Genomic DNA, 127,977 nt, shown 5'->3' on the forward strand with positions numbered 1-127,977 from the left:
CGTGTCACTGTCACTGGACTAGCTACGCCAAGAGTACCCGTCTCCGCGGCCTGCCTCAGTGTTGGTTTGCTCATTCACCATCCATGGCATAAAAAGGAAGAGTCGATCTCAATTAGCTGCTTTTCATCATCTAGCAACGTTTCCATATGTTTTAGCTTTTTCTATTGCTACGATTTAAAGTCTCAAGAACTCAAAACCTAGTCTCATCTTGGGCTGTTTGTACATATTCACATAGTTTGATCAATCAATTATACATTCAAATAAAATATATATGTATATATATATATATAATATGGAAAAATAGTAATTTTACTCATCTAATCTTCAAAGTATACTTACAGACTAAATATTTCCTTTATAATATCTTAAAAAATAATAACATAGACGTAACTGAACATACACAAACACTTAAGTACTACCTCATTATGTCTGCCTCTACAATTTTTTGTATGTTTGTTGAAAGAATTAATCGTCAATCAAATTCTCTTTATAATTTTTTGATGTTCAAGAATACTATACTGTATATGTAAAGCATCTTTGTCTTTAGCATTTTAACCCTTTAACAGAAAAAGAAAAAAAAAAATAAGAAGACAAACTTTCCTAATAAATAGCGTTGGAAAGAGAGATAAGAGATGCACATCTAAGATGAAAGGGAGAATGAAGCATGAGGAGGAGGAGCCACTCAGCCCGATGGCGCGAGTATTCCAGTCGCCAGGCATAGACTTATGTGTCATCATAAATATTGGTTTCAAAACCAAAATTAATCTTGATGCTTTTCTTGATGCTTTGAGGCATAATGTCTACAAGCATTCTCGTTTCTCCAGCAAACTGGTGCCCACTTATACACATATGCCATACTTTCTTATACATTATAGTTATTTTCGATTATTTGTAAGTGATGTGTATTCAAACATCACCTGAATAAGAATTTGGTCTCCATGTGTTTTATCTTAATAGTCTGACAATGGTGCAAAATGGATAGAGACCAAAGTCAATGTAGAAGATCATGTAATCGTACCATACATAGATCCAGAAGAGATATGTGAAGGTGGACAAAGCTTCGTCGATGATTATATCTCACGTCTCACAATGATTCCTCTTGATAAATCAAGACCCTTGTGGGACATTCACATCCTTAACGTCAAAACCTCTGATGCTGAGGCAGTGGGTGTAATAAGATTTAACCATGCGTTGGGAGATGGAATGTCCTTCATTTCCCTCCTTCTCGCATGTACCCATAAAACATCAAATCCAGACATGTCTTCTACTGCTATTCCTTCCGTGAAACGGCGAAGCACGGTGCCGCATAGCCTTGAAAAAACCGGCTGGTTCTTAAGGGCAATATTCACCATTGGTTCTACAATGATATTGATTTGGAATACACTTGTAGATATGTTGTTACTTTTTGCCACTCTGTTGTTTTTGAAGGATACCAAAACGCCACTGAAAGGTGGTGCGAATGTCAGGAGCAATCCAAAGAGATTTTATCACCGAAATATATCTCTAGATGACATTAAACTTATCAAGAACGCTATGAACATGGTACGTTCTGATTTATGTTCATAACGCACTTGAGGATTTCTCTTACCTTTTTTAATGGATCTATGCTTTCTATTAATCTTATATGTGGTATATATACATTTGCTGTTATTAGACTATCAACGATGTTCTACTCGGAATTACACAAACCGCTCTTTCTAGCTATATGAAACGACAATATGGTAAACATTAAATTCAATATATATGATATGATGTATATTATTAAGAGTTGATCTAATAATTAACTTATACAATACTAGAAGTCATCCCGTGCTACGCACGGATTTAGCTTACATTGTTTTTGAATTTTAGTAATTTGGATATTATAGTTCTTTTATTTGTTTACTCAGCAATTATTATTTTAATGATTTTTAAAATATACTGATCATTTCAATTTTTTTTGGTTCTTTTATTTTACTTGCTTTCCTTTTTTTTTTTTTTTGAACAACCTATAAAGTTAATTTATTATAAAGTTATAAAAAATTACTCTATGTTATGGTTGACTATAAAATGCAATAGTTTTGTTCCATCGCTGAAATGAATTTTTAGATATGTCTATTTAGCTTTATCATAAATGCAATTCGATAAAAAAAATATTTATTTTGTCGTAGCTACTTAGAAGAAAAACCGCAGAATATTATAATATCAAATGCCATAATAAAAAAGTTTCTTAGGAAGTAAAATATTATATGTAAAAGTGGAAAATGTTATGAGAATTTTTGTTGATATTTTATTTTTAAGATGGTTAACTCTAAAGCTATTTGATACTAAGATTCCTAAAAATATATGATACCAATATACAATTAGCATATAACTCAAAACTATAGAAGTCAAATTAATTAGTATAGAAAAATGCAACTCATATCATGGTATGATATAAAAAGACATCACAATCTTAACAACATGATTTTTTAAGCATATGATAGTAACATCACAAACTAAATTTACAATGGAGAGACTCATATGCATTGTCTAATAAGAAGAAATTTTAGTCTACTTTACACACTGTTAATTATAATATAGCAAATTTGAAATGCTACTAATAATCTTAATATAGCGATAATAATGCACTATTATAGAGAGACAAATAATAGCAAAGAAAAAAAACGCTATTATATGTGCCCCCTCTAAGATAGCACCGGCAAAGACAGCGTTTACAAAATCACTATCGAAACGAAATGATAGCGTTTTTCGTGTGCTAAAAATACGCATATTTCTTGTAGTGATGTTGAACATATTAAATCATGATAGTTCATTTTTTCATGATGTAGTAGTATTAACATAACCAACAAACACGATAACCCTAGAGTAAATATAAAATATGGTTCAAGGCCCAGCCGAGGCCCAACCCATAGGGTAAGCAATTGAAGCCAAGTATTAGGGCATCAAACTTTTTGGAGCATACTTTAGACCAAAAGTTTTTTTTTGTCTTTTATGTAGGGAAAAACAAAATTATAAGTTCAGTTATTTTTAGATTTTTTTATATAAGTTCAAGTTTTATATAAAAAACATATACTTTTCATGTAGATATATCCAATTTACGGATGAAGTTTTGTTAGGTTTATGTCAAAAACTATTTCGTCTTTTGAATTGTTGGTGAATGAGCATTAGATTAATGCTAATTAAACTTGTTGTTGATGAAACTTTAAAGTAAAATTTAATTTAGAAAAACTAATTTGAAACTCTAATAAAAAAAGTTTCTATATTCGAAGAGGTTGAAAACAATAATGAGTTATTAGGCAATATAATTTTTATTTTTGTATAAATATTTAAATGAATATGAAAACATTGAAAAGACAAAAAATGTGAGCAAGCAAAACGAACATATATCGGTTTATGGACTTAGAAACTACCTTATGAAAATATTTTTTTATATTACTATTCTTATAATTTTATTTACGATAATGAAAATGGTTTTTTAAAAATAAATTAGCATAGGTCATCCAAAATTGCCGGACCGGTCCATGGAGATTAGGAAATACATACATAAACACTCTAATGAATAAGTAAATTTGTCAAACATTCTCACATTATATATTCTGATGTAGTTTTAATGCAAACAACAAACATGATAACCTGCAAAAAAATATTTAAAATTATTCAAGAATACCTATTGAAATGTAGAAAGAAATATAAGAATAATATAATTCTTCATTCGAACCTAATGACTGAAATTAAATAATCATGACAGAAAAAATTCTCTTAAAATGAGAGTAATTAGGGACTGAAATTTAATTTTATGAAAAACGGATTGAATTCTAATATTATGGAAAACGAATTGGTAATATCTAATGAGAATAAATGAGTAAGCAATTATCAAATTACTTACATAAAACATCCCACCATTAGATTATATAAGATTAAAGGCTAGAAACTAAACCCAATAATGGAAACTCATAAATTAAAATTTGAGTCAAAAATTTATTAATTTATAAGAGAATTTTGAGAACACGTAAACATCTACAATCTAACATAATTTAGATTCCTTTTTTGCTTATGAATCATTTATAAGATTGAAACCCATAAATAATTTTTTACATAATTTAGAAACCGTTTTTGCCCGGGAATCTTACATAAGATTGAAACATATTTTTATAATTTCAAAATAATCTATAATCAGATTGTTTCTAGGATGAAACCACAAACTGATAAATGGTGGATTTAGATTGGAAGGGGTCTAATTGAAGAAGGGAAAAAGGAAATGTTAAGAGTTTTTTTTTTATGGGCTTTTAGTGAATTAGGTCCAAAGTATAAATGAATTTAGTTAATTAGGTCCAAACAACAAAAATGTACAAATTGATTCTAATTAATAGGTCAAGGATACAAAATGTACAAGTGTTATATAGATAATAGGTCAAGTGTCATCTTTTTAGCAAAAGTTGAGAAAAATTTTCTCATATTATATAAGATATAGTTAATACCCTAACCAGAAGTTGATTCTAATTCAATAAAAAAAATATGCGTATATGATTTATATATCTAATTAATGTTTCACACGCATATCTTGTTCTTGAAAAACAAGACAAGAATAATGAAGAGGAAGGAACATATCCAAGCAATCTTCCGGATGGAATACGATTTCGTGCAGGTTGTGCAGTAAATTTAAGGTCAGACATCGGGTTCAAGGTTAGAAACATACTCCTCAAATATAAATCTAAGCTATTTAATTCTCAACAAACAGTAATTATGCATATTAATATTTCTTCTGCATAAAGCCTTTGGCAGAAATGATGGTCAAGGATACAAAATGCAGATGGGAAACTACGTCAGCTCAATAATTTTACCGTTATCGATTGGTTTAGAGACCGATCCATTGGTTTATCTAAAAAAATCCAAAGCTATGATGGCTCGAAAGAAGCACTCTTATCACGCAGCTCTAACGTATTTGTTTACAAAAATCATCCTAAAAGTTTTAGGAGCTAAGGTAAAATAAACTGAGATTCGTTTGCATTTTTATGGACAGTACATGCATATAACTCGCTCTTGTCATTATAGGCAGCAGCGTCAGTATACAATCAAAACTTGAAGAACATAACGACATTTGTTTCAAACATTATGGGCCCTATAGAAGAAATCAGTTTCCAAGGCCATCCTATCGCTTAGATCTCTGTAAGCTGTTATGGAAACTCACATGTACGCCTTTCTGTTCTCTTGCATAATTTAGTTTAACGGTAAGCTTTTCTGTTTAATTAATTGTACTTCCGTTTTCTTTTTTTCTTTTTTTTGGTGTGTAGGCATTGTTGATACATTACACAAGTTATGCGGCGGAAATGACAATCACGATAGCGGTTGATCCTACTATAATACCGGATGCTCACAGGATTTGTGATGATATGGAAGAATCACTGAAAACAATGAAAGCTGTTCTCTTGGAAAGAGGGTTACTCTAACTAAGGCGCATGAGGCCTCAACTCACTCAAACCTTGTGTGTCCTCCTCGTTTAAGTCCTGCATCGATCATTCCTTTGCTTCATCTTCACAGTTATCGCATCTCTTTCTCATGCTCTTTCTTCGCTCTGTTTTGCATTCTCAAATATGGTATAGTTGAGAGGTTTTATGGTTGAAGAAAGCTCAAAGCTAAACTCAAAGGTCGTGTCTTAAGAAGTTAAAACCTCACAAGTTTATTGGAAATAATAATGCTATTTTACAAATAGTTAAAATACAGTTTCCACAAGATACAAAGCAAAATCACTCTCTCCATACTCTTTAACAATTAGTCGTATCAATTTATCAAACATACATAAATGCAAACAACAAAGTGCTAACTAGAGAGACACTTGTTTTGTATGCCTTGCTTAGCACCTACAAAAGCAACGAGATCTTCCACAGAAACCTTACAAGCATCTTTTCTAACACCAATGTCGTAAAACAGACGGCCAAAACAGTAGTGACCATATTCCGCCAAAGCCATACCACCAACACCAGGAACTACATATTTAACCGTCGAAGAAATGACCTTGTTAACAACAGAAACCATAGAATCATCTTCATGACCAGCACTAATCTTCTTTTTCACCCCTAAAACCTTAAGCGTCAAAGAAACAACACCACCAGCTGCAGACACAGAGTTGGCCTGACCACTACTTCCAAACTTTGTGGCCATGGATAAAACAAACAAACCAGTTTTGCAATAGATAGCAAAATCTTCACAGTTGTTGTCTAAAAGATCGTACTCACCAAACCCATTTTTTAAAAGGAGAAACTCCGCACGTGAAATGACTTCATCACAAGGATCCGAAGATGCTATCGTGCAAGTACCACCTCGTTTGGCTAGAAAGACAGACGGAGATGCACTGTATTCGAAGAGATGGAGATTACCTCCGGCGAGAAAACAATCAAGACAAGAAGAGATCACACCACCGAGATCCGATTGGTCTCCACAATCAAGAAGACACTTGTTGTCTTTTCTTCTTCTTCCATGATTCTGTATCGAAATATCGATGAACTTGTCCAAAACTGTTCCGGTTCCGATTTCAAGACCACCTCCACGAGTGAAATGGATGACTTTACCATCGCCTATATAGATTCCTGCAAACAGAGTAAATCCAATTTTTGTGATATTCGATTAAAAAAACACCAGAAAAATAAATAAGATCAAAAGGTTTTGAGAAAGAGATGGAACCGAACCGTGATGAGAGTAGATGTAAGCGTTACGCCAAGAATAGATGTGATCTCCTGGTTTCAGATCATCTCTGGAGATCATGTGAGAGAAAAATCCCATCTTCTATAATACTGTTCTTCTTTAGCGAGAGACAAAGAGAAGAAGAAGAAGAAGAAGATCCGATCGATCTTTGCTTAATGAGTTGGGTTTCCTTTCTTCTTCAATATTATATGAAATTTTCTCCGACTTAACCAGATTTTGTTTTTAAAGGATAACCTTCAAACAAAGGAAGAGGCAAAGCAGTCATCAAAATTTAATTACAGAACAGCAATAATATATGAGAGAAATAAATGACACGCAACTTTTGAAACATGTGTCTAAACCGAGTTTTAGCGTTATGTTACACGGTGTTAACGCGGTAGACTTATATTAGTAATTACTAATCTCTCTTTAATTAATCTGATAATCTTTTTAAGTTCAGTTTTCTTTGTTGGTTAGACAATCGCATACTTAAGTAAGACAAACAAAACCGTGCAAATAAAATGGGAAAACTTATAAAAGAGGTAGCAAGTTCCTTTGTCGGCAGATATCGTTTTCACGAAATTTGATGTTTACTAGGAATAACGTTGTACTTGTGTATCATATACTAATTTCATACTGTACATTTTACTTAAGATCTTTTTCGTTGACTAGGTTTAAAACCAAAAATAAAATAAAATATGAGCTTTAGGGATGAAGATGGTCTTTCAGATACTTTGCTCTTTTACAATCAACATGACAAACCATTATTTCTATCAAATCGCATATTCCAGTTACTATATTACATCCGACTTAACCTCGTCATACCCATATTCTTAGCAATCTCCCTAAGTACAAACTTCATAACTTTCCCAGTCGAAGTCTTGGGCAGCTCATCCCTAAACGACACAGTTTTAGGAACCATATACCTTGGCATCTTCTTCCTACAATACTCTATCAACTCCTCCTCCGTCGGTCTCCGACTCAACCCTTCTTTCAAACTCACAAACGCACACGGCGTCTCTCCCCAAAACTCATCAGGTCTCGCCACCACCGCCACTTCACTCACCGCCGGATTCGTATACAAAACCGCTTCCACCTCAACGCTACTCACATTCTCTCCTCCAGTTATAATTATATCTTTCGATCTATCTTTGATCTCCAGATAACCATCCGTGTGAATCACACCAACGTCTCCGGTGTAAAACCACCCGTTCTTTAAAGCCTTCTCTGTTCCGCTCGGATCTTTTAAGTAACCAAGCATGACCGAGCTTCCTTTCATCACTATTTCTCCGACGGTTTCGCCGTTTCTCTCAACGCCCCGACCCGATTCAGGATCCACCACGTCTATTTCAGTAAACCCAAGGGTTCTCACTCCTTGCCGTGCCTTCAACCTCGCCCGATCAGTCGCCGGTAACCGGTTCCACTGCGGCTTCCACGCGCAAGAGACGTTTAGTCCGGCGGTTTCCGTTAATCCGTAACCGTGACTGATCACGAAACCGATTGACTCTGCTCGGAGGAGAACAGCAGCTGGAGGAGGAGCACCGGCGGTTAAGATGTTGACGGGACGGTTCAACGGCTGAGATTCCTGAGTCGCAGACAACATGTTGAGCACCACCGGAGCTCCACACATGTGCGTGACGCCGTGATCACGAATCAAACGGTAAATTAACGGCGCGTCAAACTTTCGCAAACAGACGTTAGTTCCTCCGACGGCGGCGATCCCCCACGGATAGCTCCAGCCGTTAGCGTGAAACATCGGTAGAGTCCATAAGTAAACCGGATTTTTCGGTACGGTCCAATCGATTAGAGAGTCAACCGATATTACGAAGATTCCCCTGTGGCAGTGGACCACTCCTTTAGGTGCCGAAGTCGTACCAGAAGTGTAATTAAGCACAATCGGATCCCATTCGCTTTCAGGTCGGATCCATTTAAAATTCGGATCACCTCTCTGGATCAGATCATCGTAAGTGTAACTGAACTTGTTGCGATCGGCCGCGTCAGCACGACTTCCACCTTCCTCTTCCTTATCGGCGATGAAGACTAGGATCGGCGGATCAGTCGTCATCATCGCGACCGCCTCGACGGCGAGATCGCGAGAGAAGACGTCGACGAAGAGAAGCTTAGATCCAGAGTGGGTGAGAAGAACAGAGACGGTTCGTGCGTCGAGGCGTGTGTTGATGTTGTTGAGGATTGCGCCGGACATGGGAACAGCGAACTGGAGCTCGTACATCGCCGGAGTGTTGGGAGAAAGGACGGAGACGACGTCGGACCTTCCGATTCCGAGGGAAGACAGAGAGGACGCGACGCGGAGACAACGGAGGTTAGTTTCACGCCACGTGTAAACGGTGTTGCTACCGTAAACGATGGAGGTACAGTCACCGTAAACGGTGGCTGCTCTTTCTAAGAAACCAAGAGGAGTCAACGGCGGCGAGTTAGCGGCGCATGGCTTCATTTCCTCCATCTCTGGTGCTCTTCTTGAGAGAAACAGTTTTTCTTGTGTGTGTGTGTGTGTGCGCGCTAATAATGATATCTTGTTCTTATAAAATAAAATAGTAGAGTTTCGTGAGAATCTAGGAGACCTTGGTGATGGTGATGACTGATGACAATGGAGATAAGGTCAACAGATGTTCACCCAATGGGCATGTCATATGTCTCGATTCATTACCATATATAAAGATGTAAATACTTTGGTTTGATTGATTATTATTAAGCATTGGTTGTTGTAGCCTACAGTAATTGAATAATCTGGCCCATAGATAAGGGTTACATTTCTTTATATAAGGATAATAAACCGTAACCAATCTTATCGACGACTTTTTTTGTACGATCATATGGTGTAGACAAGATCACCATATGAATAGATATATTTCGTGACTAATCAAACAACAAGTTGTGGACGTGCCGGAGTGGTTATCCAAGGAAACTAAATTACTCATAATATATTAAATTGCTAGCAATATATTCTATCCAAGTATAACAATATATTAAATTATTCATAATATAATAATTTACTTTTTAAAAACTAAATTTACAAAATTATGTCTTATAATGATATTTAAGTCATGATGTAAAATATACATTGTTGAAATAACTTCACATATATAAACTAATACAACATATTAAAATTTTCTTTTAAAATATAAAATATATAAAATTTTGTATAAAATAAAAAAGGTGAATTAGCTGTATGACCAAAACAATAAAACTATAGAAGTATATAACATACTATTTGAAAAAATTAGGAAACTAAGATAGAGGGTAACTAAAATTACCATTTTAGGGTTGTGGTTGTCATAGGAATGGAAGGCTGGCTGGAGGTAGAGTGGCCGGAAAAGTACAGTGGTGGTGATTGGAGGTGGAGTGGTGGCCGGCGGTTAGTGGGAGGTCGGCCGGAGGTTGGCCGGAGGTCAGTCGAAGGTTCGCCGGAGGTCGGCCAGAGGTCAGTTCGCCAGAAGTCAGCCGGAGGTTCACCGGAGATTCGCCGGAAATAGGCCGGAGGTCGGCCGGAGGTTCGCCGGAGATTCGCCAGAGGTCGGCCGGAGATTCGCCGGAGATTCGCTGGAGGTAGACCGGAGGTGTGCCGGAGGTCGGAGGTGGCGGTGACCGGAGGTGGTGGCTGGAGGAAATCTAAACCCTAGATGTTACATTGGGAACCCTAGTAGAAATGGGAACCCTAGTGGAAATGGTGGCTAAGAGGTGGTCGTGATGGTGGTGGTAGGAGGTAAAGGTGGTGGCTGAAGGTGATGATAAAGGGATAGATAGGATTGGTGGTGGAAGAGTAAGATAGTATATATTGTAGTTTATATACACTATATCATAGTTATATGGTTAGAGTAGTTATGGATTTAATTTTAGTTTTTTTCTTAGTTAGTTTTGCCAATTTCCCAAATAAAAATTAACCAGTGTTATAGCATAAATTTTTATCTAAAATCATTAGCAATATAAAACTTACAAAATATATGTCTTTTTCAAGCCATCATATTTAGCATATGATTTTATTGCATAATGTTTTATCCAAATTTTTTTTAGAAAACAATCACATAAATTATATTTTATAAAAAATTACAATATAAATAAAATAAATTTCAACCCATGCTCTAGCACGGGAAGTAAGGATAATAAACCGTAACCAATCTTATCGACGACTTTTTTTTGTACGATCATATGGTGTAGACAAGATCACCATATGAATAGATATATTTCGTGACTAATCAAACAACAAGTTGTGGACGTGCCGGAGTGGTTATCGGGCATGACTAGAAATCATGTGGGCTTTGCCCGCGCAGGTTCGAATCCTGCCGTTCACGTTCTTTTTCTTTTTTTCGTTTTATCTTTATCATTGACACGTGTGGGCTCCCACTTCAAACCACGCTGGAAAGTACAAAGGATGATGATGATAGACGCGGGGGCCTTTTGAAAGAGACGCGCGCTGGTATTAGCACCTTTGGCTCGTGCCTTTTTGAAATAGAACTTTATTTATGAAGCATTTAACGGAAAAAATTATGATAACCCCACTACATGTGATGATTACTACCCTCATCTCTTTTTGCAGTATACAAATTCATTTTGATATGAAATCATATATGTAAACGATCTTGCGACCTGGTCTTTCGACCGTTGTTTTCTTATCGCCGTCTCTTGTCCGCCGTATCAACGCTGCCGTCCCACTTACTTGTGGGCTTAAGAACTCCTCTCTCAGATATAGCTTCTGTGCAGAGTTCTCACCGGAGATTTCGACATTTTCTGTCCGGATATTGTTAAAATTATCGATTGTGTGTCATCAATCGAATCGGTCGACTGTGGTTACTGCCTATGGGCTCGGATATGGATTTTTAACTGGAAAAATGTCTTCAGACGATGTCACTTGAGGAAGAAGAAGAGATTCCTCTGGTCATCTCTGACCATCCTAACTTCAGCTCCTCTGCTAGAAATTTGCGAAGTATTATAGGTCGGTTCTTGAATCCGGAGTTTCAAAAGATGTCTAAATGGATTCTAGATATGCCTAGGTTATGGCGTTCGTATGACAGAGTCAAAGGAGTGGCTCTGTCAAGGGATCGATTTCAATTCATTTTCAAGTATGAAGAAGACATGAATGAAGTTCTCAAGACAGGGGTTTGGACACAAGACGATTGGGGCGTGGTCATGGATAAATGGGTTGAAAATCCCCCCCCAGATTACTTGATGTTTCTTCCGGTATGGATTCGGCTGCGCAACATCCCGGTTAATCACTATACTAAGGATACAATTTCGAGTATTGCTATGTCTGTCGGTCGCATACTAGATTTTCCATTTGATGAGGAGGAAGCTCAAAGTAACGACTATGTACGGGTTCGGGTTCTCTTGGATGTATCGAGGAGGCTGAGAAATTCTAAAGAGCTTCAATTACCAAATGGGTCAGTAGTTTCAGTTGGAATTGATTATGAGCGTATCCGTAAAAGATGCTTTCAGTGTCAAAGAATGACTCATGATAAATCTCGATGCCCTTTCACTACTAAGAATCCTATAAATCCGATGGGTGAGAATACTTCTGTCTCTACTAATGATACAAGGCATGGAAAAAGCTTAGCCTCTGCGGATCAAGATATTAATACCTCTGCTGTTCAGACAACAAAGATCTTAGCTGATGCTATGAAAGAGCAAGTTTTTCTGCCAATGAAGGAGAATTCAGCGAATCTGGGTATGAAATCGGTTCCAGGTACTTCCCTCTTTGTTCCTTCTTCTGTTTTTAACTTTGGGAGTTTAGAGGCTAGCTGTTCAAAGGTCTTCCCTAAAGAGATTGTTTCCTGCAAAAGGCCTAGATCATGTTTAAAAAATCCTAAGGATAGAAAGGGTAAAAACTTAAAAACTATACCAGTTTCCTTAGAGCCTGTTTCGGAAGGCAATTCCTTGACATCAAATCAACTAAATGGCAAAGGAGTTTTTAAGTCTTCTACGGTAAACAAAGCTACGGTAGTTCCAAGTGAATTACCGTTGGATCAGTAAGGCGTCTTAAGTTGGAATTGTCAAGGACTGAGGAATCCTTGGACAATTCGGCACCTTAAGGAAATGAGAAAAGAACATTTCCCTGATATACTTTTCCTCATGGAGACGAAGAATATGGATGTTTTTGTGAAAAAGTGCAAGGATGGCTAGGGTATGATAATCTTAAAACTGTGGAGCATGTGGGATGCAGTGGTGGTCTAGCAATTTTCTGGAAAGAAACTTTAGCTGTTGATTTTCTTTTTGTGGATAAGAATCTTGTAGATATGAAAGTTTCTGCTGGTTCAAAGTCTTGGTTTGTTTCTTGTGTATATGGAAATCCAGTTCCTAAGCTTAGATCTTTAGTTTGGGATAAAATTACAAGCATTGGAGTACTAAGAACAGAAGCTTGGTGTATGGTTGGGGACTTCAATGCAATCTTATCTAATGAAGAAAAATTGGGAGGTCCAGTAAGAGAGCTTAGCTCCTTTCAAACCTTTAGCTCTCTCGTGAAGAATTGTGATATGTCAGAAATTGGGAGCTCAGGAAATGGTTTTACTTGGGGCGGAGTGAGGAGCAAACAGTGGATTCAATGTAAATTGGATAGAGGCTTTGGTAATCCTGCTTGGTTTTCTTTGTTCCCGAATGCTCATCAATGGTTTCTTGAGAAGCTTGGCTCTGATCACAAACCTGTCTTGATCAAATTCACTAGTGACAAAGAATTCTTTCGAGGAAAGTTTTGGTTTGATAAAAGATGGGCTGAAGACCCCTCTTTCTTGGAAGTAATTCAAAAAGCATGGAATGAAGATGTTTCTTTTGGTGTAACCACTCTACTGGCAAGGACTGAAAACTGTAGAAAAGCCATTAGTGTATGGAAGAAAAAGGTTTGGTCTAGCTCAGAGATTAGAATTAGAAAACTAAGAAAGGAATTGACTACTCAAGATGAATCGAGGAATCCTTGCTTCCAAAGGATTAATGCGATCAAGAGAGAACTAGCAATTGCCTTTAGGGAAGAAGAAATTTTTTGGAGACAGAGAAGCCAAGAGAAATGGCTTCTTGATGGAGATAGGAATACAAAGTTCTTTCAAGCCTCAGTAAAATCTGCTAGAGTGAAAAATTCTTTGCCATTTCTTGTTGATGAAAATGGGAAAGATCAATGTTCAGACAATGAGAAAGGAGAGGTTGCTATTAAATATTTCACGGATCTTTTTAAGTCCTCTCAACCAAATCGGGTCAAGGAATTACTAAGAAATTTTCAGCCTCGGGTCACAGCAAGTATGAATCAAGATATCTCTAAACAAATTTCAAACTCTGAGATTAGGCATGCTGCATTCTCCATTAAAAGTGAAAGTGCACCAGGTCCAGATGGTCTTACTGGGTTTTTATTCAAAAAGTATTGGTCTGTGATAGAAGATCAAGTTCTATCGGAGGTGCTCAAGTTTTTTGCTACTGGATGTATGCAGGAGGAATGGAATCATACACATTTGTGTTTAATTCCGAAAATCAAAGCTCCAAACAGAATGTCAGATCTTCGACCTATAAGTCTATGCTCTGTGATCTATAAGATAGTTTCAAAAATCTTGGTTAACAGATTGAAGTTGCACCTACCAGATATTATCTCCCCAACTCAAGCAGCCTTTGTTCCAGAGAGATTGATTTCTGGCAATATTCTGATCGCTCATGAAGTAGTTCATAGTCTTCATACTCATCCGGAGATTTCTCAATCTACTATGATGCTCAAAACTGATATGTCTAAAGCTTATGATAGATTGGAGTGGGATTTTCTGAAATATATGCTTCAAGCTCTAGGTTTTCAGGACCGGTGGATTTCTTGGGTAATGAGCTGTGTTATTTCGGTCAGTTACTCTGTGGTGATTAATGGGCAGGTTTTTGGATCTTTTAAACCAGAAAGAGGTATACGTCAAGGAGACCCTCTATCTCCCTTTCTCTTTGTGTTATGCACTGAAGCATTGATTCATCTTTTTAACCAAGTTGAATGCAAAGGTAAAATTACTGGTATACAATTTCATCATTCTGGTCCAACAATAAATCACTTATTATTTGCAGACGATAGTCTTTTTATCTGCAAAGCTAACAAAGATCAATGTGCTGAGATGATGAATTGTTTAGAGAATTATGAATCTTTATCTGGTCAAGTAATAAATAAACAGAAATCAGCCATCACTTTTGAAACTAAAACCGATCAAAACTTATGGGGTTGGATCAAGTGTAAGACAGGCATTGAATTGGAAGGAGGTACTGGAAAATACTTGGGTCTTCCAGACTGTTTAAGCGGATCAAAGCAACAGCTTTTAGGTTTTATAAAGGATAGGTTACAGTCCAAATTGACAGGATGGTATGCCAAAAACCTTTCGCAGGGAGGGAAAGAGATATTATTAAAGTCTGTTGCTATGGCCTTACCATTATATGCGATGTCGTGTTTTAAGCTTCCTAAAGGAACTATTCGAAAGCTGATCTCGGTGATGAAGGAGTATTGGTGGAATAATACTCAATATCAGAATAAGATCCATTGGTTAAGTTATGATAAGCTAACTCTTCCGAAGGCAATAGGAGGTTTTGGGTTTAAAGACTTGGAAATTTTCAACCAGGCTCTTCTGGCAAAACAAGCATGGAGACTTCTACATGATCAGGATTGTCTCTTTTCAAGATTTTTTAAAAGCCGGTATTTTGTTGACTCGTCTTACTTATCAGCTACGACGTGTAGACGCCCTTCTTACGCATGGAGAAGTTTGCAGTTTGGCAAAATTTTGCTTACCAAGGGACTAAAACGCATCATTGGAAATGGGAACAATACTCTTGTATGGATAGATAATTGGTTATATGAAGGTAGCCCAAGAAGACCTATGGGTAATCATTCCCTAATGAACATAAATCTCAAAGTGGCTGATCTTTTTAATCCGCTTACTGGTGTATGGGATGATACTTTATTAAGGTCCTTGTTTCACCATCCTGAAGTTAGCATCATCAAAGATATAAAGCCTCTGATTGGTTATCCTGATACATATTGTTGGGGGGAAACAAAAACTGGTGTCTACTCTGCTAAATCAGGTTATGAATTGATGTTTCGAAAGATGAAAAAAACCAGATTAGCAGAAGAGGAAGCCTATCCGTCGAGAAATCCAGTTTTTCAAGATTGTTGGAAGGTAAAAACGGTACCAAAAATACAGGTTTTTATGTGGAAAGCCCTCAAAGGTGCTCTAGCTGTCAGTGAAAGACTGAGATCAAGAGGAATCGGAGTTTTTGATGGCTGCTTGTTTTGTGATGAGGAATATGAATCCATAAATCACATTCTTTTCCTTTGTCCTTTTGCAAGACAGGGGCTTTAGCTAATATACCATCTCCCATGATGGGGTTTGGTGACTCAATTTTTCAAAATATGCATTATCTCTTCAGCTTGAAGAATTTTGTATCCCCTCCTAAAGAGTTTGAGTCAGCTTTTGCTTGGATCCTGTGGCATTTGTGGAAAAATAGGAATTCAATGCTCTTTAATGGATATCATTTGGCTCCTAATCTATTAGTTCACAAAGCTGGGGATGGTTTCAATGATTGGACTTTAGCTCAGGTGTTAAATTTGAATTCTAACAAGACTTCACCTGCCCAGAAAGCATCATGGCAACCGCCGTTTAGAAATGAAGTTAAATGCAACATAGGTTTCTCATGGTGTCGAAGATTAGCTCTTTCTGGTGCCTCTTGGGTTGTAAGAGACTTTTATGGGAATGTTCTATATCACAGCAGAAGATCTTTTGCTCAAGTCAGGTCTGTTTTTGAAGCTAAGATAAAAAGTTGGGAATGGGCAATGGAGAGTTTGAATAGTCTGCATTTTGATAATGTTACTTTTGCTGCAAATACTATGGATATCATCAAGGCACTGCACAGTCCTACTAAATGGCCAGCAATTGTAAGTCATATCTCTTCTCTCCTTCTCTTAGGCAGAGATCAACCTAATTGGTTCCTTCTCTTTGAACCTACAATTTGCAATTATGGAGCTTCTCTGATTGCAAACAGTGTGACTTTAGACATAAGGTTGAACTCTTATGTAGCAAGAGGTTATCCCCTGTGGTTAAAAGGTTTTTTTGAGCACGAAAAGAGGGTTATTTTGAACTCTCTCAATACTAGCCCTTCGTGGGTAGATTGATTTTTGATTTCTATTACCCAAGCCTTATATATATAATATATATATCCTACTTATATACATAAAAGGATAAGTATTATAATTTTTGGAAAAAAAGGCAAAAAGAAAAAAAAACAAAAAAAAAAAAAAAAAAAAACAAAAGGCAAAGATCTGGGTTCGTTTGTGGTGAGTATGCTATATGATCATCACCTTCCTTTGTCTACTTTGACCTTTTTGTCTACTTTGACCTTTTTGATTTCTTACATCTTGGGTAATCTCCCTTGTCTTCTGCCTTATATAAATTATATCCTTTCCCTTACCTTTACTCTAAATAAATATCGGCTATAGAAGATTTGTCTGTTTAAAAAAAACAAAAGACAGAGTAAGGTATGACCTTATGCGGTGATTATGCTTTGAGATCATTGCCTTCCTTGGGTTAATCCCCTGCTTCTATCCATCTTTGACTTCTTTGGTCCTTTATTTATATTCTCAGTAATTATCTCTCTTTCCTACTTCCTTATATATATTTCTATCTTTTCCTCCTTTTACCTCTGTAACTTTGCCTTCCTACTTTATACACTTTCATACTTCCAAAATGGCTGACGACTTATGGAATTAACTACAACACATGGTATTGGGTCGTGATGACCCTGAACTTTTCATTCCACATGAAGCATATGCTGGTGTTTTGGCCAGAAATAGACTAAGCTTGATTGGGAGGCCCCTTAATCCAAGAATTCAGATCCTGAGGGAGGTGATCCAGGATTTACCACATAGCTGGGGTTTATCCTCACGAGTGCATAACCGTATTCTAGATGACAGGTTTGTACAATTTCGCTTTCTTCTAGAAGCGGATTTGGTTTCAGTTCTAAGAAGACAACCTTGGTTGTACAATGATTGGTTTGTTGCACTACAAAGATGGGAAGACTTCCCAGGTGAGGAGTTTCTAACTTCTATAGACCTTTGGGTTCAAGTAAGAGGAATTCCTTTGCCATATGTCTCTGAAAGAACTGTCAGTTTCATTGCTAACACTCTTGGGTTAGTTGTTGATCTAGACTTCAATGAAGAAACTACAATTCAGATTGTCTATCTTCGAGTCAAAGTAAGAATTGGAATTACAGATAGACTTCGTTTCTTTCGAAGAGTTAGGTTCCAGTCTGGTGAAAGGGCTATGATTGGTTTTGAATATGAAAATCTCAAAAAATCTGCAGCAACTGTTGCCGCATCAATCATCATACCAGACACTGTCCTTATCTTGCTCCTCCAGTTATACCTGATAATGATTATGATGAGCTGGTGGTTCCTGTTTGGGAGGGAGGACCAAGATCTAACAACCTTAGTCTTGATGATGAAGTGGAACGTCGTTCTCAGAGCTCTGTTATCTCATCTTACACTCCTATATCCCAGCCGCCTAGACCTATTACTCCAGTGCTTAATGTTGAAGAATTTGCTGCAGCCAACCTCTTTCATACTTTTGTTCCTGCAAGTTCAGCTTTTAAGCAAGAGTCCACAGGATCCAATTCAGAAAAAGGCTCTCATACTAAGGCCAAGTATGAGATTGGAGAGTGCTTTAAAAGAAAGAAAGGCAAGACGATCAACATAGAACTTGATAGGAATACTCGCCAATGTAGAAAAGAAAGTGGAGTTAAGTTTTACCCGGTAACTCGAGACCCTCCATGAATTTCTACAAGAAAGTGAAACAGCTCAGAGATAGTTCTGGCTCTGTTCTCTAAGAGAGCTCTAATAGATGGATACGCTTCTTTTTGGTTTTAAATTAGAATAAAGGTCTACTTGTAGATCATGGTTTGGTTGCCTCTGGTTTACTTTTGGTTGTAGCTTATTGACATAAGAGAAAATCTTGAATGGGAGTCGGGGAAGATTCTCAGCTAACTACTTTTTTTGAAGATATCCTGCTACTAATTCAGAAGGATGAAGTGATGATGTGTAAGAACCTATCATAACTCAGGCAAATGTTAGAAGCTCTAAGATCAGCTGCAGTCTCAAGATTGGAAGTGTGGTCTTATTGTGAAAGTTATGAAGTCTGCTCGGCTCTTTACCATTTTACATCTGCTAGCTTTGGTAGTTGAATGTTTTGGTTCTCTAGTTGTAACTTAATGTGTGTTGCTTTACTTTTGTTTTAACTTAAACGTTTGTTGTACTGGTTCATGAAACTTAGCCTTTCTAAAATGGATTCTCCATTGATGGAAAACGCTGTAGTGATGTTTTGGTAATATATAAAAGAACTTTTTGAGGAAAAAAAAAAAACGATCTTGCATAGATTCATCATTCACTAATTAATCTGCACTCTGCATCTGCTCAACAACCAAAAATCCATCCTCCAATCATCTTCGAATCACCATAATATATATATATATTTTTAAATCCTTTCTTTTAGTAATGTAAAAAACCCACCCAATAAAAGAGTGTGTGATAATAAAACACAGCAGTGTGTCTCATGAAAAATCCACAAGCATATATGTATATATATGTCTTATAACCCCTAATCATCTGTAAGCAAAACCAAACGTTATCCATACCTCCTAAGTTTAGTCTATTGCAGTTATTGAAAAGCTTATAGTATAACACACCCAAAAAAAAAAAAAAACCTAGAAGCCAAACTTTTTACAAGTCACCACCAAGGGAATTAGCATTTTCCTTCTAAGCCTCGATCAAAAAAACCCTATGATGGTACTGTCCAACGATTTCTTCCTGGTCCAAAGATCGATTGGATATCTTCGGATCGCTTCTGCATTGTCGATTGAGTATCTTCAGTTTGCTTCTGCATTGCAAGAGTTAAAGGAAACAAAGTAAAGAACATAGATTTCAAAGCCTCAGCAACAAGAACCAAACATTCATATACAAAGATTCTTAGAACCAACAAGTCAAATTAAAGATTCAATCTTGCTATGGAATCTAAAACCCCTATTTTTACACTCTTTGTCACTTCATACAATTTGGGGGAAAAATCTAAAACCCTAGCTAATTCGACACTACGTAATTCCAATTCCAATACAAAAAGGAAATCACCAAGATCATTAAATTGCAACAACAAACGTACCTCGAAATCACGGGGACTAGAGGGATCAAGATCACGGTGTTTAGATTCCGCCGCAGCAGTACAATCTCGAGGAGACTCAAAGAGGGAAAGAGAAAGCTGCTTATCAGCAACACCAACATCGAAGTGAATCAACCCAGAGCTCTCCGGATCAACATGTATCCCCTTGACAGCAAACCAAAGGAAAAGCTCCTTCTGCTTCACACCAGATAGATTCCCGATCCGTCCATCGGAGAGTACGCCGGTGATGTTGTAGTCGAAGTGGAACTGGTTCTCGAATTTAGCAACGCAAGGAACAGGGAGAGCGACAGTGAAACTCCCCGTATTGACGTCGACCGAGAAATTAGTAACTCCCTTTGGAACTATACCGGCGGGGAGGTTGCTCTCCCGGAGGTAATCGTAGAAAGACGGATCCGGTAACGAGGAAATCTGAAGGAAGAGGATCGAAGCAAAGAGAGCGATGATGAGGAAGACGAGATCTCGACTTGTAGAACCCATTCGTGAGAGAGTTTTCGATTTCAATAAGGAAGAAGGAAGAAGAAAGAAAGAAACAGAGGCGGTTGAAGTTGCCTCTGTTAACAAAATATTCCGTTTCTTTCTTTAGATTATTTATTAGATTCTTCATTTATTACTTTATCATCAAGAAATATTAATAGGCCTTATTGGGTTTGGGCCTTTATTCAGCACACGTTGGGCTTAAATATTGAAATTGGAATAGAATAGAACAAGAGTTCGTGTATATTCTAAAACAGAGCTTGTGAAAAAAAAATTGTCTTGTCTTTTAACGAATAGAGAAACTAAAAAAAGTTCAAAAAGAAACTCAAATCTTTCCTCATGAAACTAATAAGAAACCTAACAAGACAACGCAACGCAGGGGGAAACATTTTTCGTAAAGGGAGTCTCAGCAAATTGTTATACCAAAAAGCACAGAGATTTGAATTTTAAGTAGAGCTTCTTCTTTTCTCCATTTCTCATGGTAGCCGATTCTACGGTTGAACCACAAACAGAGGCTGTCACATCGTCAACAAAAACATCGGATGTCAGTAGAGATATCTTTCTTAATTATATAGAGATGTAACCTTTCAATTGAAAGGACCAAAGTGTAAAATACTAGTTCTAGTAAAAACACACACAAAATGTAGGTGTTCAAATAGAGAAAGTGTTTCCCTTTAGTAAACTTACTGTGTCGAGGCTGACAGGCTTGCCGTCTTCTGCGACAATATCGACTACTGTTCCTGATTGGTCAGACTGAGGAGAACAAATTTACGTTTCAGAGTTGAATCAAAATAACTCCCAAGGTAAGAGCTAATACTTGGGATCATAATACACAAGCAATCATCCCAATATAATTGAGAAGCGAAGAACAGAGTTTGGTCATTGTAACTTAATGATATCTAGAGGGCAATCAAGTATTCAAGTATATATGAGCAAAAAAAGAGATCAAATATTGCTAAGCAGGATTGAAAAGAGAAACAACAGATTTATTCGCAGCATTTTCCGTAAATCTAAAGTTCAGATATAGTAGTCCATGTTAACATGATTTAGAAACTCACCTCTATTTCATTCATTAACTTCATGGCTTCAACAATGCATAGAACTTGCCCCTTCTGCACTTTATCTCCAACCTAAAAGCAGCAAGAAAAGTCATACGAATTCAGACAGTGAAAATGCAGCAGACATGAATGAACTTTTCTGTTGGATTGCAAATAAGGTATATAGCAAAGATCCTAACCTTAATAAAGGGTGGTTCACCAGGTCCAGGACTACGGTAGAATGTGCCTGCCATAGGGCTTTTAACAGTAGGAAGCAATGATTTGGCAGGAGTAGGTGGGGAAGGTGGAGGAAGGGATGCTTGTGTGGGAGGAGCTGGTGAAGAAGCAGCAGGTGCAGGGGGAGGAGCCATTGGTTGGGCATAAGATGGTTGATTTGGTTGCTGCATCATGACGTACTGTGGTGATTGGGGTTGAGGTAAAGCTTCCTTTTTCCGAATGATTAGTTCACAGTCGAGTTGTTTCAACTGCAACTCAACAATATCTCTCGAATCCACAAGCCTGCATGATGGAAAGTGAGTATTCTCAAGCATGTTTTTAAATGATTAAAAAGAGTAGTAGAACAGGGTAACAGTACTCACTTGACAAGAGTTGTTACTTGGGTAAGGAACTCAGAAATAGACTCCTCTGTAGCTAATTCAGGTGAAGAAGAAGAAGAAGACGAGTCCTGCAATGAGTTTTTCTCATTGGCTTCAGCTGAAGGCCCATCGATTTTTGCAGCATTTGTTGATGCACCAGTAGTAACCTTGTTAGATTGAGCTTTCACCACAGGGTAGCTACTGCGACTAGGCTGTAAATTCATATGCCAAATGTTAAAAGAAGAGTGCTAAATAGCAAAATCCCCAAATTAAGATTGTATTCATAATAAATCTGGAAATCGCATTTTATCATTGGTTCTATGAAACAGTGTTCTCTGAATTCAAATTGACCAAGAACGTATACAGAGAGAACCAAATCGGAGAATGCTGATAAAATCCATGGAAACTAACCCCCCCCCCCCCCCCCCCCCCCGCCCCAAAAAAAAAAAACAAACAAATTCAAATAGAAAATTATCTAAAATCAGGAAAATTAAAGACCACATTGCACGAGACCTTGTCTTAAATCATTGAGAAATTGGGGAAGGAATCGTGTACCTTGGAGAGGAAGCGAAGCTTAGGCTTAGCGGAGAGACGGAAAGAGACTCTGCGGGAGCGGGTTGATGAGAGAGGGAGATGATGCGACGATGATTGGGTGACTGAGTAGACGGAAGCAGCAGCCGGAGACGTAACTGAGAACGACGAAGACGCCATTCTTTCTTCTTCTTTAGTTCAGATCGGGTTTAGGTCTGTGTCTCGATGATACCAAAGAGTACAACAACAAACAACAGTTCAGTTCAGAAAGAGAGAGAGAGAAGATGTCTGATTCCGGACGCGTTTCTCTTATGATTATTATTAACTCGAAAATTCGCCACGTGTCATCCTCTGATCTGTAGCTCTCTGTATTTGGGCGATTACCCCCATCCTTGTGGACGGACTCTCTCATAAACCTTTGCTCGATTATATTTTTATTTTTATCTTTAGAATTTTTAATTATTTATTATTCAAAAAATACATTAATTAGTATCACATAAATTATGAAATTGAAAAATATTAGGCGAGAGAGAGGATTTGGTGAACTACTAAATGAAGTTATGACTTGAGGAGCAACAATGTAGTTGGAACACCCCATTGAAAACAAACCACCAAACATCATACATGTAAGACAAGTTTTTTTATCAACAAGAAACATAATTTTCAACAGTCGGTATCGGGCCCCCAAATTTAAAATCCATTTGTTAATGTCACAATTTTAAAGAATCGGTGACCTCTGAGCAACAAATAGCTAGCAGCCCAAAACATTTGGTTATGACGCATAACCACCACATTCAACCATCATTGCAGCAAATTTATACATACAACAGATAGTTAGATACATAGAAGCAAACCAATTACATAGAAGATGGATGATAATCCTAATACTTTACAGCATGAGTGATTGAGAGAGACTCAGCCTGACCTTGCTGCATCAATGGCTGCAAGCAAGTCTTCATATTTCGCCCCTGTCACTTCCTTTATTACTTTGTTGTCCTTCAAGATCTTAAAGGTCGGAACCACTCTAATTCCTAGCTCCTTTGCCAATGGCTGCAAAAAGCACGAGTTTTTTTTGCTCTCAATATTTTTGTGGTAAGAAACTAGTTAGCATAAGAACAAAGACACGTTAACCGCAAAACGAAGAACAAACCTTGTTGTCTTGGTTGCAGTCAAGCTTAAGAAACACCATATCCTGGTACTTCTCAGATAGCTCTTTGTATTTGGGAGCAATCACTTTGCAAGGACCACACCTGCAGAGAGCCCAATGAGTTTGAAAAACAGGAGAAACTTTGATTTCTCTCAACACACAAAACAAAATTCATCTCAACCATATCATGATGATGTAAACTGGAACAGCTTTTGGGCTTATCAATTCAATGTATTCTCTAGAAAGTGTTACTATGCATAAAATTCAAATCCTTTTGTATCTTACCATCCCCAACAAACAAAACATGAATTTAATGAATGTGCGCAGAGAAGAAGACTCACGATGAAAAGTTTATATGAGGAAGTATTCAACATTTCAGACTCCCAACTCAGTAAAACAACCTTAATAATCTAAGTATTCAACAATTCAAAGATTCAAATAAACCTTAATAATCAAGTCGTTCCAAACAAAGAAAAATTGCAATCAAGGTATACAAAATTCGCACAAACAAGAAGAAGTGATCGAAACGTTACCACTGAGTGTACATATCGAGAACAACGATCTTATCACCAGCGGCTTTAACAATTGGCCAGAACGTATCCTTATCAACCTCCGTAACCTGACCAACACTGACATTCACTGTTTCTAAGCTACACCTCGCCACATACGAACCGCACCTCTTCCCGGAATCTAAAACACCACCAGAACAGAACCCGATTCTCGTCGCGACGGCGCCAGAACTCAGGATCCGACAGTGCTGCTTCACGGGAACAAATCCGCCGCCGGTAGTTGAACTCGGAGAGCAACGAAAAGCCGTCGGAGATGGAGCGATTCGGAGAGATAGAGGCATTGTTGAAGAAGAAGAAGCTCGAGTCCAAAACACTAGTGTGATCTTTCAAAGGTGGTGGGGTGTGATCTGAGAATTTTTTTTCATTGGCAAAATTTAATTCGTTATCCGTGAAATATTGTGATTTTTCTTACTGTGAGGTCAATAATACCCTTAAATGGATAACGCAAGAAAGAAGACACTTGGAGGGCGTTTACGTATTTTCTGGCCGTGGTGTTCGATGAACGCGAGGTGCAGAATTATCGGACGAATTTATTATCACGTTGCTGGTTAAAATGACGATTATATCCTCATAGTGTAACGCCAAAGGTAACCGGTTGGGGAAAACCGGGTTTTCGGTTCATAATAAAACCGCCACCGGCAAATTTCAAATTCCATCTCTCGTCGTCGTCTTCGTAGATTCGCCGCTGGCTCAATGAAAACGGCAGCGATAATGTTCCTTCCCCGCGTGAAAATTACTCGCTTCCCTGCACTAGTAACGTATCGTCGTCTCTTCTCCGCCTCCTCCGGCGACTCTCTTCAGCAATACATCACTGAGAAACCACCGATCAAACCATGGCCGCAGAGGCTATTCCCAAAGCGATTAGTCTCAATGATCACTCAACAACAAAACATCGATCTCGCTCTCCAGATATTTCTCTACGCCGGTAAATCCCACCCCGGGTTTACTCATAATTACGATACTTACCACTCGATTCTCTTTAAACTATCCCGTGCTCGTGCTTTCGATCCAGTGAAGTCTCTCATGGCGGATCTTCGAAACTCTTACCCGCCGATCAGATGCGGCGAGAATCTATTCATCGACTTGCTTCGAAACTACGGTCTCGCAGGTCGGTACGAAGCTTCTGTGAGGATCTTTCTTCGAATCCCTGATTTTGGTGTTAAACGCTCCGTTAGATCGTTGAACACACTCTTAAACGTTTTGATACAGAATCAGAGATTTGATTTGGTTCATGCCATGTTTAAGAACAGTAAGGAGTCTTTTGGAATCACTCCCAACATCTTCACTTGTAATCTATTAGTGAAAGCTCTCTGCAAGAAAAATGATATAGAAAGTGCATATAAAGTGCTCGACGAAATTCCCGCGATGGGTTTGGTAGCAAATTTGGTGACTTACACTACGATTTTAGGTGGGTACGTTGCTAGAGGTGATATGGAAGCGGGTAAGAGGGTTTTGAGGGAGATGTTGGATCGTGGGTGGTATCCTGATGCGACTACTTACACTGTTCTCATGGATGGTTACTGTAAGCTAGGGAGATTCTCTGAGGCGGCTATGGTGATGGATGACATGGAAAAGAACGAGATTGAGCCGAATGAAGTGACGTATGGAGTTATGATCAGAGGTTTATGCAAGGAGAAGAAATCAGGGGAAGCACGTAACATGTTCGATGAAATGCTGGATAGAAGTTTCATGCCAGATTCTTCTCTTTGTTGTAAAGTTATTGACGCGTTGTGTGAAGATCACAAGGTAGATGAAGCTTGTGCTTTGTGGAGAAAAATGTTGAAGAACAATTGTATGCCTGATAATGCTCTTCTGAGCACTCTCATCCATTGGCTTTGTAAAGAAGGGAGAGTTTCAGAAGCAAGGAGATTGTTCGACGAGTTTGAGAAAGGCTCGATCCCTAGTCTCTTGACGTATAACACTTTAATTTCTGGTATGTGTGAGAAGGGCGAGTTGACAGAGGCGGGTCGATTATGGGACGATATGGTTGAGAGGAAATGCAAGCCGAATGCTTTCACATACAATGTTTTGATTGAAGGCTTGTCCAAGAATGGAAATGTTAAGGAAAGTGTTAGGGTGCTTGAAGAGATGCTGGAGAATGGTTGTTTTCCTAACAAAACAACGTTCTTGATATTGTTTGAAGGGTTGCAGGAGTTAGGGAAAGAAGAGGATGCGATTAAGATTGTCTCAATGGCTGTTATGAGTGGGAAAGTTGATAAAGAATCTTGGGAACTTTTTTTGAAGAAGTTTGCCAGTGAACTCGATAAAGGGGTTTTGGTTCTTAAAGAGTTGTTGCTTGAAATATCTGTCTCTTGAAGAACCAAGACTATGATCAATATTATATTACTTAGTGCTCAAAGGGCTATGCGGCTATCGACGTCTTGAAGGTAACTATTTTACTCTCGAATTTGGTTTTCTGGCTCGAGACATATAGATGCATCGTATTACATATATTAAGATACAAGAAAAGAATAGTATAAATAGGCTCTTGTGGTAGATAAAGGTATAAGGGACGAGAAGCTGCAGCAACCCGAGAGTCGAGGCCTTAAGACTCGGCATCCATGTTCTGATTCAAGTTAGCTGACTTTTGATGGGGGGGAAGATGGAGACTTGCAAAGAAGAAAAGATCTCCAAATTGATATTTTATTAAATGAATTTTGAGTGTTACGTAGATACTACTGCACTATGTAAGCTACTAACAAGTGGAAACTATGATTTCTGGTGAGGTGGATGTCGAAAGAGCGATTGATAGTGTAAGCTGAAGATAATATAAGACGAAACCTAAGTTGGATCATGGAAATAGCTCAAGTGATCAATGTATGATTGCTTACTGAAACTTGATTCTGTGTTTTGAGCCTTAATAAGATATGGTACTAAGTACTAACAATACATTGTATCTCTAACGGGGTGTACATAAGACAGATCCAAAAAGTGAGAGGAATGTTTTGGAAAATTAAAGAAACATATCAATGTTGTGTAGAGACAAGACAAGAGTCCATCGGTGGAGTGACACAGCTGAGACACTCCCCCGTAGTTCTTGATGGTGTTTGCCTTGGCGTCATAGCCACGTCGATGATAGCTTGCTTGACCACTTGGTCTGACCGAATATTTAGCATCTGCACTTTACTATTGTTTTTGTTTAGATGGGTTTGTCCGAGGTCGATCTTATGAATCTTGGCCTCGACGTTTTTCCATCTTTGAGACAGAAAATTAAACTATATCATCCATAAGTTTCCAAATAAGTCAAGATAAGATTGTTGGATCCGTGGAGTCAAGGTGGAAGCAATGGGGTTTAAAACGTGCAGTTTTGTAGAGAGAAAGACACGATCTGAAAAGATCGCTAGTGGTCCAGTAGATGAATCCATTGAACGTGAACTTGAGAAGAGAGTTGTAGAAGAGAGATAGGGACATAGTCTAGGGCATCTCCAATGGTCCTCTATTTCTATTTCTAAACTCTATTATAGAGTAATTTTTGCTCCAATGCATCTTTATTTTCTTCTATAACAGAGATTGCTATTTTTTTTCTATTTTGGGGCTGAGAGAATTATCTGGGGGATTTATGGAGAAAGCATAGGTCAGACATTTTATTTTTATCAGAAACTAAGAAATGTTTTTCTTATTTACAAAAATATCAAAATAAGTTTGGCTACCATAAATTGTTTACTGTTGAACCCCGCGGGGCCAGTGGTGGTTTGGCTTTGTTTTTTATGGATGACATTAAACTTTCTATTCTATTTGATAATAATCGTATTATTGATACACAAGCTTTCATTGGGCAACAAATGGTTTTTATGTCCTTCGTTTATGGAGATTCGGTTCCCCAAAATCGACAAAATGTGTGGGATAAATTAACGGATCTCGGCTCATTCCGCATCGATCCCTGGTTTATAATTGGAGACTTTAATAAATTAATAGGAAATCATGAGAAACAGGGTGGTGCTTTGCGACCTGTTTCGTCCTTTCAACCTTTTACTTCAATGCTTCGACATTGTGGGATGCTTGAATTTTCTTGTTATGGGGAACAATTATCCTGGAGAGGGAATCGTTGCAATAATCAGGTGGTTCGTTGCCGATTGGATCGTGCACTGGGTAACGAGGATTGGCACGCGTTCTTTCCAAATTCGAAAGTTGAATATTTGGAAATGATTGGATCCGATCATTGTCCAATTTTAGCTACCTGCCTGATGACGGTTCAACGTCGGCGGAGGCAATTCTGGTTTGATAAACGTTGGTTGGGGAAGGAGGGTTTAGTTGGTGCTGTAGAGTCAGGGTGGAATCGTACAAGGAACTTTCGGATTCCGGGTTTCGTGGATAAGATAAGGAATTGCAGGAATTCGATTTCCTGGTGGCGGAAAAATAATGTAAGTTCAGGACCATCGATCATTTCATCCTTGAAGGCGGCTCTACATGAGGCAAAGATGGATGATTCGATTTCTCAGGAGAAAATTCGAGGTATTGAGAGGAAATTGAAGGAGGCATATCGTGATGAGGAGATTTATTGGCAACAAAAGAGTATGAAGTTTTGGTTACGGGTGGGAGACAAAAATACTAGTTATTTTCAAGCATCTACCAAACAAAGGCGGGTGAGAAATAGGATTTTGGTTTATTTGATGTTGATAACGTTTGGAATGAATCTCCCTCAGGAATGGAGCACATTGCTACCAAATACTTTGAGGATCTTTTTAAGAAATCGGATGGCGGGGGTATTTCAGAGATGCTACAAGGTATCAATCCAATTATCACGGACAGTATGAACAGAGCTCTAGTTAGGGACATTACTGAAGCGGAAGTCCGAAAGGCTCTGTTTGCCATGCATCCGGAGAAGACCCCAGGCCCTGACGGGATGACGGCTTTGTTTTTTCAACGGTTCTGGTCCTCTTTAAAGGGGGATTTAGTGCATTTGATTAGAGAGTTTTTCCGAACTGGCAACTTTGATCCACTTCTAAATGAAACTAATATTTGTCTCATTCCAAAAGTTGATCGACCGCAGCGGATGGCGGAATTTAGGCCGATCAGCCTCTGTAACGTGAGTTACAAAATTATTTCTAAGGTTTTGTGCTTTCGGTTAAAGCGCTTTCTACCCATGTTGGTCTCAGAAACTCAATCGGCCTTTGTTTCTGGTCGTTTAATTACAGATAATATTCTTGTTGCCCAGGAGATGTTCCATGGCCTAAATACAAATTGTCGGTGCAATTCGGATTTCCTGGCATTTAAAACAGATATGAGTAAGGCCTATGATCGGGTCGAGTGGGATTTTTTGGAGGCGGTTCTGATTCGATTAGGCTTTGACAGCAAATGGATTTCGTGGATCATGTGGTGTGTATCCTCAGTGATGTATCAGGTTCTTCTAAATGGCCAGCCCCGGGGTTTTATTAGACCACAGAGGGGCTTACGTCAGGGGGATCCTCTCTCACCATATTTATTTATTCTTTGTACAGAGGTCTTGATAGCAAATATTAAAAAGGCTGAAAGGGAGAAAAATTAAGGGGGATCACCATTGCCCGGGATAGCCCTACTGTTTCGCATTTATTGTTCGCTGATGACAGCCTGTTCTTTTGTAAAGCAGATGCGTCTGAATGTAGGACGGTAATGGACATAATAGGTAATTATGGTAAAGCCTTAGGACAAGAGGTTAATTTGGAGAAATCCTCTATCATGTTTGGTAAGAAGGTCCCGGCTGATATACGCTCCCAGTTAAAATCAGTTATTGGCATATCTAGGGAGGGAGGTATGGGTTCTTAATTGGGTATTCCTGAAAACCTCTAAGGATCTAAAACTAAGGTTTTTAGTTATGTTAAGGATCGGTTGGATGATCGAGTTAATGGATGGTCTGCAAAGCTTTTATCGAAAGGTGGGAAGGAAATTATGATTAAATCGGTGGCTTTGGCACTTCCGACCCATGTTATGCCCTGTTATAAATTACCACAAGAAATGACGTCTAAACTAACGAGTGCTATTTCTACCTTCTGGTGGAAATCTAATGACAAGGCTCGAGGTATGCACTGGGTTGCTTGGGATAAATTATGCAAAGATAAATGTGAAGGGGGCCTAGGCTTTCGTGCTCTGGACCAATTCAATGATGCCATGTTGGCTAAACAGTTTTGGCGGTTAATTCATTACCCGACATCCTTAATGGCTCGGGTGATGAAAGGTCGATACTTCAGGAACAAACATCCTCTTATGGCAACAAAACCAAATAATCCTTCCTTTGGGTGGAGGAGTATTTTTTCAACCAAGGATCTGGTGCAACAAGGAGCGCGATGGACGGTAGGTTCCGGATGCTCTATTTCAGTTTGGCGTGATCCGTGGATACCGGATATTCGTCCAAGACCAGCGAATGGCCGGGGGAAGCTGTTGCTCCCAAGCCTGATGGTTAACCATTTAATTAATCCTCTTACGAAGGATTGGCATTTGCCTATCCTTGAGGAGTTCTTTGATCCGGAGGATATACCACTTATTCGGAGTATGGTGGTCAGTAAAACACATAAACCGGATCAATTGCTATGGCATTTTACTAAGTCAGGGAGGTATTTGGTAAAAACAGGTTATCAGCTAGCCCGGGAATTAATTGCAGAAGTGGAGTATGGGCCGACGTGTACGGCTTTGCGGGCTCAGGTGTGGAAACTAGATGTTCCCCCAAAGATACAACACTTCTTCTGGCAGATTGCCTCGGGTACTCTTCCTGTTGTGGAACGGCTTGCGTATCGAGGTGTACGTTGTGATGTTTTGTGCAAGCGGTGTGCTTCTGCGGTGGAGACTATAAATCACGCTCTCTTCGAGTGTCCCCGGTCGCGAAATATATGGGAGATGTCTCTAGTGTTGTTGGACCCGGGGGGTTTTCCATACGTTTCCATCTATGCGAATTTAGATTTTATTTTTTGGCGGGCTTCTTCCCAATCCGGGGTTTCTGATATAGCTTCTCGTCTCCCCTAGATTTTATGGGCACTTTAGAAAGATAGGAATAAAAAGGTTTTCCAGGGCATAGAAATGGAGCCAATTGATATTTTAAATCAAGCGGCAAATGATAAAGTTTTGTGGGAGGAGGTAAAATCTTACTCAGGGAGTTATCTGAATCCTCTGAATTCTCCACCTTCGCTGGAGGATAGGGGCTCCTTTCCCCGTTGTCAGGTTGATGGTTCATGGAAAGGTACTGACCCTTTTCAAGGACTGGGCTGGTGGTGTTGTAATGTTGAAGATTCGACGCTCCTCCTGGGAGCACGGAGTCATCGACGTGGCCCTACCCCTTTACACGCGGAATTACAAGCTTTAATTTGGGCTATGGAGTCCTTATTGGTGGCTGGAGTGGATTGTCAAGTTTTTGAGTCAGACTGTGCAGAACTAGTTACGATGGTGCAGACGCCCGACGATTGGCCGGCTTTTTCGAACTTGCTGGAGGAATTTACGCTGCTCCGGTCATCCTACCCTTCTTTCACCCTAACCAGGATTTCTCGTGATTCCAATGTCAGGGCAGATTGTTTTGCTCGGTTTTCAAGACCTTTAGTTTCTGAATCTACTTTTGTAAACTTTTTTCCTCCTATTTGGGCGACCAACCGTGGAGTTCTCTTTTAATTAATTTAATATTTGGTTGAACAAAAAAAATAGAAGTGAACTATTTTATTTGCAAAGTAGTCCTTTTAATCTTTAACTTCTTTTATTTATGACCAAAATAAATTAAAAAAGTATTTTTAAGAACTAATAATATAAATTTAAGTATAAATATTTATTCTAAAATATTGAGACTACGATTTGCAAAAGATAATTTCTATAAATAATAAAATTTATTTTTCATACATTCTATAATGCTCTTTAAAAATCTAGTATATTTTATAATTTTTGTCTGATGTGATGCTCTTTATAATAATAAATGCTTAATTTAAATAAAAATAATAATTTTATGAAAATGTTACAAAATTTAAAGTACAATAGATTAGTTTGCAATTTTTATAAATAAAAGGTGTTAACTGTAAAATAAAATAGTATCTATTTGGAATATTCTTTTTTAGAGGAAAAAATAGGGAAAACTATTGGAGCAAAACTCATCTCTATTATAGAGGAAAAAATAGGAAAAACTATTGGAGATGGTCTAAGCAACCTTCTCTTGACACATTTTAAAGATCTAATGCAAGATTTTGCTAAAATATGACTAGATATATCTACTTATGTTCCTGTATTCAAATTTAGATCCTTCCTTGTTTTTATCTTTTTTTTTCTCAAGGGATGTTCATTGCATTGAGTCATTAAAGATGTTGTAACTTCTACAAACTTTCAGTTTAATAAAATTCACTTATATATCCAAAAGAAAAAAAATCTTGACACTTTAACTCTGAATATTAAACACTATACCATATATCATAATTATGTATCTCTTAAGAAAGTATATAATCTGATTCACACAAAAATTCACCAAACTATTAAAAAGTTTAAGATTTTTTTTTGTTAATACCAATTTTAACTAGTTACCTTAAAAATATTATAATACCGAAAATATCTACCTTAAATTATATTTACAAATTTATGTATTTTCATGCGCATTATAAAATTACGTAAATTGCAAGAATCAATGATATTTTAATATGTAGTTATCGTGTTATTTAACGAAATCAAATCGTATTTTTCAAATTTAACGGTACAAAATTTAAATAACCGCGCGAAAAATTAACATAATGTATATATATAATAATAAAAATTGTTTGTGTTTTAGTCTTTTATTTTTTTATTTTTTTTTGTCAACAATTGTTTGTGTTAGTCTATTTATAGGTTTGTGACAATTACTAAGAAAAAAAAAAAAAAAAAACAGAAACAACATCCAATCCAATGACTACTTCACTATTTAGCTTCTCTTCATTTCATATCAGATCCCTCCTTCCTCTCTCTTCTCCTCCTTCCTCTTCCCGATTTGCCCCTCTTCGTATTTCTCCGATCCGATCTCCGGCGCGGAGGAGTCACCTTTCTTTCCGCGCTTTCTCAGCCGTCAAAATGACCGACACTAACGATGCCGGCATGGATGCTGTTCAGAGACGGCTCATGTTTGAGGACGAGTGAGAACAATTCAATTCCCGTTTCTTCGATTTTGTTTTTTGAATTGGGTTTGGTTTGCATTAAGGAAACCCAAAGTTTAGGTTTTTATTTATTAATCTTAGACGAAATCTTCAGCAATACGCAAAACCTGTCTAGAAATGAGACTTAAAACCCTGTAGTAAAAATGTAACACATGCAATGACTAGACTGTGGCTGCTTGATCATTTGTGTTGGTTTGTGCAGATGCATTCTCGTTGATGAAAACGATCGTGTGGTGGGTCATGACACTAAATATAACTGTAAGTGAATTTTTTGATTCCCTTTTTAATGATGGCTTGGAGAAAGATTGATGGCAACCTTAGGTGCTTTTTGGATTTGTTTCCTTGTTTTTATCATTGAAACACATTTGCATGTCACTGATTTGTCCTTGGAATGTGTCTTAGTAATCAGTTTCGATGACTTAGTTGGAATTTGCTTCTCTTAATCTGCAGGTCATCTAATGGAAAAGATTGAGGCTGAGAATTTGCTTCATAGAGCTTTCAGCGTGTTTTTATTCAACTCAAAGTATGAGTTGCTTCTCCAGGTACTTTCTTATGATCACCTTGATGTGTGAAGATGACTTCAAGCTTTATTTTAAACGGTTGGGTGGGTGGGTTTATGATTTGGTTGCTTCATTTAATGTGACATACTACTGAAATCTTCTTCTCTTATGGACAGCAACGGTCAAAAACAAAGGTTACTTTCCCACTTGTGTGGACAAACACTTGTTGCAGCCATCCTCTTTACCGTGTATCTGAGCTTATTGAAGAGAATGTGCTTGGTATTATTACTCGAATGAGATTTATGAAACATTGTGAAGCTTTCACTGTTGTACTATATATTGAGGCCTACTATTTGATCTTTCCTTCTCAGGTGTAAGAAATGCTGCACAGAGGAAGCTTCTGGATGAGCTCGGTATTGTAGCTGAAGATGTACCAGTCGATGAGTTCACTCCCTTGGGACGCATGCTTTACAAGGCACCTTCTGATGGCAAATGGGGCGAGCACGAACGTAAGTAACTCTTCCATGTGTGATCATCTCTCTTTTTAACTCCTTTGAATTCAGGACTTGAACTTTTTTGTGTTTTCTTGCAGTTGACTATCTACTTTTCATCGTGCGGGATGTGAAGCTTCAACCAAACCCAGATGAAGTGGCTGAGATCAAGTATGTGAGCAGGGAAGAGCTTAAGGAGCTAGTGAAGAAAGCAGATGCAGGTGATGAAGCTGTGAAACTGTCCCCATGGTTTAGATTGGTGGTGGACAATTTCTTGATGAAATGGTGGGATCATGTTGAGAAAGGAACTCTCATTGAAGCTGCAGACATGAAAACCATTCACAAGCTCTGAACTTTTTCATAAGTTTTGGATCTTCCCTACCTTCTCATAATAAAATTTTAGAGATGAGACTTTAATTAATTCCAAACAAAAACTGGCAACAAAATCTTTTCCTAGGATTTGCTTTTTTCATCCTCCTCTAATTCATCTATGGTATAGTAGTTATTATTTGAAGAGGGTATGAAGTTAAAATAAGATCAGAATTATTTAGTTACAATTTACAAAGAAAAGTAAAAAAAAAAAAGAACATAACACTCTGAAACAGAACACACAAACAAAAAGGTAAGAAGACAGAACAAAACAAAAGGTGGAGAAAGTAAAATTAAAGACCACAAGATTATTCTCAAGTAATCATCTCATATGATTCCTTTCTCTAATCTTCACCACTACCTTTGATCTGATTGATACCAAAACCTCTTCTTTTTATTTTTCCCAAAAGTTAAAACAATATTTTATTGTATTATGGAGAAACTTTGATCTCCATCTGAAATAGTAACACTGTGAAGAGTTCTTCTGCATCTGAAATTTGTCTGATCCAGGTAACAAAACTTAATCTGAGACTAATATTTTCAAAAGTTTTTATCTTTTCCCCTCTGGATTCATGAGATAGGTAAAAATAGATTAGGTGGTCATACTCAAGCTATCAAAACTTGTTCTGATTCATTATTTTCTCAGAGTACTTTTGATTGATTCACTCACAAGTCTCAAATTTTGATCATAGAAAACTTAGCTGAGAAAAAGAAGAGAGAAGATGGCGTTTGTGACCACTGCTGAAGTATGTGACGCGAATCAAGAGCTGATTCGGAGTGGTCAGCTCCGAGCTTTGCAACCCATTTTCCAGATTTATGGCCGTCGACAAATATTCTCAGGACCAGTTGTTACTGTCAAAGTATTTGAAGACAATGGCTTAATCCGTCAATTCCTCGAGGAGAAAGGTATTGGGACATTATATTCTGCAGTTCCAAAGTTCAAAACTTTCAATGGATATGAACTTTCACATGTTTTTATAGTTGTGTTAGTGCCTTGGTGGCTTAGTGTGTAATCTATCACTTTGCTAATTGATCATTTTTATGAAGAAACGGTATTAATTTGAGCGTTTAGAGCTGATCTTGAACACGCTGTGACTCCAAAGGTCATCTCTTTTACTTTCCACAATCTCATATGTAAGACTCTATACATGTTTGGATGTTGTTATTAGGAAACGGTAGAGTACTTGTGGTGGATGGTGGAGGTAGTCAACGATGTGCGATACTCGGAGGTAACCCCGTGGTTCAAGCTCAGAACAACGGATGGGCGGGAATCGTTGTGAACGGATGCATCAGAGATGTGGATGAGATCAACGGTTGTGATATCGGAGTGAGAGCTTTGGCTTCTCATCCGATAAAGGCGAGTAAGAAAGGACTTGGAGAACAAAGAGTTCCGGTTAATATTGCAGGGACTAGGATTTGTGATGGAGAATGGCTTTATGCAGATACTGATGGGATCCTTGTCTCCCAGATTGAGTTATCCGTTTAAAAAGGCTTTTGTCTATTATGTGATCACTGATCATCAGTTACAAAAGAAACCGAACTTGGTCTGTGTTCTTTTTTCTTTTTTCTTTTTTGTGTGTTCTTATTACTTGAGAGATGGTTTAAAAGTTTCATATTACGTTTGGAATCTATATATAGAGAAATAGTATAGTGTTTCTTTATCAATCAATAAAGCCAAGGAGAAGAAGAATATAATTAACAGTAACATGAACAAACAGAACCAGGGGCAGCGTCTATAGGTTGACAGCCACCACCTTTGTTAGCGGAACAACCATGAAGACACATCTTTTCGCATCTCCGATCATCTTCTTTTGTATCACAAGTTCCAAAATCTGCCTGATTTTTGCAACACCTGAATTTGCTGCGACGCATCACAGCGTTTATTGTTTCAGCACCTGCAAGTAAAACACACGCAATTAATCATCATCTATGCAATATTCTTTGTGATTGAAAATGTTTTGTTCCAAATATATTTACGAACCGGAAAGTAGAAGAAGAGACAGAGCTAGGATGGCAAAAATAACGATTTTTGAGTAGGCCATCTTTTTTTATCTTTTCAACTCTATAAGATTGTTTGCTTAGAAAAGTTGTAAATTGAAAATGTGATATATATAGAGACTCATATATATATACACAAAGTATTCATTCACTTATTCGCTAGAAAGGAAAGAGATATGTTAAATGATACTCCATTTGTCTCTGATATATTGATGTTTTAGGATTTATTTTTGTCCTTCAAAGATTGATTTTGTAGATTAAAAAACTAAAACAATTACACTACTTCATGCTTTTTGACACATGTTATTTATCTATTAGTTTCTGGTTTCTCTATTTACCAAAAAGTAACTGTAAATTAATTTACAAATAAAAATTAAACTTTTCTTAATATGTGTGATAATGTTGAAACATCAATTTCTCAGGGACAGGGGGAGTATATACACCATTTCCCTTTTTTTTATTTTACACATTTTAAGTAACATATCATTTTGGTGTCAAAATTGTGTTAAATGTTGAAGACATTTAAATGTATTAAATGATATGTTGTATTAAAGGTCTTCAACATTTAACACAATTTTGACACCAAAATGATATGTTACTCAAAATGTGTAAAAGAATTTAATTAAGTTTTATTACTTTGATATCTTATTTTCTTGTGGAAAGATATAAGGTAAATTTGCATTGATGGAAATGAGATTTGTTAGCAATTTTATAGAAGACAGAAAGAATCCACTTTTATGAATTCAACTAAATATTTTTTTGTCAATGAAATTTAGTTTTTCATATTATTCTTAAATGATTTTAGAGAAGTTTGACAAGATTTGTTGTTGAGATTCTCTGTAATATATATCTCTCAACCCCATTAAATCATTTAAAAAGATGTTATCAAATAACACCAAAATTTGAGAACGAAATTTAAGATTCATTATTGAATAACATAAAATTGTCATTTTTGGTATGAGTAGCTCGGAATTGAGCCAAGTGTTTTAACACATTCTAAGAACTCAAAAGCAACAAAGGATACTTGTACAAGTGGGTTATGCTCTGATCCGTTTTAGTACTATAGCTCAAATTGAGATTGACACAAACAAGTAATTCGGTAGACAGAGACACATGGTCTGGCTAGTATCAAGGCAGATAATACGCTCGCCGGAGCTGAGGAATTAGGACAGCTAAGATAAAAACAGAGTACTCAATGAAGGTGTTGCTTCATAGATACTCAATGAAGGTGTTGTTCCGCAAAATTAATGTATTCACAATTCTTTTTGGGTTCTTGTTATTACTATTGGACGTGTATTACATAGCAGAATTTGAAAACGAAGTATATCTTGTTAACTATATGTATAAGTTTTCTGTGTCGCCGCAAAACTTCTTCGAAGAGGCTGGTTTCTTCTTTCCCTCCGTCTTCTTTCCATTACTACTTGTTCTTCTTCTTCAACTACTTCGATCACTGAGGTTTCGCTCTCCTTTATGGTTCTTGAGATGGTTTTAAGTTATGATTGAAAAAGATGTTACGTTTGGAATCAAGTATTACATTATTTCCTTTGAAGATGGATACAAAATATATAGTTTTCCTTTGTCAATCAATAAAGCCAAGAAGAAGAAGAAGAATTAACAGTAACATGAACAAACAGGACCAAAGGCAGCAGAGATAGGTTGACAGGCACCACCTTTGTTCATGGAACAACCATCAAGACAAAACTTTTTGCATCTCTGATCATCTTCTTTTGTAACACAATTTCCAAATTCTGGCATATCCGTGCAACACTTTTTGAATAATTCGCTGCCAGGCAACACAGCATTTCTTGTTTCAGCACCTGCAAGTAACACACACACGTAATCATCATCTATTCAATTTCTTGTGAATGAAAATGTTTTGTTCCAAATGTTTACGAGTTAATAATACTAACCGGAAAGTAGAAGAGACAGAGCTAGGATGGCAAAAATAACGATTTTTGAGTAGGCCATCTTTTTTTTTTTAATCTTTTCAACTCTATAAGATTGATTGCTTAGAAAAGTTGTAGGTTGAAATGTGATATATATATATACACAAAAAGTATTCATTCACTTGTTCGCTAGAAAGGAAAGAGATCACAAAGGTCTTCAACATATAATACAAATTTTGACACCAGAAATGATATGTTACTCAAAAATGTGTAAAAGAATTTGAGTTTTATCACTGTGATATCTTATTTTCTTGTGGAAAGAAATAAGGTAAATTTGCATTGATGGAAATGAGATTCATTAGCAATTTTATAGAAGACAGAAAGAATCCAATCTAACAGATAAGTTTAGTTCTCTTAATTGAAAGTTAATTTCTTCTTTAACTTGGATGTATTAACTAAATATTTTGAGAATGAATTTTAGTTTTCATATTATTTTTAAACTATTTTAATGATTATTGGTGCAAGATTTAGCACCCAAGACATACCGACCTAAACCGAAGGTAAGCCGATTGATTCTGAAGAACAACTAAACTGAGAATCTCTCTTTTGGGCCAGCTGAACGTGTAAGCGGTGAGCTTGTAACCAAGCAATGTGCTTATAACCAAGCGATGTGCTTGTAGAGTGATCTCTGTAATGTTGCTAGATCTATGTTGATCTGAGTATATGATTCTTATCTTCTCTTTGTAAGTGTGAAATCAAAGCTAGAGATATCTCTAAACCTATCATTCAAGCTCATAGGGCCGGTGCAATAGGTTTTAGTGTCTAAAGCAAAAAAGAAAAAATTTGAACCTACAAAAAAAAATCCCAAAAATGATTTATGTATGAATCGAAATATAGACCACTAGGTGTACTTAACCAGGTTTGACCACTAGACCACTACACCACAGCACACTTTCAGAAAGTGATGCCCTTAACATTTATATATTTTTTTGATGCTTAAAGCACCAGCTTTATGAGCTTTAGCCATTGGCCCAGCAGTCAGAACAACGGATGGGCAGGAATCGTTGTGAACGGATGCATCAGAGACGTGGATGAGATCAACGGTTGTGATATAGAAGTGAGAGCTTTGGCTTCTCATCCGATAAAGGAGAATAAGAAAGGACTTGGAGAACAAAGAGTTCCAGTTAATATTGCAGGGACTCGGATTTGTGATGGAGAATGGCTTTATGCAGATACTGATGGGATCCTTGTCTCCCAGATTGAGTTATCCGTTTAAATACGCTTTTCCTATTATGTGATCACTGATCATCAGTTACAAAAGAAACCGAACTTGGTCTGTTTTCTTTTTTTTTTCTTTTGTGTTCTTATTACTTGAGAGATGGTTTAAAGTTATGATTGAAAAAGATATTACGTTTGGAATTACGTTATTATTTAGGTAAATAAATAAATATAGTTTTCCTTTATGACTTTATCAATCAATAAAGCCAAGGTGAAGAAGAATTAACAGTAACATGAACAAACAGAACCAGGGGCAGCAGAGATAGGTTGACAGCCACCACCTTTGTTAGTGGAACAACCATCAAGACACATCTGGGAGCATCTCTCATCATCTTCTCTTGTATCACAAGTTCCAAATTCTGGCTGATTTTTGCAACACATTTTGAATAAATTGCTGCCAGGCAACACAGCGTTTCTTGTTTCAGCACCTGCAAGTAAAACACACGTAATTAATCATCATCTATCGTGAATGAAAATGTTTTGTTCCAAATATTTACGAACCGGAAAGTAGAAGGGACAGAGCTAGGATGGCAAAAATAACGATTTTTGAGTAGGCCATCTTTTTTTATCTTTTCAACTCTGTATAAGATTGATTGCTTAGAAAAGTTGTAGGTTGAAAATGTGATATATATATGCACAAAGTATTCATTCACTTATTCGCTAGAAAGGAAAGAGATGTTAAATGATATATACACCATTTTTTTTTTTTTTTCTGGTAGTGTATATACATTTCCCTTTAAATTAATACAACATTTAAATGTATTAAATGATATGTTGTAGTATTAAAGATCTTCAGCATTTAACACAATCTTGACACCAAAACGATATGTTACTCAAAATGTGTAAAAGAATTTAATTAAGTTTTATTACTTTGATGTCTTATTTCCTTGTGGAAAGATACAAGGTAAATTTGCATGATGGAAATGAGATTCGTTAGCAACAATTTATAGAAGACAGAAAGAATCCACTTATATGAATTCAACTAAATATTTTTGTCAATGGAATTTAGTTTTTCATATTACTCTTAAATGATTTTAGAGAAGTTTGACAAGATTTATTGTTGAGATTCTTTGTAATATTAAATCATTTAAAAAGATGTCATCAAATAACACCAAAATTTGAGAACGAAATTTAAGATTCACGATTGAATAATATAATATTGTCATTTTTGGTATGAGTAGCTCGGAATTGAGCCAAGTGTTTTAACACATTCTAAGAACTCAAAAGTAACAAAGGATACTTGTACAAGTGGGTTTTGCTCTGATTCGTTTTAGTACTATAGCTCAAACTGAGATTGACACAAACAAGTAATTCGGTAGACAGAGACACATGGTCTGGTACTCTGGTTAGCAGTGCCTTGCCAAGGTCCGTAGAGGCCTAAGGCAAAATTTTAAAATGAATTTTCACATATTTTATTTTTAAAAGATTTTTTTTTTGGTTATAAAATGAGAGAAATATTATTAAAAAAAACTTTAAAGAGTAAGATAGGTTGCATGGAAACGGAAACGGATACGCGGAAGTTAAGATCCCGTTAATCCCAAGACAGATAATACCCTCGCCGGAGCTGAGGAATTAAGACAGCTAAGATAAAAACAGAGTACTCAGTGAAGGTGTTGCTTCATAGATACTCAATGAAGGTGTTGTTCCACAAAATTAATGTATTCACAATTATGTTTTGGTTCTTGTTATTACTATTGGACGTGTATTACATAGCAGAGTTTGTAAACGAAGTATATCTTGTTAACTATATGTATAAATTTTCTGTGTCGCAGCAAAACTTCTTCGACGAGGCCATTACAAGAAATATAGGTTTTGTTAGCTCTAAAAAAAATGCTATTATATGTCATTGATAGCGAATTATCAAACGCTATCTCTGCCCCAGGTATAATAGGGTCACATCCTACAATAGCATTTTTTGACATGCTATTATATGTCGTTCTTTTATAGCACTAATCAAATGCTTTAATATATTTTCTTATAGCTCATAATTTTTGATATATTACATTGTTTTGTAGCAATTTTTATGTGCTACACTATAAAATAATGAATTGCTATATATATAAATATATATATGTATTAGTAATTCAATTAATTATATGCTGCAAATCTATTTGTTAAAAGCATGTGTCCTTCTATAGATCATTAAAAGATACATAACTGTAATTTTACAAAGTAGTTCATCATTCAAAATCATATGTTTAAACATAGTCGCACAAAACATCATAAGTACTGCAATTGAGATGGACTAACGAAGGAGCTGCTGCATTGGTTTGCTCTTTCTCGCCCTCCAAGAACATAGGGTCTCATTCAAAGCAATTCCCACTGCCTTCTCCATATCCTCTGAGCTTTCCCCTATACGTTATTCAGTAGATAAGCATTGATGAATGTCAAGTTCTTGCTTGTGGTTTTAGTTACCCCTGCATGATCCAGTTCATCTCCTATTCATACATAATGAAAAAAGAAGAGGATGCTAAACTGATCCATGTATATAATATAACCAAAGAACAATGTCACAGAACATAGTAAAAGCTTAAAATCCCATCAATGAATCATGTGAAGTTAAGAGATAAACCAAACCTGTTTCTTGCTCAAATCCTATTGTTGTACACTAGCTGAAGGAGTAAACTTGAGCATTAGAAAACCATGTTTTGACAACTTGAAAGCTCCAAACTGTAAAAAAAAAAAAAAATCAACTGGAAAACTCAAACCAGATTACACATCTTTGGGATAGAGACGTAAAGACTTACATCTAAACATGTTAACTGCTTGTCTCAATGTCTCCTCCTGCATAAAGTAAGAAAATTCACATCTTGATGTTGGAACTAGTGATCCGCAAATTATAAATGTCAAAGCAGTGACTAGGTAATACTAAACTCTTCTGGATGTTAGGGGTGGATCTCACTCCCACAACAGGCCCGGCCCAGAAAAGGCCCAAAAGAATCAATAGGCCACAGAAGGTCATTTTGATCTTTTCGGAGGACGAACCGACACAGAAATCTATAAATAATGACTGTACGGCGTACGGGAAAAGGACGGAAAAAGAGAGAGAGAATTCGTACAAGAGAATAGAATCTCGAAGGATCGAATTAGCGAACTCGCAGCTCGTTATTTATCTTTCCTCTCGTCATTTTTATCTCGTAAAATACAAATTATAGCTCGACTTTTCATATAATAAAGAGAACTTCGACCCCATTAAACACCGAACTAAAACATCTTAATTGAACCCGATTTGGACATCAACACCGGAGTTCAGCCGCCTTTGGCTTGCTTTATACGGCCACTCGTCCCCGTTTCTTCAGCTCGAGCTGATCCATGATTTTTGAAAGTCAAGATGTGACCAGTTAGTGACTTAATGCAGCTTTGTTAATTATGTAGACAAACTACTGAAATTTATTAAATTTAGTAATACTAATATCAAATGAAATATATCTGACAGGGATCACTTCACAACGCCAAACAATGCTAAGAAACAAGCCAAGCCAATAATGAGGCAATTCGTTAAACACTTGGAGGGCATGAAAGCATCATCAGTTTACATAACATAAATCACTTCACAATTTTTAACCCTGGGAGAAAACAAAATATTTTGATGCAAGCTAAATGGCTAACATGATAATAGACATAAGTGGAGATTAAAAAAAAAAAAAAAAAAAAAAAGGCACCTGATTAATAATTATAGTCTCCATGAGACATACGAATAGAACAACACTTGCGTCTTTAGTTCTTTTCCAAGTCTCCAGTTTCTGAACAACACTTTGTGAACCCAACACGCTTCAGCCTCACAACCAAGAATAGCTTCATCGAATTGAAGAACCCAAATCCTTCATCCCAACCCTCTCAACTCGCATCTGTCTTCAAAATTAGCCCGACGAAATCCTAATTAGTAGTGATAATTAGGATTCAACCCTAATTTCATGAAGTAATAAAGATTCTCCAGATTACCTACTTTGTGACACATCATAGATCTAGCATTTTATCACCATAAGAGGGACTTTTAGACAACATGAGAATTGTCGAAGAAATCAGATCTTGAAGAAGAAGAAATCTGATTAATCAAGTGGCACATAATTAGAGAGTAAGAGTGAGGAAATGTTTGTTTCATGGGATGAAGAATCTGAAGAGGAAGAGAGAAAAGAAGAAAAAAAAAAGATATAAAAGGTTTTGCTTGGTGGTAAGTGATTTTTAAAAAAATTTCGGCAAGTGTTGAGCGGTAAATGAAAAATTTACTAAGTTTTCGCTGCCATAAGAGATTTTAGCTTTCCGTTCTGCTATTATACGACTTAGCGTTTCTAAAATGCTATAATACAGTTTCTACTATCAATGCCAACTTTTCTTGTAGTGGGGTGGTTTCTTCTTTCCCTCCGTCTTCTTTCCATTACTACTTGTTCTTCTTCTTTCAACTACTTCGATCACTGATGTTTCGCTCTCCTTTATGGTTCTTGAGATGGTTTTAAGTTATGATTGAAAAAGATGTTACGTTTGGAATCAAGTATTACATTATTTCCTTTGAAGATGGATACAAAATATATAGTTTTCCTTTGTCAATCAATAAAGCCAAGAAGAAGAAGAAGAATTAACAGTAACATGAACAAACAGGACCAAAGGCAGCAGAGATAGGTTGACAGGCACCACCTTTGTTCATGGAACAACCATCAAGACAAAACTTTTTGCATCTCTGATCATCTTCTTTTGTAACACAATTTCCAAATTCTGGCATATCCGTGCAACACTTTTTGAATAATTCGCTGCCAGGCAACACAGCATTTCTTGTTTCAGCACCTGCAAGTAACACACACACGTAATCATCATCTATTCAATTTCTTGTGAACGAATATGTTTTGTTCCAAATGTTTACGAGTTAATAATACTAACCGGAAAGTAGAAGAGACAGAGCTAGGATGGCAAAAATAACGATTTTTGAATATGCCATCTTTTTTTTTTTTTATCTTTTCAACTCTATAAGATTGATTGCTTAGAAAAGTTGTAAGTTGAAAATGTGATATATATATATATATATATACACAAAAGTATCCATTCACTTGTTCGCTAGAAAGGAAAGAGATTTAAAGGTATTCAACATATAATACAAATTTTGACACCAGAATGATATGTTCCTCAAAAAGGTGTAAAAGAATTTAAGTTTTATTACTATGATATCTTATTTTCTTGTGGAAAGAAATAAGGTAAATTTGCATTGATGGAAATGAGATTCATTAGCAATTTTTAGAAGACAGAAAGAATCCAATTAAACAGGAAAGTTTAGTTCTCTTAATTGAAAGTTAATTTCTTCTTTAACTCGGATGTATTCAACTAAATATTTTTGGGAATGAATTTTAATTTTCAAACTAGGTACTAACCCGCGGAAAACCTCTGGCTGAGTTTTTATTTTTAATGAAAATTTATAATAATTTATTTCGTTATTATATTATTTATAATGGTTTGTGATTAAAAATTCGGTTTGCATATATAAAAAAATTTATTTTAAAAATGTTTATTGAAAACCTGTCAATAAAACATTTGCATGTAATAAAATAAAACTGTTTAAACTTATATCAATTAAATGCAATCCTTGCTATAGTTGTGAAATTCTTGCTATAGTTGTAAAGTAAGTAAAAAGATATAACTAACATGTAAAAATAGCAACTAAATATTGTTAGTGAAGGTTCTGAAAAGCCTCTTCGAAAACAACATTCATTATTTTTTTTTCTGTGGCTTCGTTTCTTGTCTGTAATAAGCACTCTCAAACATTGAATATATTTAAATCTCAACTTAGTTTTATTCTCCTAAAGAACGGGGGCTAAAAGAAAAATATAACTTTTTAAATTAGATAAGATACTATATCTATATCTTTTATTTTTCTTTATTAATTTTTAAAATCTAAGCCGTTAAACGGAACTGTTATATATTTTATTCGATTAGGTTTTTGAAAATTTTGTTGATAAAATTTGTGGTTATATAGATATTATTCGATTAGATTTTTAAAATCGTAGCTGTTAATTTTTTTAAGTACGAATTAGTTTTGATTCTAATAAATTTTGTTTTACTATTCTACAATTTATTTTATTTTTCTTTATTTGTCCTCAATTTTTGTTTTTAATTAATTATATTTATTTAATTAATTAATTAATCTTAATTAAAAAATTTTAATGGCAATTGAATGTAATTTTTTACACATTTTAAGGTTAGTTTCATATTTGTACTTCTCAATTATGAATTTATCAGCCACATAATTTAGTTTTACCAATCTGCCAATGTGAAAAATTAAAATACACATTTTTCTTCATAGATTGAGTAATATATCTTTGATTTTAAAAATTCAAATCACAACATATGCAGAAATGTTTTTTACATATTTATTAATCATAAGTATTATATGATAATTTAAAACAATTTGTAAATAAAATAAAATAAATGATAGAAGAACCATAATTTAAAATCTTAACAAAATCTTTTAAATCTAGTTATTAAAAATAATCATATTATCTACTGGGATATAGAATCTTAGTTTTAATAATTCTGATTGGTTATATATTTTTTAAAAAATAAATAATAATTTTCGTCCATAAATATTTAGAAAAAGAAAATACTTTTTCCTGAAAATTAATAATTATTTAAAAAATTCAATTAGAAAATTCTTATATATTGTTTATATTTGGTCAAAGTATTTATTATCTTTATTAAATTAAGTAATTAATCTTTATTAAATATTTCTAATGGCATTTGAATGTAAATTTTTAAATTTTTTAAAGTTAGTTTTATATTTGTACTTCTCAATTAATATAGTAGGGTTATTCTTAAATGATTTTACTAATCGTTGGTGCGGGATTTAGCATCCACGATATACCGACTTAAACTGAAGATAAGCCGATTATTCTGAAAAACAACTAAACCGCGAATCTTTCGTTTGGGCCAGCTAAACGGGCTTGTAAGCGGTGAGCTTGTAACCAAGCCATGTGCTGATAGAGAGATCAATGTTGATCTCTGTAATCGTTGCTAGATCAATGTTGATCTGAGTATATGATTCTTATCTTCTCTTTGTAAGTGTGGAATCAAAGCTATAGATATCTCTAAACCTATCATTCAAGCTCAGAACAACGGATGGGCAGGAATCGTTGTGAACGGATGCATCAGAGACGTGGATGAGATCAACGGTTGTGATATCGGAGTGAGAGCTTTGGCTTCTCATCCGATAAAGGCAAGTAAGAAAGGACTTGGAGAACAAAGAGTTCCGGTTAATATTGCAGGGACTCGGATTTGTGATGGAGAATGGCTTTATGCAGATACTGATGGGATCCTTGTCTCCCAGATTGAGTTATCCGTTTAAAAAGGCTTTTGTCTATTATGTGATCACTGATCATCAGTTACAAAAGAAACCGAACTTGGTCTGTGTTCTTTTTTTTTTCTTTTGTGTTCTTATTACTTGAGAGATGGTTTAAAGTTATGATTGAAAAAGATATTACGTTTGGAATTACGTTATTATTTAGGTAAATAAATAAATATAGTTTTCCTTTATGACTTTATCAATCAATAAAGCCAAGGTGAAGAAGAATTAACAGTAACATGAACAAACAGAACCAGGGGCAGCAGAGATAGGTTGACAGCCACCACCTTTGTTAGTGGAACAACCATCAAGACACATCTGAGTGCATCTCTCATCATCTTCTTTTGTATCACAAGTTCCAAATTCTGGCTGATTATTACAACACATTTTGAATAATTCGCTGCCAGGCAACACAGCCTTTCTTGTTTCAGCACCTGCAAGTAACACACGTAAAATCATCATCTATTTAATTTCTCGTGAATGAAAATGTTTTGTTCCAAATATTTACGAGTTAACTAATACTAACCGGAAAGTAGAAGAGACAGAGCTAGAATGGCAAAAATAACAAATTTTGAGTAGGCCATCTTTAAAAAAAAAAATCTTTTCAACTCTATAAGATTGATTGCTTAGAAAAGTTGTAGGTTGAAAATGTGATATATATACACAAAAGTATTCATTCACTTATTCGCTAGGAAGGAAAGAGATCACAAAGGTCTTCAACATATAATACAATTTTGACAACAAAAATGTGTGAAAGAATTTGAGTTTTATTACTGTGATATCTTATTTTCTTGTGGAAAGAAATAAGGTAAATTTGCATTGATGGAAAGTTAATTTCTTCTTTAACTTGGATGTATTCAACTAAATATTTTTGGGAATGAATTTTAATTTTCATATTGTATTCTTAAATGATTTTAAATCAGTGGCAGATCCAAAAGTTATTTGTATGGGGCACATATGAGATCTAATTAATAATACTAAATTTACATTATAAAAATTATTAAATAAATATATAGATTTTTTAATAATGTTAAAATATATCTTGCATTTTTAAATATTTTAAGATTTGAAATCAAAAGATAAGCCAATTTTTTTCGAAATTATTATTTCTATTGGTTTATAATTTTACTTAATTACATGTATTAGATATATAATTAATTTACTAGTTAAGAAAATACACAATTAAAAAACTACAATTCATTATAAATATGAATATCTGTAATATATATAAATTGACTTATTATTATAACCGTATCATGCAAATTTAAAATCCAAAAATATTAATTAACTAAAAAAAAAGAGAAAACATTGTTTAATGTTACTAATTTACTTTACTAACATTTTCAGTTAAGATATATGTCTATTTTGCAGTAAAAATGAATATTTTAAAAAAAATTAAGTGGGAAAAAAAAATCAAACTGAAAACATATAATTTTAATGAAGAAAAAAATATATAAAGAAAATGCAATGTAAGTAAGATAATAATTAAGAAGAAGTGTAATTTGGTAAACAAAGGGTATGAATGATGACAGCAGTCACAATGGGTAAATTCTTCAATGGTATAGTCCGTCATAAAAATAGAATGTACACAAAAATGGTTTGCAGTTAGTCTGTGGCGATTTTTTCTTTTTTTTTTTAGACCGCACAATTGCCGACTCAGTCGGTCCGACTGTATTTAAAAATGATAAATAAAAAACGGCTTAATCTGCTGATAGATTTGTCCTCCGACTGTCACCGTTCAAATCCAAAATCATCTAACTGAGAAAAAATTTTGATTTAATATATCTAATAGATAATTTTTAAGATGGGGCACATGCCCCACCTTCCTTTGTTGTGAATCCGCCCTTTTTATTGATTTTAGACTGCTTTTTTTATTTTATTTTAGAGAAGTTTGACAAGATTTGTTGTTAAGATTCTCTGCATCAATCAATAAAAAATATGTCATCATATAACACCAAAATTTGAGAACGAAATTTAAGATTCACAATTGAATAACATAAGATTGTCAATTTTGGTATGAGTATCTCGGAGTCGGAATTGAGCCAAGTGTTTTAACACATTCTAACAACTTTAAAAGCAGCAAAGGCACACTTGCCTTGTACAAGTGGGTTATGCTTTTAGTACTATACCTCAAATTGAGATTGACACAAACAAATAATTTTATAGCGGGGACACATGGTCTGGTTAGTATCAAGGCGGGGCAATACGCTTGCCGGAGCTGGGGAATTAGTAAGTCAGCTGCGGACAGCTAAGCTAAAAACAGAGTACTCAATGAAGGTGTTGTTGGTCCTTTGAAGAAGATTCTCAAAAGGGTAGTAGAGAGGAATAAATATCAAGCCGTAAAATTTATGTATTCACAATTCTTTTTTGGTTCTTGTTATTACTATTGGCAGTGTATTACATAGCACAAAAATTTGAAAACAAAGTATATCTTGTTAACTATGTATAAGTTTTCTGTGTCGCAGCAAAACTTCTTCGACGAGGCTGGTTTCTTCTTTCCCTCCGTCTTCCGTCCATTACTTCATGTTCTTGTTCTTCTTCAACTACTTCGATCACTGAGGTTTCGCTCTCCTCGATGGTTCTTGAGGCAGTGTAAGGGAACAAAACTGGTCTAAAACACCATAGAAACGCTGTTAAAATAGCTAGGTAAAGATACATTGAAGTCCATACGCAGAGAGTCCATTTCCAGTTATAAGCCATTCGTTTGATCCACGGCGGTTTCGAGTTTATAACGATCTCAGCTTCGTATAGCTGAGGCAATGTCCGGGTTTGTGCACGTGGAATCAGAGTGGCTCTCACGGCTTTTGTTCGGGGCCATTTCTCTTGGTGTTTTAACGCATCGATTCTCATTGTTTGTGCTTCGTTCGCTATTCCAGCTATAAGTGGAACACTCATAACAAATGTACGTGCAAGTCTTATAGGTTTGCTTCTGAACCGTAACATACAAGGTTGGCTCGATCTCGCTATTGCCTCGCCTTTCAATGATAAAAGCTCTACCTTCAACTGTACACAAGACAATGGATCAAATTAACTGAAAAATAGTATCAAAATACGATTGTCTCAGTATAATCAAGAAACAGAACAACTCTTTTGGTTATAGCCAGTTATTAAACCTGATTTTTTAATTTATTTTTATTTTGAAAAATATTAAACCAGATTTAGTTCTTAATAAATTAAATTTTTGTTTGATTTAACTAGCATAGTATGGTTCCATATGATCATTTTGATTGGTAGAAAACAATCCATCGATCAAACTTCATTAATCGTGGAAGTGGAACAATTATACTATTCTAAGGAAATTAGTATATATATAATTTACCTGAAATACCCCAATTCTTCGATTAATTTCGGATTCAGGCATCCAAAGCACTAAAGAGACATGAACATTATGACCAACAGGAACACTAAACGATCTCTTCTTCTTATCGAAACTAAAAACCGCACTTGGGTTTTCTTCAGTGTAATCAAAGAACAACCTGTCTCTCACAACCACAGGCTTTTCTACATACAAACTCACAATCCCAACACCGATAACAACCGCCAAAATTAAGGCCAACACCATCACCATTGACACGTGGCATGCACCCATTATCCCAAACCATGTCCTCCTAACAGCTTGCCCCGCACTACCCGCAATCCGGGATGGAGCCCGTTTAACCGCTTTTTCGGCCGCAGAGACAGTCGAGACTGCGCGGCGGTAGGAGCGGTAGAGGAGAAAGAGAGGTGAGGATAATACAAGTATTGCGTTGTAGATGAGATCGGCTTGGATGGTGACTAGAACCATAAACCAGTCGGCTCGTAATGGTTCAGGGATTTTGAGGTTGTTGTCTTGTTCTATCATTGTTTGGTTGTCTTTTTTTTTTTGGTTTAGGAGGATTCTCCTCATACGGGTATTCTTTTATGACATGATGAAATAGATAAAAGTCGCTGTCATAATGTCATATAAAATATTTATTCATCTGCATGATAAAATTGAAACGTGTTGGTTCGTGTTGTTGAGTAGTGCCACGTTGCTGCAAAGAGATCATACTGAATGTACCAGAATGATTTCAAATGAGAAAGATAAAAAATTTATGAGTACACTAGCTTATCCGGAAGTGTTGGATATGGTCCATATGGAAGTTCGGGTTTTCATCAGCACTTTTTATCTAAGATAACCATGTTATTTTCATGTAAATATAACCAAAGATATATAATACTCCAGTTACTATAAACTATAGTAACGTGATATTCTTTTACTTAATTATTTTTTTGTAATTTATATTGAAAGTAGGAAACATTTTTACTTAAATAGTTAAAAGTCCATCTATACGAATTTTTAACTGGAATCAGATTTTAAGTAATCGGATTATGTTGCGTAGTAGAATCTTGCATATTATAGATTAACAAGTCCAAAAAAAAAAATGGTTGGATTTGGATAATATGTAACTATAAGTTATCAGTTGTTTTAAACTATATATGTGAGAGTTGCATTGAGGTATTAGGATTGTATGAATTGAAAAAAAAGAAGGTTCCAAATCCAAATTTTCTTTGTATAAATACATATCAAACAAATTTTAAGATTTAAGACAAATAAAAAGAAATAACGATTATTGATAGTTATAAATTGAGAAGGCTTAAAAAAGTAAGAGATTGAAAAGCTTAAATTTAGAGAATTCTTAAATGCAAACGCTCTTCTTTTATCCTGATGATGACATATTGACATGTATATATACTAGAAAGTCAATGATGTAGAGTGTAGGAGAGACGGGATTATGATCCCAAATTTTATTGGTCTCTCTCTAGCTAGCTACTTGGTTTAGATTTTAGGCAATGTTTTCAAAACCGGACCGGACCGGCGATCGAACCACGTTAACCCGCGAACCGGCAACATGTCCAGATTGGGTTAATATCAAAACCCAAAAGAAATTGAACCGGTAAAAACCATATCAAACTGCCAAAAAACCAAAAACCGGTGAACCATTAAACCGGATAAAACCGGGTTCTATTTTTTTTTGAAAAATGAGTGCAATTAATTTAACTAATTACTTCTTCTTAGCAAATTAGTAATAGTAGGGTTTCTTAGAGAATGAAGATTAAATGTTCTATACTCTTATTCTCTTATTGTTTGAATTTCTAAAATATTTTATTAGTACTGGTTACACTTTGAGTTTGTTACACTTTGAATTTATTACTTTTTAAGTTTTTAAAAAAATATTATGATTATTGAAGTATTTTATTTGGCATATCCAATTATATCATAGTTATAATCATTGAAAAAAATAGAAAACCTATTCATACCTATTATTTATAAAAGTATCATCAAAATCAATTGAACCCGGTCAACTCCGGTCGAACCATGTTGACTCATGACCCTAGAAGCTTTCCCGGTTCAGTTACCGGTTCGATTTTAAAAACATTGATTTTAGGCTACTACGAGTTGGGCTTCGAAGTCTGACAATCGATTGAAGTGAATAGATTTGTTTTTTCCACCGACCAAACAACACAATTCAATCAAGTTCGACAAAATAATTAGACCGAACATAAACGCAAAATCTTAGCTGTCTCCATTCTCCAATCAATAAACTTGTATTGGATACGATACGGACCATACGGTACAAAATCCAACACGAACAAACAAAAGATTCTGGTCGTGAATGTACAAATTCTAAGATTTGTAATATCTTCTACAACTTTTTTTTTTAATATAGAAAATATAATGTTCGTAACCTAATTTAATATTGTTTTTTATTTTAACTAAAAAGTACAAAAAAGAATAAAAAGCCATAAGTGGATTAGAACGAATACAACAAAATGGGAGCAAAAGTCTTAATATGCACCTTACTACACTCAACAAAGACTTTTTTTTTTTTTAATTTTCACAAAATAGGATAAATATTCCTTTTTTATTTTAGAGAAAGATAAATAAATCTCGCATCCAACTTCTCTCATATCCTTCAAAATCGTTTCTTCTCTCTCTCAATCGCAAAATTAGGGTTAGGGTTTTCATTTCCCCCCCCCCCCCCTCTTGCGAACTTTCTCTCATCTCTTCGTAGCCGCCGCACACACCGACGATGACAGGCAAAGCGAAGCCAAAGAAGCATACGGCGAAGGAGCTACAAGCTAAGGCCGATGCAGCGTTGACCAATCGAGGCGGAGGTAAAGCTGGGCTCGCAGATAGAACCGGTAAAGAGAAAGGTGGTCACGCCAAGTACGAGTGTCCTCACTGCAAGATCACTGTACCGGATCTGAAGACGATGCAGATCCATCATGAATCGAGGCATCCTAAGCTGACTTACGAAGAGCCCAGGAATCTTCACGAGGCTTTAGCTGCTCCTGCTGAATCTTCTAAGCCTAAGCCTGGTATCAGAGGAAGCCTTAAGAAGTGAGCGAGAGAGAGAGAGAGAGCTTTGATTATGATTTGTATTATCGAATCCTTCTTATTTGTTTGGGTCTTTCTTCTTTTTTTCTTCTTAAAGCTCTGTTTGATGTGAGAATATAAACTGCGTTGATGTTTGATGCATATGCTTATGTCTTCGTATTTTTATGTTATGATCATATAAAAAAAAAGTAACTTATGAAAATGGTTTGAATCTAACTTATTGCTTTCTCTTTTTTGATTCTTGTTTCTGGTTTTGCAAATTGTATTGATCTTGGTGGTGCAAAAGAGTTGTTTTGGTATATATGAACAAGCTAGCTACTTTTAGGACAGCATCTCTGTGTTTTTGATTAGACATGTTGTTAACTCATTAAGATGAGACAAACAAGAGTTTTGGTTTGGTTCTTTATTATGTTTGCTTGTTCAGTCTTTGTAAAGCCGCTCTTAATCTCAGCATCTCTGTTTCTGATCGGACATGTTAACTCATCAAGATGTGAGCCAACAAGAGTTTTGGTTTGGTTATGTTTTCTTGCAAAGCCGCTCTTAACTCAGCATCTCTGTAGCCACTCTTTTGGTTGAAGAGTTTGTTGTCTGAAGATCTGAGAAACATTTTATTTATCTGTTTATTGCATTTGGTGTCTGTTTGTTATTGCATTTTGACCTGAAGAATTTGCTTTTGCTTCTTTTTATTTTTAAGCTTTCAAGCCTACGAAGTTAAAAGCATCTTGGACGAGTAAGCTTCTTGTTTTATTTCATTAAGAAAAGAAGGATTCTAATTTCTCTGTGCTTCAGGATGTACATGTGGTTCTTCTGATCCAAATGAAAATGTAAATGGACCTGATAACAGATTCTTTGATCTTTCAACAACTTTAGTAATCAGAATCAATTCTTTATAGCTCTTTTATGTTTGTTCTTGTTTGACAAATAGTGTAGGGAGAAATGCAAATTTAAGAGGATATTTCAGATTTCTTTTGACAAGTTTAATCTATTGGGATCATCACCTCTCTCGACAGTATGCACAGGCCTGAATATGCAGTATGGTGTTTGAACCCCGATGATGATGCAACAACGAACAAGCTCTACGTTGTACTGAAATTTTCTTGTATCTTTATTATCCCAAGAGTTGCAGAAAATGATCATGTTGTGTGAACAATTGGAGGTCGATTATAGTATTGCCCATAAAGTTACCATGGCCTCATGTGTTTATAATCCACAATAACACTTGAAAAGAGTAATAAACTTGGTTCAATTAAGAAATTTGAAACAACATGTTTGTTAGGTTTCTATGAACAATTAAGAATCAATCTGTAAATTTCTCTAACTGTAAAAAAAAAAGAAAGAGAGAGAGACCAAATCAAGTCATCCGTTTTCTCAAGGTTTTTTTTTTATAAACTACCCTAAACAAAAGAATCATCATCATCACCACAAGACATGTAAAGAATTAAAATCCAAAAAAAGGAGGAAAGAAAACGAATCCGATATCAGCCTTTGGTGGCTTGAGGTTTTTGCTGTTCTTGGACAACATTCTCTTCTTGATACAACAACTTTCTTCTCTTGAGACCATAACCATTGTACTGATAGATAATGCTGTAAAGACATTGCTTCAACCTGAGCACCTCAAAATCCTCTATGAACCTCAAGTCTCTTTGTCTCCATTTCAAACCCGCGCACTTTTGGTATTCCTCAAGAACCGATGATAAACACCAGTTTTGCACTTTCCTCAAGCATCCCACAAGACAACCTGTCCTATGCTGCAATTTAACCACAGAAACACCACACCATTAGTCCTCAGTCTTTTAACTCAACCCAAAGCTAGTTAAACCCGAGAAGGGTTTTGGTGGATTATTATTACTAACCTTTCCGCGCTTACAGTGGATGAGAATTGGATGATTTCTAACATCTGTAAGCAAAAATACATAAAAAGAACATAAACGAGACAGCTAAATAAATAAAAGAAGCTAAAAAAGGATCTCTTTTTGGTTCCTTACCAACAAGCACTCTAAGAGCATTCAAGACCGTATCCTTTGGCATTGGAGTTGGTGGATCCTATGAGCGTAATAAAAACAATCAAAAGATATAACCATGACTCAAAGAACATATTCTTGAACTCATAAAAGATGTTCTTGAAAAGCTCACAAAAGAGGGTCAAAATGAATCATAATAAAAAAAAGGTTAGAGAAATGAAAACATACAGTTTTGCCCTCGATGCCAAACTGGAAAAGCTTGATGTTGTTGGAATGAAGAGACTTGAGATTATCCTCAGGGTATGGTTCAGGACACAGATAACTGTAATCCAGAAGATTTATAAACCCAACAAACAAAACTCGTTTTTTTTTTTCAAATTTTTCTGCGTTTATAAGGTCAATTTTACAATTAATTAAACAAATTAAATTAAATTATAAGCTAACATTTATTATGATAGTGAAAGTTTTGTAAATTATAATTGATGATAGTGATTTAAAAAAAAGATTCTTGTTTTCTTTTTTAATAAAAATAGAGATACCTCAGGAGATTCAGAATCAAAAACAAAACAAAAAAAAAGAAAAAAGAGAGAAACTTTACATGATGGATCGAAGATTAAGGGTTGATAAGAATCCGAAATTCTCAAGCTGAGGAAACCCAGATCGGTAAATGCCGTCTTCCACCATCGAAAAGTTCGGCGGCGGAATCAATACCTCGCCGTCGTTATCATCATCCACGATTAAACCCATCAATTCAAAAAACGCTTCTTCTGACTATCCCCTCCGTCTCTCGCTTCGGAGAGATAGAGATAGAGAGAGAGCTAAACCCCCAAAATCTAGAGAGAGAGAGAGAGAGAGATCAAATTGATTGAACCAAACGAAAAAAAAAAGTATTTTTTTTCTTTAAATGATTAATGAGATAATCATCATCAAGTGGGATATTTAAAAATTTAATCTTTATTAAAAAAAAAAAAAGAGAGACAAAAAAAAATGACGAAGATTTAGGAGTTTTTTTTGGTAGATTTCTTCAGATTTCGCCAACAAAAAAAAAAAAGATTAGACCAATTTGAAACAAGAATTAGTTAAAAACCGCCATTAGATTTTGTTCTTTGTTGGATCCTCTATTCCTATGAGGTTTTTGCTTTTTTCTTCTGTAAATCTCATTATGACACGTGTCACATCCTTCGCTTTTCGTTAACTTATTTGGAAAATTCTATTTTGACTAAAAGAGTCAGTTTTTAGAATTTTTCTATTAACTATAATCAACTTTTGTTTTTACGTAACGTCGAAGAAGATTCTTCGTTAAGACCCCCACACAACAAAGTTGTTGTTTTTTTTTTTTTTTTTGGAATTAGGATTCAACTGTTTCCACAAGTACTTAAATTGGCTTAAGGCTATAATAATAAGTTTATATAACATACAAAATATTTACATAACGATGCATATTCATACATTATATATTTTCATAGATCAAACTCACACCATATTTATATATATATATATATGTATCAAAATATGTCTAGAGAGATTCGTAAAACAAAGCATAAAAATATATAAAATTTTAAATAGAGAGAGCTATATATGGAGTGAATTATAAAGTTGGATGAAGCTCATGATGATGACGATGATGATGAGGAGGAGGAGGATTCACATCTTGTTTTGTTGAAGCGGCGGCTGCAAGCAACTCCGGTGGTATGATCAGATCTTCCCATCCTTTACCTGGACCTGTAACTGCGGTTAATCCGCTTTCCCAACCGATGTGCGATACATGTTTTACGTTTGTTGGAACTCCTATCTCCATTCCTGATGTCTCCATTTCTTCTTTCTCTTCTTCTTCTTCTTTGTCAGCTATATACATTTTTGGATGAAAAAAATGAATGGTATATATATACTACACAGTCTACACATTAGTTCTTAAATTTTGGCTAGCTATCATGTCATTTCGTTTTCGTTTCCTATATTTTACTCAACTATTATTATATCATACGTACGTCCTTAAATTTAAATCATGTGTACTTGTACTTGCACTCAGATCGATGTATAAGTGTTAATTTTGCAATACGTGTCTTTTTAATGTATTAATGTTTCGTAAAATATCGACAACTGAAAAAATACTAGCTAGACAATATATTATTACCAAAGAGTTGAGAAATGGTTTTGAAGCTCTTGAAAAGCCGGTTAATACCGGTAGAAATCTCGGGTTTAGAAACTGCGAGGAACTTGAATACATTCTTCATGTGGTCTTCCTCCTCTTGATCACGACGAATCTCTTTTGAAACACACATCAATATATAGATCACATAGAAGATTCATGAGATATCAATTCAATGTACACACACACATATTACATGTATAGAAGCTACACAATATATAAAAAGTGAGATATAGGGGAACCTTGAGGATAACCTTGAGGAGAACGATGATGATGATGCTTAGAGAGAGGAGATAAAACGGCAACACTAGAATCGGAGATACATCCGACGGAGAAAGGAAGCACCACAAGTCTCTCCATTCTATCTCTCATTTTCTACCAAGCCTTTCCTTTTAAAATACTTATATTTATATATAAGAGTATGTGTGTATACTGTATATACACGATGATAATGACAACCCACCAAATGTTTTAATGTTATTTTGTTGTTGTTATGTTTGTATAATCTCTGTTAGAATAGAATTTGGTAGTGGTCGTGTTATGTGTTTTTCTGACTTTGTTGTGAAGTTACAATGATGTTTACGTGTGTATATGAAAGTTGCGGTAGAATAGAAAGTGATAGCTTAAAGTTTATTTTATTTGATATCTTTGGGCTCAACTACTGTTTGGTAGACTGTTTTCTTTGGTGACGTATAATTTGAACTTACATATCTTTGATATTTAATTATATACATATCGCTAATTCGTAATGGTATTGTCCTGTTGTCACAGTGAGAATGGCTTAGATTTCGTTTGTTACTCAAATGTTGTATATTTAATTTATGCACGTGTGACTTTCATATATATGATCTAAAAATTAAAAATTCTTCTACTAGAGCAATCGAAAATCTATCAAGATTTGTGCTAATCAATATTTTGCAAATTAGTTAAGTACATATCACGACTAAACTTTACACGATGCCATTTAACGTTTTTCATCGCAAAAGCCAAAGTTTAATTCTAGTTTGCGTTTTTTTTTGATATATTGAGAATAGTTTAATTTAGATACATGGAGTGCATATATAATGAATATTCAAGGACTCTATAATTTATGTATAACTAGAATTTGCGTACATAGAACCAAAATTTTATAATCATGGTTGCATACATAGAAGAATTGAATCAGACAAAGAAGAGATTGAGTATTGCTGTGAAAATACTCCGGCTGTGGACACCACATATAATATTCGGAGAACCGATTTATAAATGTTTGATTTTGGTGGATGAAAAGGTAATTTAAATTTTTAATTTTAGGTTCTGCATGTTAAGTTTTTATTAAATTATATTCATATCATTTGCGTTTTATTTTTTATGTAGGGTAAAAGAATAGATGCTAAAATCCAAGCTTGCGATTACTTCGATCTATTCGTAGACATATTGGACCAAGGAGAGTGGTTTCTTCTTTATAGGTTCAAAGTGAGAGAAAGCCAGCAAGGGTCAAGGAACTCAAACAATCAATTCGAAATCTTGATTACATGCAAAACACATATCACCCCAATACCTCCCAGGTCTTCAAACAATTTTTTTAATTTAATAAATGGAACAAAGTTTCAAAATGCTACACCAGATGAGAGAAACTGTTGTGTTGGTAAATTAGTAACCCCTATAATGCTTTAATTGTTTAATAGTATATATAACAAAACTGGTGAACATTAAACAATTAAAGCATTATAGGGGTTACTAATTTACCAACACAACAGTTTCTCTCATCTGGTGTAGCATTTTGAAACTTTGTTCCATCTGTTAAATTAAAAAAATTGTTTGAAGACCTGGGAGGTATTGGGGTGATCTGTGTTTTGCATGTAATCAATATTTCGAATTGATTGTTTGAGTTCCTTGACCCTTGATGGCTTTCTCTCACTTTGAACCTATAAAGAAGAAACCACTCTCCTTGGTCCAATATGTCTACGAATAGATCGAAGTAATCGCGAGCTTGGATTTTAGCATCTATTCTTTTACCCTACATAAAAAATGAAACGCAAATGATATGAATATAATTTAATAAAAACTTAACATACAGAACCTAAAATTAAAAATTTAAATTACCTTTTCATCCACCAAAATCAAACATTTATAGATCGGTTCTCTGAATATTATATGTGGTGTCCACAGCGGGAGTATTTTCACAGCAATACTCAATCTCTTCTTTGTCTGATTCAATTCTTCTATGTATGCAACCATGATTATAAAATTTTGGTTCTATGACTTGAATAGAAGAAAGAAAATGAAAGATGAGTGGTAAGGAAGATGAAAGATGAGTGGTAAGGAAGATGGAAGATAAGTAGTAAGTAAGATGAAAAATGAAATATGAGTTTTTGTTTTAAAACCGATAAACGTATTTAAAAGCTGAATAATAAATGTTTGATGCTAGTGGGATGTAAAAGGTCTGACTTTTTTTTATTGGAATGTTAAAAATTAAGAGAATCAAATCTTCTTTCTTTGGAAGTGTGTCAAATGTTTTTTATTGGACTTGGAGACTTGCATGCATTGGTTCCGATTTAAACATTTAATTATTTTCCCAAAGTTTTTATATTATGTATATGTATAAACATCTCCATAATTAATAGACAATTGTTATTTTTAAAATTATTGTTTTTTTGGTAAAAAATAAATACAAAGAATAAAAACTAAACATTAAAATTACTTAAAAAATTAGTAAACAATTCATTGAAATTATAACATGTCATAGATAGCAAAAGAAATATGCCCTAAAGTAAGGAAAATGACAATGAGACTGATGCTACTCATTTGATAGACACCTGCCAAACTGCAGCTACTTGAAGTAGTAATACTAATTGTAATTTATAATAAATGTATACTTTTTTTAGAAAAAACAAAGTTACAGATAAGGACAATTCAGAAACTGAAAAGAACTGAATTAATAGTGTTGAATACCTAAGTTAATATATTCAAAGCAACATAATTTTGTAAAGATGTTGTGCGTTTTTTTATTTTTTTAAATAAAAAGTTTGAAGTTGTGTTCAATTTTTCAAAGAGAAAGTGTAAGACATTTAGAACAGTAAAGATGCTAATTTTTCATGTGTTTTGCTCACCTTTTTTGTTCTTGCTTACCTTGTTGTCTGAATTTCTGTTTAACGTTCTTTGCTGGGAGGCCACATATGAATCCTTTAACTTCCATGTCAATCGTTTCTATATTGATAAAAAGTATTCGTTTAGTTTCCGTTTCTTTTTTGTATCAACAATAAAAATAAAGAAATAGAAAACACTAATATTTAAGAAACTAAAGACAATGGAAAATTACATACTGTTACATAAATTATAGAATCCTTGAGTATTCATTATAGAGTCCTTGAGTATTCATTATATCTATAAAGTTAGCTTTCCTCTTTTCTCATTCTGCCACCTAAGCAACCCTATTTTTTAAACTTTAAAATAAACTTAAAATATTCATTTTGTCCATATTTATGTCACCTATAATTAATAGAGAGTTTAAATAAATAAAAAATTAATTATATAAAATACTAAAATAAGAAAACAATACTATAAATTATTTATTAGTGATAATCATATAATTTAACTTTTTTTAAATTGACCATAATTTAAAATTTCAAATGTGTTAATGAGTTCTAGAATGGAAGTAAAAACTTAAAATATTCATTTAGTCAATATTTATGTTACCTATAATTAATAGGGAGTTTAAATAAAAAAAACTAATTATGTAAAATAAATAAAATGTTAAAAAAAGAAAATACTATAAATTCTTTATAGTGATAATAATATAATTTAACTTTTCTTTTAAACTGACCATAATTTAAAATTTCAAATGTGTTAATGAGTTTTAGAATGGAAGTAAATTTTAAATTCATGGTAGAATAAAACAAAATTTATATAATTGTATCTATAATATTTTTAAACAAAAAAATTGAAAGTAAATCTATACTATTATGTTGGTCTAGTTATTTCATTTTTTTCTTTTCTTTTTTGTGTTTGATCAAGCTTCCTTATGTTTTTTTTTTGGCCATTTTTTTAATTAAAAAAGGTCTTGCAGAAAGTTTAGTTTTGTATGTTGTTTATATTAAAACAATTAAGTTCATCTTCTTTGTTTTCAAAGGTATTTTAAAAAATATTTAATTTGAAATTACATTTGGTAGTTGATGTTGTTGTTTTCCTTTTGTTGTTAGGTGTGATTACTTAATTATTATTTGTCCTTATGTCCTTCTGCGATCTCACGGATATAAGGAGTACAGGTGATAGATTCTCTTGGGTCGGGGAAAGACATAACTATACGGTTAAGTGCTGCCTCGATAGAGTCCTTATTAACTCTGAATGGAGTGCTACTTTCTCTCATAGTGAATCAGCTTTTCTAGACTTTAATGGATCTGACCACAGACCGTTTCTTCTCTGGTTTGGGGTTCATGAGCCAAAATATCGAAAACCTTTTCGTTTTGATAAACGACTTTTAGATGTAGCCAGTTTTAAAAGTTATGTCAAGAAAGGGTGGAATGTTTGTAAAACGCAAAGAGACCATACCATTGTCGACCAAATCAGACATTGCCGAACATACATGGCGCGCTGTAAGCGAAAGAATAACCTAAACTCTGCAAAACAGATTGATGTTCTCCAATTTCGTCTCAATAAAGCTATGTCTAGCCTTCATCGTTCTGATAGAGACCTTATACCACGCCTACGACAAGACTTAGCTGTTGCATATAAGAATGAAGAAATCTATTGGAAACAGAAAAGTAGAAATTTGTGGTTACAAGTTGGAGATCGAAACACAAAATTTTTTCATGCTTCCACAAAAAATCGATTTGCACAAAACTATATAACGTCCATACAAGATGCTCAGGGCAACACTTTCTGTGGTGATACATCTATCGGCAACCATGCTGCAGAGTTTTTTCAAAAACTATATACATCAAATAGTCATCCGATCACAACACTAGAATTTGCAGACTTTCAACCAACTGTTACTCAATCGATCAATGACGAACTAACAAAAGAATTCACTTCAGAGGAAATTTTCAAAGCTCTCTCTATGATTGGTGATGACAAGGCGCTGGGTCCGGATGGATTAACGGCCAGATTTTATAAACAATGTTGGGATGTCGTAGGACATGATATAACTAAGGAGGTAAAAGAATTCTTTGCTACATCTTCTATGAAACCAGGACTGAATAATACCAATATATGTATGATACCAAAAATTCCTGAGCCGGTTACACTATCAGACTACCGCCCAATAGGTCTTTGTAATGTTATTTACAAGATCATTTTTAAGTGTTTGGTAAATCGGTTAAAGAGACATTTAGATACAATTGTATCGACTTCCCAAGCTGCTTTTATCCCTGGGCGTATGGTCACGGATAACATACTCATAGCACACGAACTAATGCATTCACTCAAGGCCAGAAAACGAGTCTCTCAAACATATATGGCTGTCAAAACCGATGTTAGCAAAGCCTATGACCGTGTAGAGTGGAATTTTTTGGAAACTACAATGAAAGTTTTTGGGTTCTCAGCTACATGGATATCTTGGATCATGGAAACAGTTCGTTTAGTGGAGTATGCAGTTCTTATCAATGGCACCCCATATGGAAAAGTATTACCAAGTTGCGGAATAAGGCAAGGCGATCCTCTTTCACCGTATCTATTTATACTCTGTGCAGATATCCTCAGTCATCTTATAAACTCTCAAGTTGCATCGGGGCACCTACAAGGAATAAAAATTGGTAATGGAGTTCCTCCCATCACTCATTTACAATTTGCAGATGACAGCTTATTTTTCTGTCGAGCAAATAAACGTAACTGCCAGGCTTTAAAGGATGCTTTCGACGTTTATGAGTATTATTCGGGCCAAATTATTAACACATCAAAATCTCTTATTACGTTTGGTTCTCGAGTATATGGTTCGCGTCAAAATGCATTGCAGCAGATTTTGAATATTTCAAACAAAGGTGGTGGAGGGAAGTATCTTGGCCTGCCAGAGCAATTTGGCAGAAAAAAAAGGAGATGTTCGAGTATATTGTTGAACGAGTTCGACAGCGTACAGCAAACTGGAGTGGAAAGTTCTTATCACCAGCCGGGAAAGAAGTCCTTTTGAAATCTGTGGCAGCTGATATGCCCGTTTATGCAATGTCTTGCTTTAAACTGCCATTGGGTCTAATTTCTGAGTTGGAATCTATACTAATGAATTTCTGGTGGAAGAAGAATGCATCTTCAAGAGGTATTTCCTGGATCGCTTGGAAAAGACTGCAGTACTCCAAGAAGGAAGGTGGTCTAGGTTTTAGAGATTTGGCAAAATTTAATGATGCGTTACTAGCGAAACAAGCGTGGAGAATTATTCATTATCCCAACAGCTTGTTTGCAAAAGTTATGAAGGCTAGATATTTTCCGGATAACTCAGTCACAGATGCTTTAGCCAAGAAAAACCAATCTTATGGTTGGTCCTCTATTCTTGCGGGTCTTGATTTACTTAAAAAAGGCCTACTTGTTGCAGTTGGTGATGGTTCAACTATTCGTGTCAACATTGATAATGTCATTGCTGATCACCCTCCTCGACCAATCTGTTCTATGGATCCTCATACTCAATGTACTCTGTCTGCATTTATTCAGTCACATGGTTCGGTTAAATCATGGAACAACCACACTGCAGCAAACATTCTTGAACCAACAGATTTCGATGCCTTAATGCAAATATATATTCCCCAAACTCCCGTGATGGATAAAATCATATGGCATTATAACCCCTCTAGAGTTTACACTGTCCGTTCTGGTTATTGGTTAGCTACGCATGATCCTTCTGACATGACCCCTGCTCCTAATATACCTCATGGTTCGGTTGAATCAAAAAATCAAATTTGGAAGTTAAAGATTCTACCAAAGATCAAACATTTCCTCTGGAATGTGCTGTCTAAATCATTAGGTACTGCAACAAGACTGGTAACACGGGGTGTAGTCATTGAAACAATCTGCAAACGATGTAAACAGTCGGACGAAACAATTAACCATACACTCTTTACTTGTCCATCGTTGCAGACTATTTGGAATTTGGCAAATTTACCACTACAGAATTCGTTTGACATAACTGACCATGAGTTAAATATATCATATTTGTTAAGCTTATACAAGGACAGCTCTTTATCATTGGAACAAAAACTTTTACCCTTTTGGCTTATATGGAATATTTGGAAAGGTCGCAACAACTTTGTTTTTAATAACAAAGAAGAGGATCATCAACAAACTCTCTCACAAGCAAAAGCAGATGTCTCTGAATGGACAAGGACTCTGGAAATGGAGACGAGACGGATGACTATTTCATCTCACTCGGTGACTAACATTAACTGGACTAGACCGGCTGAATCAATGGTTAAATGCAACTTCGATGTCAGTTATACAGTTGGCACTAAGAAGACAATCGGGGGATGGATGGTTCGAAATCATTTAGGTACTGAACTGTTTTGGGGATCAAGTTTACTGAGAGCTGCAAACAGTCCTCTGGAGGGTGAGGCACAGGCTTTATTATTATCAATGCAACAAACCTTACACATGGGCTATACACAAGTCTGTTTTGAAGGAGATTGTAAAACCTTAATAGATTGTTAAAATGGATCTTTGATAGATGTTTCTATATATAGTTTATTTCAAGACATTAGATTTTGGTCCAATCAGTTTACGAAGGTGCAATTTTCCTTTGTCTATAGATCAAACAATGAGGTGGCTCATTTGTTAGCAAAGCAGGGCTGTAATTATTTAGACTACTATTCAGATTGTATTAATCCTCCCTCATGGTTGATGGAAACTTTGTATCTTGACAAATTTTATTCTCAATAAATTACTTTTGCTGAAAAAAAAAAAAAATTATTATTTGTCATTTTGTGGCTGGATTGTTTATTAATATTGTCATATGTATTTTGTAAACTGTTGGACACTATGAGAACTTAAATTATGTGTTTCATTCTCGTCATTGTTTTTTGGTCATGTAAATGTGAATTGGGTTGCAACTTTGTTTATACGAAAATGTTTTGGCTTCTTTTGGGTTCCTAACTATCTTGTCAGTTGTTTTTGAGTTTTTAGTTGTAATTTAATTTTTTCCGGCTGAGTGATTTTTATGGATTCAATGTGTGTTGTGTTTTATGGTTTTCTTATATTGTCCTTATCATTAGTATTTCTTAATATCTTTACTTGAGTAAAGGTGTGTTCATCTATTTCCTCTAATATTTGGCGACTTTATTTTTGAGATCGATAGTGAGAAGTTTGCTCATTATAAGACTTCAACACTCTTGACGGAGAGGTTTGGTTATGTGTACGCCTCATATTTCGGGGGTTGCTACACAATTTGTCGACTTAATTCTCATATCCTAATAAGGTATGTGATTTTAAGACAATGAGATCCGAAATTATAAAAAGTTGACGAAGTCTAAACATACATGTGGATAGTTAACAAAGTTTACAAAATAACAAAGACAATAAATTCTAACAGTACAATCTTCAAGTAGCGTTTCCAGATCGTGACGATCCTTCTACTTTTGGGCGTTTGTTTTGGATGTCTCAGATAATTCTCATGTACTACAGTGGATCAATGTCTTCTTCGTCTTCCTTGATGCGTATTAAGTAGCCTAGGTGAGCGAGAGATTTTCTGTACTCTAGCCTTGTTATCTCCTTCACATCATCATCCGCGCGACTTCCCTCACCTTGTTCACCTATTTGTTTGATTTTCGGTATCACGTTCTTTGCTGGGAGGCCACATCTGATTCCTTTTGCTTCCATTGAAATCCTTTTTGTATTGATAAAACTGATTAGTTTAGTTTCGGTTTTTCTTTCTATCAACAATCAATAAAAGAAATTAAATAGGATCAAAATTAAGAAACTTAATAGAATAATAAATTACATACTTTTACAATCGGTTCACCAAAAGAGAAGATCGAAAACCTGTAAATGATAAGAGAAGATCGATTACAATGAACTGGCCAAATGGGTTCAAAAAAGAGAAACCTGGTACATGAGATTTCTATTGAACATAGAAGGAAACTATAAGATTGGTAGATCCTAAACCTGTTAAGGAGAAGAGAAGCATAAGGGAAATGAGGCAATCGTTAGATTTGAAACAGTCAAGAAACGTAATACCTTTTTTAAATGCGGCAGAGATAGGCAAAAAGCAAAGAAAACCTTTTGGATCTGGGAGAGTTGCGGCGGAAGATTAAAAACCAGAAGGAAAATAACAGAATTAATTGTTTTGGAGTTGTTAAAAAATAAGAGAAGAAGGGTTAGGTAAGTGTTGATTTATGACCGTTAGATTGCATATAATCGACGGTAGATACGTATAATTTGGTGATTCACACCTTATTTAATTACCCAATGAAAATTATAGGTTTCGGTTATTTTTTTTGGTTGTTGTTTGGTTGTTTTATATTTGTTGTAATTTCTTTTGTTCGTTTGAGCTTCGCTGGCCTGTGTTTGTTTTTAACAATATTACAGTATGATGTAAGAAGTAATAAATATATATATATATATTATTTAAAAAAAAATTACAAATAATAAGAACTAATATATATTATAGAAATTTTGAAGACAAAACATATAATTTGTAAACCAAAGAGAAGGAGTTGTTAAGCTAAATTATTGTATATTAATTTTACCATGGTTCTTAAAATGACCGCTTTTGTAAGTCCAACTGTTTGCTCTATTGATCCATTATCAACGGATTTATTTGCTTCATTCGATTTGTTATTATTTTTAGGCATTAATTTTGTATTTTGGGTTTATATATAATTTTTTATGGTTTTTGTATTATATTTGGGTTGCTTATGTTGTTTTGTTGGACAGTTTTTTTTAGAAATAGGTGTTGCATTAAGTATAACTAGGTGCTTCCCCACGCAATGCGTGGGTTGTGGTGTAGTTGGCACTTTCTTGTTTTTTTTTTTTATCTTTTTCGTTTTTTTTATTATTTCGTTTAATTAGGCATATACGGGCTTTCCCGTCACTTTTATTTATACCATTTCGCTCAGATGTGTATATTGTGGCGTTTATTTTTTTATGAATTATGAAGTTGTTGTTTCTTGCTTTTGAGGATCCAATCTTATCATTGACTGATATTGTTTCCAATACATTTATTGTATTATAGATTTTCTAATTAACTGCTTATGTAAACCCTTCATACGTTGATGTTGCAATAATAAGTTATTTTTTTAAAATATCTTTCGTGTAAGTGATTATGTTTGTATGCCCATGTTTTGGTCTCATATCAATAAGATCGTTTCTGTTTTTCTTTAGTTGGCTTTGAAACCAATATTGAGTTAAGCAAATAATGGGTCGAATTATGGTGTTAATAAGTAATATAAATTCTTATGTATATATATTGTATATATGTGACTATAAATTTAGCTAACTAAAAAATTATGTAATATTTAAATACAATCTTGAACATATATATATATATATTTTTATTTGTGGGAGGAATGTATGAAATTATTGGATAGAAGTTATTTTTGAGTTAAATGACCTTTAATGTCTTTAAGTGAGTTAAATATTAATAAATTTTTATATGTGTCTTGACTTTTTTTAAAAGGAATACCAAGTGTTTCCTTCCAAATTTGAAGTGATATAGTATTTTAGTTTTCTTATATGATTTTATGAACTTCAATGTAAAAGTTTTTCAAAGTAATAAGTACACTCACTGATTGAATTATAAATTTGGAGAAATATTTATTTCGTTTAATCATCTGCTCTTTTAAATAAATAAGTATGTTGTTATTCCTACAAATAGGACAACATATATTATAGTTTAACCATGGAGTTAAGCAATGGAAGTAGAACTTGTGATTGCAAGACAAAATGCTTATATGTTACATATTGATCGTTTAAAAATGAATAGGAACATCTAATTCTCAAATAAAGTTGATTGTTTTGTTAAAACCAACATATGTGAATTTAAATTTAACTATGCAAATTTTAAAAATAAATATGAATAGATTAGAAAGGCAAGAAATATAAAAGAAATATTTGTTTATATAAATAAAATAAAAATTGGAAACAATGTTAAATATATATAATACTTTCTACATTAAAATATATAATCAAACTCTTACAAGTTACAACACATATGAGATATAACAACATTTGATATTAGTAGGAGAGGAGGAGAGAATGTTTACTATAAGATGGTAATCCAAATTAGATAATGGAGATGAATCTTTAAAAAATAGAACAGTGTAATATCTATATATATAATACTTTCTAAATTAAAATATAGAATCAAACTCTTACAACACATATGAGATATAACAACATTTGATATTGGTGGGAGAGGAAGAGAGAATGATTACTTATAAGATAATAATCTAAATTAGATAAAGGAGATAAATCTTTTAAAATAAGAACAATGTAAAATACATATCATGTAGTCTCTATATTAAAATTTAGCATTAACAATTTACAATGATATTTCATTTTTTTTTTACAACCCATACAACAAAAATAAGAAATCAAAAATAACACAAAAAAAACGAAAAATGATTTGAGGTATTGTAGAAGAGAATGAGAGAATGTGAAAATGAGATAGTAAAAGAATGTCAATATGAGAGAATGATAGATTGAGAGAATGTTTATTTATATGATAAGAAATGATGGAAGTTACATTTAGAACTATGGAGTTACAATAGTAATTTGTTGTGTTTGAATAAAATTGAGTGGTAGAATATGATTAATGCATAATTTATTTTATTTTCAGTTATAATTTTATTTTAATGTGTGAGTTAATTTATTGTGTTTACTGGATCTTAAATATTGTTTAAAGCAATTAGAAAGCGAATAAAAAAATAAAAAAAATTAGAAAACATTAAATGAAAATCAGCCAATAAGGAGAGACCAAAACCTTTCTTTTATATATATGATATATTGCTTTAAACTTTGAAATGAGAAATATATTATAAACAATAATTTTACATGAGAAATATATTAATTTAGCCAACCAAAATATGAATATAAGTTTAGCCAACCAAAATAAATAAAAAATATTAAAATTTAACCAAAAAATAATTTCTCTTGAAAGATAATAAGTTAGTAGGAGGAATAAATTAATGTACAATTATTGGATAGGAGTTACATTTGATTTAAATGGAGTTACATGTCTTTAATTATAAATAAATATTTTAATTTTTTATAACCTAAAATAAAAGGAATACCAAGTGGCTGAATCAAAATTCACATGATTTGGTTGTTTGTTCATATAAACTCAACACTTACACATAATATTTCAAAATAAAAAATATTACTTTTTAAGTGACAAACTAAATTAGTTTTCTTATAAAATTATATGAATTCTTCAATCTCAATAATTTTTAAAATCCCAAGGATAACTTATATTTTTTTGGTTTTCACTCATCAATTTAATTTATAGTGCTAGATTTCATACTAATGGTTTCATCTTTAGAGAATTTAGTGAAATGATATTTTTAAAATTATATTTTATTTTTATATTTAAGGTCCAGTTGAATATGTTTTGTTTTTTGGATCATTTTTATTTTGATTAAAGACACAAAAAACCAATTGTTTAATTATGTTCTTTTTGTTTTCAAAAACCTCAAATCATAAAAAATATATATATTATATTGATCTCTGCAGATTTATCAATTGGATCACAAAACAAAATCATCTTTATAAATTGATAAATGGATAATTATATTGATTTTTATAAATTATTAAAAATGATACATGAATATGTGAGATAACCAGAGACATAATAGATAATTACATATGGATCATTTCAACTTTATGATCTTATTGTGTGGTGAATATTGTAAGGAAGTATGAAAATAATGATTTATAAGATGTTAATATAAAATAGAAAATGGAGATAAACATTTTAAAAGATTAAAATAAATATATAAGATATACATATCATACAAACTCTAAAACTAAGCTTTTACAATGATATTTGATTTGATTTTTTATAACCCATACAACAACAATAACAAAAAAATACAAAACAAAACAAAACAAAACAAAAAAAGAGATTTGAGAGTAGTGGAAGAAGATGAGAGAATGAAAGAGTGATAGATTAAGAGAATAAGATAATGAGTATTTATAGGAAGAGAAATGATGAAAAATTACATTTAGAAAAATGAGAGTTACAATTCTAATTTATTGTTTTGTTTTAATACAATTGATTAATACAACTTAGTGGAGAAATAAAGTTAATGCATAATTTATAGGAAGAAGCTATAAAGATTTCAGTTTTATATTATGTGAGCTAAATGTGAAAATTAATTGTTTTAAAATTTGTGTATTAATATAATTTTTTTTTTGTTAAATTTGTATTGCCAAGTGGACCAATAAGGAGAGACTGGAACTCTACTTTTATATATATGATTTAGTTTACTGTTTTAAATTTTTGGTGGAAGACTAGGGTTATTTTTATAACACTTAGCTCTATATGAAAATTAGTTATACTAAAGTGTAGAAAAAGTCAAATGAGTTGGTATCTTCTGTAAATATGAAAATTGTTTTTTGGGGTTCAAACTAAAAAAGATTATAATTTTCGTATATGTATAATTTACTAATTACACTTAGTATTGTGTAGAAACTGATTAATTAAAAACATGTTGCTTTCTTGTTCTGTCAGGATCTTTTCAGCAAAAGATTTTCATAGTGTACACGCTAAACTTTTCTCCTTTTTAATAATAGTATTTCAGTAGAATAAGCTGTTATTTTGCTGTGTTATATTGCTGCATGTGTTATATTTTAGTAAATCTAAATTGCTATATTTATAGAATAAATCTTAAACTCATTATTATATAGTACTTTGTGTTCGTACGTTGAAATACGAGTTAGATTAGCATGTAGCGCGGGAGTTTGATTAGGGTGTGTTTTGTTTTTGTTTTTCTGTATTATTTATCTGCTATGTTAATTTTTCTTCCTATTCGGTTTTCTGTTTCTTTGGTTTGTTTTTGTGGATTTTTTTTGTTATTTTTAAAAGTTTGTTTTCTCGTCTTTGCATTAAGTAAATTCTAGTGAGATTTTTTTTCAAAAAAAATTAAATCATGTTGTGTTATTTTTTACAAATTTTGTTTTGTTTTTTTTTTTTTTTTTTTTAGTTTCATAAGTTTATATTCTATAGTATATGTTTGTGGCTGTAGTTGTTTTTGGTCCATTTTTAAAAGTTCCCGTCATCCTTTAGTTAGATTGTTTATTTCATTTTTCTATTTGTGGTTATAGTATATTTTTTTTTTGGTATAATTAAATCTGTGACGATTGTTTGTGAATGCTTTAGTGATTGTGTTACATTGTTATTGAGTGTGTTAATGATTTGTGGGCTCATGGCAGGGGATGGAGCTTGGATCGGATAGTACCCTTTGTATCGGAGGATGTGTGCCTGAAACTGTGTTTGGTGGTTCTAGATGGTGTCACAGGGGCTCGGGATAGAATTTTGTGGGGGGAGACGGCTGATGGAAAGTTTACTGTCACATCAGCCTATAATATGTTAACTCGGTCTGCTTACCAGGGGGTCAATATGGGCTCGTTTTGGTCACGGGTGTGGAGTGTTGTGGTCCTACAGAGAATCAGAACATTTTTTGTGGTTAGTTGGCAATCAGGCTGTTATGACTAATGCAGAACGGTATCGACGCCATATTTGTGATTCTGCAGTTTGTGTGGTGTGTAAAGGAGGAGAGGAGAATATTATTCATATTTTGAAGGAGTGTCCGGCGATGGAGGGAGTCTGGTGGAGGTTGGTGCCCGTGAGGGATCATGTAAGGTTTTTACACCGTCATTACTTTAATGGTTATATGCGAACTTGCATGGGGAGTACTGTGTGTTTGGCTTGCCTTGGTCGACGCTATTTGGGGTAGCAGTCTGGTGGGGGTGAAAATAGAGATGTGGAAATATCTTTGGAACAAATGGCAAGTGTCGGGATAGGGTCCAGTTCCTTAAGGATATAGCTAAAGAAGTTGCTGCGATTAGTTCATCCTCACGAAACCACAGCATTGTAACTGAGAGAGTGGAACGTATGGTTGCTTGGGTTGCTCCACGGGACGGTTGGTTGAAGTTTAACACGGATGGTGCATCACGAGGAAACCCGAGACTGGCTACGGCTGGGGGAGTCTTGCGAGATGAACATGGTAGTTGGATTTGTGGGTTTGCTTTGAATATTGGGATATGCTAGGCAACTTTGGCAGAACTGTGGGGAGTGTATTACGGTTTGTGGATTGCGTGGGAAAAGAGGATCCAGCGGATGGAGTTGGAAGTGGACTCTAAAATGGTGGTTGATTTTCTTTTGACAGGGATCAGCGAGGCTCATCCACTGTCGTTCCTGGTACATTTGTGCCATGGCTTAATTTCACAGGACAGGATTGTCTGGATTGTTCACACGTATAGGGAGGCTAATCGTCTTGCTGACTTTTCATTGCAGTTAGGTTTTCATTCTTTTGATAATGTACCGAGTGGTGTTGATTCAATTCTTTTGGATGATGTCCGGGGGGTTGCAGCTCCTCGTCGGATTTGTTTTTAAAGTTTTAGTTGAATAAATAAAGGGGGGCTTTAGTCCCCTCTCCCTTACCCAAAAAAAAAAAAAAACATTGTTATTGAGTGAGTAATTTGCTTTTAAGTTTTAAAATTACTTATATTTGGGTGTTTATTGTGTTAATTTAGTGTGACATCCATTGGGCCCAATTATCACTTTGGCCTTAAACTGTTATGGTATATTGGGTCAATAGTGGAATTTTCTATTGAGTTGGGATTGTTTTACTCCTGTTTGAAAATGACACGTGTTTGAAAATAATTAATCTTTCGATCTACGGGACAGGAGAAGGCTTTTAAGCTTTTTTTTGTTGTTCCTACTCTGTTTGCAATTATCCATTGCATTGATGCTGAAGTTTTTTTTTTTCTTTTTTCCCCTTGTTTGGGTGATTTCGTCTTCGCTTCGTATACCTAGTGGTTAATTGGTTCTCCCCTGGTTATTTCGTTGAAGGTAAGTTTTAAGTGGAGTTCTATTTTTAACAAATTTAAATGTGTTGTCTTCCTTTCATTCTCTAATAAATTATCGTTGCTGTAATTTTAGATTCGTAAGCCCATGTGTGTTTTGGTTTGGATTGATTGTGATTTGTGTTGTCTCTATTTTAATTTTTTTTGGTTTTTTTTTTGCGTTGGTATTGATTTTCAAACAGTAATGTTGTTGATCTAATTTAAATGTTTTGGGGTTGTTTTGATCGGCTTGATTTGATTTACAGACATTGATGTTCTAAAGTGAACTAAATGTAGAACTTTAATTTGAGCATCTGTTTGGTTTACTAACAATGTCTGGATCTCTTACCTTCTTTCTGTTTGGTGTTGTTTGTGGCAACGGTATTTTTGTATTCCTGCTTTTCTTAAGGTTTTTTTTCTTTGAAGTTCTTCTTCGTGCATAACAATTTAATTTTCTTAAAGGTATACTTGTGGCCAGAAGAAGATTGTGTACTCTGGCTCATGGTGAAAGCGTAGAACCGTTGGGTCATTTCTTAAAGGTAAAGACCACTTTGCTAATATCTTTCTCCTGGTGGTTATAATTGTTCCATTTCTCTGTGCGAGTTGTTTTGTGGGAAAATTCTGGAATATATTTCGATGTTCTTGTGATGCTACGCTTGGGTTTTGTTATAATTTTTTCCATCTTTGATTTATTTTCAATACTTTTAGTTAGGACCCATCCATAATAGAACTGGTAAACAACTTGAATATTGTAAATATAAGAAATTGTTAAAGCATGATAACATTGAGAAACCTTGTTGTTGGTCCTTAAGCTAAAAGAAGAAAGACAAACTTGATCATTTGTTTGAAGTAGTAGCAGTGTCCGCATCTATTTTCCATGGAAGGGTGCAATTGAGTTGGTTCCTTCTTTTTCTTTTCCCTTTTAACCTGAGTGGTCATGTAGTTAAGCACGGTGTAGGCACATAAACGACATAGTATGAATGAGGATTTAGAAAACACCCTTTTATTACCTTTCACCAAATTGTCGAGTTGTTGCTTGCTTACGTCTCCGTCGGCATAAGTGGCATTGAGGTAACTTCACCTGGAGAGAAACGTTAAATTAGATGTGATGCAAGGTTTAGATGACAAAAAATTAGAATAGTTAATGAATGAAAATAGCTTTGTGAAAACATAATGTAGAATATGAAGTGATTCACCTCCAAATAACTTAGGATTTATATTAGTAGCTAACAATATATTAGTCCCACCCTCTTTCTCGCTGAAAACCTTCTCGAGTGAAGTTGCATGGTCGTCAAATGCACTTAATTGTACTTTCTCCCCACTGTAATATAAGAATACATGTGGTGAAGGAAATTAGAGGGGTAAACTGTAGAAGCCAATTTCATTAGTGAATCAAAGGGATGAAAGTTGGTGAGGGACAGACCTTTCAAGGCAGAGGTGGACTAACATCCTCTCCAAGGTTTGTGTCATTCCATTTCGATAAGCTTTGCTGGAACATACTTGGCCCATGATATCTAATGAGCGGCCAAAAACAGGTGTCAACAGGAAATCATTAGGCTTAAAGATCTAAATTGATAAGAATAACTACTATTTCTAATACAAAAGGAGAAGACGAACGACTTTAAACTAATATTGGCTTGCATTTGAAACTACCGGCCGGCGTTCAAAATAGATGCAGAGAAATGATGTTTGGATAAGTTTTACGAAAATTGACATGAATTTTTTACCAAAAAAAGACAACTTATCGGAGACAGTTTATGAATTTAAACTTTAGAGAGATGGACTAAATATTGAAAGAATGAAATACAGAAGGAGTGAAAAAAGAGGACAAACCTGGGAGTTCTGTATTGGTGTTTGCAAGGGACATCAACTGCTCGTGAGTCCTAAACCAAAAAAAAAACTGATGCGCTCGTCAACCTCATCTAAAACAGTGGAAGGTGTGAAGCGTATCGAGAAAGAGGAAACAATGAGCTTAAAACGGGCGTTGCTTTTTGTATAATGATGGCTTAAATGATTAAAATGTACATTAGTTGTTACATGCGCTTGGAATCGAAGCAATCTATTATTATTACTAAATGAGCACCCGCGCTACGCTGCGGGTTTTTTCTATTCGTATTTTATAGTATGATAGTATATAGAGGTGACTTCAACCTATGCTCAAATGCACAATTCGCTTGAGTTATTATAAACCTTTACATTTAGCATCATGTAAGAATTTAGAACTACAACCGTGCAAGCGCTTTTATATTTTATTATTAGCATTGTTTAAGTTTTCTTCTTGTACTTCTATTTTTCAATATTTTAGATAGATAAGAAAAAAACCTTGAAATAATAGATTCATCTTCTTTTCTGAGAACTCCATCTACTCTTTGATCCTAAGTAGAATCTAGTTTATTTTCAATGGGAAGAGGATCTCAACAACATTTTGTTATTTAGGATTGCTGCAACATCCATCAGTGTATTTTGTTATTTAGAGACTGCTACTGCTTGTTAGTGGGTTTGCCTTTAACCCAAGTACCGAACACGATTGACATAGTGCTGAAAACACTACAAACTCAAAAAGAAAACTTTTAGCATATATATGATGAAGCATCGCATAAGATAAAATTTACTCTTTGGGATATTGTACGTAGAATATTTACTGGATATTTATTTACCCTAACTAATTTAGTTTTGAATGCATTTTGCAGTAGTTGTGCTCATGATTTGTATTGAACAGCCATCCACAACAATGTCAAGAAATCCCCTTGGGAATTATTCGCCCGTAAACCTACAATAAATTCTAAACTGTTAGGATGTGTACATACTATTTTTGTTTGGTTTCTTTCGTTTGATGCCTTGGATATAAAACCTTACCAGTGAAAAAACATTTTCAGTAAGTTTTTCAAACTGCCATAACAAAGATAAAGTTAAAAAGTCTTTAATATTTTACCCGTTAAATGAAAGATGATTTTATTGAATCCAAAATCATTTTTTTTTTGTTCTGAATAAAATGTGAGACTGTATTCAAAAGGAAAAATGACCTTTTACATTTCTTTTGGCAGAGCTAATAACAGAGTATTGCTTTTAAATGCTGATAAAACTTTTGGACTTTTTAATGGTGGAAAAAAAAACTTTAGGACGAGACAAAGTTTAGAGGTTGAGTCGTTAGACACGAGTTGCAAGCCAAGCTTGTAGACCTTTCTCAAAGACACGAGTTGCAAGCCAAGCTTGTTTATAAAACCTTAAAAATTACAAATCGGTTCTACATAATTGAGAACCATCTCTGAGGATTTTATCTTGACAATATGCATTTGGCAGATCAAAGGCTTTTACATCTCCATGGATAATGAGTTTCACAATCATTGTGCTACCATCTTAATTAAGACCCTGCAGGAATAAGCTGACTCTTCCACCTACGAAACAAAAATAAAAACAACATTCCTACTCTACACCCGGTTAAATCTTAGTTTCGTTAATGAATATTGCCTATAAGAACATTAAAAAAGAGACATTGAGAACATATAAGAGCAAAGATCTTTCTGTAGTGAGGGTATCCTTGAACAGTCTCTTAGCCAGCCTTGCTCAGTTTTCCTATGTCTCAAAGATAAAGCGTTTCTAGAAGAACCGTCGACTCAACTCATCAGCTTCGTCAACTTCTTAGCAGTTTTAGTTTTTCCTCTCCTCACCTTCTAATAAAATACATCCTTCATCGATCCCACTGTAATCATTCCCTACGGCTTCTTGTTTGGATATCCCATGAGTCTGAATCATCAATGCGTACAATACCTTAGTGATCTTTATCTAGGTTTCAATGTCATATTGCGCGGCCGCCAAAGACTTTGGCGGAGAGTGGCTTCTGTTTGCCCTAGGAGTCTTCATGAAACAAACATATTAATTAGTCTAGATGCAGATTGCAGAAGATAGAGAAGATGAAACTGAAGAGAGACAACTGAGTGAATTCTGAGAGTCTGACCATCTTCTTCCAGACGTGTAGGTAACGGAAAAAACATCAATATATCCTGGTATTACAATAATGATCTTCTTCAATTCTGATTTTTATTATTAGAGCAGTTACACTATCTTCTAAAACGTAAGAGAAGCCCAAAAGATTAGGATATTTTTTGCTTACAGGTAGCACATTCTCCTTTGCTGATGTGTCCATTTTATGAAGAGAGTTGACCTCTTTTCATATATATGAGTTTTAGTTTTTCCTCTCCTCATCTTCTAATAAAATACATCCTTCATCGATCCCACTGTAATCATTCCCTGCGGCTTCTTGTTTGGATATCCCATGAGTCTGAATCATCAATGCGTACAATACCTTAGTGATCTTTATCTAGGTTTCAATGTCATATTGCGTGGCCGCCAAAGACTTTGGCGGAGAGTGGCTTCTGTTTGCCCTAGGAGTCTTCATGAAACAAACATATTAATTAGTCTAGATGCAGATTGCAGAAGATAGAGAAGATGAAACTGAAGAGAGACAAATGAGTGAATTCTGAGAGTCTGACCATCTTCTTCCAGAGGTGTAGGTAACGGAGAAAACATCAATATATCCTGGTATTACAATAATGATCTTCTTCAATTCTGATTTTTATTATTAGAGCAGTTACACTATCTTCTAAAACGTAAGAGAAGCCCAAAAGATTAGGATATTTTTTGCTTACAGGTGGCACATTCTCCTTTGCTGATGTGTCTATTTTATGGAGAGAGTTGACCTCTTTTCATATATATGAGTTTTAGTTTTTCCTCTCCTCATCTTCTAATAAAATACATCCTTCATCGATCCCACTGTAATCATTCCCTGCGGCTTCTTGTTTGGATATCCCATGAGTCTGAATCATCAATGCGTACAATACCTTAGTGATCTTTATCTAGGTTTCAATGTCATATTGCGCGGCCGCCAAAGACTTTGGCGGAGAGTGGCTTCTGTTTGCCCTAGGAGTCTTCATGAAACAAACATATTAATTAGTCTAGATGCAGATTGCAGAAGATAGAGAAGATGAAACTGAAGAGAGACAACTGAGTGAATTCTGAGAGTCTGACCATCTTCTTCCAGAGGTGTAGGTAACAGAGAAAACATCAATATATCCTGGTATTACAATAATGATCTTCTTCAATTCTGATTTTATTATTAGAGCAGTTACACTATCTTCTAAAACGTAAGAGAAGCCCAAAAGATTAGGATATTTTTTGCTTACAGGTGGCACATTCTCCTTTGCTGATGTGTCCATTTTATGGAGAGAGTTGACCTCTTTTCATATATATGAGTTTTAGTTTTTCCTCTCCTCATCTTCTAATAAAATACATCCTTCATCGATCCCACTGTAATCATTCCCTGCAGCTTCTTGTTTGGATATCCCATGAGTCTGAATCATCAATGCGTACAATACCTTAGTGATTTTTATCTAGGTTTCAATGTCATATTGCGCGGCCGCCAAAGACTTTGGCGGAGAGTGGCTTCTGTTTGCCCTAGGAGTCTTCATGAAACAAACATATTAATTAGTCTAGATGCAGATTGCAGAAGATAGAGAAGATGAAACTGAAGAGAGACAACTGAGTGAATTCTGAGAGTCTGACCATCTTCTTCCAGAGGTGTAGGTAATAGAGAAAACATCAATATATCCTGGTATTACAATAATGATCTTCTTCAATTCTGATTTTTATTATTAGAGCAGTTACACTATCTTCTAAAACGTAAGAGAAGCCCAAAAAATTAGGATATTTTTTGCTTACAGGTGGCACATTCTCCTTTGCTGATGTGTCCATTTTATGGAGAGAGTTGACCTCTTTTCATATATATGAGTTTTAGTTTTTCCTCTCCTCATCTTCTAATAAAATACATCCTTCATCGATCCCACTGTAATCATTCCCTGCGGCTTCTTGTTTGGATATCGCATGAGTCTGAATCATCAATGCGTACAATATCTTAGTGATCTTTATCTAGGTTTCAATGTCATATTGCGCGGCCGCCAAAGACTTTGGCGGAGAGTGGCTTCTGTTTGCCCTAGGAGTCTTCATGAAACAAACATATTAATTAGTCTAGATGCAGATTACAGAAGATAGAGAAGATGAAACTGAAGAGAGACAAATGAGTGAATTCTGAGAGTCTGACCATCTTCTTCCAGAGGTGTAGGTAACGGAGAAAACATCAATATATCCTGGTATTACAATAATGATTTTCTTCAATTGTGATTTTTATTATTAGAGTAGTTACACTATCTTCTGAAACGTAAGAGAAGCCCAAAAGATTAGGATATTTTTTGTTTACAGGTGGCACATTCTCCTTTGCTGATGTGTCCATTTTATGGAGAGAGTTTACCTCTTTTCAGATATATGATTGTTATTATTATTATTTTGCAAAGTATAATCATCAATGGATATGAATACCAAGGCCTTCTCCTAATTAAACAATTTGATACCGTCAGTAATTACCTATTTATCATGAAAAACTACATATACGCAGATATACTGTAGTTGTAAATTATATGGAAAAAAAATTCTTGTAATTCTAAGCACATGCCCATGTAAATATTAACCCAAAAAAAAAAACTAAAAACCCAAAATGCAAAATCTAATTGAAAACAGCTTGAGAGAACTCTTAGATGAGTTTCTTGTTATGAAAGTCTAAGGTTTGGATTCTTTTCTTCTGTAACATAATCCAATATTTAACAATCGGTGTAGTTTGTATAATCAGTCAAATATTGAGTTTTGAGAAAATACATATATTAAAGAGAGGGAGACAAAACAAAGTCTACAACTACAAGCGTGCAACTAGTCATCACAATAATTGACATCCTCAAGTGGTTCACGATTTTGTTTTCCTAAGACCATAACAATAAGCAAATATAGTAATGTACTTCAAATGTTCATACATTCATTCACATTTCATTTACGACATATATAACATATCTATCAGGTCGAGATTTAAGAGACAAATATATAAATTTACGACTCTATATTATTTGTAAACTTGTAATATTTCTTAGCTGATTAACTTAACGAAGCTTAACGAAAATGTAATATGGTTAGATTTGTAAACATTTTCTTCCTAATATATATAGTATTAAAGGTATATACATAATTTTGTGTTTATGTTTCATATTTCACAAAAGATATTGTGGACATATGTATATTAGATTTATATGACAATTGTGTTGTTTCAAAACGAAAAGTTGGTTTTCTTGTTGCAAATGTGTTCAAAGATGGCTTTCTTGATCATCAACTTCTGAGAAAAAAACTCTTTGAAAAGATTTATTCATGGTCAGAAGAATTGTGTTCCTCTTCCTCTGCTTCGATCTGATGCAAAGACGATCCACCACTTTCCTCATCTGAATAAACACTTTGGTCTTCAGATTTTGAGCTATGAATGTGCTCAAGCCGAGTTTCTTGATTCTCTTCCTCTTCTTCCTCATCGTCATCATCATGAGCAAGGCTATTCATTCGCATGCTTGTGTTCTTCGACGAATCATTATGAGCAAGACTATTGATTCGCATGCTTGTGTTCCTCGACGAATCAACGTGAGCAAGGCTATTGATTCGCATGCTTGTGTTCCTCGACGAATCATTATGAGCAAGACTATTGATTCGCATGCTTGTGTTCCTCGACGTATCATCGTGAGCAAGGCTATTGATTCGCATGCTTGTGTTCCTAGACGAATCAGCATGATCTTTATCACTGTCATGCCACGAAAACGTGCTTTCTTCGTTTGATTTAGAGCTGCTTTTACTGCTTGGCCTCTCGTTATCTTCTTCTTCAGAGCTATAACTATAATTTATCTTCAAGCTCTGTGCAGTTGTGTTTGTTTCATCAATAGATCTTCTCTGATCACTTTCAGAGTCAGAGGAGGAACTGCTAGAGTCTCTAGGTTTCTCTAACTGAGAATGTTCCTCTTCTTGACCCTTTTCAGAGTTTGAATCATCTGAATGTGTCGCGGTTTCTTTCTCCTTTTGTTTTGTCTTACTTCTTATTGATTCTTTTTCTTTTACTTTTACTTTTTCTTCTTCTTCATCTTCTGATTCTGATGAAGAGCTGGAGTTGTCGTCTTCCTCTTTTTGAGGAAGAGAAAAAGGAGTTACAGAACAAGAACCGTGTCTACTTAAAGCAATGGACATACTTTTGTCCCTGAAGGATGACATTGGAATTGTGGTTGGAATACCATCTTCTGTAGACATTGAAAGGAAGCTAAGAGCAACAGTTACATCGCTTATCAAAGGACGAGCTGTTGGTTCCTCTTGTAGACACATTGATGTTATTGCCACTGCTTGATTTAACCCTCTCTCTGAAAAATTCTTTTTCAAGAGAGGATCAGCCATATCCGGGTATCTTTTAGGATCTCTAAATATCGGTTGTGCCTGCAACAAAAGCCAAAATGTATCATCAAAAAAGATCCCAATTTGGTTATTCAAAAGAGAAGAAATAAATGTGGGGTTTAATGAGTGTTACCCAAGCAACTAGATTTTGTTCATCATTAGGCTTAGTGGTGTCAATAGCTCTTCTACCGGTGATGAGTTCAAGCAACACAACTCCAAAGCTATAAACGTCTGATTTGACAGTGAGATCTTCCCCTCTAGTGTACTCAGGAGCAGAATAACCATAAGTGTCCATAACCCGGGAAGAAAGAAACAAGCTGTCACCAGTCCCGGGCTCTAGGTTATGCATACCAAAGTCACAAAGCTTAGGGTAAAACTCAGCATCTAACAAGATATTAGAGGCTTTCAAATCTCGGTATATCACTGGTGGGTTCACTTTATCGTGCAAGTAATCCAATCCTTGTGCTGCACCAAACGCAATCTTCATCCTCGTTATCCAATCCATTGGCTTCTCGCCTGGCTTTTGTTCTGCATATCAAATCCATTATTATTAGCCTCAAAAACAAAACCTCTCCTTTAGACACGTTTACAAAGGTAGATGTTAGTATTACCGTAAAGATGATCTTGAAGGGAACCTCCAGAGACATATTCAAAGACTAAAAGCCGTTGATCGCCATCAGCACAGTATCCTATAAGCTTAACAAGATTGGGGTGTTCGAGTTTAGCTAATGACAAGACTTCAGCTTGAAACTCTTTGTTACCATGTATTCCATGCTTGTCCAACTGCTTCACAGCTACCAACTACACTCACAAAGCAAATACGATCACTTCAAGGAAAATTACAGACAGAGAACATGCAACAAAATGTACTAATCCTCTGGTCCTAAATGATTCATTGAAAAAGGTATTCAAAAGCTCATAACTTTGAGAGATGTAACGAACCTGGCCAGTAGATTGAAGGGTTCCTTTGTAAACCCTACCGAACCCACCTTCTCCTAGAAGACATTCTTGCCGGAAATTCTTGGTCGCCGTCGCTAACTCCCGGAAATTGAATGTTTTCACCGGTAATTGCTCTGTTTCTCGTTCTTCAACTCGTTTCGTCGTCGCCACTGAAACCAAAAACCACAATTTTTTTGTTTTTTTTTTTTAGCAAAACGGGTTTTCAAATTCTTTACTTCCAGAACAAGAAAGCTAATATCTTTTTTTATTTAAATTTGATAAATACCAGGTGGTCTGAATTCGGGTTCATCGTGTTCGTTAGTCTGGTTGTTGTTGTTGTTGGTACAAGGAGCGTTTCTGCTCTTTTGTGAAGTGAAACACGGAAAACAATTCATCCTTATCATTCAAAAAAAATTTCAAAAATCTAAAAAAATCTAAAAATGAAAAGATCGAAGATGATTTTAACAATGGCGGGGTCCTTCAATCTTGTGAAGGACCCACGTTAAAGGGCATAAATCTTTGGGGGGGATTGTAAAGAAAACAAAACAGAGGAATGAAGCGTAAGAAGAGAGAGAGAGAGAAAAGAAGAAAAAAAAGGAAATCAAATTGAAACCAATCAGAATACATGAAGAACAATGAACTTCTCCGATGATACATCCGAGAAGAATGGAAAAAAGTTTTGTTTCTTTTTTCTTTGTTCTCTTTTACGAATTCTATTTTTCGTTTTTGCTACTTTGTTCTACTCCCCCCAAAAGTATGGAGAGCCATTCTTATTACCATTATCTCTATTCTCTAATCTATTTTTAAATCTAGTTTTAGACTTAGTTAGTTATACAAAAATTATTATCTTTCAAATGCATTGTACAACAACTCTCAGAAACACAAGACAGCTAACAAAAAGAGGATTGGAATCTATAATTTGAAATTTTTGTCCAAATGTTTCTTTTTTTGTATATCAATCATAGCATCACCAAATGAATTTTATCAAATGATTCATTGATAATTTTAGCTAGGGGTGGGCATTTAAACCGAACCTAACCAAACCAAACTGAACCAACTAAACTCAAACCAACCCAAATCAAATTCAATCATACATTCCAACCTTTCGGTTATGTTTCTTCTTAACCCAAACGGTTCGGTTTGGTTTTAACCCAATATGCTTATTAAATTAATTAATCAATAATTTTTAAAATTGTAAATATGTGATTTTACCTATTACCACTTGCATTTGATTTCTATTTTACATTATTTTCACTTTTCTAATAAAATTAACTAAATATAAATATAGATTTAATTATATTTTATATTAGGTATATTATTTTAATATGGTTAAATTTTTTAGCTTTTTAATTTATTTGATTAATTCACTTACAACTTGTTGTTTAGTTTACCTATTATCAAACCACAATAAATTTTATTTTGTTATATCAATTGATTTTAAACTAAATTAAAAACAAACCAAACTAAAACAAAATCAAACTAAAACCAAACCGAACCAAATATAACCGACCCAAACACAAACCAAACCAAACCAATTTTGGTTGAGTTCGGTTAGAATTTTACCAAAATGAAATAAACCAAACCCAAATACGTTGATTTATATTATTTTCGTGTTGATGGTCCAATCACAAATACGTAAATTAGTTTCATTATAATAATATACAAGTGGGTGTTTAGGATTTGGGGTGACTGTTGACGACCATCCAATCGTCGGTATATTTCTGGTTAGGCTTTACGTAATCTGACATTTTGTTGTTATTATGTTTCCAACAGAAGGTCTTGAAAGCCAAATGTCTTTTGTCAGCCAAATCGCCAGGCACTGTCATGATTCCGTAAGTCGCTAGAAGCATATCTATTTTCTCTTCGCTCATGTTCTCATAGTCTTCTCTTTTGTAACATGGATGGAGAAGAGGCATCTCAGATGAAGCTGGTGGTAGTGGCTGCTGCGGTTGCGGTTTCAGGATCAATAGCGGTGAGTGCGGCTGCTGCTGCTGAGGCCGAGGTGCAACGGCAATCTCCTCTTTCGGGTTGGTTGTGGAAGAAGAGCCTTTCGAATTCTGGTTTCCCATCTATTGGTAAAACGATCATGGAAAGTGAAAATGACTTGTCACTTATAAACAAAGTTTAAGCTTAACATGCTTACCGTAATAAAGAGAGCTTTAATACGTTTTGCACGTATTCACCAGCAATTAGACGACGCATGGCATGGTATATGCAAGTGCAACTCCAACTCTTATTTATCTCAAGAACTTATAATCAACAAGCCTAATGCATTTAGCAGCCAAACTTAAACCAAAATGCCCACCGCCCAAACGAAACATTAAAAGGAGTTAACTAAAATGTTGAATTTAAGAAAGAAAAAAAGTTATATTGCTAAATTTTGGCTTAAAAAACGTATCTATAAAATGAATGAGAAATATTATAATGATGCAATATATACTACATATATTGTTTCTAAAATGATAAAACAAAAACTAGAGAATAGATTTGAATGATTTTTTTTTCCTCTTCAATGTTTTTAATTTCTAAGTAAAAATTTGTTATATTTTAGACATGATACCAAAACTACAGATGTTAAAAAAAAAAAACTATAGGATAGAAATAAAATTAATGTTAGATATGAACCATCTGAAAATGAACACGTGGCATAATCTTTAGTTAACCTTTCCACTTTCCCATCCATTTCCGTCTTTCATTTCTTTTTGTTGTGTGTGTGTCGCCGTCTGCAATTTCTCCCCGTCGCTGACGATAACCCTTAACGCCGAGTTATCCTTTTTTTTTTTTTTTTTTTTGTTACCGAGTCCGAAACGAATCTGATTCAGTCGTTTTCTGATCTCTGTCGCCACCGAGACCGAAGCGAAGATCCCCATAAATTTTCCAATTTCTAGAAAAGGTGGTGTGTTAATTTCTCTTTAATCTGAAATGCTATTGATTTCGAAATGGGTCTCTTTTAATTTCATAAAGATTTTTGTTTTTTATTTTTTTGGGTTATTGAGCTTTATGATCTTGGATTTAGGGTTTTGTTTGTGTGTGTTCCGATTCTGAGATTTTACCTTTTCTCTCTCTCCTAGTAGGTTTCAAGCTGTTGTGTCATTGTGAGGTTATGATAAGTGTTTTGCATTGAGATCAAGAAGACGAAAGAAACCCTTTTTTTTTTCCAGATGCAATGCCTAATGGCTGATGGAGCTTTGATTACTTTAGATTCCGATGATAGTATTTTAGCATCTGAACATGTTTTAGCAGTAGGTAAAGAGTTTCCCGATGTGGAAACTTGCAGAAGAAGTTTGAAAGATTTGGCTATTGCTCTCCATTTTGATCTCCGTATTGTCAAATCCGACCGTAGTCGGTTTATAGCCAAATGCTCTAAAGAAGGTTGTCCATGGCGTATCCATGCCGCTAAATGTCCTGGTGTTCAGACTTTTTCTGTTAGGACGCTTAATAGTGAGCATACTTGTGAAGGTGTTCGTGACCTTCATCATCAGCAAGCATCGGTTGGTTGGGTTGCTAGATCTGTAGAGGCACGTATCAGAGATAATCCTCAGTATAAACCCAAGGAGATATTGCAGGATATACGTGATGAGCATGGGGTTGCGGTTTCTTATATGCAGGCTTGGCGTGGGAAAGAGCGGAGTATGGCTGCACTTCATGGGACTTATGAGGAAGGGTATCGGTTTCTCCCTGCGTATTGTGAGCAGATTAAACTAGTCAATCCTGGGAGTTTTGCTTCTGTTTCTGCTTCCGGACCAGAGAATTGTTTCCAGCGGTTGTTTATTGCGTATCGAGCTTGTATCTCTGGTTTTTTCAGTGCTTGTAGGCCTCTTCTTGAATTGGATAGAGCACATCTTAAAGGGAAGTACTTGGGTGTGATCCTCTGTGCTGCTGCTGTTGATGCGGATGAAGGTTTGTTCCCGTTGGCTATCGCCATTGTTGACAATGAAAGTGATGAAAACTGGTCGTGGTTTCTCTCGGAGCTGAGGAAGCTTCTCGGGATGAGTACTGATAGCATGCCAAGGCTCACGATACTCTCGGAGAGACAGAGTGGAATTGTAGAAGCTGTGGAAACTCATTTCCCAACTGCTTCCCATGGGTTTTGTCTTCGTTATGTTAGTGAAAACTTCAGGGATACGTTTAAGAACACGAAGCTTGTTAATATCTTCTGGAATGCGGTTTACGCGCTCACAGCAGCAGAGTTCGAGTCGAAGATAAACGAAATGGTTGAGATATCGCAAGATGTGGTTGCGTGGTTTGATCTCTTCCCTCCGCATCTTTGGGCTGTAGCGTATTTTCAAGGCGTGAGGTATGGACATTTTGGTTTAGGGATCACTGAGGTTTTATACAACTGGGCTCTCGAATGCCATGAACTACCAATCATACAGATGATGGAACATATCCGGCATCAGATATCAGCTTGGTTCGATCACCGTCGTGAGTTGAGCATGAGATGGAACTCAATACTTGTGCCATCCGCAGAGAGACATATAACGGAAGCTGTTGCGGACGCACGGTGTTACCAAGTTTTACGAGCAAACGAGGTCGAGTTTGAGATTGTGTCGACGGAGAGAACCAACATAGTGGATATACGGACACGAGTTTGCTCGTGCCGTCGCTGGCAGCTTTACGGACTGCCGTGTGCTCATGCAGCTGCAGCACTGATCTCGTGCGGTCGGAACGTGCATCTGTTTGCAGAACCGTGTTTCACAGTGTCGAGCTATCAGCAGATGTATTCGCAGATGATTGGGGAGATTCCGGATAGAAGCTTGTGGAAGAATGAAGGAGAAGAGCTTCAAGGAGGAGGGATCTTGAGGATACGGCCGCCGAAAACGAGGAGACCACCAGGTAGACCAAAGAAGAAAGTGGTTAGAGTTGAGAATCTAAAGAGACCGAAGAGGATTGTGCAATGTGGAAGGTGCCATTTGCTTGGACATTCTCAGAAGAAATGCACACAGCCAATTTGATGATAGATGGTTCTTTCAGTACCTTTGTGTTTTTCTGTTACCTTTCTTGTTTTGATGTAACTTGTAATGTTTAAAATTGCACTGTCTTTTTTGTAGAGACTTGTCTTCAAATGGAAAAAAAAATAGTCGCTGGCTTAACTTAACCGGGTTTTGAGTAAATTGATCTGGTTCTTGATTCAGTTTCTATTTTGGTTTAGGTTTCTTGATTCAGTTTCTAAATTGTCAAATTACAACCACCAAAACTTCGTTCGGTTTGGAATTTGGCTGGTGGATTCGTTGATTCACTTCACTTTCGGTTCTCAAAACCGGTAAATTTTCTTGATCAAATTAGACCAAATGGTTTGGCTCGGTTCTGTGTTGAAACGAATCAAAGTGATATGCTCTGATTCAAACCAAATAAAACCTTAGCCTAAATCAAACCGGATTGGTTAGTTTCGGTTTGAATTGGTTGTGGTTTGATTAGAATCGAAGAAGTGTTTGGGCACTTTAACGCACGATCGATCAAAGAGAAAATTGCGGGACGTAGCAGCAAATGCGCGAGACGTTTTTGGACCAATTCTACAGTAAAGTGATAAAAATCTAATTCATTCCCACACGATTTGTGTTTATCCCCCTCTGAACCAAAAAAAAAAGAACCTTGGATCTGCTGCATTCTCTCCCAACCTTTGAATCAGGTCAATCTCTCTCTCTCTCTCGCTAACGCAAACAAGGTTTTTCGTGTCGTAGATTAGCTATAATTTCTGGGTATATCTTTGTTTGATCTGCTACTTCGTCTATTCTTTCTGGGTATCATTCGATTCTCGTTTTTGTTCTGTAAAAATGTGATTTTTCTTGATAACAGGATCGTCGTAGATTAATCGGTTTTGGATTGTAATGTTCCACTTGTTGATTTCAATTTTTACAATACTTTTAATGCGGTCCATGAGTTGACTGAGAAGTAGATCTTTGATTTGATTAGGTTTGATGCTATGGTGTGTTTGGATTAGAATTTATCTCTCTAATATGCATTGATGAGTGATGTGATCTAAAAATTATCTTTTTACCCTTGATTGGTTCACATTGATGCTGTTTGGGGATTTTCTGACCAAGTTCAAGTTTTGATGTTATCTTGCAGAAGAAAGCTTTGAACTTTACTGTTTAGAAGATTGTTGAAAATCAAAGATGTCTTTAGCTGAGATCAACAAGAATGAAGTCGACATTGTCATTGGGGCTCTTAACGCTGACCTAACTCAGTTTCTGACCAGCTGGAAGTCCTTTTTCTCTGGTTTCCATCTGATTGTTGTCAAAGATCCTGAGCTTAAGGAAGAACTCAACATACCAGAAGGCTTTGATGTAGATGTCTACTCCAAGACTGACATGGAAAAAGTTGTGGGCGCATCCAATGCCACCATGTTCTCTGGTTATTCTTGCAGATATTTTGGTTATCTCGTATCTAAAAAGAAGTACATTGTCTCAATTGATGATGATTGTGTCCCGGCTAAAGATCCCAAGGGGTTCCTTGTGGATGCTGTGACTCAGCACGTGATTAACCTCGAAAACCCTGCAACGCCTCTCTTCTTCAATACCCTTTACGATCCTTACTGTGAAGGAGCGGATTTTGTTCGTGGATACCCTTTCAGCCTCAGAAGTGGTGTCCCTTGTGCTGCATCTTGTGGACTTTGGCTTAATCTAGCTGATCTTGATGCTCCAACACAAGCTCTCAAGACAGAGCAAAGGAACACTGCATATGTTGATGCGGTTATGACTGTCCCTGCTAAGGCTATGCTACCCATAAGTGGAATCAATATCGCTTTTAACCGCGAGTTGGTAGGTCCAGCTTTGGTGCCTGCACTCAGAATCGCTGGAGAAGGGAAAGTGAGATGGGAAACTCTTGAAGATGTTTGGTGTGGGATGTGTCTGAAACATATCTCCGATCATTTGGGTTATGGTGTGAAAACTGGACTGCCTTATGTTTGGAGAAACGAGAGAGGTGATGCGGTGGAGAGTTTGAGGAAGAAATGGGAAGGAATGAAGCTGATGGAGAAAAGTGTTCCCTTTTTCGAGTCACTGAAATTGCCTGAGACTGCACTCAAAGTTGAAGATTGTGTGATTGAGCTTGCTAAGGCGGTGAGAGAGCAGTTAGGTTCAGATGATCCTGCCTTCACGCAAGCAGCTGATGCTATGGTTAAGTGGGTCCAGCTCTGGAATTCTGTTAATTCTAGCGGTTAAAGTTAAAACTGATGAATCTATCTCTTGAGGTTAGATTCCTTTATCACCCTAGGTTCCTTTATCACTTCTAAGCATGTCTCAGAGATTTTACCGAAGTCGTTTACTTTTCAAGTATCATCATGTTTAGTTCTTTGTTTTTATCTAATTATAAGCATGTTTTTGAGTCTTTCAATAAATGTAAACCTTGACTGATGAAACCCATCTGGTTCTCAAATTGATGACAATATATATTGCTTCGCTTTTATTCAGCTTCTTACACGATTCTCTAGCATCATGTTGTAGAATAAATTTGCTACTATTTGCAATTTGGTTGTTATATTCACAAAGATACAACAAGATTAGTCATTCCTTTTGTTCTATAAATGTGGAAGTTACAAAGAGAATAGAAACAATACATGTTAGGCAAACTCTTAGTTCTATGAACCGTGTTCCGTGGTTGAAGATGATGATGCTTTGGGTGCCAAAGCATTGAGCAAAGATTGAGTGTCTATAAGTTTTTCCCTAAGCAATACATTGTAGTCATAGAGGAGTTGGAATTTCTTCTTGATGTCCATTGCGTCCACTTCTGAGCCAGAAGACCCTTCATTGAACTCTGCAATAGAAACAGTACCAGTGGCAAGAGTTCAGGTTTGAAATCACATTACCATTATAAACCAAAGATTTTGATTGAGATCCTTGTTGCAACCGGTGTTTCTCCTCAAAAAGACTCAATTTAGATCTTTACTTATTTTCCACTTCTACTTCTAAAACCTAAACTGTACGACACAGCTACTTCTACTACATCAAAGATCAATTGGAACAATAGGGATGTCAAATTATTAAAAAATGGCAAAAGAGAAAGCCATACCCATTGGAGGAGGTAGAGGGATTATATCGTCTTCACTACGAGAGAGTGGATGACTTTGAGAAGAGTGGCTTATACTCTTCTTATTTGAGATACTATCTCCATTAGCCAGAGAAGAAGCCGAATCGAAAGAGCTCATTTCTAGACTTGCAGGTTGTGGAACAACATTCTGGAGATAAAAATAGACAATTTAGAACTCCAAGGGTCAAGTAGGAGAGAAGAACCCACAAATAAAGAGTTGGTTACCTTCTTCTCAACAGATAAGCTAGGTTTCTTGTTTGACATGATAGAATGCTCCGCTTTTAATCTTGATAATCCACCTTCTGAGTTATTAGAAGATGTTGAAGGTCTGTTCAAACCACAAATTGCTGATCCATTCTTCGTTTTGATGGCATCATCGACCAATATGCTGCAATCCCATGTGTATGCAACATATCTTCTCAGCTAAAATGAGGAGTATTCTATGAGCAACTTATAATAAGAAAAAGAGGGGTATTGCAAGAAGAACAGCCAAAAGAGGAAAGGAGAAACCACTTACTTTATCCCAGTGATCTAGAGCTTTACGACGATTCCGTATCTTCCTGAACACAGTATCTTCATTTCGCAGCTTCTTGACCCTGTACTCACACTATTTAAAGAACCGAGTTACCAACTACAGTACACACTCGCTACTACATAGATCATGAATACCAATATTTCGAGAAGTCAACTTCAAGAAAAGAAAGGTAAACATTAAGTAAGATGAAAAGGGTTCAAACCTGCACTAGTAGGTAGAAAAATATGCCAATACTGATGCAATACAAACCACCAAGATCGGCAAGGAAGCTAACTGTAAAATAGTAACCACAAAAGAAAAGGATACAGAAGTTATAACTGAAGCTGCTCTAATATTCTCTTACTGCACACTAAATCAAGATACTAAGACTTGAGGTATTCACATGAAGTGATTGGACAAAGTAAATGGAGTAAAGTTACTTACCAGGACCAAGTATATTTTCATGGTCGATCTCAACAATATAAGCAGAGAGATAGTTGATGAACAGTGTGGTGTTGAGTATGCCATCTGTCGACCTCCCCATAGATGCCTGAAGCTGATTAGTGTCTCGGTAAACTGAGCCAGGGATAAACTCGTGAAACAGAGGTTGGATTAACTTTAGATCATGCAGATGATGGTAAATCTGAGGAAACAGATTAAACTTCAATATGTTCCCTTCAGTTCCACGGAAAGTAACAGGACTTTCATCAAGGATGCTTCCGTTTCTCAGAGTACCACTAACAAAACTCATATGCTTCTTGTGAGCTCCATTCTTAGAGGTAAAGTTAAACTTAAATCCAACAGCAGCAGCAGGGGAATCAGGAAGATCAACAAAATGCCACGAGATATAAATGTAATCGCTGGTGAGACGACACCTTGTACACTTGAAATTCACAGTTGGCCCTGAAGTTGTGTTCTGACAAGTGTAGTTTCCCAAACTAGAAAGAGAAGCAACTTTGAACTCACTGAATCCAGGATTACCAGTGACCACATTACCTATCCCTCGTAGGTTCGAGCAACTCATATCAGAGACAGCAGTAATGTTAAACTCCAAATCGTTCTCGAACGAGACTAAATCTGGAGAACTAGTAGCTCTCACATTGTGTACTTCAATTGTTCTCTTGGTTATGATTTGGTAAAGCAGCCTGTGAAGAAACTTTAAAAAGCAAGTCAGTGTTTGTTTCTATAAGTTTCTATAAAGTCTCAAGCTTTTTCAAAACTCACGCAGCGAATAAACCAATGAAAACAATCCAGCTCGCAACAGACAACGTTCCACCAAGTTCTGTTTTACGTTTCTTGACAATTTGTTGATCATCCTACAAGATTCAAGTTTTAAAATTAGTAACCTAAAAAGAACCAAAATTGATGAAACACAAAAGCTCAAAGGAGTAGAGAGGGAACTAACGAGCCAATGTCTAGTGGAGAAGAAGACGTCGAGACGAGTAATCCACCAACGGAGATTGAACCAGACATTACGACCATCGCCGAGTTTGGTGAACCTCAGGAAGAAGCAAAAGACTAACCAGGAGAGAAGCATAACGAGAGTGGCTTCTAAGAACACAGCTTGAGACTGCGTGAACTTACGGATCCTATCGAAAGCGAATAAAGTCTCGGCGAAGGATACTACGCTGTAGCTGACATCTTTGTCCGTTGAGATCTCCGACGGCCAACCGAAGATTTCGCAGCTACCGGAGCTTCGGTTAAGAAGCTGACCAATCCCACACGCACAGCGCGTGGCGTTGTATGTTATGGAGTTTTGAGGGCACGCCATCGCGGAGCTTCGAGACGAAGAAACGAAGACCGAAGAAGACGAAGACGGGTGAGAGAGAGAGACAAGGAGAAGAACAAAAGGGGCAAGAAAGGAATTTCACTTTTGATTATTTTATTACTACTATAGTATTATTTGGTGTACAGCTTTAATTAAAAGAACCAGACCACGGAAGCAGAAGAACCAGCCTGTTAAGTAAAGTGACTTGATTTCGTCAAAAAGGTCAAGAACCAACAAATTTGGCAAAACCGATTGGTTTGTGTTATCCGGTTCGGTTTACCCATCAAAATTTCCCGCCAGACCAAACAAACCGCTAAAATCAAATGTCAACTGCATGATGAGAATATGAGATCGTACCCTCTGTTTCACGCGGTGATCAAAATATATTTATGAACATTGTATGCATTTTACATTAGTTCTCTTGTCTTTTTTTTTTAGAAAGAAACCAGATTATTTACTTTTCTTGTCTTAAGTAGTTCCCTTAATCTTGGGAAATTGATAATCAAATACTAATCTTGATCTTGATCTCGATCTCTTTAGTGTTATATGTGTACAGTATATATGTTGTACCCTTAAAGTTTTGAAGTCGTATCTAGTATGGTAGATTTAGAGGGGGTATTTAACTTGATGTTTTAAGGATTTGGTAGGATTTTAATATTTTAGAATTTTGAAAGATTTAGTAAGTTTTTAGGAGATTTGATTGTGTTTTAGAGTTTTTCTATTTTAAGAAAAGAAAATGAAATGTGATTCTATGAGATTTGACTATAAAACTTTGGGTGATTATAAAATATTTTATAACACAATATCAAAAGAAAATCAAATCAATAGTTGGAGCTATGTCCTCAGTTCATGTAAAACTTAAACCCAGAAACTGATCAATAGTTGGATCAATGGTGATGTTTTTTTTTTTTTTGTCCAAATAATAATCTGATCAAACTCTCCATGAGCTCAAATCCAGAAACTGATCCAAACCAATAGAATACATTATCTTTGACTCTGCCTCTAGTGATGCTACGGCAAACCCAGAAAACTTGACGGCTCAGGCTGAGCCTGATGGAGAAGGTGGCTAATGATTGGCAGGGGTTTTTTACTTCAAGATCTCCAGTCTTTTTTTTTCTCTGAAATCTTTCAAAATTCCAGCTTTATAGGTATGATTTTGATTGTCATACTTTTCAACTAAAAACAAAAAAAAAAGTCTTTTAAAATGGGAAAAATGTCATTAAAATCATGAACTTTCAAATTTTGGCCATTTAAAACAAGAACTTTGTTGTAGGCCATTTAAAACATCAACTTTCGTTGACTAGTTTTTTTAAACATGAAGTTTCGTTGACTAGGCCAAAATAGATATGACGTTAAATCCGATAGTTGACCTACTAACAGATGTTACTATGCCGTTAATCACTCCGTTACTGACAAAACGACATCGTTTTAATTGAAGTTTTAGTTTAAAATAATGTCATTTAAACCATGAACTTTTAAATATAGGCCATTTAAATCATGAACTTGTAAATGTATGTCATTTAAACCATGAACTTTTAATTTATGTCATTTAAACCATAAACTCGCCCTGGGCATTCGGTAAAAACCAGACAACCTAAAAATTTTGGTTATCGGAGCAAATCGAAGAGAGAAAGCTTAATCGTTCGGTGATTTGAATAACTGGATTTTGGTTTGACTCGGTAATCGAATCGATTGGTTTATTAGAAACTGTAGAAGTATATAAGCTTAATCGGCTAACCCGTTTAACCCTAGTTTAGTTTATCTCTTCTTTCTTCGACTCTGCCTCATGATGCGATTCTGAGAAAGAGAGAGAAGAACATCAGTTCATCATTCTTTTTCGATCTTTGTCATGTATTTTGTGTCTTTTTGTTTTTTTCTTGAGTCTTTTTCATTTATTAGGACACTACACTAGAGTCTGAAGGATTGATCATCTTGTTTTAGGATACTGCACTAGAGTTTGAAAGATTGATCACCATTTTTATGTATTATGGTTTACATAACATAAATTTGAAAGTTCATGGTTTAAATGACATACATTTACAAGTTCATGGTTTAAATGACATATATTTACAAATTCATGGTTTAAATGGCCTGTATTTAAAAGTTCATGGTTTAAATGACACTTTTCGAATTAAAACTTCCATTAAAACGACGTCGTTTTGTTAGTAACGGAGTGATTAACGGCATAGTAACGTCTGTTTGTAGGTCAATTATCGGATTTAACGTCATGTCTTTTTTGGCCTGGTCAACGAAACTTCATGTTTAAAAAAGCTAGTCAACGAAAGTTGATGTTTTAAATGGTCTACAACAAAGTTCATGTTTTAAATGGCCAAAATTTGAAAGTTCGTGATTTTAATGACATTTTTCCCCTTTTAAAATCATTCAAAGTAGCAAGTTTAAAAAAAGTTGTGATATAATGAATAACAAGATATTTCAAGTAGGTTTTAAAAATTACTGATTGAATAACAAGAGATTCTATATTATTTTAAATAATTTTACATAAATTTTAAATTGAATAACATAGGATTTCAAAAGATTTTTAAAAACCTTGAATTGAATAACAATGGATTTTAAGAATACTCTAAAATCATTTAGCAAACGTAATGAGTAAATCTTTGCATGGTAACTTAGACTTTTGTATTCACATCAAAGAGTGTTGATGCGAGAAGAGAACAATGTTTTGAAGACTTTATGCTTAAATGAAATCATTCTCCATTGTCCATATAATTAACTTGAAAACTTCATCATCTTCATCTTCTCTTCTCTGAAAAAAACGAATGTTCCCAGGATAAGAAAACATGATGTGATCGCAAAGGTAAGGAGTACAACAAGTAGGTGCTGTAGCATATATTGAGTGACGAAGCATGAAGGAGCAGATCACTGTGAGCCACAAACCATTTTTTTATTATATATATATATATAAAGAAAAAAGGAACAGAAGTGAAGTCGTTTCAAGTAGAGGATTTATTCCACCTGCACTTGGTGGAGGAGCTTCCTCTTTTCCTTAAGTCTAAAAGAACCCAAATATATGCCTTTATGAAAATTGTCCAGTGTTGTTTTTTAATACGGAATTGAAAGAAAGATTAGTGTGTGGATATTGATGATTATATTGGAGAAGTCATATGTAATCTTGATATGATTGTATATTATGGTATATATATCTTTCTATTTACTTCAGTCTTCAATGATTGTTAGTGAACATCTTTTCGACCAAAGACAGCCTCTCCTTTTATTTGTTTCTTCTGATTTGATTTGTAACTTTAACAGCATCATTACATTTCTGTTTTAGTAAATCTGTATCAAATATCATATAAAGATTCATTTGTTTAAAAACCAAACATCTAAGTTAATATCCTCGAAACAACATTAATTATAGCATTATACCCTAGTCTCCTGGAGTTCAAAAATCTAATTTAGGAAGAACATGTTATGTTTTCTGGTCTGAAGAATTTCAATTTTTCCTGGTTTGGGATAAAACATCATGACGTCGTCAAAAGTCCAAATTAACTATTTCTAAGATTGGTTTGGAAATCTGGAATAAACCCTCAAATCATGCATGCTAGCTATTTCTGACATAATTGAAGAATAATAACGAAAATATGTATGGAGGATGAATAAAATGAATAAAAGTTAAACTTTTTATTAGTATGTGTATGGAGAAGACTGTATTATCAACACATCAAAAGAAATTTTTAAAAGCATATTATAGATTTGTAGTCATCAAGTGATAAATAGAACTTATTCTACTAGTATTATTATTCACGCTTATATATGATCCCTCAATTTCACCAGTGAAGGATGCTCCACGTTTTCACATATTTCTAATCCACCAATTTTAATTCTTGTTCCATCAGTCAAATTCCCTTTCCTTTGTTTAGGTCCGACACTATATGTATACGTACACAAATAATGTCTCTTTATATTTATTTATTTGTTTGATCCAAATCTTTGGTAAAGATGGGTTTTTTTTTTTATCATTCCAAAACCATGAAAGGTTATTATCAAATCAAAACATAATTATATGCTTTCCAGATCATTTATGCCATGTGCGTGATTCTCTAGTAATTAGGTCGAATCATTTTTCTCATCATGAATATGTGTACTAGATTTTTTTTTGTGATTTGTGTCATTGAAGTATTGAACTAGTTAACATGTTGTGCACCTAGCTAGCTAGTACCATGTGTTAGCGGACCTAGGAACTTTTTTCACCCAGGTCAGACAAACAAAAAAAAAAAGGAAATTGATAGACCAAATAGATTTTTTCCTCTTAACAGTTAAACAAATTTTGAAATTTGGGGAGGTCAGCTGCCCCTCCCCCCCCCCCCCCCCCCCCCCCCTTTCATGTACATAGGTCCGCCAATAAATTGTGATTATATTAGAGTCAAGAATGAAAAAAATAAACGAACTTTTGTTGTGGTTAGTGTAGTTTAGAGCTAGGAACGCAAAAAAATAAAAAATAAAAAAACCTCATAAAAGTACGTAAGATATTTTGCAGAAAAAAAAAAGAATTACAGTAGTTATTAGTCTTACTCTTATATGTTCTAAAAACCTTGGGATGTTTTTTCTTTTGGTTCTTAAAACCATGATGAATGTTACTGTCAAACGGATAATGTATGTATTTAAATTTTAGATTATTACTAATTTAAATTTCAAATCCATTTTTGAAGAAATCTCGTTTTGTCGGTTGTGAAATTGGTTGCTATCGCCAGGTGCGTAGGGCACAACCATACTCAAGTCGGCATTTGCATGTCAACATATTCCATGCACTTTTACTCATATTACATGGACGAGCATATTCTGCTCCCATTTATGAAAGTAGTATTACTAATATTAAAGAACAATAAAATAGAACTAATTTATCTAAAAAGATTTGAGTTAATTTAGTTTTAAATTATATGTTATGTATTATATATAGTTGGTAAGGCTATATACGTATAGCATATGCTCATCATATGTGGTTGTGGTTACGACAGCTAGAAACATATACTGGTAGAGACGATTTAATAGTTATGGAGCTCAAGATCATGCAACCGATCATTCTTTAATTCTTTATTCTGCAACATTACCATTAATTATTATTATTCTTTTATAAATATAGTCAAATATTGAAAGAAATGCATGTTTACGTCATACAAAAAACAATTACACTCATATATAGAGGAAACAATTGGAATAGAATCATATGCCACGGCATGGTCTGGTCAATTGTACTGATAATGATAATTCTCGGTTTTTCTCAATTAAACTAATGGCTAAAAAATATGAGGTTAACTGAAAAAAAACAAAAAAAAAGATTCTCAAATTAAATGCTTGCAACCATTTTAGGGGATTAATGCTATATGATTTATGAATACTTGTAACGCTATCATTTAAAAATAAAATAAAAAATACTATATATGGTTATACCAAAATTTTGTTTAAAAAAATGAATATCTCATATATCTTTTTATTTTTTTTTCATATAATATAATTTAAAATGTATCTATAAATAGGAACATGTTGGTTTTCCCAAACTTAACACACTTACTATCTACCAAGGAGCTTAACAAGCTTCAGTTTCTTTCCTTTCGTTTGCTACCATTGCAAACTCCCACGAAGTCCGAAAACTTTATACTATAACTATTAACATTTTGTTTTTCTAATACAACCATGATAAGCGGTGGAGATGTTTACAAGGTAATCGAAGCAATGGTTCCGCTCTATGTAGCCTTAATCTTAGGCTATGGTTCTGTGAAATGGTGGAAAATCTTCACTCGTGATCAATGTGATGCCATAAACCGGCTCGTTTGCTATTTCACCATGCCGCTTTTCACCATCGAGTTTACGGCTCATGTTGACCCATTCAACATGAATTACCGGTTCATCGCAGCCGATGTCCTCTCTAAGGTCATCATAGTCACGGTCTTAGCGTTTTGGGCCAAATATAGCAACAAAGGAAGCTATTGTTGGTCCATTACTAGTTTCTCTCTCTGCACACTTACGAACTCTCTTGTCGTCGGTGTGCCATTGGCTAAGGCAATGTACGGACAACAGGCTGTTGATCTCGTGATTCAATCCTCGGTATTTCAAGCCATCGTATGGCTCACGCTCTTGTTGTTTGTCTTAGAGTTAAGAAGAGCCGGATTTAATAGCAATGGTAGCAGCGATGCGAAAGTTGACAACATCAATATCGAAAGTGGAAAAAGAGAAACTGAGGTTGTGGGAGAGGAGAAGTCGTTCCTTCAAGTCATGTCCCTCGTGTGGTGGAAGCTTGCAACGAATCCGAATTGCTATTCTTGCATCCTTGGGATCGCATGGGCTTTCATTTCTAACAGGTAAAAATTAATCTTTTAATTTAAAGTATATATTATTGGGTTTATGAAAAAAAATTTCAAACGTTAATTAGTGTGTGAGATCAGGAGACTACATTTACGTAAACGTTTAAATTGCCTAAAACATCTATAGTTTGACTTTGACGCATGACCATCTACTGTAAAATTATGGCGGAAATATATATATATAGCAACTGTTTTTTTCTTTGCATGTTCGTACGTTTTGGTTTTCATGTTAAAATGACTCGGAGTCTCTCGGACATTTATAAACATGGTAACATAAACGCAAACGTACATGCAAATGCAAAGAAACAATCGTGATTAAGTCTTAAATTTCTTTTTTCTTTTTCTTTTAGGGTTTAGGGTTCTGATATTATTTCGTACTAGTATAAGCTAGCTATGACCAACATGATCATATGTAACAAAGACTTGAAAATCTAACAATTGATGGAAATATAGATGGCATATGGAGATGCCGGGCATTTTGGAGGGATCGATTCTTATAATGTCAAAAGCAGGGACAGGAACAGCCATGTTCAATATGGGTACGTTTATTTATGTCCATGCAAGTATCTATCTATGCTATTTATAAATAAATAAATAAATTAAAAAAAAACATCTATCTATCTATGTAAAGATTACGTATCAGTATTGAGATAACAGCGAGTACATGCATATATACTATACGCAGGGATATTCATGGCACTTCAAGAGAAGTTGATAGTATGTGGAACAAGCTTAACTGTGATGGGGATGGTCTTGAAGTTTATTGCCGGACCCGCCGCCATGGCTATTGGTTCTATCGCCTTTGGCCTCCACGGGGATGTCCTCCGCGTCGCCATCATTCAGGTCATTAGTTATATACTTTTCTTCTATAATTTACCCCATATGTTTTTTTCCATTTGACAAAAAAAATGATGTTTTTTATCATTGAGCTTTGTTTGATTAAGTTTTGAATTTGGTTTTTTATATATATCGTTATTTTTGGCCTGATATTAAACATTGAACTTTTTCTTTATAAAGATTAATGATGATTTATTGTTTGTGAAATCTGCAGGCTGCTTTGCCACAATCAATCACTTCGTTCATTTTTGCAAAGGAATATGGATTACATGCAGAGGTTCTAAGCACAGCGTAAGTCCAAACTAGGAATTAGTAAAAAGTTTTCAATCCAAATTTTTTTTAATGGTTATTATATAATTTAAATTTGAATTGTGATATATGTAGGGTAATATTCGGGACGTTGGTCTCTCTGCCTGTGCTCGTCGCCTACTACGCAGCTCTAGAGTTTATTCATTGATATTAAATCAATAAATTAGATTCTGTATCGATGTTTCTCTCTTACATCTTCACGACTGTTTTTTCTAAATTATTATTGCTATCTCTCTTTGACACTTTTAAGAAAAAAATTTCTGTTTTTTTTCCTTAAGTTAGGATTTTTGAAGTGTATTCCAGGAAAACTATTGATCGAACTGACTAATTATTGTAAGATGAAATAACATTCCCCGGCCGGCACTTAATTTTATGTTTTTTTTGTAATGTTTAATTTTATATAGTTATCAATCTCTCTTCTTCCGGAGGATATGCATGCTGCAGCATGCATTAGTAGAATGAAGAAAAGATAAAAACCCTATAATATACAAAATGAACATATTTAAAACTGGTGACATCGCTGGTGAACATATTAAACCAGATAGCTCTATTATGTGGTTTGAATGTTCTACTACACTACAAATTACAAGACCATTTTATTTATGTTTTAATAAAGTAACTTAGCTAGTAATAAGAATATTTGAATTCGAAATTCAGGTTAGATCAGGATCAAAATCTTGAAAAATCAAATAACTGCACATAATAGAATTTTAGATATTAAAATATATATATAATTTTAGATTATTAGCAAAGTAGTTTAACTAGTGGGAAGACAAAAGGGTAATTTAGTCTTTTCAGTATTGTTTTTTTCTTTTCTTCTCCGAATCTCCATTTTTGTTTTGTGTGGAGGAGAGAAAAAAACGCTTTACTTCCTTCGCTCTGCTTTCTCTCTCTCTCTCTATGACGTGTTCTCTAAACTCTCCACAACCGGAGAAGGAAGAAGACGATGGGATTTACCGTCGGAAAATCTCTAGAGTGAGAGAGAATTATGGTGTTTTCTTAATGCTTCATAATCACTGCCGAAGCCATTGTTCTTCTTCTTCTTCTTCTTCATCTCTATGGATTTTGATTCCAGAGTTCCCATTACTCGGGAAAGCACTTCTCTTTCCCCTTTGCTACACCAAAGTACCATCCTTTTTCCCCCTTTCACTTTCTTCCATGTTCCTAATTCAATCTTAAAAGTTATAAATCTCAGCTTGAATTTTTTTTTTTCTTGTGGGTTTTGATTAGAAAAATTTATTGGGTTTGTGAATTTTTTAGATGCAATGTGGCAAATGAATTTGGGATCAGATGAAACAATGAGTGGTTGTGATGGGTTTTATCCAGAGCGTCAGGGAGAGCCAGACTGTTCTTATTACATAAGGACTGGACTTTGTAGGTTTGGTTCAACTTGTCGATTCAATCATCCTCACGACCGGAAACTGGTACTCATTCCGTTTCTGTGTTTAGTGAATTTGATGACACACCCTTTTGTTGTCTGTTTCCTCTGTTTCGTGTTGGCTTCTCAAAGTTTGTAGCTTTGAGGGTGTGTTGTGTTGTGTATAGTAGTACTATAGTGTATGATTACTAGTTGATGAAAAAGTCTCATGTCCGATTTCTAGGTTATAGCAACAGCAAGGGCTAAAGGAGAATACCCTGAAAGAATCGGTCAGCCTGAATGCGAGGTAAAGTATGTTTTTCACTTTTCACATTATCAACACGACGAATGATTTTAGATGAATGTTGAATTCAACAGAACTATGCTTATTGAGTTTTGACTACTTTACTCTGTCTCAAAACAATTTTTTTTGTGTGTATGTGCAGTTTTATATGAAGACAGGAACCTGCAAATTTGGAGTGACTTGCAAGTTTCATCATCCTAGGAACAATGCTGGGACTGATGATGGAAGAGTATCAGTCTATCCTCTACGCCCGGTATGTCTACCTTTTAACTCTCTAACTTCACCACTTCTTTGTAAATATTTTGCTTCTCTCATGAGTCTGTTTTGCTTGCAGAACGAAGATGATTGCTCTTACTTTTTGAGAACTGGACACTGTAAATTTGGGGGAACTTGTAAATTCAATCATCCTCCGACTCAATCAACCAAATTGATGGTTTCTGTACGCGGCTCTCCGGTTTACTCTGCTCTTCAATCTTTAACTGGTCAACAGTCTTATTCTTGGCCGCGGACATCTTGTGTTGCAACTCCTCCTCGTTTTCAAGATCCTTCTAGTATTGCTTCTTTAGTTCTACCTCAAGGTGGTGTTGTATCAGTTCAAGGGTGGAACGGTTACGGTGTACGTCTTTTTTCCTCAGTCATCCATCATATTATGAACTTTTAAGGATCTTGGTTTTGATATCTTGATCAGGGTCAGCTCGGTTCGCTTTCTCCCTCGGGAAGTGACCAGAACTACAGAAACCAACGGCAGAATGATGCAGAAGAGTCTTCAGGATCTCAAGGAGGTCTCTTCTCATCCGAGTTTCATTCAGGAAGTTCTGTTCCGCTATGCTTGTATGCATTCCCGGAAAGACCAGGCCAACTTGAATGCCAATTCTACATGAAGACAGGAGATTGCAAATTTGGAACAGTCTGCAAATTTCATCATCCTAGAGATAGACAAACCCCAGCTCCTGATTGTGTCTTAAGCACTGTTGGCCTCCCTTTACGCCTGGTAAGCTTACAAAAAGACTTGAGATTTTAAAGTATTATCTGGTTTGGTAAATTGTTGGTTTGGAACCAGGGAGAACCACTGTGCGTGTTCTATTCGCGGTATGGGATCTGCAAGTTTGGTCCAAGCTGCAAATTTGATCACCCGATGGGAGTCTTCACTTACAACAACAATGCTGCAGCTCCTTCTTCTTCTTCATCATCATCTTTGCATCAAGAGACTGCTCTCACCACACAGCTCAGGAATCTCCTAGTCTCTTCTCCTGTGGAAGCAACACTCCCGTCTTCTGTCTCGGATACAACCTCTGCTAAAGACACCACTGTTGATGCACAACACTGAAACCTTTCGTTTTGTCTGTCTTTATTAATTGTTCAGAGATGAGTGAGATATTTGACCTGATGATCTAATTCGCCTTTTGTTGTAGTTTTCTATTGGCGAATCACTTGAAAATTTATGCCGAGAGAAAAACAAAAAAAAAAAGAAAGGATAAACACTTGGTTTAGCTAACTGTTTAATAATCTAAATCCGATATTTTTAATATTAAAAAAAAAATGTAAAGTTTTGAAATTCCCTTTTCCTCGTAGGGTTTCGTATCTATTTGTAAGATTACTTGTTGTATAAGTAAGACTGTTATTTATTTCCTCATCAATGGCTACCACTGGGTCGACAGGACAAAGACCGTCGAGAAAACGTTGCTTGAGGATGGAATCGCTGCTGCAGCTGCCCCACGAAGTAGTAGAGCAAATCCTAGAGAAACTTGCGGTGAAGTCTCTGCTGAGATTCAAGGCTGTATCGAAGCAATGGAGATCAACAATTGAATCCCAATTCTTCCAAGGAAGGCACTTGACGCATCGTCAGCGATCAGGAGATCCAGATGTTCTCATGGTGTCCGAACAAGCCTACCCGGGCACTGACACCCTAACAACACTGGTGTTGGGTTCATCCTCATCGGTCAAGATCCCTGTTCCTTGGGAGGAGACGGACAATACACCTTACTGGGTTTTCCATAGTAGCTGTGACGGTCTCCTTTGTCTCTTTAATCGCTACAAATTTTTTGTGGTCAACCCCGCCACTAGATGGTATCGAGCTCTTCCTCCCTGTAGCTTTCAACAACTCTATTATCACTCTCTTGGGTATGGATACTTTACGCCTGGATTCGGTAAAGACGTATTCTCGAGCACATACAAGCCCGTTTGGTTATACAACTCTTTAGAATTAGGCCTAGAGAACGCTACCACATGCCAAGTTTTTGACTTTACCACCAACGCTTGGAGGTATGTCACTCCAGCTGCTCCTTACCGCGTTCTTGCTCCCGTTAATCCCGTGTTTGTTGATGGGTCGCTTCATTGGTTAACTCACTGCCAAGAAACCAAAGTTGTATCTTTCGATCTTCATACCGAAGCTTTTCAAGTCATCTCTAACGCTCCCTTTGTCAAGTCCCCCCATCGTAACGGGATGTTCATGTGCAACCTCCACAACCGCTTGTGCGTATCCGTGATGAAGCGGCCACAACAAGTGATATGGTCGTTCAATTCAAACAACAAGACATGGGACAAAATGTATACTGTAGACCTGGATTTAACTGTTGTGCATGGTATCCCAATATTTACAGGTTACCCTCTCGTGCCACTAGCAATTTTAAAGAAGAAGAAGTTGTTGTTTTGTGATCGTATTCGTATGCGAAGTCGACAACTATTTACACGTGACTCAGAAACCAAACGAGATGAAGTTGCTTTCTCGGGTGAATCCACTGGAGTTCCTGTTTGTTATTTTCCTAGTTTAATCTCTATTTTATAGATTTGGTTAGTGCCAATGCATAATATGTAACATTTGCTTCTTCCATCAACTAAGTTTGCAACTGTTATGATTGCTTGTTTTTTTTTTTTTTTTTAATTTCAAATTTACTAAAAAATATTACTTTAAATTTAAATCTGGATAATATTGTTATTTTACATAAAACTAGGTTTTGAACCCACGCTACGCGTGGGTGTATTTGATATATTTTGATGAACTTATATATGATTGATGACCTTTGATGAAATATTATTTTATAAAAATTTTAATTAGTATTAAGGAAAAAAAAAAATTCAGATACACAAGTTTGAAAAATATAAAAATAAGTTGTGTTATAAAATCAAATCTGATCAAAAAAATCATGAATCTAACTCGACGTCCGGGTGAGACGGATCAAACTGGTGACCTCACATATCCTAAACCATTTCTGCACCAGAAAAACGAAACAATTTTATAATCATGAATTTATCTCGTTTTCATATTTAATTGATTGCTACCACCTATGTTTTCATGTTTTTTATTCAATGTTTTCTTATTTTTCATATTCGTTCTTGTCATTTTTATTGTCAAATTTTATGATAATTTTCATCGTTACTTTTACCGTCAGGTTCTTCGTTATACTCTTCTTCTTCTTCTTTGTCAACTTCTTCACATTCTTCCACTGAAAAATCTTTTTTTTTTAGACTACCACACAACTTATTAACCCATAAAACTCCAAGACCAAAATCATTTGTTTTCTCATTAAATTTGTGCAATTCATAAAGACCATAATAGTCAACACATGCACCCAATTATTGATAATTTCATCTATATACTTATTCGGTTTTAGATCCACATATATTGAAACTTCTCAAACCAAAATCCTTGTACATATTTCTTTTATTTATATAGATTTTACTTTTACTTTTTTTTTTTCTAAAACATCTTAATAATATAGATTACTACTATATTTCCATAAATGTTAATTAGTTAAATATCTAATTCTTATTGGTTATTTTAAATCCTATATGGACACCTTTAGGAGTTTATAGCTTCAATTTTTTATTAATATAGATATAATATTTTAAAATATCTATGGAGGATAAGTAATTGTAATATTTTAAAATATTCTGTAAATTTTAAATATTTTTAAATATAGATTTTACTTTTACTTTTTTTTTTCTAAAACATCTTAATAATATAGATTACTACTATATTCCCATAAATGTTAATTAGTTAAATATCTAATTCTTATTGTTTGTTTTAAATCATATATGGACACCTTTAGGAGTTTATAGCTTCAACTTTTTATTAGTATAGATATAATATTTTAAAATTTCTATGGAGGATATGTAATTGTAATATTTTAAAATATTCTGTGAAGTTTAAATATTTTTGATATTTGAACCTTTTAAAAGTTTCAATATTTATAATATTTTAAACTTTTAAAATTTATAAATTATAATTCTCTTAAACCTTTTAAAAGCTAAGAAATTTTTAAAATTTATAAATTATAATATTTTGAAACCTTTCTAAAGCTAAGACTTTTAGAAAATTCAATATTTATAATATTTTAACTTTTAAAAGGTTTTGAAATATAATATTTGAACCTTTTAAAAAGTTTCAATATTTATAATATTTTAAACTATTAAAATTTAAAAAATTATAATATTTAAAATCTTTTTAAAAGTTTCAATATCTATAATATTTAAACTTTTAAAATTTTAAAATATTATAATATTTTTTTGAAACTTTTTAAAGTTTTAATTTGATCAAATAAAAATTTGGATCAAACCGAATAAAATTTTTAAACTTGGACGCCTGATAAATCAAGCTTTCATGTTCATTCGTTGTTGGAAGCATATTAATTTTATTTATACTGGTTATGAACCATTGTTGAAAAAACTTCTAGCCGATGTGGGACGTTTATACATAGTTCTTTTATTTCCATAAATTTAAAATTCTGGAAATTTAGAAAATGTTAATGAATGACATGTCAAACCCTGATAGGTTGTTTAAAATAATTCTTAATATAGAAAATTCTGGAAATTTAAAAAATGTTAATTAGTGACATGTCAAATCCCTATTGGATGTTTAAAATCCTAGGTGGACAGTCTTAGAAGCTTATAGCTCCTACTTTTATTTAGTACTAGATGAGGATCCGCCCGATGTGCGGGTTTAAATTTTCATAGATTAAATTAAATTTAACAAAAAATATATTAAACTTTTTTGTATGTTATTTATAAATTTTATTTTTGTTATAATACACTGATTTATATTTATTTACAAATCTTTTATGTATGTTACTATTAAAAGTGTATATTTTTACTCCTAAATATACTCTATGTTACAAATGTATTCTTTATCACCACCTAGAAAATGTCTATATGAACACATTAAGCCAACTATTTTACTTTCACTTCTGTATAGTTTTTTTAATTACTAAAATTGTTGGCTCAAAAAATATTTTGAATAAAAAGTATATTACATAATATACTAATCAATGATGTATTATCACAATAATGTATGACCACCATGGAGAAAACATCGGCTCTGCCCTCATCCCTTATAGAGAGAACCTTTGCGTCCAACCTCCTCTACCATGGAGAGAACCTTGGCTCTCCCTTCCACCCTTGGGGAGATAACCTTGCGTCTAACCTCCTCCACCTTCCTCCCTTGGAGAGATTACCTTCTGTCCAACCTTCTCAACCATAGAGAGAACCTCGGCTCTGCCCTCCTCCTGTGTGGAAAAAAATGTTCACGTCTTTTTGTAATCTCAAAATGGCTTGCTCCGACAACCAATGAAAGTAAAAACCTTTTTCTAACGTCACAAAATCTTTTGATAGTAACTAATGTTAAATTTCCCAATGTATTCGTGAAAGTGTCTTTGACACACCATTATGTAGCCATTGTCTCTGTAACACCTCAACCGCCACCTAGCTTAGTGAGCCCATGTCTACTCTCAGTCCATGGGCCCACCTTCCTACGTGGGTCATACATCTATTTTCGGCCTGTGGACCCACCCATATTCGATGGCCGGTTTGTTACGTTTGAGAGGCTTTAAAAACTGATTTACTCATCTTACAAATCAACAAATGATTTTTTCCTGTGTTTTATCCTCACTCGCACAGTTCTGACAATCAACTCCAGGAAGGTCACCCATCATGAAGTTCTCTCAGGATCCTTAACCAAAAAAATATGTGCATTTTGGTGACATATGTGGCCAAATCAATTCTTTTAAACATTTCCGGAAACCAAGGTGTCAGAGTCTTTGAGCTTCTATGGATCTATCAACAATGATTTATGTTTTTCCAATCTATCTATCTATGTTTGTTGTAAGCTTGTGTTTGATTAGCTTATTTTATCGATCCATTAGGTTGATGAGCTTCTACTTGTTATCTCCCTGTTTTCCCAATCTATCTATCTATGTTTGTTGTAAGCTTGTGTTTGATTAACATATTTTATCAATCCATTAGGTTGATGAACTTCTACTCGTTATTTCTCTTTGGGATTGAATGAATAATGATAACAATTATGTTTGCAAAAAAAATAAGGGTTTATGACCAACCAATCAAAGTTGAGAAATTAGAAGAAAATTAATTTGACATAATTAAAGAAACAATAGAAAATTATAAGCATGGAATTATATGAATCCCAAATAATTCAAAGATATAAATATAAATTAAATAAAACAATCTAAAAATACTACAATAAATTTTAAAATACAGTATTTAGACAAGAAGACACATATATTAATCTTTTTTTTGGGTCAACATATTAATCTTACCTATTACCAACTGAAAAAGGAGAAAGTAAGAGAAAATTTTGGTTTAAAAAAATAAAAAAAATTATACATTAAAAAAATTTCCTAATTAAACAAAGTTGAAAGCAGTGTTTTTGAATAAATTATTTACATATGAGACGATTTATGTTTATATAGAAGTGAGTATTTACAAAATTTAGAATTAATAATTAATTGTATATTTTCTTTAATCCTTCTTCTATATTTTTTTGTAGAATTAATAACGCAAAATTAAAAATAAGTACATAATATTTCAAATTTTATGAAAAAAAATATATATATATATATATTATATTATCTCCTTATAATTATTTTTAAAAACTTTGTTTTTTTTATAAATTCTTTAATTTTTGATAATTATCTTTTCACATTATTAATATTTTCTAAAACAAAATATTTTATTTTTTTCAAATTCTTCTATTAAATATTAACTTTTACACATGTCAAAATCTATGATTGATAACTTGATACATGTCAAAATCTTGTTAATGGCTAACTTTCAAAATCCAACTTTATATGATAATTGTAGGTTTCATTAAAAATACTTATTATTTTTCAAAATATAACTATAGTTTTCAAAATGACCTTGTCTTATTCGGTTAAGAGGCCGGTCCAAAGTAGATGGGTCATTATTAGAAAAAGCCTTAAAAGCCCAAATTATACAACAAAAATGGAAAAAAGAAAAAACTCAGGGCCACACGCATGTGTAGAGCGCGTTGATTTCACGTACATCTCTATCTACTAGTACGGTTAACAGGGATTTAAAGCCACGTCGGTGGTGCTACACATGTCCTGAAACACAAACTAAACAGCTGTTTTGTCCGCCCATTAATCTATTAAAATTCCCAAACTTTTTTTTGTTCCTTGTAAGTTTCCTAAATCCGATCTAAACAACTGGTGGGTAGTTTCTAGTTTTCCAAGAATGGCGCAAGATCACGACGACGAGACGGAGAACAAAACCTACGCCGGCGTTGTCGGTGGCGATGATGTCGGTGAAATCGTCAACGGAGGAACGAAGAATGGTTATCATCGTAAACCGGACTTTGTGGAGAAGGAAAAAGACGATGAGGATTTGAAGAGTCTCTACTCATTGGTTTGTCTTACGATCGGTTCGATTCTGTTTCCGGATTCGAAAACCGGCGGTGGTGATGCGTCGTCGTCTTCGTTTCTTGAACGTTTAAAGAACTCCGTCGCTGAAAATGGTCCGAAGCTTCGTGAAGCTTCTGCAAGAACAGGACGCGAGATCCTTCTCTGGACTCGTAAAGGCAGCTCGCTTCGTGCTCTGCTTGTCATCACTGTAAGTTTGATTCTTGATTCCAATGACTGATTTGATTTTGAACCTAATTCGATTTCGATTCCTGAGGTAAGTTTAAGATTTTGTGCCCTAATTCGTCTTGATTCTGTAACCATTGTTGAAAAGTTTGGTACTTTAGTGAACCCATTTGAGTCTATCTTAGGCTGTGCTGATTAGTTAGTTAATATTGGTGTAGGTGGGAACTATAGTTCTTCTTACAACAATGGCTTTGGTTGTGTTCACGCTCTTCTTTGTAGCTGCAACAGCCAATGCTATCATCATTTCTCTTCTGATATCACTTGCTGTTGCTGGTGGCTTCTTGGCACTCTTCTTTCTCTGCTTGACTGGTGTTTACATCGGAGCTTTATCCATTGCTGCGTTTGTCATCTCTACCGCTACAGTTTCTGCTGTTGTTTCCGTCTTGATAGCTTCAGGTTGGTTATATACTCTGCTCTGATTCTGTTTTTTTTTTGAATCTTGAAATGACATTCCTTTATGTACTGAAGAATGAAATGGATTTGGCATTGGATCAGGTTGGATTGGGTTTTTCTATACTGTGTGGTTGGGAACACGAGGAAGCTTACGCTTGGCGAAGCAATCGGTTTCGGTGGTGGGATCAGCTATTTCTGGTAACAGTGCCAGTCGTCATCAGCACCAAGACCGGGAGGTAAACATTGAATCATCCAACTGAGAGTCCGTCTCTACCAGTGTTTGTAAATAAACCACGAGTTTTGGTCTGAGTTTGTTGTTAATGGAAGCTTGATATAAAACCTTATCTACTGAGTTTATTGTGAAGAAAACAGAGAACCAGACGAATCTTTCAAAATTTGTGATCAATGTCTTCGGATTTTGGATAGTGTGTACTCAATACATTTTTTGTGTTTATGTACTTAAGAATGATATATGTCAGTATACATATGAAATCTCAACTTAGATCTCTCACTCTCTCTGACATTTCAGCTGCAAAAGAAAAAAGACCCATAGATACTTGAAACCCTCTAACCCAGCTAGAGGCTTTCAACAAAAAAAAATTGAAACTTTCACCAAATTTTGATGATCTTTCCAATTATATAACTTATGATCACACCAGATCAACAGCTCTAGAAAACCAAAACAAAAAAAACCTCATACATTGATCATCCACTTTTATAATCAAATCATCAATGGAACCTTGAGAAGAAGAATCTCCAAATATCTTCCTCTTTTGTAGTGATATCCTCCTCTCTCTGCAAAAAACCAACACTCTTGAGCAGTTTGGCTCTTTACGTGTTCTTCTTTTACGTTGAGAGTTTCATCATCACAACGCTATATACTGCATTCATGTTTCGGAGTATATATATAGAGAGATAGAGATTTAAAAAACCCAATATATATTAAAATCCAAATGGATCAAGAAAGTCATTTATCGTGCCAATCTGGTCTGCCTAATGTGAACTCCAAACTTGGATTGTTACAACTAAGATCTCCACACCTCTTTGCTTGATCATTCGACCTTTGCTCCTGCCAAGTTAACCTCTTTTTTTTTTAGATTAAAAGAATAGAAAACCCCTAAGAAAAACAATAGCTATATATGAGAATAATGAGAACCTGATTTTGAAGGCTGGATCTTTGATGATGAGAGATCATTGATGTTGATGAAGTTCTGATCAATGTATCCATGTCGCTTGAGCAGTTATTACTTAATGGCCATGTCTCTCTATTATATGATTTGAGAAAAGAAAACACAAATTTAGGAAATTATTTTCCTAACTATATCGGTAATTAACAATTAATAATTGTTGTATTCTTCTCAAATTTAAAAACAAAAAAAAACTAAATGATCCCACAATCTACATGTCACGCATAGGAACAACATTATCATGTTCTAGATATGTAACCTAATTAGAACCTGAACAACCTAATAATTACATATAATCACATGGTCATCAGCCATAAAGCCTTAAATCCTAAACCTTCCATCTCATTGTAACAGAAAGCACAACTTTAATTGGTTCCCTTATATCGAAACGAAAACAAAACGGAAAATATCGTCCAATAAAACTATTTCTGCTAGATGAAATTATAGAGATAAGTATGGGATAAACCAAAAATTGTTATATGAACTTGGTAGGAAGTAGGAGCCATTAGGTGAGAGAACCCTAAACCTTACATCAAATAGTTAATCGTAATTCGTACCTAAAGTTTATATACGTACATATCGTGTGTGTAATACATGTTTGTTTGTATATATTGTAAGATTATAATAATACGTAAACGTACCGTGAAGAGTTACTCCAACGAGGTTGTGTGGAAGAAATGTCAATTTCTTGATTGAGAGAAGTATCATCAGATTGTGCCCTTTGATCCGTCGATGATTGATGATGGACTTCGTTTCCATTTATGCCCATTTCTTCTTCTCCTGACCCATCTGAAAATTTATTTTAACTTTTTTTATCAAGTCCCGTCTCAATTCTTTTTACCATATAAGGGTTCTTATTTAAAATTAAACAATTATTGTAAGCTTTTGGTAAAAGACAATGCAGTGAAGAAATTACTTTTCTATAAATGTTTTTCAGCATTTTGCTGGACTACAATCTAATATATGTCCCAAAAATAATAATTTAAAAGACTCGAAAGTTGTGCCATATAATAATAATTTGAACAAATGAATGATATGTTTTTAAGAAAAATCCATATATATATAAAGAAGTGATATTTCTTGTAGCACTTTTATTCATGAACCTTGAATTGGATATGATTAATTGATTTAATAGATTTGTTTTGTTTTCTTAGAGAATATCAATATTATGGATGAATGTTTGTTTGGTTTGCTTTGAACTTTGACCACTAAACTTTAGGGTTTTCAATCAAAGGAAAGATAAAGCCTTGAGCTTGACCAATATCTTAGGGTTTGTTTTTTATTATTTTGGGAAAAGGGAATAGTAGAAATAGTGGAACTAAATAGTAGAATCAAATAGTAAAATAATAGAAATAGTTTAACGTTACTATATTACTATATGTATATATATACAAATGTCTAATCACTAATTAAAATTCTGATTGAGAATTCTATAGCAGACACATTATAGTCAACAAATGTACTATAGTGATTATATTTTGTTGGCGAATCCTAAGCTTTATTGTGTGTATCTTTCTTATTATAATCCAGTACCATCTCTTTAGCATATATAAAGCTGATAAAAAGCTTTCCTAAAGAAATGTGAATATGCATTGACATTATAGATCTGAGCGAGTGTGAGTGTAAAGGAATAATACGTACCTGATGAAGCAGCAGGCTTGTTAGTGGTCTTAACAGTTCGATACATCTGCCAAAAAAAAGAAATATAAGGCACGAGAACTCTAAACAAAGAATAAACCATCAAGTTATAAATTATAGAGGAAAACGAAAATAAAATCGGACAAAAGATCCTGATAAACTAATTAGATTATTTTTGTAAACAGATGACAAGACTGGAGACATATATGCAGACACATATGAACTTTTAAATAATTAAAGAAATAATATAATGTAGTACATATGTATGGTTTCTGGGTTTGTCTTGGAACTGGTGTTCGTATATTTAAATTATTTATTTATAATTTTAAGACCACGAGGTTGATGTCTGAAAGAAGGTTGAGTAATAGAAAGATTGTAGTATTATTATCATTGAGTAATGATGACTACTTTTGTCCCCTATTCCTAATTAAAATATAAAATAAAAACAAAAATAAAATCCAGATAACTTCTATCATCTCAATTCTCTCAATTGTTTAATATTTCTCTGAAAGGTTTCAGTCTCTTAAAGCTATAACTACTCTCTCTTTTCTCTCTTTAAATTCATTCAACTGCTTCAATTTTCTTGGCAATTGTGCCATCTCTTCCAAAAAAAATGACTAAACTTAAAGCAAAGACAAAACAAGAAAATAAAAGTAAGACATTAGAATTGAAGCATTATTCATTGCTAGCTTATAAGTACCAAAAAAAAATCTTGTTTCTTGATTCAGATGTTTTTGTGCTACGCCAAGGAGAAGACAGTGATATATATGGTGGTGATGAAAACTATGAAATATCCCTAATTATATAATCTTGATTGGTAAAGAACTAACTCGACGATTAGACTCGTTAGAGGGGAAATGAACCAATAAGAAAATGAGTGACAAACCAAAATTAACAAAATGAATATCAAGTAGCTAGAGTGTTAATTGTACCTGCAAATGGCTCTTTACATGAGCTAAAGTTAAGTCCTTTACATCCATGAGCTCAAGAACCGACTTCGGTGTTGCTCCTAAAATCACAAGAACAAGAAGAGAAAAAACAAAAATTTGAGAAGAAAATGAAGAAAAAGGGAAGGATCTTTAGAATGCGATTATGATAGGAATGTGTGTGTGTGTATATATAAATACGTACTTTCATGGCCTCCTAGGAGCTCAACAGCGTGAACAAACCGAGCGTGAAGGCTACTAGTCCAACGCATCCTCGGAGCTCTCATGCTCCGTTTTGTCGGCATCTTAGGCAAGAATCTTGATCTGATCATCCCATGATGATGGTGATGGTTATGATGATGAGGAGAAGAGGAATCTGAGGATCCAACGATTCCATAGTGATTATGATGATGATGATGATGCAAAGGAACACCCTTAAGCCTAGGGGAAGATTGTAATGAACGGTAAGCGTTGTTATAGCCTGAAGATGAGTTTAAGATTGAGATTTGATCCAAGTCTCCTCCTCCTCCTCCTCCAAGAGAAGGCAAAGAAGAAGAAGGAGAGGTTTGGTTGTGGAAAGGGAATGAACGGTTGTGATAGACCGGGATGCCTCTAATCGGACGGTGGAGATTATTAATCTCGGATTCATCGACCCTTTGATGAAGAAGACTTCCACCATTGATGATAGGGTTGTTGTAATGCTGCTGATGATGAGGAAGATTAAGGTTTCTTCGATCAGGACAATGGAAGATTCTTGCGGTTGGGTGGTTATGATGAGACAAAGAGAGTTCAAAGTTCGATGATCGGTTGTTGTCCTGTTGGGACGATCTTCTAGAAGATTCTTTGGAAGATTCATTGTGATGATACTGATGATGATGATGATGAATATCTGGGAGACTGATGTGGAGAGATAGATCAGGGAGAGTAGTTGTAGTTGTTGTTGTGTTTGATTTTGGTTTCTCTAGAAAAACTCCTTCCATGGACATAATTATTACACAAACCTTATAAGAAACCTCTCTTGCTATAGCTGCCACTGAAGTTGATGGTGATGATGAAGATGATAATGATGATGTCTTTTTTGTTTTTTTTTTTTTTGTTATCTTGAGGGTTTTGCTTCGGAATTTAAAATGAATTTCTCTAAGGAAAAAAAAAAGCAGAGGGATTCTTTGGGCAAAGAAGTCAAAAGGGTGTCTGAAAGATTTGATTTTTTTTTTGTTCTCTCTCTCTATATCTCAAAAAGAAAGGAGAAAGTGAGAGAAGGATGAAGTTAAAGAGAAGCTTTGAAGAGGAGCTAGGAGAAGAGAGAGAGAAGTTGAGTAAATGATCTTCTTGAAGAAACAAACATGCTCAAAGTAAGACGCAGAGAGAGAAAAAGAAGGAGAGAGAGAGAGAGAGAGAGAGAGAGAGAGAGAGAGAGAGAGAGAGAGAGAGAGAGAGAGAGAGAGAGAGAGAGAGAGAGAGAGAGAGAGAGAGGTATGTGTGTTGTGAAGCAAAGGCAGAAGAGAAAAAAGGAATAAAACTAAATCCAGGAAAATTAAAACAGGTAAGAGAGAGAGAGAGAGAGAGAGAGATGTGTGCGTGTATGTACATGTACATGTATGTATGTGATGTTGTTCCTCGAGAGTATATCTTGGAAAACGATTGTTGAGAAAGGGCACAATTGTAATTCGCTATGTTCCAAATATTGGAAGCTTTATATTTCTTTTAGCTAGGCTGAAAATTTTAATTCTTTGTCTCTTTTCCCCTATATATCCCCAAATAAAAATAAAATAAAAAAATTACTTGATTTCGTTGAAGTAATTAGCAAGTCATAAATTAGGTTTTCCCTATAATTTACTCGTTTGAACTATTGAAAGAAATAATTTTTACGTAATATATCCAAACTAAATTGTATTTTTATTACTTTAATAGGCTTTAAGTTATAGTCGACCATATTAATAGATGAAAATTATACAGTATACATACACATTTTTAACAGTGTCTGCGTATTTGAGTGATAAAACATAAACTCCGATGATATTTAAAAAATTAATACAATAATGTTCACAGATTATCATGAAGAATATCAATTAAAAATGTTGTAAGAAGAGTACAAGAGGAGAGAGAATAAAGGGTCGCTCTCTTCTGTCGTATCTAATCTATAGTCAAAGCAAAAGCCAAAGTTAAAAATAAATAAATAAATAACAAGAAGAAAAAAACAAACACAAGACTATATATATATATATACATATATAAAAGATGTAATAAGGAAAAAAAATAAAGAATTGAGTGCTTTGATTTTGGTACCCCGGAGACGACGGGATACATATGTTGAGAGAGAGAAAGAGACTGTCTCCTCTCTGACTCCTTTTTTATTTTCTCCCCCACTCTCTTCGCTTCTCACTTCACTCTCTATTCACTTCACATCTCTTCTTTAGTACTAGTATTTATTAATTTAATAATTGTTTATACGATTTTGGAATCAAACAAATTCAAGTTTCTGACCGTAGATTGTTCAACTATACCTAAAGAGTTAAATATACATTAAATATCAGTACGTTCTTGAGTTTATGAATAGGTCGTATCGACAATTTAGTTCGTAGAGATGTGACTGTAGACAGAAACAATAGGTTACTTGTTTGACCGATTTGTGTAGTCTATTAGAGCCAGTTCATAGTAATTTGCTGTTTTAAACACGTAATTTTATTTAATTAGTACTATTACGTACTAATCTTTTAAAAAAATATTGTTCATGTTGATTATATACAATGTATACTGTTTGTATCTTTTTATATATATTATCAATTTCATATTCAGAAATTCTATTTTTTTATTATAAGTTTACAACATTTTGTCAACTTGACTCTATCTACTATTCTATTCGATTTAAGAATGCTGTTTTATCAAACAATCGGTAATTTTTGTTGTTAAACATTTAAATATATATATATATATATATATATTATATCTTTTTTGTTCCACTTTTAATATGGAATATATACTCTGTGTTTTGTCTTCCAAAGGTTAAAACAAAAAAGTATTGTCTTACAAAGTACATTTCTCCTCAAATGCTACACATATACGCATTCGAGTGTACAAAATACAAGGCGCTCCGTATGTGTGTGTATATAAACCAAGTGTCATATAAAGAAGGATTCGATCAATTATTGTAACGTAACATGTGTTTAAGAATATACATGAGATTAAAATATATATATTAGACCTATGAAATTATTCAGCCATAAAGTAGATTTTGTTTGTTTCCCTGAGTAAACAAAACAAGTAAACCCTAAAGAACTTGAAGATTTGCTTCTAATTCCCTTTTCATTCTCCCAAATATTCCTTCTTGAATAGTAACTATTTTATATTTTCTTTGAATTGTCTTCTAAGTAAAAAAGTTATAAGTATATTCTTTCTTCACATGACCATCATCAATACATAACATCTCGATATATCATATATCATAAATGCTTGAAATAAAAACAATAATAAATTGTGAACCTATGTACGTATATCATCAAAATTAAAGTTAACGAGATTTCATGCGCTGCTAAGTGCTAATACAGTATATATGTACTAGTAGTAGTATTTTTCTTGTAAGGTATAAATATAATTAAATACTGAAAAGTAAAGCTTGTACAGTATGCTTGCAGTTATTAGACGTTTTGCTTGCATGTGAGTTAAATACTAAGATATTAAGAATCTATTTCAAAAAATACGTTTGATTAAACACAATAATACTAGTTACAACTTATTGAAAAAAAAAAACCCTACGTCCCTACCAATACTCATATTGAACGAGATCCATTAAACTAAATTTCTTTTTATCTTTGGGTAATAGAAAGTTGAGTTTATAAACTCATATATTCCAAACCTAACAATATTTAGTTTACTGATGAACGAGCTATGTCCTATATTCCTTTTTTTTTTGTCCCTTAACGAGCTACATTTATACTTTGAAAAATTGTTTTAGTTTTAAATTTAAAACCCCTAGCTAGGCTCACACCCAAAGGATTGCCATTAATTAATAGTAGTACTAGTATTACTATTAACTGATCCATGAATTCCTATATTGGGAACTAAACTTTTTTCTGTTTAGTTAAGGAACATTGAAACTAGAGAGAAACGAAGCTTGATTTTTGGCTTAGTTATTAACGTTTTGATCGGATTCTGTGCCCCCATTAATTTCTCGAAGGACATAAGCTTTCCTTTTGCTCTTATGTTTTATTCTTTCCGTTATCAATATCTCAATGTCTTAGAAAAATCCAATAACTATTCCATTTACGCAGCGGATAGATATAATAAACTCATACTAGTACTTATATAATAAACTCATACTAGTAACTCATACGAAGAAAATTGTTATGAATGGGCTATGATAGTTAAAAAATTATTCTGTCACCGTACTTATAGTCTTTTTGGTTTTTTTTTGGTTTAAACAGATTATCAGAATCTTTGTTTAAAACGATTTCATAGAAAAGGAACGAAAATACTTTTCAAGTTAAGACGAATTTGACTTTACGAATTGATTGTCAATTGAGGAATGATAATGTATGTCTGTTTTGAATGACATTGTTAATTGTTATCCATCAAACTATTATACTAAAATAATTATTATATCGTTATGATATTGCTAGACTAATGTTAACTAAATTTAACTTATATGTATATTATTATAGTTTCATTATTATAATTGATTTAATATGCATAGAACTAATTATTTACTTAATTTCAAGTAAACAGATGAAATATATAATAATCTTATGAGTGTGAGGGGAAAACCTTGTTCAACTTCTTCCCTTTTTTCATCATACAGTATGATCGATGTTTATGTAATGAAGTATATAAACAACATAAACCAGTTAAAATTATGTCAAGAGAACAAACGTTAATTAATAGCAAATGTAAAACATATTAGTCTCCTACGACTACGAGCAAGAATACAAAAATAGAGTAGCCCACTTGTCTAAGAAGAAGTTAAATTGAAATTCCTTGTACAAAAAGGCAGATATATGCCAAATATTTGTATTATATATTGAACTAGAGCACAAGAAAATTGATGAAAATGGCTAACTTTAAGTTTCTTTAGATTTATTAATTGTATATACATACATATATGTATATTTTTTTAATTGCAGGATCTCTATTATTTTCCTACCAAATAAATGCCCACGTGTCTTCCATTGATTAGTTGCTAAGAGATATAATTAATGTAGGTCATGTATGTCTTAATAAGTTCATATCTGCTTTCCCTTTGCATTCGCTACGTGCATTTCCCATTAATTTAATGGTTTTGACTATTGTCAGTACATTAGAATTTCACCAAAAATAAAGTTTTATTACGAGTATTCAACTTTATATCGAATCTTGAAAAACAAATATGATAGAATGTGATTCGCAAGTCGGAAGCATCTGATCGAATTACGATTTTTTTTTTCAAATGGTTACTTAAAAATTAAAATTCTTTTTATATATAAAAACCCCCGTATCGTTGCTAACATAAAAACATTGGTAGCATTGTGGAATTGTGTAATTTAGAACGGTTAAAACTTCATTTATTTAGTTTTTTTGTGAAAATTTTTAAGCAATTTTACAAAAAAAAAAATCTTGTGTAAAAAACCAACTAAATCACATATGATATTTCTATAATTGTGTAAACTTAGTAATAGCAAGAGGTATTTTTTTTTTTGGACAAAATAATAGCAAGAGGTATACATACTCATTGATTCACGAGTAAAAGCAGCTAGTGTCAATCAAGTATCGGCCGACCATGCATGAGTTTTGAAACTGGTTAGTAACAGATTTTGAATTTAAAGGACGGTTTAGGATTTTTTTTTTTTTTGACAACTGGATCATATATAGATTTTACATATTAGATTAATTTCTAATAAAAAACTTTAGTCAAATTATGTGATTTGCATTCTATAATAGCTTTTTAATGTTTTCTTATGACTTATCTATTTTTACATGCATGGATCACTCTAAATTCTCTAATTTCTATTTTCTTTATTCTGTTACTGTTATTTATAAAAAAATTTCTAATACTCTTTCTGATTATTTTTTTTGGTCAAAACTCTTTATGTTTCATAAAAAGTGTTATTTTGACACAATTTATACAGATTAAGAAAAAGTATAATTATACATCTTTGCCTCCATTTAATAAGTGATTAATAGTTTACATTCAATAAAATTAGTTTTGAGTTAAAGGGTTAATTAGAAAATTTAGTATTAAAAATACATTGGAATTATAAAATGACACTTTTGTGAAACAAGAAAAAATCTCTAGAATGATATTTTTTATGAAAAAGATAGAGTATAAAAATATACTCCCTCTATTTCACAAAAAGTGTCATTTGACACTTTTCACACAAATTAAGAAAATATTAAAATATATATATATATGTCCTTATTTAATAAGTGATTAATGTGTTAATTTAGTTATACATTAAGGATAAAATTAGAAAATCTAATATAAATGATACATTGGAAATATAAAATTGTGCACTGAAAATGTAAAATGACATTAAAACTCTAAAATGATACTTTTTGTGAAACAAAAAGAATATTTATTACTCCCTCCGGTTTTTTTACTTGTCGTTCTAGAGCTTTGCACACAAATTAAGAAAATAGATCAATGTTCTATTATACAATTTCTTTAATATATTTTCTAATTTTTTTATTGGTCAAAATATTAAAATATTTAAGATTAAAATTAGTATTTTTACCAAACATATGCATTGGAAACCTAAAACGACAATTATTAGAAAACAAAATTTTTACTCTAGAATAACAACAAAAAAACCAGTGGGAATATAATTTTAGGCTTTTAGCTAATTTATATTCTCATTAATTTTGTATGATTTGATATTTAAGGCTTTGAGCTTGTATTAAATTTTTCATAACTACAGTTACTTAATCGAAATTAAACTATGAGCTATCAAGATTCAAAAGAGGGAAACAAAAAAAAATCAAAAGAGAATGTAGAATAACAAATAACTGAATAAGTTGGAGAATAATAAAATAAATGTTAGTATAGAAATAATTGAAGAATTATCATTATTTGTGTTTTCTTAAAAGAAAAAGCATAGTTACTAAATCTGAATAAAGTGACGAGTAGATGGATCTCTAAACGTGTGATAATATAATGCATGGACACGAACATACGTCGGTGAGTGAGATCCAATATGACAAGTAATTAAACAATTAATGCTGTTTTGTTTTAACTTTTTCTGATTTTTAAAATTATTCATCAAAATAAAACTAAACTTATCACTGCACGCATTAAATGGATCCAACAGAACGTGAGGTTCCATATTGTCTAAAATTAATAATTTACACCTTTTTGGAATATATCGGAGAATGAAAGTCTCCGTTGATTCTACCAATCCGTTGACGTTCATATCTCTTTGTCACACATTCTATTCGATTTTATTTTATTTTCAATCATTTTTGTTTATTTTCCTTATAGTATATATAAAATCTGCATCTTGTCTTAAACCATACTGTGTTCTTTTTTTTTTCCTATTCTAAATTTTGAAAGTTTCCTGAATTAAGTATTGCAAAGATATAAACTATTTATCTCTTTAAAACAGGTTTGTTTGTCTTTTTTAGCCACAAAAGGTTTGTTTGTAGTCGTAGAGAATGAAAAATTTCTTGCAAAAACAAAGAATATTCTCAGCAAACACGTAAATACTTTTATTTTCTTACTAAAATGAGGCAGTTCTTTACGTTTTTTTTTACAGTCGGTCCATGACTTCAAATTTTGACAAATTATTTCATTAACAATAAGAGCTTAAGGTTTAACTCGATTTCTCTATTTCAATTCACTTATGTAATGTAATAACAGATATACATAAACGTTTTATAAATTTAAACGAATAACTATGGAATACACATATATATATATATATATATATACTCTTAAGAACCTTAAGATCAATCAATAAACTCCATTTAGGTTATAAACATATATAATACATATAGACGATAACATAAGCAAAAAAATGCTCTATATATCGGTAAAGTTCAGACATTGATTTTCTCGGTACATTTAAATTATCGTTAAGTAGTATGTAATTTATTTGGTAGTTGTAGATCTGAAATTCATTACGAATTTCGATTCCAAAATAAATGAATTTATGGTTATATATGTAGATCGACAAATAAATAAAGAGTGTGTGTTTAGTGAAAAATTATTCAAGTAGGGCAAAAGGCAAGAAGACTATATAGCTGCCTAATAAACCCAGCTGTCGTCCTCTGTCTATATGTATGTTGAGTATTAATTTAACTTTTTGTAATGGACCTACATGTTTCTTGCATTCTGTTACCATTATGGAAAAATTGTCCTACACATTTGAGAGAAAAAAACCTCTGGACTGAAATATTCATTTGCTCATTTTCTTATATATTGAGAGAGGGAAAGAGATAACAATTAAGAAATAATATATAAGAAATAATCTCGACCCCATTGGAGCGTCTTGTAAAAGTGTTTTCTTTTTTTTTTGGTAAGAAAGAGGGAACCTAGGCTCCCTTAATTTATTAAAAGAAAATTACAAATCACAGACGAATACGTTGAGGGCATACAAACCCGTTTGCATCCTCTGTAAGAACCGAAAAAACATCACTCGGACAAATATCTAGCAACTGTAAACCAAATGGTAAAGAAAATGCATAGCTAGCCAATGCGTCTGCAAGACGATTCGCCTCTCTATACACATGGGTGATACGGACAGACCAGTCCTTCGATAAAAAGCCATAGCACAAACGTACTAGGAATGACAGGGGATGAGTATCTTGTATACCTGTCTTGAGAAAACCAACCACGAGTTTGGAGTCCACTTCCACCTCCAAACACCTAACACGCCTTTCCCAGGCCATCACCAACCCGTAATAGATATCCCAGAGTTCAGCCAGAGGAGCAGAGCAAAAACTAATGTTAAAAGCAAATCCGGAGATCCAACGCCCCTCGCTATCCTGCAAAACACCCCCCGCGGTGGCGAGTCCCGGATTTCCACGTGATGCACCATCTGTATTCAGTTTCACCCAATCACCTTGCGGTAGAGACCAAGCTATCTCCTGCAGCTCCTGTGTTACTTGCCTACCAGTATTACAGAGTTTAGCATGTGCTTGATAAACGTCACTAGCCACATCCTTCACAAACTGTACTCTGTCTCGGCACTTACCCCTCTCCCCAAACACATTCCCACACCGCCACTTCCATCCCCACCAAACTACAATACCAAAAATCGTAGCCCAAGGGACATTATACTGCAACCCGGTATTCCTTAGATTTCCATACACCCATTCCAGCAAGGTTTGACTGAAAAACAGAGCTTTCCTGCTCGGGTGCACTATTCTGTTCCACACACCGGACATCGCTGGGCAATCCCGTAGAACGTGCATAATAGTTTCCTCTCCGCTTTTACACACTTGACAGATACCCGAATCACTCAAATGTCGTCTCTGCCTTTCAGAGTTCGTCATAATGACTTGACTTGTAGCCAACCATAAGAAAACCCTCACCCTATCCAGTACAGTAACCTTCCAAATCTTCCCAAAGAAAGAATCCATACACGGTCTATGAGATTCATCACGGGTTAAAAAGGCATATGCAGAGCTCACAGAAAAGGAACCATCCGTGCTTGCTCCCCACGCTACCCTATCCTTTGCTCCACTCCTGATATCAACCACTACAGAAAGCAACTGAAGCATTGTTAGTTGCAAAATGAACGGTCCAATCCTTTGCAGATCCCAACCTGTTCCATCAATCCAAAAATCACAAACCCGCAGCTTGATAAGGTCCACTGGTATATACCTTATCACCCCATTTATAATTGGTTCCTCCTCAAACCACGTATCTCTCCAGAATTTAATAGATCTCCCATCCCCAACAACCCATCGCATCCCGGGAAACACAACCTCTCGCAACCCCACTCCAACATTTTGCCATGTAGAGGACCATGTGCTCTTAACTGTAGCCCATGACCTATCATACTGCTCCCCCACCTTGTACTTACAACGAAGCACACATGCCCACAGGCTATCTTTGTCATGTATGATTCGCCAGCCAAGCTTAGCTATGTTGTTTCTTCTTCTCCACTGTACTACCCCAAAGGAAAGCACGGGAAAATTTATCCAACTTAGCCAAAACTGAAGCTGGAAGCATGATAGTACTCATGGAATGGACTGGTATTGAGGTTAGCACCGACCTGGTTAGAGTAACCCGACCTGCTAAACTTAACATACGCCCTTTCCACCCAGCCAACTTGGTTGACACCCGCTCCAACACATCACTATAGGTGTCCTTATTAATATGTTTGTGCAACACTGGCATACCAAGGTACTTACCTAGATTTGTGGTACACTTTATCCCACTCTCCTCACTGATCATTTTGCCCAAATCACGACTCACATTCTCTGAAAAGAAAATTTTGAGACTTCTCCAGACTTATTTTCTGCCCTGAAGACACACATAACTTTTCCAACACTCGCCTTATAATCCTGATCTGAGCAACCGAAGCTTCTGCAAACAATATAAGGTCATCCGCGAAGCAAAGATGGGACAGCTTTGGTCCTCCCCGCGATAAAGAGAAGGGTTTCCACTCCTTAGCCACAATTGACTTATCAATCTGATGACAAAGTCTCTCCAGACATAAAACAAAGAGATAAGGGGACAAGGGATCCCCCTGTCTCAGTCCTCGTGCTGGTTGAAATTCAACCGTTTTCTCCCCATTTAGTAGTAAACTCATCGAAGGTCCCGAGACACAAGACATAATCCAACCAATCCATTTATCAGGAAATCTAGCTGCCCTTAAGGTATCTTCCAGAAAATCCCATTTGACTCTATCATATGCTTTCTCCAGATCTAACTTAAGCATCATCCACCCCTTCCTACCTTTCTTGCGTCGCATAGACTGCACTGCTTCCTGCACAATGACAATATTGTCCGTACTGAGCCGACCAGGGATGAAACTCGACTGAGCTGGTCCTATCAACACTGGCATCAAAGTCTTCAAACGCATTACCATGGTCTTTGTAATAGTCTTAAATAGAACATTACAGAGACTGATAGGTCTAAACTGCATCACTCTTTCCGGCTTCATAACCTTAGCAATCAGCACCACCAACGCATCATTTGTGTGTTTTCTTGTGTGTTATCTCACTGAACATAATATTTCTTAGTATTGAGCCATTAAAACTAACCAAATTGTGTAACTTCGTATTAAGATAATAAAACCTCTAAAAAACAATTTACTACAGTATATAATCCTACTATATTAATTGAGAAGTACAAATATGAAACTAAACTTAAAATATGTAAAAATTACATTCAATTGCCATTAGGAAAACTTAATTAAGATTAATTAATTAATTAAATAAATATAATTAATTAAAAACGAAAATTGGGGACACATAAAATAAAATAAATTGTAGAAAAGTAAAAAAAAACTATTAGAATCAAAACTAATTCGTCCTTAAAAAAAATTAACAGCTAAGATTTTAAAAATCTAATCGAATAAAATCTATATATCCACAAATTTTATCAACAAAAAACTTTTCCAACAAAGGTTAAGATTTTATCAAATTAAAATTTAATCAAATAAAATATATATCAGTTTGCTTAGATTTTAAAAATTAATAAACAAAAAAATATATATATAGATATAGTATCTTATCTATTTTAAAAAGTTATATTTTTCTTTTAGCCACCGTTCTTTAGAAAAATAAAACTAAGTTGAGAGTTAAATAAATTCAATGCTTGAAAGTGCTTATTACAGACAAAATGGGGGAAACCACAGAAAGAAAAACAATGAATGTTGTTTTCAAAAAAGTTTTTCAGAACCTTCACTAACTATATTTAGTTGCTCTTTTTACATGTCAGTTATATCGTTTTACTTACTTCACAACTATAGTAAGAATTGCGTTTAATTGACAAAAGTTTAAACAATTTTGTTCATTACATGCAAATGTTTTATTAATAGGTTTTCAATAAACATTTTTAAAATACAAAATTTTAATATAAATAACATAATAACAAAATAAATTGTTACAAATTTTCATTAGAAAAAAACTCAGCTTGCAGTTTTCTACGGGTTAGTACCTAATTTGTATTAAGAGAATAAACCTTTAAAAATAACTTACTATATATATATATATATATATATTAAAATCATATAACCTCGATTTTTTTTTTAATTCATAAACTTTTAGAATGGTAGAGTCTACTATTTACTGTAGTATAATTTCTTACAAACCGTAGGTGTAGAAGATAAGAATAAAAGAACTGCAAAGAATGTTGGTTTCACCTTCTAGATATATTATCTGAAAGTGTTGATTATAAGACTAATTTGATGGAAAACATGATGATCCTAAGATTTAGTATTGTCTTATGCGTCAAGCTTTTCAAAAAAAAAAAAAAAAAACTGGGCATTAATTGGTTTTTGGTATTTACATGGGAATAGCCCAACATTATTTATTCATCATTGTCACATTAACAATGATATATAATATGCTTTTCACTTTTATTTTCATTTTTTCTTCTTTCCTTTCACTTTCACCGTGCACAAATATCCTTCTCAACTCTCAAGTGGTCGTTCTAATTGGAGAATAAAGCGAGTACTAAAATCTTTCATATTTTGTTTAAAGAAACACCCAAAACATACTTTTAAGCTTTACGTATTTTGAAATATGATCTTAGGGTTATTTTGGACCCACAACTTTAGGATATGCAAATAGCAAAATTTCTAGAGTTGTGAATTAAATTATTTCATTCCCTTCCAATCTAAAAAAGAAGGAAACAAGAAAAAGGTTGACATTATTACCTCCTTTTTAGATTTTTCTAAAGTTATAGCTAAAGAAGCTGTACATATAATCCCTATCACAGATAATGAAATTGCACACTGGCACGGCTTAGCCTGATGAGAAAAAAATTGAGTATAATGATGCATTATAATTAAAAAGAAACGTTATTAAAACCACTCAAATTTTTTTTAAAAATAGTGACACTATTTCGGAATGTTGTAAGATATTTAATATGTACTTACAAAATAATTGTACAAAAAAAATTCTCATAATTCATTGGAAAGTAAATTTATTTCGGTTTGATCACTAGCTAGTACCAATTTATATAATATGGCCCATAATATTTGTTATAAGGTACGTAATTAATTTGAACAATTTTCAATAGTAATATATATACGGATTTAGAATGGGAAAATTAAATTTATGTATAGAACTACACTCTAACAAATTAAATAACTTATCAAAGATAACTAAAGACATAATTATTCTGTTTATAAAGTAAAAGTAAAATCATAAAATGATATTTTTATGAAATGAAGAGAACAAAATTGTTAATATATATATATATATATATATATAATCATATTTCTAGACTACATAATTGTTCGGTTTTCTTTGTAAATTATTTTCTCATGTTTTAGTTTTCCAGTTTAGGTATGTAATTTATATCTGTAGTTGACAAAACTATCTCTATATAGTTACTATTGATTACTTAGAACTTCGATATTGATAGAGTTTTTTATATATGTATCTTTTTATTGGAATTAATTAATGTTAATATTTAAAAGAACAGAATTTCATGCTACACACTCATTCTGTTTTACAAAGAGTGTCATTTTGACACATTACATACAAATTAAAAAAATGTAAATTATACATATATGCCCTTACTTAATGAATTGTTTATCATTAAAATTTAATAAATAGAGCTTTGAGTTAAGGGTAAACTAGAAAATTTGATATTAAAATCATATTTGAAATAT

At 34.4% G+C, this 127,977-nt stretch overlaps 26 protein-coding genes, 4 long non-coding RNA genes, 1 other non-coding gene and 5 pseudogenes across 43 annotated transcripts; 16 read left to right on the forward strand and 20 right to left on the reverse strand.

The window, feature by feature from the left end:
• Positions 1-536: 536 nt before the first annotated feature.
• On the forward strand, positions 537-5,689 carry LOC104769900 (wax ester synthase/diacylglycerol acyltransferase 8-like; annotated as a pseudogene). Its single transcript, XR_015592336.1, has 7 exons — positions 537-831; positions 958-1,542; positions 1,655-1,721; positions 4,562-4,665; positions 4,755-4,963; positions 5,035-5,172; positions 5,274-5,689. The product of XR_015592336.1 is annotated as a wax ester synthase/diacylglycerol acyltransferase 8-like (transcript).
• On the reverse strand, positions 5,636-6,960 carry LOC104769897 (protein LEAD-SENSITIVE 1). The gene is made up of 2 exons (XM_010494218.3): positions 6,666-6,960; positions 5,636-6,566 (listed from the first exon to the last, which is right to left on the reverse strand). The coding sequence occupies exons 1-2, from the start codon at positions 6,757-6,759 to the stop codon at positions 5,800-5,802; spliced, it is 861 nt and encodes a 286-aa protein (XP_010492520.1). The 5' UTR covers positions 6,760-6,960; the 3' UTR covers positions 5,636-5,799.
• A 404-nt stretch (positions 6,961-7,364) lies between these two features.
• Positions 7,365-9,474, reverse strand: LOC147918557 (putative acyl-activating enzyme 5, peroxisomal pseudogene; annotated as a pseudogene). Its single transcript, XR_015592334.1, has one exon. The product of XR_015592334.1 is annotated as a putative acyl-activating enzyme 5, peroxisomal pseudogene (transcript).
• Positions 9,475-10,885: 1,411 nt separating this feature from the next.
• On the forward strand, positions 10,886-10,967 carry TRNAS-AGA (transfer RNA serine (anticodon AGA)). Its single transcript has one exon. It is a non-coding gene; the product is annotated as a tRNA-Ser (tRNA).
• Positions 10,968-11,517: 550 nt separating this feature from the next.
• LOC147918559 (uncharacterized) lies at positions 11,518-14,684 on the forward strand. The gene has a single exon (XM_087504221.1). The coding sequence runs from the start codon at positions 11,518-11,520 to the stop codon at positions 12,640-12,642; it is 1,125 nt and encodes a 374-aa protein (XP_087360347.1). The 3' UTR covers positions 12,643-14,684.
• A 2,515-nt stretch (positions 14,685-17,199) lies between these two features.
• On the forward strand, positions 17,200-18,990 carry LOC147918560 (uncharacterized protein At4g02000-like; annotated as a pseudogene). Its single transcript, XR_015592337.1, has one exon. The product of XR_015592337.1 is annotated as an uncharacterized protein At4g02000-like (transcript).
• Positions 18,991-19,122: 132 nt separating this feature from the next.
• LOC104735667 (uncharacterized protein At5g01610-like) lies at positions 19,123-20,428 on the reverse strand. The gene is made up of 2 exons (XM_010455496.3): positions 19,809-20,428; positions 19,123-19,529 (listed from the first exon to the last, which is right to left on the reverse strand). Exons 1-2 carry the CDS (start codon positions 20,301-20,303, stop codon positions 19,431-19,433), a joined length of 594 nt encoding a protein of 197 aa, XP_010453798.2. The 5' UTR covers positions 20,304-20,428; the 3' UTR covers positions 19,123-19,430.
• Positions 20,429-20,495: 67 nt separating this feature from the next.
• Positions 20,496-22,932, reverse strand: LOC104735668 (biotin carboxyl carrier protein of acetyl-CoA carboxylase 1, chloroplastic). The gene is made up of 6 exons (XM_087504222.1): positions 22,489-22,932; positions 21,937-22,145; positions 21,538-21,856; positions 21,359-21,430; positions 20,988-21,053; positions 20,496-20,815 (listed from the first exon to the last, which is right to left on the reverse strand). The coding sequence occupies exons 1-6, from the start codon at positions 22,642-22,644 to the stop codon at positions 20,792-20,794; spliced, it is 846 nt and encodes a 281-aa protein (XP_087360348.1). The 5' UTR covers positions 22,645-22,932; the 3' UTR covers positions 20,496-20,791.
• A 284-nt stretch (positions 22,933-23,216) lies between these two features.
• LOC104769914 (thioredoxin F2, chloroplastic) lies at positions 23,217-24,680 on the reverse strand. Its single transcript, XM_010494237.2, has 3 exons — positions 24,145-24,680; positions 23,615-23,714; positions 23,217-23,514 (listed from the first exon to the last, which is right to left on the reverse strand). Exons 1-3 carry the CDS (start codon positions 24,459-24,461, stop codon positions 23,380-23,382), a joined length of 552 nt encoding a protein of 183 aa, XP_010492539.1. The 5' UTR covers positions 24,462-24,680; the 3' UTR covers positions 23,217-23,379.
• Positions 24,541-27,067, forward strand: LOC104769915 (pentatricopeptide repeat-containing protein At5g16420, mitochondrial pseudogene; annotated as a pseudogene). The gene is made up of 2 exons (XR_015592335.1): positions 24,541-26,567; positions 26,678-27,067. The product of XR_015592335.1 is annotated as a pentatricopeptide repeat-containing protein At5g16420, mitochondrial pseudogene (transcript).
• Positions 27,068-31,167: 4,100 nt separating this feature from the next.
• On the forward strand, positions 31,168-31,749 carry LOC147918561 (uncharacterized). The gene has a single exon (XM_087503582.1). The coding sequence runs from the start codon at positions 31,168-31,170 to the stop codon at positions 31,747-31,749; it is 582 nt and encodes a 193-aa protein (XP_087359708.1).
• A 1,281-nt stretch (positions 31,750-33,030) lies between these two features.
• Positions 33,031-34,689, forward strand: LOC109124511 (isopentenyl-diphosphate Delta-isomerase I, chloroplastic). Its single transcript, XM_010494241.3, has 6 exons — positions 33,031-33,218; positions 33,442-33,497; positions 33,690-33,781; positions 33,916-34,018; positions 34,111-34,248; positions 34,332-34,689. The coding sequence occupies exons 1-6, from the start codon at positions 33,157-33,159 to the stop codon at positions 34,580-34,582; spliced, it is 702 nt and encodes a 233-aa protein (XP_010492543.2). The 5' UTR covers positions 33,031-33,156; the 3' UTR covers positions 34,583-34,689.
• An 80-nt stretch (positions 34,690-34,769) lies between these two features.
• LOC104769920 (putative 4-hydroxy-4-methyl-2-oxoglutarate aldolase 2) lies at positions 34,770-36,264 on the forward strand. The gene is made up of 3 exons (XM_010494246.3): positions 34,770-35,109; positions 35,292-35,505; positions 35,769-36,264. The coding sequence occupies exons 2-3, from the start codon at positions 35,322-35,324 to the stop codon at positions 36,083-36,085; spliced, it is 501 nt and encodes a 166-aa protein (XP_010492548.1). The 5' UTR covers positions 34,770-35,109; positions 35,292-35,321; the 3' UTR covers positions 36,086-36,264.
• Positions 36,197-36,738, reverse strand: LOC104769919 (defensin-like protein 24). The gene is made up of 2 exons (XM_010494245.3): positions 36,581-36,738; positions 36,197-36,494 (listed from the first exon to the last, which is right to left on the reverse strand). Exons 1-2 carry the CDS (start codon positions 36,639-36,641, stop codon positions 36,295-36,297), a joined length of 261 nt encoding a protein of 86 aa, XP_010492547.1. The 5' UTR covers positions 36,642-36,738; the 3' UTR covers positions 36,197-36,294.
• A 1,352-nt stretch (positions 36,739-38,090) lies between these two features.
• LOC104769918 (defensin-like protein 24) lies at positions 38,091-38,602 on the reverse strand. Its single transcript, XM_010494242.2, has 2 exons — positions 38,508-38,602; positions 38,091-38,414 (listed from the first exon to the last, which is right to left on the reverse strand). Exons 1-2 carry the CDS (start codon positions 38,563-38,565, stop codon positions 38,209-38,211), a joined length of 264 nt encoding a protein of 87 aa, XP_010492544.1. The 5' UTR covers positions 38,566-38,602; the 3' UTR covers positions 38,091-38,208.
• Positions 38,603-39,890: 1,288 nt separating this feature from the next.
• Positions 39,891-40,401, reverse strand: LOC104769921 (defensin-like protein 24). Its single transcript, XM_010494248.2, has 2 exons — positions 40,263-40,401; positions 39,891-40,189 (listed from the first exon to the last, which is right to left on the reverse strand). Exons 1-2 carry the CDS (start codon positions 40,318-40,320, stop codon positions 39,984-39,986), a joined length of 264 nt encoding a protein of 87 aa, XP_010492550.1. The 5' UTR covers positions 40,321-40,401; the 3' UTR covers positions 39,891-39,983.
• Positions 40,402-41,871: 1,470 nt separating this feature from the next.
• On the reverse strand, positions 41,872-44,024 carry LOC104769922 (uncharacterized). 3 transcript variants are annotated; one of them, XR_764458.3, is made up of 5 exons: positions 43,708-44,024; positions 43,424-43,613; positions 42,509-43,066; positions 42,339-42,431; positions 41,872-42,199 (listed from the first exon to the last, which is right to left on the reverse strand). It is a non-coding gene; the product is annotated as an uncharacterized LOC104769922 (long non-coding RNA). The 3 variants fall into 3 exon arrangements; XR_015594022.1 differs by having other exon boundaries at positions 43,424-44,024; XR_015594021.1 differs by lacking the exons at positions 43,424-43,613; positions 43,708-44,024 and having other exon boundaries at positions 42,339-42,534.
• A 210-nt stretch (positions 44,025-44,234) lies between these two features.
• On the reverse strand, positions 44,235-44,727 carry LOC104769923 (defensin-like protein 24). Its single transcript, XM_010494249.3, has 2 exons — positions 44,634-44,727; positions 44,235-44,540 (listed from the first exon to the last, which is right to left on the reverse strand). The coding sequence occupies exons 1-2, from the start codon at positions 44,689-44,691 to the stop codon at positions 44,335-44,337; spliced, it is 264 nt and encodes an 87-aa protein (XP_010492551.1). The 5' UTR covers positions 44,692-44,727; the 3' UTR covers positions 44,235-44,334.
• Positions 44,728-47,217: 2,490 nt separating this feature from the next.
• Positions 47,218-47,799, reverse strand: LOC104769924 (defensin-like protein 24). The gene is made up of 2 exons (XM_010494250.3): positions 47,609-47,799; positions 47,218-47,516 (listed from the first exon to the last, which is right to left on the reverse strand). The coding sequence occupies exons 1-2, from the start codon at positions 47,664-47,666 to the stop codon at positions 47,311-47,313; spliced, it is 264 nt and encodes an 87-aa protein (XP_010492552.1). The 5' UTR covers positions 47,667-47,799; the 3' UTR covers positions 47,218-47,310.
• A 1,615-nt stretch (positions 47,800-49,414) lies between these two features.
• LOC104769926 (seipin-1) lies at positions 49,415-50,997 on the reverse strand. Its single transcript, XM_010494251.3, has 2 exons — positions 50,402-50,997; positions 49,415-50,085 (listed from the first exon to the last, which is right to left on the reverse strand). The coding sequence occupies exons 1-2, from the start codon at positions 50,966-50,968 to the stop codon at positions 49,522-49,524; spliced, it is 1,131 nt and encodes a 376-aa protein (XP_010492553.2). The 5' UTR covers positions 50,969-50,997; the 3' UTR covers positions 49,415-49,521.
• Positions 50,998-52,873: 1,876 nt separating this feature from the next.
• On the forward strand, positions 52,874-53,645 carry LOC104769927 (protein METHYLENE BLUE SENSITIVITY 2). The gene has a single exon (XM_010494252.2). The coding sequence runs from the start codon at positions 53,136-53,138 to the stop codon at positions 53,448-53,450; it is 315 nt and encodes a 104-aa protein (XP_010492554.1). The 5' UTR covers positions 52,874-53,135; the 3' UTR covers positions 53,451-53,645.
• Positions 53,646-54,669: 1,024 nt separating this feature from the next.
• Positions 54,670-56,578, reverse strand: LOC104769928 (inositol diphosphatase DSP5). 3 transcript variants are annotated; one of them, XM_010494253.2, is made up of 5 exons: positions 56,003-56,578; positions 55,633-55,726; positions 55,429-55,486; positions 55,297-55,340; positions 54,670-55,191 (listed from the first exon to the last, which is right to left on the reverse strand). In XM_010494253.2, the coding sequence occupies exons 1-5, from the start codon at positions 56,149-56,151 to the stop codon at positions 54,922-54,924; spliced, it is 615 nt and encodes a 204-aa protein (XP_010492555.1). In that variant the 5' UTR covers positions 56,152-56,578; the 3' UTR covers positions 54,670-54,921. The 3 variants fall into 3 exon arrangements, with proteins under 3 accessions (XP_010492555.1, XP_087361350.1, XP_019097176.1); XM_087505224.1 differs by having other exon boundaries at positions 55,633-55,787; positions 56,003-56,449; XM_019241631.2 differs by lacking the exon at positions 55,429-55,486 and having other exon boundaries at positions 54,734-55,191; positions 56,003-56,322.
• A 214-nt stretch (positions 56,579-56,792) lies between these two features.
• On the reverse strand, positions 56,793-58,026 carry LOC104769929 (CRIB domain-containing protein RIC4-like). 2 transcript variants are annotated; one of them, XM_010494256.3, is made up of 3 exons: positions 57,808-58,026; positions 57,539-57,670; positions 56,793-57,249 (listed from the first exon to the last, which is right to left on the reverse strand). In XM_010494256.3, the coding sequence occupies exons 1-3, from the start codon at positions 57,923-57,925 to the stop codon at positions 56,993-56,995; spliced, it is 507 nt and encodes a 168-aa protein (XP_010492558.1). In that variant the 5' UTR covers positions 57,926-58,026; the 3' UTR covers positions 56,793-56,992. The 2 variants fall into 2 exon arrangements, with proteins under 2 accessions (XP_010492558.1, XP_010492557.1); XM_010494255.3 differs by having other exon boundaries at positions 57,796-57,962.
• A 7,864-nt stretch (positions 58,027-65,890) lies between these two features.
• LOC104769930 (uncharacterized) lies at positions 65,891-66,775 on the reverse strand. The gene is made up of 3 exons (XR_764459.3): positions 66,680-66,775; positions 66,448-66,484; positions 65,891-66,329 (listed from the first exon to the last, which is right to left on the reverse strand). It is a non-coding gene; the product is annotated as an uncharacterized LOC104769930 (long non-coding RNA).
• Positions 66,776-73,317: 6,542 nt separating this feature from the next.
• On the forward strand, positions 73,318-76,477 carry LOC104769931 (uncharacterized). 3 transcript variants are annotated; one of them, XR_764461.2, is made up of 3 exons: positions 73,365-73,517; positions 73,973-74,049; positions 75,320-75,619. It is a non-coding gene; the product is annotated as an uncharacterized LOC104769931 (long non-coding RNA). The 3 variants fall into 3 exon arrangements; XR_764463.2 differs by lacking the exon at positions 75,320-75,619 and adding an exon at positions 76,201-76,477 and having other exon boundaries at positions 73,388-73,517; XR_764460.2 differs by lacking the exon at positions 75,320-75,619 and having other exon boundaries at positions 73,318-73,517; positions 73,973-74,201.
• Positions 76,478-80,522: 4,045 nt separating this feature from the next.
• On the reverse strand, positions 80,523-83,493 carry LOC104769932 (receptor-like kinase LIP1). The gene is made up of 5 exons (XM_010494257.2): positions 83,028-83,493; positions 82,745-82,911; positions 82,414-82,603; positions 81,936-82,330; positions 80,523-81,844 (listed from the first exon to the last, which is right to left on the reverse strand). The coding sequence occupies exons 1-5, from the start codon at positions 83,143-83,145 to the stop codon at positions 80,744-80,746; spliced, it is 1,971 nt and encodes a 656-aa protein (XP_010492559.2). The 5' UTR covers positions 83,146-83,493; the 3' UTR covers positions 80,523-80,743.
• A 921-nt stretch (positions 83,494-84,414) lies between these two features.
• LOC104772294 (uncharacterized) lies at positions 84,415-84,810 on the reverse strand. Its single transcript, XM_010496924.1, has one exon. The coding sequence runs from the start codon at positions 84,808-84,810 to the stop codon at positions 84,415-84,417; it is 396 nt and encodes a 131-aa protein (XP_010495226.1).
• Positions 84,811-85,377: 567 nt separating this feature from the next.
• On the forward strand, positions 85,378-87,839 carry LOC104769933 (uncharacterized). The gene is made up of 2 exons (XM_087504822.1): positions 85,378-85,634; positions 85,816-87,839. Exon 2 carries the CDS (start codon positions 85,903-85,905, stop codon positions 87,694-87,696), a length of 1,794 nt encoding a protein of 597 aa, XP_087360948.1. The 5' UTR covers positions 85,378-85,634; positions 85,816-85,902; the 3' UTR covers positions 87,697-87,839.
• Positions 87,840-88,230: 391 nt separating this feature from the next.
• On the forward strand, positions 88,231-90,148 carry LOC104769936 (putative UDP-arabinopyranose mutase 5). Its single transcript, XM_087504823.1, has 2 exons — positions 88,231-88,370; positions 88,811-90,148. The coding sequence occupies exon 2, from the start codon at positions 88,858-88,860 to the stop codon at positions 89,902-89,904; it is 1,047 nt and encodes a 348-aa protein (XP_087360949.1). The 5' UTR covers positions 88,231-88,370; positions 88,811-88,857; the 3' UTR covers positions 89,905-90,148.
• Positions 90,149-90,180: 32 nt separating this feature from the next.
• LOC104769934 (uncharacterized) lies at positions 90,181-93,219 on the reverse strand. Of its 2 annotated transcripts, none has more exons than XM_010494260.3 (8): positions 92,689-93,219; positions 92,508-92,599; positions 91,728-92,428; positions 91,507-91,577; positions 91,287-91,376; positions 90,995-91,192; positions 90,752-90,917; positions 90,181-90,496 (listed from the first exon to the last, which is right to left on the reverse strand). In XM_010494260.3, exons 1-8 carry the CDS (start codon positions 93,052-93,054, stop codon positions 90,321-90,323), a joined length of 1,860 nt encoding a protein of 619 aa, XP_010492562.2. In that variant the 5' UTR covers positions 93,055-93,219; the 3' UTR covers positions 90,181-90,320. The 2 variants fall into 2 exon arrangements, with proteins under 2 accessions (XP_010492562.2, XP_087360946.1); XM_087504820.1 differs by having other exon boundaries at positions 91,728-92,439; positions 92,689-93,138.
• Positions 93,220-98,403: 5,184 nt separating this feature from the next.
• On the forward strand, positions 98,404-100,887 carry LOC104769937 (auxin efflux carrier component 5). The gene is made up of 5 exons (XM_010494262.3): positions 98,404-99,365; positions 99,822-99,907; positions 100,054-100,211; positions 100,420-100,496; positions 100,590-100,887. Exons 1-5 carry the CDS (start codon positions 98,701-98,703, stop codon positions 100,660-100,662), a joined length of 1,059 nt encoding a protein of 352 aa, XP_010492564.1. The 5' UTR covers positions 98,404-98,700; the 3' UTR covers positions 100,663-100,887.
• A 463-nt stretch (positions 100,888-101,350) lies between these two features.
• On the forward strand, positions 101,351-103,665 carry LOC104769938 (zinc finger CCCH domain-containing protein 57). Its single transcript, XM_010494263.3, has 7 exons — positions 101,351-101,639; positions 101,775-101,938; positions 102,116-102,178; positions 102,318-102,428; positions 102,510-102,791; positions 102,864-103,166; positions 103,236-103,665. The coding sequence occupies exons 1-7, from the start codon at positions 101,573-101,575 to the stop codon at positions 103,500-103,502; spliced, it is 1,257 nt and encodes a 418-aa protein (XP_010492565.1). The 5' UTR covers positions 101,351-101,572; the 3' UTR covers positions 103,503-103,665.
• Positions 103,666-103,682: 17 nt separating this feature from the next.
• Positions 103,683-104,960, forward strand: LOC104772295 (F-box/LRR-repeat/kelch-repeat protein At1g09650 pseudogene; annotated as a pseudogene).
• Positions 104,961-105,189: 229 nt separating this feature from the next.
• LOC147918562 (uncharacterized) lies at positions 105,190-105,809 on the reverse strand. The gene is made up of 2 exons (XR_015592469.1): positions 105,559-105,809; positions 105,190-105,384 (listed from the first exon to the last, which is right to left on the reverse strand). It is a non-coding gene; the product is annotated as an uncharacterized LOC147918562 (long non-coding RNA).
• A 3,637-nt stretch (positions 105,810-109,446) lies between these two features.
• LOC104769939 (uncharacterized) lies at positions 109,447-110,969 on the forward strand. Its single transcript, XM_010494265.3, has 3 exons — positions 109,447-110,035; positions 110,229-110,466; positions 110,566-110,969. The coding sequence occupies exons 1-3, from the start codon at positions 109,661-109,663 to the stop codon at positions 110,721-110,723; spliced, it is 771 nt and encodes a 256-aa protein (XP_010492567.1). The 5' UTR covers positions 109,447-109,660; the 3' UTR covers positions 110,724-110,969.
• On the reverse strand, positions 110,894-115,814 carry LOC104769940 (transcription repressor KAN1). The gene is made up of 6 exons (XM_010494266.3): positions 114,420-115,814; positions 114,221-114,297; positions 113,292-113,337; positions 112,292-112,439; positions 111,620-111,728; positions 110,894-111,532 (listed from the first exon to the last, which is right to left on the reverse strand). The coding sequence occupies exons 1-6, from the start codon at positions 115,198-115,200 to the stop codon at positions 111,431-111,433; spliced, it is 1,263 nt and encodes a 420-aa protein (XP_010492568.2). The 5' UTR covers positions 115,201-115,814; the 3' UTR covers positions 110,894-111,430.
• Positions 115,815-127,977: the final 12,163 nt, after the last annotated feature.

The sequence above is a fragment of the Camelina sativa genome, chromosome 20, assembly GCF_030686135.1.
Source record: "Camelina sativa cultivar CO46 ecotype springtype chromosome 20, ASM3068613v1".
Classification (NCBI taxonomy): Eukaryota; Viridiplantae; Streptophyta; class Magnoliopsida; order Brassicales; family Brassicaceae; genus Camelina; species Camelina sativa.

Excerpts from the sequence above, each read along its gene's own strand:
- LOC104769897 (XM_010494218.3), bottom strand. The coding sequence starts at position 6,759 with ATGGGATTTTTCTCTCACATGATCTCCAGAGATGATCTGAAACCAGGA. Across the intron at positions 6,567-6,665 it reads TTACATCTACTCTCATCACG|GAATCTATATAGGCGATGGT; the intron begins GTTCGGTTCCAT and ends CTCTGTTTGCAG.
- LOC147918559 (XM_087504221.1), top strand. The coding sequence starts at position 11,518 with ATGTCACTTGAGGAAGAAGAAGAGATTCCTCTGGTCATCTCTGACCAT.
- LOC104735667 (XM_010455496.3), bottom strand. The coding sequence starts at position 20,303 with ATGGGTTCTACAAGTCGAGATCTCGTCTTCCTCATCATCGCTCTCTTT. Across the intron at positions 19,530-19,808 it reads CTAGTCCCCGTGATTTCGAG|AAGCAAACTGAAGATACTCA; the intron begins GTACGTTTGTTG and ends CTTGCAATGCAG.
- LOC104735668 (XM_087504222.1), bottom strand. The coding sequence starts at position 22,644 with ATGGCGTCTTCGTCGTTCTCAGTTACGTCTCCGGCTGCTGCTTCCGTC. Across the intron at positions 22,146-22,488 it reads AGCTTCGCTTCCTCTCCAAG|CCTAGTCGCAGTAGCTACCC; the intron begins GTACACGATTCC and ends ATGAATTTACAG. Across the intron at positions 21,857-21,936 it reads CAAGTAACAACTCTTGTCAA|GCTTGTGGATTCGAGAGATA; the intron begins GTGAGTACTGTT and ends TCCATCATGCAG.
- LOC104769914 (XM_010494237.2), bottom strand. The coding sequence starts at position 24,461 with ATGCCTCTATCTCTCCGAATCGCTCCATCTCCGACGGCTTTTCGTTGC. Across the intron at positions 23,715-24,144 it reads CTCGATATGTACACTCAGTG|GTGTGGTCCTTGCAAAGTGA; the intron begins GTAACGTTTCGA and ends GGCTCTCTGCAG. Across the intron at positions 23,515-23,614 it reads ACTGCAACCAAGACAACAAG|CCATTGGCAAAGGAGCTAGG; the intron begins GTTTGTTCTTCG and ends TGCTTTTTGCAG.
- LOC147918561 (XM_087503582.1), top strand. The coding sequence starts at position 31,168 with ATGGAGCCAATTGATATTTTAAATCAAGCGGCAAATGATAAAGTTTTG.
- LOC109124511 (XM_010494241.3), top strand. The coding sequence starts at position 33,157 with ATGACCGACACTAACGATGCCGGCATGGATGCTGTTCAGAGACGGCTC. Across the intron at positions 33,498-33,689 it reads TCATGACACTAAATATAACT|GTCATCTAATGGAAAAGATT; the intron begins GTAAGTGAATTT and ends CTTAATCTGCAG. Across the intron at positions 33,782-33,915 it reads AGTATGAGTTGCTTCTCCAG|CAACGGTCAAAAACAAAGGT; the intron begins GTACTTTCTTAT and ends TCTTATGGACAG.
- LOC104769920 (XM_010494246.3), top strand. The coding sequence starts at position 35,322 with ATGGCGTTTGTGACCACTGCTGAAGTATGTGACGCGAATCAAGAGCTG. Across the intron at positions 35,506-35,768 it reads TCAATTCCTCGAGGAGAAAG|GAAACGGTAGAGTACTTGTG; the intron begins GTATTGGGACAT and ends TGTTGTTATTAG.
- LOC104769919 (XM_010494245.3), bottom strand. The coding sequence starts at position 36,641 with ATGGCCTACTCAAAAATCGTTATTTTTGCCATCCTAGCTCTGTCTCTT. Across the intron at positions 36,495-36,580 it reads GTCTCTTCTTCTACTTTCCG|GTGCTGAAACAATAAACGCT; the intron begins GTTCGTAAATAT and ends TTTTACTTGCAG.
- LOC104769918 (XM_010494242.2), bottom strand. The coding sequence starts at position 38,565 with ATGGCCTACTCAAAAATCGTTATTTTTGCCATCCTAGCTCTGTCTCTT. Across the intron at positions 38,415-38,507 it reads TCTGTCTCTTCTACTTTCCG|GTGCTGAAACAAGAAATGCT; the intron begins GTTAGTATTATT and ends TGTTACTTGCAG.
- LOC104769921 (XM_010494248.2), bottom strand. The coding sequence starts at position 40,320 with ATGGCCTACTCAAAAATCGTTATTTTTGCCATCCTAGCTCTGTCCCTT. Across the intron at positions 40,190-40,262 it reads TCTGTCCCTTCTACTTTCCG|GTGCTGAAACAAGAAACGCT; the intron begins GTTCGTAAATAT and ends TTTTACTTGCAG.
- LOC104769923 (XM_010494249.3), bottom strand. The coding sequence starts at position 44,691 with ATGGCATATTCAAAAATCGTTATTTTTGCCATCCTAGCTCTGTCTCTT. Across the intron at positions 44,541-44,633 it reads TCTGTCTCTTCTACTTTCCG|GTGCTGAAACAAGAAATGCT; the intron begins GTTAGTATTATT and ends TGTTACTTGCAG.
- LOC104769924 (XM_010494250.3), bottom strand. The coding sequence starts at position 47,666 with ATGGCCTACTCAAAATTTGTTATTTTTGCCATTCTAGCTCTGTCTCTT. Across the intron at positions 47,517-47,608 it reads TCTGTCTCTTCTACTTTCCG|GTGCTGAAACAAGAAAGGCT; the intron begins GTTAGTATTAGT and ends TGTTACTTGCAG.
- LOC104769926 (XM_010494251.3), bottom strand. The coding sequence starts at position 50,968 with ATGAGGAGAATCCTCCTAAACCAAAAAAAAAAAGACAACCAAACAATG. Across the intron at positions 50,086-50,401 it reads GAAGAATTGGGGTATTTCAG|TTGAAGGTAGAGCTTTTATC; the intron begins GTAAATTATATA and ends TCTTGTGTACAG.
- LOC104769927 (XM_010494252.2), top strand. The coding sequence starts at position 53,136 with ATGACAGGCAAAGCGAAGCCAAAGAAGCATACGGCGAAGGAGCTACAA.
- LOC104769928 (XM_010494253.2), bottom strand. The coding sequence starts at position 56,151 with ATGGGTTTAATCGTGGATGATGATAACGACGGCGAGGTATTGATTCCG. Across the intron at positions 55,487-55,632 it reads TTGGCATCGAGGGCAAAACT|GATCCACCAACTCCAATGCC; the intron begins GTATGTTTTCAT and ends TTACGCTCATAG. Across the intron at positions 55,341-55,428 it reads TGCTCTTAGAGTGCTTGTTG|ATGTTAGAAATCATCCAATT; the intron begins GTAAGGAACCAA and ends TTTTGCTTACAG.
- LOC104769929 (XM_010494255.3), bottom strand. The coding sequence starts at position 57,925 with ATGAGAGATAGAATGGAGAGACTTGTGGTGCTTCCTTTCTCCGTCGGA. Across the intron at positions 57,671-57,795 it reads TCCTCAAGGTTATCCTCAAG|AGATTCGTCGTGATCAAGAG; the intron begins GTTCCCCTATAT and ends GTGTTTCAAAAG. Across the intron at positions 57,250-57,538 it reads AACCATTTCTCAACTCTTTG|CTGACAAAGAAGAAGAAGAA; the intron begins GTAATAATATAT and ends AAATGTATATAG.
- LOC104769932 (XM_010494257.2), bottom strand. The coding sequence starts at position 83,145 with ATGATAAGGATGAATTGTTTTCCGTGTTTCACTTCACAAAAGAGCAGA. Across the intron at positions 82,331-82,413 it reads CCTTCAAGATCATCTTTACG|AACAAAAGCCAGGCGAGAAG; the intron begins GTAATACTAACA and ends TTTGATATGCAG. Across the intron at positions 81,845-81,935 it reads AACAAAATCTAGTTGCTTGG|GCACAACCGATATTTAGAGA; the intron begins GTAACACTCATT and ends CTTTTGTTGCAG.
- LOC104772294 (XM_010496924.1), bottom strand. The coding sequence starts at position 84,810 with ATGGGAAACCAGAATTCGAAAGGCTCTTCTTCCACAACCAACCCGAAA.
- LOC104769933 (XM_087504822.1), top strand. The coding sequence starts at position 85,903 with ATGCAATGCCTAATGGCTGATGGAGCTTTGATTACTTTAGATTCCGAT.
- LOC104769936 (XM_087504823.1), top strand. The coding sequence starts at position 88,858 with ATGTCTTTAGCTGAGATCAACAAGAATGAAGTCGACATTGTCATTGGG.
- LOC104769934 (XM_010494260.3), bottom strand. The coding sequence starts at position 93,054 with ATGGCGTGCCCTCAAAACTCCATAACATACAACGCCACGCGCTGTGCG. Across the intron at positions 92,429-92,507 it reads TTCATTGGTTTATTCGCTGC|GCTGCTTTACCAAATCATAA; the intron begins GTGAGTTTTGAA and ends GTTTCTTCACAG. Across the intron at positions 91,377-91,506 it reads TTTTCTACCTACTAGTGCAG|TGTGAGTACAGGGTCAAGAA; the intron begins GTTTGAACCCTT and ends TTCTTTAAATAG.
- LOC104769937 (XM_010494262.3), top strand. The coding sequence starts at position 98,701 with ATGATAAGCGGTGGAGATGTTTACAAGGTAATCGAAGCAATGGTTCCG. Across the intron at positions 99,366-99,821 it reads TGGGCTTTCATTTCTAACAG|ATGGCATATGGAGATGCCGG; the intron begins GTAAAAATTAAT and ends ATGGAAATATAG. Across the intron at positions 100,212-100,419 it reads TCCGCGTCGCCATCATTCAG|GCTGCTTTGCCACAATCAAT; the intron begins GTCATTAGTTAT and ends TGAAATCTGCAG.
- LOC104769938 (XM_010494263.3), top strand. The coding sequence starts at position 101,573 with ATGGATTTTGATTCCAGAGTTCCCATTACTCGGGAAAGCACTTCTCTT. Across the intron at positions 102,429-102,509 it reads CAGTCTATCCTCTACGCCCG|AACGAAGATGATTGCTCTTA; the intron begins GTATGTCTACCT and ends TTTTGCTTGCAG. Across the intron at positions 102,792-102,863 it reads AAGGGTGGAACGGTTACGGT|GGTCAGCTCGGTTCGCTTTC; the intron begins GTACGTCTTTTT and ends TATCTTGATCAG.
- LOC104769939 (XM_010494265.3), top strand. The coding sequence starts at position 109,661 with ATGGCGCAAGATCACGACGACGAGACGGAGAACAAAACCTACGCCGGC. Across the intron at positions 110,036-110,228 it reads GTGCTCTGCTTGTCATCACT|GTGGGAACTATAGTTCTTCT; the intron begins GTAAGTTTGATT and ends ATATTGGTGTAG. Across the intron at positions 110,467-110,565 it reads TTCCGTCTTGATAGCTTCAG|GTTGGATTGGGTTTTTCTAT; the intron begins GTTGGTTATATA and ends GCATTGGATCAG.
- LOC104769940 (XM_010494266.3), bottom strand. The coding sequence starts at position 115,200 with ATGTCCATGGAAGGAGTTTTTCTAGAGAAACCAAAATCAAACACAACA. Across the intron at positions 113,338-114,220 it reads ATGTAAAGAGCCATTTGCAG|ATGTATCGAACTGTTAAGAC; the intron begins GTACAATTAACA and ends TTTTTTTGGCAG. Across the intron at positions 111,729-112,291 it reads CGTTGGAGTAACTCTTCACG|AGAGACATGGCCATTAAGTA; the intron begins GTACGTTTACGT and ends ATCATATAATAG.